Here is a 137,215-nt window from a genome sequence, read left to right as displayed (position 1 = left end):
CAGTTGAATGTAAAAGGAACCTCCTTCATCTGCGAAGGGTTCGCGAGCCTGGCGCGGCCAGACGAAGTGACGCCGACAAGCAAGAAACAGAAAGACAACCGGTTTATTCCAGGACAACAAAACCAAAAATGACATGCACAGAAACAGCTTAAAACACATAACGGTCATGGTAACAGCGCTACAGCGGAGGGCTTCTTGCGTCCCTCGTACACTAAGGTGCTGGCAGTGAGGCGCCAACTATCGGCGCTCATTAGCGTCATGATGCGCTACTCCGCTTCGCCTCTCCTAGATGGCAGCACCATCTGAATGAGTCCTAGTGGAGGGACATAAGGGGCGTTCGTAGAGCTGCTTACGTCTGTACATAGCGCAGTTGGCAGAGCGCCTCGCATCTCCCATTGCGGCGAGAGGCGAGAAAGTCACTTCCGTGACGGATATGACGTCACTTCCGTGACGGATATGACGTCAGTAAGATCTTGATGTACCCTGGCATAAAACACTCTCGCGTTAAAATAGCATAAATCGACCAATTCTACAGAACGCTTTGCATGTTCGAAAAAAACTTAATTAGCGAAGTAAACACGCTTCATCGGTATAATTGACTAATTTTACATCATTGGCGAAAGGAAACAGAACTGTTATAAAGTATAAAATAATCCGACGTCTTTCGCTGCTGATATCCATATTTGGCTGTAAAGAACTCACACTTTAAACCAGCGGCATACCAATGCTTCGGATATTAGCAGACAATTCTTCGAATTTCTGCAGTTTTCCCGTAGCCTTCCACGCTTTGTTAACACTCTAAAGGACGCCTGCAATGCGTTGGAAGGTTTTATGGAGCATTTTTAGGTGCGTAAAGTTTATATTACCCCTAGCATTCACATGAGGAAAGACGCGTCTGATACGCAAGAAGCGTATAAGGCTCTTATTGGCAATTAGGTGCACAGAAGAGATGTAGGAACTAGTATTGTATGTTTGTAAAAATGTCTTCATCCAAGTAAAAAGGAATCGACAAAATAAAGTTGCTTCACCGCTTCACTAAGGTTGCTTCACCACCAGGATACCTACTGTGCTGTGGAGCACTATTTACAGGTAGGTTTCAGGTAGGAGGCTAGAAAGCCGGCCAGCCAGACTACTGAAGCCAGGATTAGTAGGCAATCAATGCTTCGTACTGAAATGTCCCTCTGATAATTGCTCGAGGGAGGCGAACGTATACCGGCTTAACCGTTTATAGAGCGTCCTTTGTGAGCCATCGTTTGTACCTCCCGTTTTCAACAATGTGAGCCCGGACGGCATTAACAGTAACTAGATTCACAGCAACCCCTATACAGCATACGTTCTGTGTGACAAGCTTCGAGAGGATCGGCTTTCCCTTCCATGCAATAAGTCCCGCTCCTTAGAACCGCAGTTTTCAAACTTACAGTGAACGAATACGCACCCAACATAAGTTTTCTTGTCTATAGGCCAGTCGCTGCGACTAAACGGGCTGTAAAAGGTTGCAACGTGGAACCGTTAGAGCGAAGGTTGGCATCTTCTCAAAAATCATACGCTCTCAGATGTGAGCGGCGAGGAGGGAGAAATCAACGACGTCGTTCTCTAAGGTTCATTAAAAGTGCTTCTCACATTAGCAGCATGACTAAAGTTTCCACGGCTTTGATACTCCTCTCTGCGGAAACGCTCTTGGAATGCAGCAACAAGCTCACGTGGCCGCCACTGTCCGCAACCATGCATGCACTGGGCATTTGTTCTAATGCCAAGCCCAGCAATGCCCAAACCGACTTTAAATTGGCCGTATACAGGGTTCCAAAGGTTGCGATTTTACGTGCGCAATCGTTGGAGTACTATTCAAAGACGTCCTGCCGTACCAATGGTTCAAAAGCGTTCAGTATTAGGCGACTTATCGTTCATTAAAAGTGCCCGCAACAAGGCCTGGCGCATTTTCTCTTTCACCGCACCTCCAAAGCACTGTGGAAGCGGTGACGTCACCGACCAGGCGCAAGACCACCTAGAGAAATAGGGTTGGTTCGAGATGCGCGCAGCCATTGGCTCCGCTCGGCGGTACGTCACGCTTCTTTTTTTTTTTATCAGACGACGGCCAAGCTCCGCCTACTACATCCGCTACCGCTCAGCGGTGTCGGTCGGTGGCCGGCCCGCATCGAAAGGCTCCTCGCGCCGGCCGTGCCGCGTCGGCACGTCAGTTTTATAATAGCGGAAACGAGTGTTTGAGGGCCCTATAGGGGGCTTCCAAACACAACATGCTCGCTAACGACAGTAATTGAAGATTGCCACCGACGATTATAACGGCTCGCTAGCGTTTCGGCATGCGGCGCTGTCCCGGTGCACTGGTCCCACCGAGGTCTGGGAAAAGGAATTCGCATCGCCGCAGTTATCCAGACACTGCTTTGCAAAGCCGCGACGACGACGATCCTCGTGCAATCTTACACTGCACTATCACCCCCTTTCACGTGCTTGCAAACTGATTTTCAGCAATAGTCCCGCTCTGGAGGGCGGTGACAAGTTTTAGCTGCTGCGGCATACACCGCACAGTGGGCTGCTTGTCGACCGTGCAGGCAGATGCTTGCCGCGGTCGCGCCTGTAGCGGGCGTTTGTGGCCGCAGAGGCACTATATCTACAAACTTAGCAAAGCTCGTGTAACGGATGGCAACGATCTACATTCGTCCGTGCCACCGGTGCAAGACGAATACGCCGTGCCGCCGCTGCATACGCCGTACCGCAGGTGCGGGAGCGCCGCGTGCAACCGCGTTTCCCCCAGAGCCGGGAACGCTGATTGGCTACAGAATTTAACGAAACCCACCAATAGCGCAGCAGTACTGTTCAGAGCTTCGTGCGTCACAGGGTGCGTCACAAGCAGTCTGTCGCACGTCAGAGCGCGGCAGCGTGGCGGCAAGGAAGCGGTAGGTGAGCAAGGAAAGAAAGAAAGGATCTTGGTTACGTGTTTGTGCGGCCCCTGCTTTACGCAGCGGTGTAATATTTGGTATACATTGTCGTGAAGGGGTACTCTTGCGATTGCGTGATTGAAATAGCGACCTTCATAAGCCTATTTAGGGCCCCTTTAATGACATTACTGCACAATGCTTTTTACAAAGCAGCAAGTAATTACACAATACATTTCGTTTGCGAGAGAAACAGCATTAGCGCATCGGGCTGCTACGTGTACAACCGGGTTCAAACCCTAAAGAATCACTCGTTTTAAGTGCAGAGCACTTTAGGGGCTCGCCTTGTCGTCGTAGCGCGCTAACGGTCGATGCCAAGCGTCTGCCGGAATGAGGCTGTTCAGCGAGATAACAGACCCAAGTAGAGCCTGGTGTACCGTCGTCAGAGAGTCACGCTAGGGATTCGAAAACCAGGTCGTTTAAATAGTCAACCATTTGGAACCTCGTGAACCGCTGGCGCTTGTCACACATCTCCGCGTTGTTTAGCACAAAGAATACTGCAGGTACATTTCAGGCAAAATCTGTGCATATAACCGGCAGACCCCGCGTTCTTTACTCAGGGAAAAAAATGGCGCGTTCGAAATACCGCAGAACGGCTCCAGCAGCGCAAATAAAAATGGTGCATTCGAAATGAAGCAGAAAGGCTTCAGCCGGGCATGAAAAAAATTACGCGTTCAAAATGATGCAGGAAAGGTCCAGCTGCATAAGAAAAAAAAATACGTGTTCTAAATGACGCAAAACAGCTCCAGCATACACAATTAAAGCAAGCACAAAAAGAACGAACCTTCTGCTGGAGCAGTTTTAGGCAAGGGACGCGCGAGCACTGCGAAGGCGGGAAGTTTGAATTACATATTCATCAAGAAAGGAGTGAGGCAGGGCGGCGAAGAGCCTGATGGGTGGTAGCCGTCAGTGGATAACGGCGCCACCACCCATTATGGCGAACCACGGCTCTGCACTTCCGACAGCTTTTACAATGAGCGGAACGGCTCTAATTTTGTATTTACTCTTTACAGCGGCGATTACCTTTTTTACCGGGCAACAACCACGACGGCAACCACGACAACGACGGCTTTTCGCAGAACGGGTCACTTAAAGGGGCCATGCAGAAAAAAATACAAGTTTGTCTTATTGGAAAGATTTGGTGTTTTATAGTGCCTCCAGGGATTTTGCGGCGGTAAGTCATGCTTTAGTTACTGAAAAATTAATTAATTTAGGCTCAAATTTGGTCCTCCCGCCAAATTGTGTGTTTCGTGACGTCTTCCATGATGTCTGCCATGATTGGACGATGCTCACGATTAGCATTCAAACAAGTTTCGGTTTCGGTTCTGTACAACAACATGCTTGACATCCGACGTTATCTGGTGGGCATTCTCGATACCTCAGCAATCGTCATACCCTGCTTCTGCCATGTTTTCGGCTGTAAAATGCCTACGATAGGCGTCAGGAACGGCTTGGAATTGTAGCAATCACTAGCCGAGGCCTACGCAGTGGATGAACGCCCTCCGCGTCACCGCAGACGCTCAAGTGCCATGTGCTTTTCCCCCATATTTGGAGCTTGCCTCACTCATGCCTGCATCGTAAAAAGCGTGTTCGCACCAGGCCAAGGGTCTGCTGATTCTGGCCTGTGCCCACTGCCCGCAAGTAGTCAGTGCTTGTCGCAACAGCACGCCAACGAGAACTCGCTAGCGCGTCAGTGTCAGCCTGCGCGCGTTCTGCGAGTTCGTTGGTGGATCAGTGGACGTTACGGCCCAAAAATGGTGAACCCAGTATAGAAAACATCGGCCGAAAACGAAAAAGTCAACTTACAAAAAGAGTATAGTCGGAAATTCGAACCTGCAACTTGCAAGTTGCAAAATAGTATGCCTAGAGCTCCAGAATACTCGGCCATGGGCCAGCGTTGGTGGTATTGGAAATATGAGGTATATGATGTATAACCAGTTTACACTTTTATTTAGTTTTAGCATTTCAAGCAGCTTAGGTGACTATTTGTTGTATAGCGCTCGTGCAGTAAGCGTACCCCAAACTTCCACAATATCTCACGTCTAGCAATTGCATTTCTTAGATGGAAAAGCGTTCGCAGATGTGTGGTCGTGCTGCTGACCGCTGTGCTTGTTCACACAGCGCAAAAAAGTGCTTCCTGCTCCCTAGTTTTCTCTGTACGGTAAAGTTGTCAGCTTATTTTATTTCCTTAGTACCTATATTGGCTTCGCTGACTTCTCCCGCCTTCAAGTGGCCTTAGATTTTCCTACAAGCGTAGTCAGCGAAGCGTCGCATGTGCGCTCATGCAGCGCTTGTGTGGATCAACCACGAATTGGAGCTTGATACACTGTACAAACTAACAAGCTAAAGGAACGCACATTATTCTATTCACAAACGTGTCGTGACTTAGTTTCAACTGAGCGAACGAATTGCGATGACCCGTCGGCGACCGGCGGACTAAACGTTGTACCATAAACGCTGGGCCAAATGACTCTGTCGGAAGGTCGGCTATTCGTGCAGTAGCGCAGTCACATCAAGTCATCTCCTCCTGACGTCACACGAAAACGCCCCAGAAAATGGGTAAGGATGCAGAGAGAAGGACATTTTCGAATTTATTTTTCTACTAAATAAATTCGCGTAAACGTGCTCAGAGTAGTCGAAACATGGCCTGTGAACTCTGGACTGCAATTTGCGCTAGTAATCCCGCAGTGTTTACAAATCGCTTCAGTGTCCCTTTAAAGGCGGCGTGCGGGGGCCGTGCACAAACGCTTGGTTCGAAGCCGACATTCATGCGGCCTGAAAAGGACAATACGCTTTTCGTCAACAAAGCGTCAATACTGATCACGGGTCCCATGAACAAACTTTTTTTTTTTGCTTTGTGGTCCGTAGCATCGAAGGGCGTAGGAGTTTGGGAAAGGGCGACCGATTCGAACGAAACTTGCGGAACCGTTTGGTACGTGGTAGCGTCGTATTCCGTTTCATCTATACGCAATACGCCACCGGTGCCTCGATTGCTTCCAATTCATCGATACGCAAACTGCGGCTGGCTCAGCAGCCGCTGTTTGCTTCATGGAATCGCTGCGATGGAAATGAGAAAGGAAAATGTGTTGTTTGATAGGTGATTTCTCAGCAATTAAAGAATCTTTCGGCACCGAATCTATGCTAAAATGGCTAAGGGCAGGTCAGACTTTCGTTTGAAACCAACTTGCTGGTTGCCTTCAGTGTCCCCTTTTAAGGCTCTCGAACCCCCGTTCCCGATCACCCATTACCCCTACTTGGACCACGGATGCTCCTGTTGCAAAAATAAAAGTGCTACTGCTACTGCTTAATTAATAGCCCAAAAATGACAACATAGCGAGCAGTCGCATGAAGCTAGCCGGCTATACCAGTTTGCTCCAGATGTTGCCGCGCAACGCTGAATGACCTTTCTCCGAAGAATCCAAGTATTCTCAGCTCAATCTGGTATCCGCGCAATCAAAACCTGGAGCGGGGGTGCTTTTCCCGCGTGTCAAAATGCGTTCGCCGTGAACTTTTCATTATCCCCGTTCGCCTCAGGCTAAGGTGCAACTACGGACTAGCATCTCAACGGGCCGTCGCAAGCCAGCTGTTTTTATTTAGGGGCGTTCACACATGAGTGCACCTACCGCATGGTTTGCTCGGTTTGAATCATTGTAACTCATGCGCCCAGAGCAGCAAACCTAGGTGTAAAACAATGTTAAATTGAATTCATCCTTATTTTGTTCATCTGTTTACTGCTCTCGTCTTGTTGAACATTGCGTTCCCCGAGGTTACGGCATCTTGCGTTGACGCGTCTCCGTTAGAATCTGGAATACTTGTACAATGCATAGGCCCAGAGGCGCCACTATTGATCGCCGTTGAAACTTTTTCATGCAAAACCAACCTTGCAATATTCGTTTGGCCGATTTTCTTTCGTATCACACACAGTTAGTCGCTTGCTTTTCCTGGTGACCTGGGGCAAAATAGATGCCCAAACAAATATAATCTGTCAAATATTTCTTAGGGGCCGAGAAACAGGTGACAGGCTCTGCACGAACGCACGGGAGACAACGCCTTCACGCTATATCAGGAAGCACACCAGAAGCAAAAACCACAGAAACAGAAAGAGAGGACAATATATACAAAACAAATCAGGCGGAGACAGGTGGCAGAACACCCGTGTAAGTAGCGCGACAGAATCGGATTTTAATGAATTCCGAAAAGATAAAACTAAAAGCTCTACGACAGTGCCCGAAAGTAAATGTCAGAACATGAATTTAACTTATGTTTCAACCGCGTGTGTCCAACACAGAAACCGAGAAGCGAGGGAGAATGTCCGCGTTAAAGATTATAAAAAAATTAAAGCCGTTCCACTCAATGTGAAAGCTCTCGGAAGTGCAGAGCTGTGATTCGCCATAATGGGCTGTAGCGCCGTTATCCGCTTACTGCTACCATCCCATGCAATTCAAATTTCCCGCCTTCGCAGTGCTCCCGCGCCCCCTGCCTGGCAATGCGCCAGTGGGAGTTCCGTTTACCATCGTAAAAACCAACCCAACGGGCGTCCTCAACTAAAGGGACGCGGGCGCTGCCGGTTAATTACGTGTATTTTTCCTCAAATGTACCTATAGTTTTCTTTGCGCTAAACAACGGGAAGATGTATGACAAGCGCCAGTGTTTCACGAGTTTCGAACGCTTATGACTGTATAAACCGCTTGGCTTTCGAAGCCTCTGAGGTACGTCGCGAACAACAGCGTTACTTGTATTCGATTTGATTGGATTCGGTAGACCAGTTTCGCGTAGCTCCTGGAGAGCCGTGCTGCGCAAGCGCGGGGATTGGATTGGATTGGCTTAGGTTGGATAGGATTGGATTTGGATTGGATGATAAGCAGCAGTAAGCATGATGATCAGCTAATCCTAGACAACAAGGAAAGTTAAAAATAACCAGCTGAACCTTGGCTCATGCTACGTATGTCCTGGCATAGCCGCTTCGCTTTCGAAGCCTCTGGGTTACGCCGCGACGAAGGGACTGTGCCAGGCTACACCGTAACGCCGTGGCGATACGCTTGATTCCAGCGAGCGAGCTAGGACGACAAGGCGAGCGCCTAAAGTGCTTTACACTTAAATATAGTCGGGTTTCATCGTAAACCGCAATGCGAAATGTGCCTGGCAATGATTTGTGCCATCCTAGAAGTTTCAAGCTTGAACAGCAGCAGTAATGTTCACTCAGACCATACATTTACCTTCGCACTGTCGCCATTTTCTTTGGAACCGTATCTTCCGGGACCATATTTACCCGGGCCATTTTTTCAGTGGTCATTTTAAAGACGATAGGGCTACTTAAACCCAGACCGAAGACGCTGCTAGGACCCAAGGGCTTCTGGCCGACGCCTAGAGTGGAGGTCTAGCTCTCCTCCACAAACTGGACAAATAAAAGTTTTTTCTCTCTCTTAAAACCAGAAATTTTGGTCTGTCTGTATGTCTGTCTGTCTGTATGTCTGTCTGTCTGTTAGTCTGTCTGTGACTCGATTAAGCCACCCGGTCAAAGTGAAACATAATCTGTGCAATAGTCTTATATACCCACAGCCAAATCTAAAAGTCTAAGTTCGGTGTCAATGTTCATACTTTTCAAGATTGTTGAACAAGAACAACACATTACGCAAACATAAAGCAGAACATCAATACATAAGTGATATTTACAGTGTGCCTTTATTTAAACAATTAATGGATGCTTGGTTTTTTTAATAGCAAATGATATACTACATCTACTGCAGACAGCCGTCGGCTGCTGTTGCCCATGCTCCTGGTGGCATTTTAGAAATCACACGGCAACACCAACGACGGGTTCCACTATATAGGTTCCACGTTCTGCTCGGAGTACGGCAACGTGGTTCTATAAACGTTGAAGTAGGGCGCCTCGATTCACGCGCGTCTCCGCCGTACTGCGGCGATAGCATCGAGTAACCCGGCATGTAGCAGTGGAACGCGGTTAATTTAAATTGACTTGGGCAAACCTTTAGTGTGTTAACCTTGGGAGGAGCGCGACGCAAGAGCAACAACATGAGAGGTGAGCGGGAAAGAAAAGGGAGGCATTTACTTGGCAAATATTGACAAAAGACTATCGTATTTTGTCGACGTTTGCAACGAAAGGAGCAGATACGCGGCCGAGTTTTTTCCTGTTCCCTTCTTGTTTGAGGTGTAAAAAAAGCTGCTTTTGAAATTTAGAAGCACGCCTTCGAGTACTTTTACGGCGTTCAAAGCGTCTGGCTCGCTGGCGTGTTGCGAAGCCCTTACCTTACATGGTAAGAAACATATAGGTTACGCATTTAACGACAACAAGAAAGCTGTCAACACGCCACGCTTTTATTCCTCTTTCTTTTACAAAAACGTCAAATGTTGCGTCGCCACAAAAGTCTAGACATCGAGATTGCATATCCCAAACGACATTCACTCTCGGCTAGTGATTTGATTGGTTGTAGGGTCTAACGCGCCGACGCAACGCAGGCGATGAGGCGCGCCGTAGTGGAGGGCTCCGGAATAATTTTGACCACCTGGGGATCTTTAATGTGGCCGAAATCTCGTACGCACGGGCGTTTTTGCTTTTCGCTTCCATCAGAAAAGCGACCACTGCGGCCGATAACCGAACCCGCGACCTCGTGCTCAGCAGCGCAACGCCTTAGCCACTGAGCCACCACGGCGGATCTCTCTCGGCTAGTGGATCAATACCTAGCTCCAAGTTGCAATTGTGGGTGCGATGACAACTACATCTCTGCCCATATGCGAAATTTAGAAGGACTTAAACGATGACTTAAACGCTGAACAGTAATCTTCTCACTGCAAACCTTATTTGTTCTTTTCTCCTCTCCCCGATTCCAACCAGGGCCTACAAGTGGTGACGATGATTCCCGTGACCTATTTGGCACTTACCAAAAAGGAGGGATTGGCCAGGACTCAATCGTTGTCTGTGCTCCTGTTGGAGCGTAGCGGCTTAATCTACAAATCTATTCCACACCGTGGGACCCAGCGCATACTGGTGAAGATGGCCTGGGCTACCAGCCAAGTCCAAGACATCCCGGACTAGGAACGCCCCCCTTCGGGAGGGTGCCGTAACAGCATTGCCACCACTCGTCAAATAAACATTTATTCCCTCTCCTCCTTCAAGAAAGGAGAAAGAGGGCGCGAAATAAACGAAAGTACACTGTAAGAAAACACCGAATTGACCAATAATTATGGCCTCCCTAGCAGTTCAAGTGACCTGATGTAGGTAAAGTTTGAATGCAATTAAAAATCGCCCTTTCTGCGCAACCCAAATTTGCTGGCCCGAAAGTGCCATAGAAAGGGTAAGCCCCTTACCGCAAATAACGTTACCCTCAAGTGATTCCCAAGGGCCCTTCTACAAAACACTCGCCCACGTAGATCTTCATCATCTCGTCGGGCAGTGCCCAAAATTCACAAACTGCTGAACCTTCTTTTCCCCTGGCATTGACAGCACCACTCCTGTTGACCTTAGCACATTGGAAGAACACAATATCGTTCAATCTGCACTATTTCGTATTAAGAACAGTTTTATACACGAGTGGTAGAGTGACGTTCTATACTAGGGAGCGGATACCCCCTTGAAAAGACCTCAAGATTCGCTTCACGGTGCTTATACTGAAAATCTCCAATCTACATTTCCTCTCCTCCCTACCTACCCACTAACTTCGGTAGGCGTAGCACCTTCCTATTGTGTATAAACGGTTTACAACAAAAACCTCCAAAAGCAACCGCTTACTGCCGAAAAAGTGAAGACTTCAATTCATTCACCCTCCTTCAAACACCAGGCGGATGCTTCGGGGACCGAAGGTATACGCAAAATAATAACTTTCATTTCTGAAACCGCGCCCCGCAGACTTCCGCGGCTGATGCTACGTGTTGTGGGTCGTGCGGACGTACTTAACTGGTGTTCCTGAAGGAGATGGTCTCGTCGTCGTCTCCTTCAAATGTACAACCGTGGAAATGAGGCATCAAGGAACCGCTTTATTTAGACTTGAACGCGGCGCAGCATTTCAACAGCGTCGCTGAGCCTACGGTGCCGCCGCACTTCGACGTAGGCACCCTTTGGATGTGTCCGTAGGCGCTGTAACGTATACAGCGGATGCAGCAAGCAAGGTGTGGTAGACTCTATAAACATCAGTCGTAGACGTTTGGAGGGGGTGAGACCGGCGCTTAGACGTAGCCGGTAAACATCCTCCCCAACAGCGCTGTAGGCTAATCAAAATTACCGCATCCGTAGGTGTATCCGTTCCCCTCAAAGTACGGGTACCGACAAAATAAAACGAGCAAACTATCGGTGATTTCTGCTAGTAACTTGGCCCCAGAACGGCTGGACCAAAGGCCGAGGTAGGCAAGATAATTATTTATATGCAAAGAAACCACTGCTCCCATTAAGTCCCTGCAGCCTCGCCATGAGTCGCACCGAATTTAGGGGAGAAGGATATAAGCGGATTTTTGCTTCTGCCTTTGCCTATGTGATCACCAGCAAGAGGCTATTTCGTGTTCATACTCTGTTCTTACTTATTCTACGGCTGTTTATAGAAGCCTGCATGAAATATTTTAGAAACCTTGACTCCGAAAACTCTTTTTTTTCCAATAAACAAACGTCCGTGTCTTTATGCGACTGCGAAAGTTTTGCAATAAATTCCTTCGAAGTCTTTAAATTTAACTCGAGTGAGATTATTTCCATAAAAGCCCTAAACGGTCCCCCACCTTGAAATTACTGATGTAGTTTGACATACAGCGTATGGAGCAACATATACTCCTCGGAAAGGCACAGGGTGTCAGAACAGCAGATTATATGCACCATTCACAAAAGCAGAACACTACGTGTTGTAAAAGGCACAGTAGTGGCAACTTAAAGGACAAGTAACAGTAGCATTGACATCAAACAAGGCAAAAAAATAGAACAGAAACCGTTATGCACGGCAAAAGGGCAATCAATGACCAGGAATTCGTCATGCTAAAGCACAAGTCACCCCTCTTACTTCATGCCAAGAAATAAAAGCGGAAGAACTCATGCATCTGTGTGTCTTCTTTCGCATCTATTTCTCGCGTCTTTTAGTCCGTTCAGAATCATGTGCGGACTTTTCTAATCGCTACGGATGAAGTTTTGGTGTACAAACATTCACCTCCCATTGACTTTCGCAATAGCACCTTGTAGAGCTCAGGCAACCTGCGGCAGTAAAAGCCTAATAATCATGGTGTAATAAAAATGCGCATGTAAGGACGGGACAAGCGAAGGGAGACTTGTACAGCGCTTACTAACAAACTGGGTTTATTTACGCGCGCATATGTACTCCATCCATCGGCACGTGGGAACAAACAGAAAAAGAAAAAGAAAGACAACAAACTAGCTAAAACAGACAAGACACATATTCACTTTACACGCAAGCAGCCACAGATCGGTCAATTGTCATCCACAAATGCGATTTCTTTAGAAGATAAAGATATCGATGCAATGCTAATGCACTCGTCACCCTCACGTGCAATTTCCCTTGCCTATATTATTTCCCGGGTGAGGAGGTCACGGCTCCTAGCAAGCACCTCCGTTTTCTTTAAAAAAGAAAAACATCCGCAATCACGGCAATGTATGCCAAGATGCCTAGAGGAATTAATGACATTGTTCCTGTGCTACCTAAGCCTATCGTTAATACATCGGCCGGTCTGGCCGATGTACACTTTTTTGCACTTCAAAGGAATCTTATAAACCACTCCTTCTGTGCAGGCAACGAACCTGTTCTGGTGTTTTGTTTTGCACCCACTTCCTTCTTTTTTGCGCCGTTGCCCTTCCAACAGAGCTTGGACAGTTTATTAAGCGCGGAGAATGCAACACCGGCCCCTGCTCGCTTGGCGATGCGTTTCAAGTTATGGCTGAGCCGGTGAATATACGGAATCACTGCAACTTTTTGGTTGCGAGTGGAATTCACCGCACCCGACGGGCTCGCCAAACCTCGCGCTGGCAGCTTAGCCTCTTTGAGCACTTTTTCGGCAACCGATACAACAAGGTGTGAAGGATATCCAGACTTGGACGATCGCTCCGCCTGCTGCGTGAGGCTTGCTGTCATCGAGTGCGGGTAGGATTTCGCCAAGGCATTTTTAACGCATAGGGAAACACTGGCCCTCTTGACCAGCTTTGAGTGGGCGGACCCAAACGGAAGGAGCGGTTTGTTCGCCGTGAGGGCGTAAGCCCAACAAACGTGATTGTTGGCGAAGTGAAGATTTAGGTCTAAAAATATGATGTAGGCCTCGTGGGGTAGCTCGCTAGTAACAACTAATGGTTGGAGGTGCTCACTAAAAAGCGCTATGGCATGCTCAGCGGGGGCTCCGAAGTCGTGGGGAGGACAGTCTAATATTAACAGGTAATCATCCACGTAACGGAAAACTTTCAGCACCTTGGTATTATCAAGAGAATCGTGGATTTTTCTGTCCAGGTGTGCGAGGTATAAATCGCTTAGCACAGGCGCAATGCAAGAGCCGATACATGCGCCGTTCTTCTAAATGAATGTTTGTTCGTCAAAACACACATAGGTGGACTTTAGGTACGTGGACAGCAGTTCTAGAAACCCACCAGCAGTCGTTCCTGTGTTATTTAAAAAGGTTACGCCAAGTTTGTCAATACATTCTCGAACGCAGGTGAGCCCAGCGTCATTTGGTAGGAATAATAAAGGTCCTTTTTGTCTATAGAGCAAGCAAAAAAGCTCCTGTACGAATTTGTCTTCAGATAGTCAGTAATGGGGTTAGAATTGCTAACCCGGAACGGGTCGTCGACATTTAAGATGGCCATCTTATCCTGTAGGTACTTGGCAATGAGTTTTTGGCAAGTTCCGATTTCAGAAACGATCGCCCTGAAAGGCTAAGCTGTCAGCGCGAGGTTTGGCGAACCCGTCTGGTGCGGTGAATTCCGCTCTCAACCAAAAAGTTGCATTGACTTAGTACATTCACCGGTTCAGCCATAACTTGAAACGCATCACCAAGTGACCACGGGCCGATGTTGCGTTCTCCGCGCCTAATAAACTGTCCAGGTTCTGTCGGCAGGTCAACGGCGCAAAAAAAAAAAAAAAAAAAGAACGCAGTGGGTGCAAAACAAAACACTAGAACAGGTTCGTTGCCTGTACAGAAGGAGTGGTTTATAAGATTCCTTTAAAGTGCAAAAAAGTGTACATCGGCCAGACCGGACGATGTATTAACGATAGGCTTAGGGAGAACAAGCACAATGTCAGTAATTCCTCTAGGCATCTTGGCATACATTGCCGTGATTGCGGATGTTTCCCTTTTTTAAAGAAAATGGAGGTGCTTGTGCCAGGAGCCGTGACCTCCTCACCCGGATCGAAATCTTTATCTTCTAAAGAAATGGCATTTCTGGATGACAATTGGCCGGTCTGCGGCTTCCGTGTAAAGTGAATATGTGTTTTGTCTGTTTTAGCTACTTTGTTGTCTTTATTTTTATTTTTCTGTTTGTTCCCACGTGCCGATGGATGGACTATATATGCGCGCGGAAATAAACGGGTCATTGCATGCCAAATGTCCTAGCCGTAAAATCGACCATCACGGATTTTCTCAGTAAAAAGCAAAGCAGACAGCTGCCTTGATTTTGCCGTCGCCGGGCCGGGCTCCGCGGTGAGCAGCACCCTGGGCTTCGTTTGTTCCTGCCCGGATCCTCGAGCCGAGGGCACTGCCGGTGCCTTGCTTATCCGGGCCGCGTATGTATCCGCGCAAGTAAACCTAAAGCGTGGCAAAATGTTCGCATGGCGACGCAGTGAAACATCCCCCTCGCGAGGGGCACGATCAAATGCAGAGCATTTCCGGGGGCGCACGACGTTAAGTAGTTTGCGTTACGTTAACGTTGTTGCACTTGTGGCAACTGCTGACGAGAGAGCGCTCGCCAGCACTAAAATTGGCAGCCTCGGCGCACGTTGAGTCCGAGAGAGGGGATAGAGTGTCCTTGAAACGTGCCTGGGCGCGCTATCGAATGTTGATCGCACCGATAGCGAAACGTCTGAGCCGGGCATGTCGAGGCGAGAGATGCGGACTACTACAGACACGGGGCGGCCTCTCTCGCATCCACCGTGGTCCCACGTAATTCGCGCCAGCAGCGCCAAATCCTCCCCTAGTAGTACGTGGCCTCTGAGAAACGTTGCATTAATCGCCATGGCAACGAGTGGCTAGGGGGGAAAGAGCGTTTGGTGACGTCGCGGACGCTGCTGACGTCATTTACCCCGCGGCAGCCAGGCCGTGCCGCCGCGCGCCGGCCCCTGAAACCGACGCTCGTCCAACTTTCGCGTCTGCCACCGGTCGCTGCCTCATGGGCCGCTCGGCAATGGCACCAGGCGCGATGACTCGAAATGGCCGCCGCCCGTCGTTTGTTATGTGTGCAGTAACGTGTTTAATAATTGAACGAAGAAAACATGTAGGTAATAGTACGTTTTCTGGTGTCGAATTGTTGTCTTTGTGGCGATAATAATTGGAGTGTTACACAAACATTATTTTTGCTATGCATTTATTCAAAATTCATATGAGGGCGTCTTTGATTCGAAGTCATGAAAACACATGTACTACACCAATATATTGCACATACATTTTATGCACACAGTATTGGACTAAGCAAAAATATGACATATGCAAATTTAGGCATACAATATTGTACAAAAGGGAAAAAACGTGCTACATACACATTTACAATAACACGATTAGGCGGGCTAGTTGGTATTCTGAATTCATGGCTGTAACTTTTGCGCAACTTTACACGGTGACAGGTACAGGTCTTCGAGTCCCTTTTTGTATCGGTCTCCGTCTAAAGTTGCGCAAAAGTTACAGCCATGAATACACATTTAGGTACACAATACTTGATTACGAAAGAAGAACTTCGAAAGTTCTAGTCCCTACACAGATTTTTTTTCGCGCACACCTCGGCGGGAGAAGAAAAGAACTTGAAAGTTCCACTCAATGTGTACTTATTTCTTGGGCTCACCTCGAGACAGGAATGTTCTTTAGACATTAAAAAAATTCGTTTCAGTTCAGAGACACAATAATTGGGAATCGATATGTTAAAAGAAAGCACGCACACGGCACACGTATGCTTCAAGCCCTGCCTTTCGGGCGAGTTAACGCAATGGATTGGATTGATTAAACTTTATTTAGGCCGGCAGAACGACGTTTTTACGCGCCGCGACGCGGGCCTCGGCGTCGTCCTGGTGGCTACTCATCCGAGACGTGAGCTCGCCGTTGCCGACTCGCGAGTCTCATGCCTGGCGAGCGCCCGCAGGACCTGCTGGACGGCCCAGTGTTGATTTTCGTAGGTGTAGCTCCTTGCGGCTTCTGCAAGCCGTGGCGGGATGGTTCTTGACCTCGCTTCCATTGGGCTCGTGACACAGTTCCATAAGATGTGTTTCTGGTCTGCAGTCTCCCTGCAGCAGAGCTGGCACATGGCAGTAGGGTATGCTTCCGGATACATTCGGTGCATCAGAGCCGGGGTGGGTAGGGACCCGGTTTGAAGCTGTCTTAGTAGCACTGCCTCCGCCCGGCTCAACCCCGGGTCCGGAGGTGGGAAGGTCCTCCGAGCCAGGCGGTAGGCTTTGGTTATTTCGCTATAGTCTGTCATTCGGTCCTTAGCACCGAACCACGTTGGACGGTCAGTTGCGGGGGCGCGGTTGGTGAGTGCTCGCGCCTCCGCGTGTGCCGTCTCGTTGTGGTTTGCGTTCTTACTCGACACGTCCTTGCCCGCATGCGCCGGGATCCACTTCACTCGAACAGTTCTTGCGCCTTCTAGACATGCATTGCGTAGCACCTGCAAAGCTTCTTTGCAGATGCGTCCCTTGGCGTAGTTCCGAACTGCAGTTCGTGAGTCACTGATCACCGACTGGCAGCCTGCGTCGGTAATGGCCAGGGCGATGGCCACCTCCTCTGCGCGTTCTGCATCGGTGCACTTGACGCTTGCCGCCGTCACAGTGTCTCCCGTGGTGGCCTTTATGACAACGGCAGCGAAGGCTTCGTGTGGATATTCCGCCGCATCTACATAGCGAGCATGCCTATCCTGGGCGTGTAAGTCGACGAGGGCTTTAGCCCTTGCCGCCCTTCTGCCCTTGTTGTAGTCAGGGTGCATGTTTTTTGGTAGAAGATCTACCCTGATCCGGTGACGTATCTCATCCGGGATGGTGAGTTTGTTGTCACCACCGCTGTGGCGTATGTATCCTAGGTCCTCTAGGATCTTTCTTCCAGTCCTCGTTGTAGATAAACGCTCGAGCTGGGCCGTACGTTGTGCTTCCGCTATCTCCTCGAGCGTATTATGCACTCCTAACTTGAGGAAGAGCGGCGTGCTTGTGGATTGAAACAGGCCTAGCGCGGACTTATAGGCCCTCCTAATGATGGCGTTGATCTTATTACGCTCGTGTTGTAACCAGTTGTGGTATGCCGCGACATACGTGATGTGGCTGATCACAAAGGAGTGAACTAGCCTGATCAAACTGTCCTCCTTCATGCCAGCCTTCCGTGATGTAACTCGTCGGATGAGCCTCATTGCGTCCGCGGTCTTGGCTGTGATGCGTGCGATAGTCTCGCCGTTTCTTCTGTGCCGTTCGATGATCATTCCGAGTACTCTGATCTTGCTGACTTCGGGAACAATTTGACCAGACCGCGTAGTTATCCTGATCGTGCCTTGTTGCCTGTCCGTAGTGCGACCCCTCCGTGGTGGTATAACTAGGAGTTCTGATTTGCTTGGTGAGCAAACAAGTCCTGTACCATCCAGATGTTCTTCAATGGCGTCGACTGCTTCTTGTAGTTTGGTCTCAATGTGACCGTCGCTACCCCTGTCTACCCACAGTGTAATATCATCGGCATAGATAGTGTGCCGGATCCCCACTGTGGCGAGTCTGTTGGCTACTCCTATCATTACTAGATTGAATAGTAACGGCGATATCACGGACCCTTGCGGAGTGCCAGTGCTGCCGAGCTTCTTATCGTCGAGTTGTAAATGGCCTGCCCTTAGCTGAGCGGTTCTACCCGTTAGGAAGTCCTGGATGTAGTTATAACTGCGTTCACCCATGTTGAGCTTAGAAACTTGCGACAGTATCGCAGAGTGCTTGACGTTATCGAAAGCACTCTGGAGATCAAGCCCTAGGATTGCCTTATTATCTCTTGAGGCACCGGAGTCGTCAAGGATTTCGTGCTTCAACTGAATCATCGCATCCTGGGTACTTAATCTCTTTCGGAAGCCGATAACCGTGGTTGGGTATAGATCCTCGCTCTCCAGGTAATCCTGCCATCGATTCAAGAGGACATGCTCCAGCACCTTGCCTACACACGACGTAAGAGATATGGGCCTCAGATTGTCGGTGTCCGGCGGTTTACCTGGTTTAGGGATGAGAATGGTCTTGGCTGTTTTCCATTGCCGCGGCAGTGATCCTGTTTTCCAACACTTGTTGTAGAATTTTGTTAGGTTTTCAATTGAGTGGTCGTCTAGGTTCCTGAGACTCTTATTTGTTACTAGGTCCGGGCCTGCTGCAGATTTGCTGTTTAAGTCGTGTAGTGCTACTCGAACCTCTTCTACATCGATTTCCCGATCGAGTCTTTTGTTTGAACGCAAACTCTGAAAGAAAGCGTTGACCCGCCCATTAACCTGCATACACTTCCGAGAAATCATGTTCCCACCAACAAAATGCAGCCATAAAAAACTGTTGCAACACAATAACCGCACTGTAGATACTCTTTGCTGGATTATATCTACGTACAAAAACAATGCCCAACCATGTGCACGTCGTAGAACTCAGAACACAAATTGAACGCACCTGTCTTTTCTTTTAATGGCGCGTGAATTAACAGTCTGCTTACCGGGGGTGGGAGGGAAGGCGGGGGGGAGAAGACCCCCAGAAAAAAAAAGAAGCTTTCCTGTATTTTAAGCCGCAGATATCGGCCAGGCTGTTACAAGCTACCCTCTAACTCGTGTCTGGGCAGCGCCTCTTATGTCATCCTGTCCGATACGGCATGACCATTCTAACTTCAGAACTATGGAACACCAAACCCATTCGCGATAAGATGACAAGGCGCGGGCGCGCAGTTTAGATTGAACAGCAAAGCCGGCAATGCTACTTGGTTGTATTTATTTTTTAATGAGCGAAACGCTTGCAATGGCGGCTGCAGACAACGCATGTATTTCGGTTTGGCCTTACCCTGCTTCATGTGAAAATCGACTTGCATTGAACACCGCGGAGTTACGTCAGATTTTTCGGAGCTCTGAAGCAACGCTTGGCAGTAGTTTCGCCACAAACATACGTTTTGGAGCAAGACGGGGGAGGAAAAAATGCTTAGGGTGCAGCACCTCCACGCCATCAATCGATGTGGTAGTATGTACGCCATGAAAGGCAAGAAGCGCGTACAGTTGAGCTTGCCTTCTTTGTGAGCAGGTGCGTCGTGATGACATTGGATGGATTGAGGAGAGTCACCGGAGGAAACTTCCAATGAAGTCGCAAACCATCCTCGACTTGGGGCCCTAACCTAGACTCATACCTGCTGCACGAAACAACAAAAAATACCTTGATAAGTATACTGAATCGACGTTCCAGCAGTCACTAAGGCAATCATCAAAAAACGGCAATGCCACCACAAATTGATCTTGCGAGCAAGTGTCTGCGTGCCAAAGACGCGTTTACTTCTACTAAAACTTTGCGTACCTGCACAGCTGGGATATATTTGCACATTAGTTTCCACTCCAAGACGAGTGACATGTCTCATTAACTTCACGTTACATGCGCGAATTATTTTGTAAACAGAAGAGTGCAATCAGTCGGCTTTTAAGGAATTCACTGTAACTTGTACAAAGCTAATTTGCTTACCTGTCGTCTTTGGAGAAGGCGAGAAACTTGGTCGAACTGTACCGCCCTGTGTTGCTGCACCGCAGAGCTGCACAGGAGTGGTAACACTCCTTCCTCCGCTGCCCCATATTTAGAATACATTCGAATGTATTTTATAATGCAGCGAAACTTTCCGCCCGTGGAAGCGTTTAGGCAACCCGCGCAACCCTTCACACGCCGGCTCGCTCACGCACGTACCGAACTGGCCCGCCGTGCGCGCCGAGAGAAAGAAAAAAAAAATATTGGCGCCGGTGAGCTGTTGCGCATGCGTGAGGAGGCGCGGAAGCGTTGACGGTGTGGAAAGAAAGAAACACTGAGGGAAAGGGAAGGGCCACGCCGCAGCACCATGCCGCTAGGATCGCCACAATTTCGGAAACCGAAACTAGCCAAAGTCGCCGACCAGTGCTACAGACGCCTAGAACGGGTGACGTCGTGAGTTAAAGAAATGCTCTGCATTTAAAATTGTGGGTCATTCACTAGCACATTCTTTCAGCCAATGAAGCATTTGTGCCTGTATCTCAGCATTGTGGAAAATTTGTAAAACTATATTTACACTGAAAAAAAGTAAAATGTGCGAGAAAACGTTTGTCAAACTTGGAAAAATCTCCTTTGTGGCCCATATTCATCTTGAAATTGCGCATTGTTGTGCTCGTAGTAAAAATATCAAATACAAGCCATTCACTAGTACAAATGATCGCAGTTTATTTCAGAAAGTTTAGTCACAACAGTTTTTGCGTTAGCAGAAAAAAAAATTTTCAATTTGTACAGTGACACTACTTCACCCCGTTGTTCCACAGAGCGTCTTCTCTGCACGGCATGCACCTGCCTGCATGAAAGAGGCGTGAGCCAGCGGGTTCGGGCTACAAGAATACCTTTCGCCGCAACGGTATTTGTAGCGTGAGTACAGGAAAGAGGAATAATTCGCGTGTTAGTGGGAAAAGTACTAAGTGGAGCTAGCGGTGGTGCGCCCATTCCATGAGTACGGGTAACTCAACGGCAGGCTGGACATGGACGTGCATTTAAAGAAGCAGGGTATGTTATACGTGGTATCTTTTAAGTATGCCGAAATTACGAAATAAGCAGCGGCGGAGTGATCGAATTAAACGGATTTATTTGTATGCGTTAGCGGGAATTGCATAACCCGATGCTTTAAATGCACATCTGATGGCCAGCCGTTGAGTCCGGAAACAAATTGCGTGACAAGTAGCAGCTAACCCAACTCTAACATTACGCGCCACAGCTACGCTGGTCATCCGTCTTCACAGAGGGGAAGGGTTTTTTTTTTTCTGTTTCCCTTCCCAATTTGTCATTTTACTTTTACTCTATAATAAACGTCATGCCATCCACTTATGGCGCATACCTGCTTTCGCGTCGTACTTTGCTCCTCGCTTCATTACTCTTTTTGCATATGTATACGCACACCGATATAAGCCTACTTGGAAAATCTCATCATCACAGACAACAGCTACTAAAGCATACGCTTCCCAACTCACTTAATTAATTTCACAAACAGAAAATTGACATTCTGGTTTTAAATAATGACCGCATCCTGGATACGTTTATTTATATGTCGCATTTTTCATTTTAGATACGACTGCATCTCATTCACTCGCCTTGTCCCTCCATACGGCGTTGTTGTTGTCCGTCCACATCCCTCCCCCATTCTCCTCGCCGCGCGAGCCGCGCTCTCCGCCGCTCACCCCCTCTCCTCTCCGATAGCGAACACTCTCTCGCGAGGGGCATTGGATTGGATTCGATTGGGTTGGCTTGGCTTAGCTTCGCTTGGCTTGGCTTGGATTGGATTTGGATTGGATTGGATTAAAGTGGATTGTGTTGGATTGTGTTGCGTCATAGCCGCGCCACGTTGCGTCATAGCCGCAGTCGTTCCAGCACCGGCGTTCCGATTTCCATCGATGCGTTGAATGGAGCCTAACAATTCTGCTATCGCCCGCGCAACCGTAGCAAGCACCGATCACTGTGATAACAGGAATGCTAGCACCACTGAAGACAAGGCTGCGAAGCGGCGTGAACGTGATGCTGAACGCAAACGATTGAAGCGAGCCGCCGATTCCGAACTTCGTAAACGTGATACCGAACGCAAACGGTTATGCGGAACTTCCTAACTTCGTCAACGTTACGCCGCGTGTTAAATAATACATCATACGCGTTCCTCACACGTTTCACGCAATTAGAGAATCAACCCAACGGAAACACCAAGTGAACCCCCAAGATGCGTCGCATCTCCACAGGGTTCCCCTCGCGGGAAGGTGGGGTAATTTTTTTGTTGTTGCACTTAAATTTTGCATAATCTCTGAATGTACGTCTTCAGTTTCCAGCCTGTAATTGCTGCGTCGACAGATGGTTGTCTGTCACACTGTATGGTCGCAGCATTTGTCTCCGTCCGCTTTTTTCACCTCCGTAGTGCAATTGGTGGAAATAAAACCTCATTGTACCATTGCACATTGTACACATTGTGATTAGTATGCTGAAATTACCCGTGCCGGCGAGAGCTCATCCATTAAAGGAACTCTACGAGACTTCTGGTGAACGCTTTCTCTCTTTCGTTCGGGACTGGAAGCATTGTGAGGGTTGTACTTATCGCCAGCACGGAGCAGCACTGCGTGATTTTCTTGTCGTCGCAGATCCGCCTTCGTTTCTCCTTTACCTTTGTGGCGATTTTTTAAAGTGCCTACTGAATGCGCTTATGCCTACAACTGAAAGGAAGCCTATCAACAGCCGCTACACCACTGTAATGACGTAATTTCAGCGGTCGAAGAACGCAAATATCTGCAAAGAAAAAAAAATCTTCTGAGCAGGTTTCGAGGTGATCTGATGGGCCTAAACCAGCAATTTTTGGCCGACGTACTTCGTGGCCCCCTATTCTAAGTGCCTAGTGTCTTTGTTGAGTACAGTCTGAAAGCCTGTAAGGTTTAGAGAAAAGTTGAGAAAAGTGTTGCAGGGTCCCTTTAAGTGCAGCTTTAGTCAGCTGCAACAATTGAGCTGCACTGCTTAATGGTTCCGGCTGACTAAAGGCCCCAAGGCCACTACTTGGGTGTCCTGGTGATGCGGGCTCGCATCACACTCTGGAGACCCTGGGTTCGATTCCCAATTTGACCTTTTCCCAACGTTGTTTTGAATTCAATTTATTTATTTACTTTATTCCATTGCGTGCTGTAGCTTTGTGCCCGCAAGCTCCGTCGGGAACATACAACTATGGGGAACATAGTTGTAGCCCGAGCAAGGTCAATCATTGCAACATCTTTCGTCTAAAAATTTCGGGAAGACGTCTGGTTCACCAGGATGCGCTTCCCCTGCCGTAGCGTCGTGAAAACACGGGGGTAAATCTCAAAATATCCAGTCTCGCATGTGTTCTCCTTCGCCCATAAATTTTTCCTCCCTCTTGAGGCCCTATAAACGGTGAAATAAAGTGCGCAAAGGAGTACTGGACGAATAGAAGGGCCAAACAGCGAATAGAAGGACCGAACAGCGCAGGTGTCCTCCTCCAATGCGTCCCGTCCTTTTTTAAGCATTTTATTTCACCAGGTCAAATGACCAACTAGCCTCTCAGATAGCTTTGATGAACCTTAAGATGAGTCACGAAACTTGAATACAAAACCCGCAATAAGTGCTCGGTACCACCGAAGGCTCGCGTTCTAGTGGTGTCTAGTCCGGCCGTGAAGAAAAGAGCCCTGCACTCGATACCACAGTGCGTGTAAACTGGCGCTTTCGTTTGCCTGTCGTGTGGCTATACTGCGTGTCTTGCGATATACAACATTTTAGTTTCGAGGCATGGACGTCGCCATTTTGCTTTTTATGTCCGGACGGTAGCGCTGTCTATGAAGCCAAAGCCGCAACCACCCCGCTGGGCTGTTAAGTGCTCCGTTCTTCCCGTGCATGTGTTCGGTATCTTTGCGTCACCCAACGAACCGTAGTGGTTTGGCGTTAAGTTCGCGGTTTGAGTGTTTGTGTATGGGTTCCGTTTTGCTTTTATTACCTTCGGAAGAACCAGTGGATTCGAGGTCCTAATCCGCTGCTAGCTTGGCCGATGTAGCGAGCTGCGGTAGCAGTGGTGGTGGTGTCGGTGGCACTCCGTAATTCATCAGTGAAACACTACTGCTAACGTACCGACTGGCATAAACTCGATATCTGGAAGCAAACACGTAATTTTAATGCCGCCTTGCTTGTGATTTATGCCAGTTGGGCTTGTCTACCAAAACAGAGACGGCAAATGCGGAGCGAGCTCTGCGTGTATGTCTCGCTGGCCCGCGGTCGCGATTGGCTCTCGACGAAGCGATTACCACACGGTTGATATCGCAATACAGTATGATTTTACTTCACTAGAGTGATGCCGATTGCTGATGAGCATGAATTCACTGCGAAGAAAATCGACACAACCGCAAAACCAATCAAACTACTATTGCAAAGTTATGATCATACTTGCGCACTGTCGCTCGGAGTCTATCTTTGCCGACCCTTTGCTTGTACCATGAATGCCTTGCGCGGTTAACAATGGCTGTTTTGTAATTGTAGTACTGGAGATTCCGTGACAACGCATAAGCATGAGAAATTTCTCCTTCTTTTCCAAGTTGCGTCCAGGTTGAGCTATTTTTCTGAAAAAACGTTCGCATATCTCGAGCTGCGCATCCACATTGTGCTGCCTGCTTATCCTGCTATCGACCAGCAGGGGGTGATAGAGAAAGTGATTCTTTCATATCGTTTCGAACTGTAATGCGTTGGCCAAAAAAAGTAAGTAAACCACCGTAATTTTTAAATCATGTAGGTTGGATGGCATGGCCGTTGCATTGGTTGTTTTGACCCAACAATGAACGTCATTTTAAAGTGATTATAAGGAAACAGACATGATTATTATGTTGTAATATTAAGTATTAAGTTATTTACTTTTAACTTTTAAGAGGAACCCGTTTTGTCGCCCTTAATTGTCGCCGTCTTGTGTGTGAAAGTGGATTTTGCTCCGTTCGCTGTCGTCTAAGTGCATCAGCCTGACACGACAGTTTGTCGCCGGTGCGAAGTTTTCCCCGTTTATCCACATCGTACATCGATGTCTCAACTCAGTGTCTATGAGCAGGCGATGCAGCATGAACGTGCAACCTCGCAGCATTTTCGTCACTCCACGTCTTGCGCGTATGCTGCCGACGTTCCTTTCTCTTTTTTTTTCTTTCTGGTTCTTCCCACGACCGCACAGTGCTGTCAAAACGAAGTCAGACCATTGAAAAGCATCGCAGAATGGGCTTTAACAACTGAAAATTCCGCAAGAACTAAGCGCATGGTAACAAACGCTCTTACACTGTATACGCAGCGGAGCACACCGCGCCGAGCGGTTAACAGCCCAGCGCGCGCAGGCAACTCTGGTTCGCCGGAAGCGGAAGCGCGCGGGCCACCGAAAGAACTGCTTTGCGAGTATTTTCCTTCTTTCCCGGATGCTTCTGAAGAGTGGTTTACAGGCGACGGAAGCGCAGACATGAAAACGTGACGACAGACGCACACGAACAGAAAGAACCTCGATGATAAGCCAAACACAGAGGTGGCTCTAAAGGATAAGCTAGGGAGCAGAGTGCGGCTCTCCCTGACAGCTAACTTGATGATGATGATGATGATGATGATGATGATGTGTACGAGGAAGACCGGAGACGTCATCTGCGTCAACGTGGCCACCAGTGGTGGCCATCTGTTTATTTAAATTAGCAGGAGGTCATATGTTCCCCGACTTCGTGTTGTGGCGTTCCACACTGTGACTGAAATGGCTGAGCGAATAGCGAAAAGATTTAGACGCCTATAAAATATCATGCAAACTGTGAGGAGTGGGAGAAAACTGTTTTCATAAAAGCAACAGTCACACGAACGTTAGTCGCGAGGCAGTGCTGTCTTTGTTACGTTTCTCGTATATCGTGTTGTGGCTGTGCTGTCTATATCATGTCGCATATACTACAACTTTCACTGTGTCGCTTGTACCATACAGCGCAACGTTACGTACGTGCATACATGCGTGTATTTGTGCGTGGGAGGGTATCTTGTCAAAACTTACACGCCAGGGGCTTGTGATTGGACGTGTGAAAGAAAGCCAAAAATTAGGAACACCAAAGAAGGCGTAGGGAAGCCATTCGCATCACTGTTGCGTAAGAATGTTTTGTAATGGTATTGAAGAAAGGAAATGGAGGAAAATTACGGCTCTTGGGAAGGTCTGAACCAACAATAGTCATGAAACGCCTCCGTTGCTCTACTCATTGAATTTCAATGTGCTTTCGTGCGGGCTTAATTGCGTGTGTGTGTGTGTGTGTGTGTGTGTGTGTGTGTGTGTGCGTGTGTCGTGTGTCGTGTGTGTGCTCTACACTGCAGGCTTTCCGTCCTTTTATAACAAAGCTAATTGCGTTCCACCCCAAATAACCTATATTCGCATTACTCAGAGAAAGTACCTTGGATGTCATCAGAGCATCGTTAATTCGTGATAATGCGATACGGCAATGTTTTCATGCATCGTTCCGATTTTTTTTTTTACACATTACTTGCCTTACTCATCACCCGAAAGGTGTATTTTTTGGGGGGGAGAATATTTTTGTGCTACAATCTTTGCATCCCACGTTCAGAAAATGCTCCGCCTGCCATGGTAAAGGGCTACAGATGAATGCAGCCTCCCTGAGGATCTCTAACGCGCGCCTACATCTGGTACATAGGGCATTTTTTCTCTCTTTTTCTTGTATTGTAAAAGCGGAAGTTGAAGTCTGAAATCGAGCTCACGACCTCGTGTTCGGTATCACAATGCCTTGGCTAATGGGAGTACCACTGCTGGTTCCATCACCCGTTCAAACGACCGTACAAGGACATTGCTGTCATCTCGCAAGAACAAAGAAAGTGCGGTCGTATGCGGCCCCGGAGGTGGTATAACTTAATCCGGAGCCCTCCAAAACAGAGTGCCTCATAACCCAGGTCTAGCCTTGAGGCGTCGAGCCCCATAATCAATCAATCAAGCCACCACCTTAATTTAGGTCAGTCTGCTCCAGATCAAGGCCGCTCAAATATTAACGGCAGCTCTTCCTTCCGATCAGGGCGCCGCACCTCAGCCTGCCGGCGGCTGTGCAGCGGACGACCTCGCTTTTGCATATACAGGCGCGAAAACCGCCGGAAGCGACGTCACTTGACGAGGGAACAATGGCGGCCCCGTTCTGTTTCTTTTCTGGAATGCGCTGTCGTCTGCTCGTCCTTGTCGTCTGCATAGCCCGTGCGGTCTGCGTCGCCGACAGCGAACGCAGCATCCGGGCAACGGGACCCAAATGTGCCGACGTCGGATATTCTGCCCCTTCGCTTTCGTTTCCGCCAGGCGTGCGTAGCTCAACGCCCTGCGCCGTGCGCAACGTGATCGTGTGTTTACCGTACGCCGCCACCGCTATCGAAGGGCGCGGGAGCAACCCGGCCGTCGAGCTGCCGAGCAGACGACAGCGTCAACCGAGCAGACGACATCCTCACCAGAAAGGCTAACTTGACCATAAACAGCTTCAACGACGCAGGAAGCCCGCACAGGTGTAACTTCAGTGTTATAAAAGGGACGAGTTCTCTTTTTCAAGCTAGGATACTAAAAGCCGTCGGGCAGCTTAGAAGTTCATTCCTAGCAGAGCCCGCCACTGCAAGCAAACGACGTTGTTGCGAGCTGCGCACGGCGGTTGTGTTGTGTGACCAAACGACTCACCGTGCCAAGCTCAGCGAGACGTCGCGAAGACGTCACGCTTGCTTGGTGACAACTTCGACACTGAGTGATCGGCGAAGAAGGCACAACGGTCCGAAGGGAGCCGCAAGACGACGAAAAGTGAGACTTGGGCGAGCCCTCCCGAATGCTTATGAAGGAACCGAAACGAAGCTCTCCTGATCGCGTCTACGGCACTTGAGATAGCGACGACGTTGCTAGGGGCAGCGAGTAGATAACGCAAAAAGTCATATTTGGCGTTACTGCGCTCACTATCGGAACGTCCGTTACGGAGCTTCAAAGCTGCTCTGAAACGCTTGCGTAGAGGAAAAAAGAAGGCGTGGAAATGGAGCCGTAGCACTGGCGAACCTTCTCCTGACCATGCATTGCGGCAGCAGAAAGCGGTGAGTAGATATTATTTTGCTACGCATGGGTTTGTGGCCACTTTGCGGTTCGTACTCCCCTATACCGCAATCACATGCAGCAGCGAAACGTCCTCACTAGCATCTTGCATGAAATGTATATCAACGCATACGCTTGACGTGTCCGTCCAGAGATTCCGCGCCGTTGATGTGTGTTGTACATTTATGCCGTCGAATTGTTGTGATTTCGCTGATGGCACCATAGTGAGAGCCGCTGTCACGAAAAAGACATGAAATTCAGCTTGAAATTTCGCGGGCCATACTACCACCATGCATGATGAGTGGGCACTACAAATATATGGTTTATGCGCTCCTTTACGCACACCCTACATGGGGCTTGCATTATAAGGCTTGTTTCTTTGCTCATCACGGCTTGTACACAATCGCGGACGGAACGCCTACTTTGCTCGTCAGAAACGCGTCTCAGCTTATTTGGCCGCCGTGGAGCCCCGGTGTATGTTGCCGTAGTACACCTGTACAGTATTTCACGGCGTCAGATGTCTGTACAGGTGCTGCAGCGTTGCACGCGCGTGCTCGCATATTTTAATGCGCAGCATTCTTTGCCGAGAATCCCCCCCCCCCATCCCGCCACGACCGTATAACGCCCTGTATTTCTACAAAAAGGCACATTTCGCAAAAGTTTTACCTGTAATCGTTATGATAGCGTAAATAGATGATTGGTCGAACGAAATTTTTAACATTTAGGAAAATAAAAAATATAAAGGAAATTGCGGGAAATGGCAAAAAGTATAACGCATGGCATTTCCACAATAATGCAGATTTCGCGAACGTTTCACCGGTAATCGTTATAATAGCGTAAAAGAAGATGATTGGTAAAACGAAATTTTGAAAAACTAAAACACACACAAAAAAAGAATTACGGCTATTGGCGAACCGCGGAGCGCCCTGCATTTCCACGATAATGCAAATTTCGCGAAAGTTCCACCTGTCATCGTTATAATAGCGTAAACGGAGGCAGTTGTTCGGGAAGGATTTAGAAAAACCAAAACATCTGCCTGTAAAAAACTCACACTCAAGACAAGCGACATCAGAATGCTACGCATTAGTTGGTAATCATCTGAATTTCTGCAGAATTTTTTTTGACTGGAGGGAATTTCACTTGATAAACACCGACGCGAAAGTACAATCTCTGACATTAATTCCTGGAAGGAACTTAAGCCAGAATTTCAGTGCGCGAAGACAGGCCCTATTGCTTCGTATCACTCCAATTCCTATCGGTACTTTTTCCCCGTGTTTTTTTAAGACTCCTGGATTTATCGATCGGGCGTTTTCTACGGTTCGAAAGAGAATTCATTGAAAAGCGCATACCAGGGCGCAGCAAATGATGATTATGACAGCGCAGCCCTAAACAACAACTTGGTTCCTTTTTTTGTTAGTTTCTTTCGTACTGATGCATGTTATTGTCTAATAGTTTCCTCGAACCGCAGTTGTACTCCTCTTGTACTCATTGACGTACTGAACATTGCCTTCCCCACATTTATTTGCTCCCTTGTGAGGCCTTCGGGACCCTAAGGAACAAATAAATGAAATGAAATGAAACGAAATCATTACGAACCACACAAGCGACAAACTACAAAACCCACGCCGGAAGCAAAAAACAAGGACAATTTCACAAAAAGTTCAGTTTCGGGAAAATTTTAAGGTAAGGTTTTGTGGAGACCATAACAGAAGCACATAAAAAGTACTAAATACATTTATTCCAAACACCAGGTGTCTTGGCCAGGCTAACGTTACCTGCTTCATTGAGGACCCTTCTCTCTGTCTTGTGGAAAGCGAGTGAACCAGCGTACTCCAAAACGCTGCTGCAACACAGCATCGAAACAATGCATGGAGTATTGCTTTTTGTATGATTGGGGCTGCGACATCGTGAGGTACGCGCAACGCCAAGTTTCACCAGTCGGTCACACGTCGTGAGAATTTCTCAGCCCCTCAACCATCCACAATCCTGTATATCCCCCCGGAAGTGCCGCCGAAGTAAGCTGATTTCAAAGAACGCCGCGAGATCTCCCTGTTTGTTTATGCGCACCTCAAAACCGAAGTTATTTCTGCGCCGTCCTATATATCACCCCGTATCGACCACCGCCATAACGTATACATTCCTCACTGCACCGATAACTCAATTTTTGTCTCATTCATTCCAACAAGGGGTAACGAATGTAATCGCCTACAATTGCAATACCTAGTATGACCGATGTTCTTTCATATAAGGCCGCCATTGTAATTCACTTATAGCATTTATGTTCCCAACGCTGTGTTGTATTTGACCCGCATTTTTGTTTTCCAGCACTGATTTTTTTCTGCTAATTGTGTATTTGGTATTCGCATATATGTTTGTGCCAAAACCATCCTTTCTCTAGCGTGCTGTGGGTGTTCATAACTAAATAACTGAAATTGATTTGTTGCCAATTTCGAACGTGTTTGAATTACTTTATTTTCTCGCAAGGGAAGACAAGGTAACCTCACATTCATAAACGTCTTGATCTCGTTTTGTGAGGTACCCCAAGCAGTACTAATTCTAGGTGTTGCATGTGAGTATATATGTCGAGCTTCCGCTGAGTATCTGCTGACTTCGCTGCAATGTCGTCGAAAGACGATAGCCTTCTTTCTTGCATCCCCTGCCATGTAAACGTCTGTCTTCTCCGCCGCCCCCCCTCTCGTGCTTTTCCCGTCCCGTCTTGCTTGTACCCCGATAAACACGGTAGCGGCTTCCTCAAGTCAACTTAATTTTCCCGCGTTCTTTTTGTTACTGTTGGATTTGGAATGTCTCCACATGGCCCAGGCTGGTCAGCGAGCCCTTTTTGTATTTCTAGTCAAAACGTTGTTTTCGTGTCTTCTTTTTTTTTTTCGCTGTCACAAATATCAAGCGCGCATCAATTTTCAATAAAAAGAACCCTGCCAGTAGAAGTTTTGCATTGATGCTCTGCCTCAAATATGCCTGTCTTCTTCTCACTAAACATTGTTGGCAAGTATGAAGTGTGTTTCTAGATTTAGTGGTTTGGAATGTTTTGCCTATATAAACTTCGTTCAAGAACTACGTCGAGTTTCGGCCGGGTGGCTGAATCAAGGGACAGACAGACAGACAGACAGACAGACAGACAGACAGACAGACAGACAGACAGACAGACAGACAGACAGACAGACAGACAGAACAATAAAGGGCTATAGAATAAAATACAAGCCCAACCCGTGCCACATACGTATCATGGGCATACAGGCAGACAGACTAAAATTTCCGGGTTTAAGTAGCCCAAGAAAGGCTATCATCTCCAAAAATCAGAGCACTTCCACCTGGGGAAGAGTTGAGTCCAGCGAAGCTAGCGGTCTGGTTGGATTTGCTATGCTGGGGTTTAATTATATTGGGGTTTTCTATATTGAATTATAAGGGTAGTGGCCCGATCTCTACGCCACAGACTAAGGACACACGATTGTTGGCTAGAGGCAATGACGTTCTATTATAGCGCGGCTGTGCAAATCACAGCGCAGGCCCTTGTGCGCCGCACAGGTGAACGCCGAGGATCACGCGGCATTATACTACAGCAGTATACTGCACAACTAGGGAAAGAGAGCCGGGGGCCATAGACGCTTCCCTCGCTGGTATCCTGGAGTCCAAATCACAAGGGCAACCTGTTACTGCCTTCTGACCCGGCCGATCAGCGCAACGCCAACCTTTTCCGGCCTATCCAAGTACCTGTGATAAGGGGGAAATAAAACCCCGCGAACAAATGCGGGAGTTTTAGTGTTTCTTGGCGCGGGATGCAAACAATGAGCGTGCTTCGAATGTTGCTTCTAAAAAGAGTTGCGTAGCCAGCGGATATTAGGTCATTTCCAGCCATCGAGGAAGAACATTTTAGGAGGTAGCATGACGTCAGGCGGCCCAGCTTTGGCAAGCCAACCTCCTTTGACGCCGCATTCTCCTCTCCTCGGGCTCCTCCCGCGCAATGCATCATGGAAGGTGCACCACTCTCAGTCCCGCGGTAGCATTTAGTGGCTCCGGCTGGCTGCCGGTGGACAGTTTCTTCCTCTATGGGTGGAGTGGAGGCGAGTGGCGTTGCCGAAGGCGCCTTACGAGATTTTTCGCCAGCGTTCGTGCTCCCACCCTCGTATCGTGGAAGTACTGTCGCTGTTCAAAGCGACACGAGACGTAATCCCATGCTCAGGAACCACCTTCACGAGCTGCGAGCCGAATTTGACGCTTACCGCTGGAACCACGACCGGCTTTGCTCGAACGCGCCGCCGTAAACATTCACAAGTACGGAGTGGCCTACGGGTGCGTGCAGTGTTGTACACGTTCCTCCAAAATAGGAACGAAAGGTCGTTCCTCGTTCCTTGCCAATTTTGAATCGAGTTCCCGTTACAAGTTCCTTTATTAAGAAAGGAACGCGTTCCAGTTACACTTCGAAAATTGGAACGTGTCGTTACATTAACGTTACAATTAGGTTTTTAAATTAAAATATAGTGTCGGATAATCCTGGGTCGAAATTAAGTGAGACATTTAAAACTCACATCGAACTACGTATATTATACGAATATTAACACCACCGGCAGCAGACTATCTGGAGATAAAGATAATCAAAAGAAACGAAAAGGCGAATTTTCGCAGGGAGCACCAGACGAACTCCAGGCGGCTCGAGGACATTTCGGTGCAGGATATTTCGGTGCGGTAATTTCGGTGTACGTACATATCGGTGTACGGACATATCGGTGTACGGGCGTTTCGGTGCACGCACATTTCGGTGTACGGACATTTCGGTGTACGGACATTTCGTCGACCAAATTATCCGGTGCTTGCCTGTTTGCGACAGCCGTTATATTTTTATTTCCGCTTAACGTGGGTTATGGACAACAATCTGGAGCAGTGAATTTATTTTCTTGATTGATGCCATGTTCGATCTTTGCCAGGTATTTTTAGAAATTCTACATTTATATATTTTTGTTTAATACCTCTTCCTGGGGACACCTGTTATGCAGCCGATCGAATTCTTTAGCACTTTTTTTTCATTTATGACAGGTTGTTTATTCAAATTCGCTCTTTTTTAGCTAACACAATTACCCGTGTTTACGATGGTCTACCGCCTCTTTTGTATTTTTTAAAATTACACACCCTCAAATTACATAAATTACATGCACACTCTGAATATTCAAAAAGTAACAAACATTAGCTAGCCTCCCAGAATAGAGAAAACCTTATGAAGAGTATTACGTAGGCTGGGCTGCCTTGCTAAAATGAATTCGCGAACACTGGTCTAGGATATTGTCGGGGAGGAAAAACGGGCCTTTTGGAAAACAGCCGCAGGTTCTAATGTCCTAAATGCTGATTAAGCGCGTACCGGTTGTGCATACAAATATACAAATTCCACCAATTGTGTTCGGGACAACCAACCTTCGTTTAATGTTTACAAGCCTACATTTACCACATTTTAATTCTTTGTTCTAACGCCCCCCCCCCCCCCCCCTCCTCCCACCTCCCGCCTGTACGCTCGAAACTCGACCAGATTTCTTTTTCAGCCATATTATTTTCGGTTTCCCCTGAAAATCCTACTCGCGTGGTGAGTTCACGGTCTCCGAAGCGTCACCGCAGTGATTTTTTTATTTTTTATTTCGAACATACTGCTAGCCTCTTAGTGGAGGCTTTTGCAGGAATTGGGTGATACATTCAGAACAATGACATAGCACACTTCGCGTTTAAAACAGAGAAAAAGCTTTACATTCACCATGGGTGCACGAAACCTCTATAATGTGACACAAAAAGCCACCCAAAAAGCCGCTGAGAACACAATGGCCACTATCGTTTGCTGGCTACGCCCTTCCACGCGTCGCGGTCATATCGACGGCGCCCCCACCCCAGGAATCGCTCTTTCTGCGCCTTCAGTCGACCCCTGGGGAATTAACTCATCAAGTCGCGCATATCATGGACACCCCAGATATACATCGCTTCCTCCCATTATCAGGAGCAAAAAAAAAAAATGAATAGGCTAGTGTGACGAGAGCGGCAACAGACGTCTTCAAGTTTTCGAAGTCCAGTGGACGCAATGGTGAAGCACAAGTGACACCCCTCTCTCTTTACTTAGGGGGATGATTGCCGGTGGGGCTCAGCTTCCCCTCCCCTTAAGTAACGCCACCGTAGGTGCGATCGTTGGTTTGTTAGTTTTTTAGTAGAACTGAGACCGAATGCAACGAAGGCGATAATGATTGAGAGAATAATTAAAACGAAATGCACACGCGCCTAATCGACCTCGTTTTTTTGTTGTTTTTTCGCGGAAGTTTTGCGGGGGGGGGGGGGGGGGCAGGAATAGACTAAAAGAAGCAGCGTCTTGCACCGTTGGATGAAGTGAAAGGAAAGCGCTTTGGTAACACTTAAAGTATTAGGGTTGTTCACATGAATGTTAAAATAAGAAAAAATGGTTGAACGGATCCAAATTAACAGCGTTATTTTTTACCATCTGCTACAGAAATTGGGTTTCACGTGGCAATGCTCCGCCAGGGTTTAGCGTTCGTTTCCACGAACGGCGGCGCAAGCACAAGTCTCGAACGTAAAATCATATCAAGTAACGAAATTACAATATTAAAGATAAAATGTTCAAAGAATGCCTGGGACATCCCCTCACTCAAAATGTCTGGGCCAAGACATCGTGCACCAAAATGTCCGTGCACAGACATGTCCACACCGAAACGTCCTGGACCGAAATGTCCGACACTGAAATGTCCAGATCCCGTTTAGCAGTCCGTCCGTTTCGTTGGCTACGTTGTTACCGGGCTGACCGGGCCGGTCTGCTCCTGAACGCGCGGAAGGGCGAGTAGGAAGGGTGCGGAGGCACGGACATGGCGAAGGCAGGTCCGCGGAACTAATCCCCCTACTGCGACGAATGCCCAAGTGCCCAGCCGGGTCCCGGTCAACCCAGTAACAACGCATACGACAGAACGGACGGACTGCTAAAACTCTATTCTTTCCCCGCCAGGGAACAATTCTATCAGCCGGACGCGCATTCTGGCCTCCCCAGACAAACGATGAAGGGTGAAAGGCATTCTCGCGGCTACGCTATTCACCCGTCGAACGCCGCGTAAGCAACCAGCATGAAAGCAAGCACAAGCTGCGGCCTGCTGCGTGGTTATTCTTCTGCCTTTGACCTTCGAGGAAGCACGTACGGCTGAAGGGCGGGAAAACTGATCATCTTATAGGAAGATAAACGCAGTAGCGCTTTGTGGATTTTTGTACTGGAGCCTTGGCATCAAAAACAGCCAAATCCTAGCGATGTAACGGCAGGAACGCCGTTCCTGCCGTTCCTTCAAAAACGTAACGAGTTACCGTTACAGCTCCACCGACCCTTAATGGAACGGTGGCGTTCCTCCGTTCCTCCAAAAAGGAACTAGTTACAGGAACGCCGTTCCTTGTAACGCCGTTCCGTACAACACTGGGTGCGTGGTGTTTGCCAGGTGTGCTTAGACGATTGCGTTTGGCATTCTGCTGGGAGTTATCGCGCCACCATCATAGTAACGCTCTAACGAGTGTCCTATCAGCTGAGAGGTGGTGCGAAAAGCTTTGGTTTCGCTCGCGTGCGCATTTGCATACATTTGCCTTATCGGTACTCCGGCATGGTGGCACGTTGTACGTGCCACAATTGTAGGGATGACGTCTTTGGTGCGTTGCTTTCTCCGTCAGCGCATTAGAAAACAAAAGGTGCAGAACCACTGATGCTGGGTGCGGGCGCGGGAAGAAAGGATCATTTTCCGCCTCGCGTCGCACGCAGTGCGCGGGCTGGTTGTCCGAGGACTGCTCAATCCGTGTGATAGGTGTATGGGTAACGAACGCTAAATTACGCCTGGGAGGTGAAAAGATAAAATGACCAGAACCAAGAAAATGCGGTGTGTTTTGTGAAGTAAAATATGAGGCACGGATGTCGTACTCTGTCATCTCCACTTCTACACTGCGGCGGCACACAACACTTCGACTGCGGCGTGGACTTCGACGGATCCCAAAGCTCACAAAATAAAGATGTTTTCTGTCCCTCCCGTCCGACCACTTTGCCTGCACGATCAGCCCGCTGCGCGTTTCGGGTTGCAGGCAGCGCTGCGCGCAACGCCCGGACGGGGTCTCGTCGCCGAAACCCGCCCGGCTACCGAACGGACCGACGCACGCAGCGTGGGCGAGCGACCGCATGAGGCGCTAAGAACTTCCGGTTGCCTGTCACGTGAGGGGGGCAGCTCCCATGAGTTTTCCTTTTCATTTTTTATGACTAGGCTTCACGATTGTCACGTGACGCCCCCTCCGAAACTTTTTTTCCCTCCGTGTTTCCAGCATTTGGAGACAACCCGTCACAACTCTTAGTATGCAAAATAAGTTTGATGGCTATTCAAAGTTACCATACGGTGTTTGTTATAAGTTAAAGCGTGCAGTTGTTTACTAGTGAGCACAATTAGCTGACGCCTGGCGTCATCTACGGGCACATTTGAACATGTATCCATGTCCTCCTGATACTCTCTTTGACCGAGCTGCACGTTCAGGTTCCTCATCTGGGGTATGTGTGCAATTTTAAGGCCAGTTTACTCTTGCAACGGAAGCGACAAAAGCGAGCGATGCGACCAGAGAGACCGCCACACTCGGTGTTCACATTTGCGCGCAGCACGAGCCACGGCGACGACCTATTTTTGCTTCTCTTGTTATTGTCTCTCGCTTGGAACGTGACTTCACGGGAGTTTCGGTTTCGACATCGTGGAGTATCCAGGAGCTGTGGCAGGATGTGACGTCAGGAGCACTCGCCTCCTCTTTCCGCGTCGAGAGCGACGGCGGCGACAAAAGTTGGTCGGGACCAATCGCTCTTGTGCGACGAGAGCGATGCCGGGCGACAAGAGCGACAGAAATCACGTCGCTTCTGCCGCTTTTGGTCGCTCCAGTTGCAAGTGTGAACAGGCCTTAAAACTATAGTGTATGGATATTGTGAAAACCAGGCTATTAAGAAAAAATGTTTCGTAGCGTAGTGGCTCTACTTCTGGATAGCGAACTTGTCATCGACGGTTCTAATGCCTTGACGTTGCCTTTTAATTCTTTTATTGCTAGTTGCATTTGAAAGATAATATTTTAACGCTGCGTCTAATCTCACGGCAGCCGCTAGTATTACCTCCGGGAAATTCTCTCGGCAGTTTCCATAAAAGCTGGATGGTCTAAAATTTCCTGAATAATATTGCGTCCCAACGTAACCTAACGTAACATAACCTCACCGAACCTAGCGTAACCTAACCGAACGCGTCATAACCTACACAAATCCAGCCCAACTGCAACAAACCTAATCTAACCCACCCAAACGATACAGAACCCAACCCATATTAAACGTAATTGGACCCATTCTAGAAGTCCTGTCCGTCGACCTCTTGATATAGTCGTTCACTGCTTGACTTCATCTGCGAAGCGAACATTTTCATGTTCATCTAATGACCGTTTGTCATCAACTCATACCCCCAAAAATATGCCATGTGGCAAAATACACGCCCATAAAACGAAAGGCTTTGACAAAATCACGATGACCGAAAAATTCTGAAAGCTAAAAAAATTGGGCCCATCTCCCCGCGAGGGGGACTCGAGTAAATGCGTCGCATAGGGGGTGGGTGTATTGCGTTAACGTTTAGTGTTTGGGGAGTTGGTGGTAGTGAATGCGTTGTATCAGCAGCTTCTTGACGTAGTTTGAATGAGTCAAGGATATAAGGCGCGTTCGTAGCCTCCCATTCTGGGTCGGCTTTGTGGCGCAGTGGGAAGAGCACCATGTACCTCGCGTTCCGCCCACAGGTAGTGAATGCGTTGTATCAGCAGCTTCTTGACGTAGTTTGAATGAGTCAAGGATATAAGGCGCGTTCGTAGCCTTCCATTCTGTGTCGGCTTTGTGGCGCAGTGGGTAGAGCACCATGTACCTTGCGTTCCGCCCGCAGGGTCGTGGGATCGAAACCAGGCGCCGGTAAGTATTATTTTTTTATATAGTGTAGGGGGAGGGGTGCGGACTACTACGGACAACTAGAACGGGTGACATCGTGAGTTAAAGAAATGCTCTGCATTTAAAAACCCGCAATGTCGGACTCGCACCTGAGCATTCTTGTTTAAAACCAAGTTCTATACCACAGCGCTACAGGGGCAGCTGCGAACACGACTTTTTAGGGAATATTTATCCCATAGAATCTCCGCGTAGCGTGCTTAGCCAATAAGAGGCGACTGCCGTGAGAAATCTCTGACGGTAATTCTCACGGTTGTGGGATAATAGACACTACCATATTTTAAAGCAAAGCTTTCTATGCCTCACTAATGGCGTCGTGTGTCTGAGCAAAACACACTGCACCAAAGCCAACTCTAGACACACTACAGGAAAGTGATGATGATGATGATGATGATGATGATGATTCTTTTATTTTTCATCCCCAATGGTGGAGGAAGAAAGGGGAAAAAGCTAATTTTGTTAACTTGATGGTGCTCCCTCCTCCTCAAAATATTATGAAATAATTAAAGAGGCAAACAGCACAGCACAACGTGCAAAAAAGGAATCAACAAAAAATTAATTGCGCTGTATTTACAGTGTAGCTTTCAAAAAAAAAGAAACAGAAAAGGAAAGGAAAGTGAAAGCCGACCGCGACATTCAAAAACGCTTTCTTCGTCAATGGAACAGCTAGTGGGCTAGTAAAACAGAAAAGCAAAAAAAAAAAGAAAGAACGAAAAATACACATTCAGAAAACACTTATTCATTTTACACCGGAACGTAGGATTGACACGAACAGTTCAAAACTGGCACTAAACGAAACCAAGAAAACACCTTTTGCACGGCAACGCAGTGTTGATACTGGACCAGCGCACGGCTCAGAAATATACAAGCAACATTTGCAACATTAAAAATGCTTTTTTACGCAGAAGAGCAGTTTTGACAATGTGCGATAACAAAACGGAGCAAACCATTCATTGCACTCCATACAACAAAACAGAAATAGAGAACAGCCGCGATTAGCTTTCGTTGTGGCTGCAAATAAACAATCGTAAACCCCCTTTCTCTACAGTATTCAAATATATATTTGAATTTATGCAAAAGTTCAACATCTCCGGAATTTTGTGTCCTAACATTTGTTGTCTGCAATTTGTTCTAAACGAGGGAATGCTCTAAACACCATGGGTGAGTGTTGCGTGTATCGCGGGTCGTTTCTGTAAAGCGGCTAAACGCTGAAAGAAATTACTGGGGATTTTTATTGCCATTTTATAGCTCATGCACGTACGCTAGGCATAAATATTATAGACAGTCATTAGGTAGTATTTTAAAAATAACAAGTGCGAAGTACAATCATACGAGATGTTTGCTGCGTTTCTTAACATTTTTTTTCTGTAAGACTTGTAATTTGAGTAGATTGACAGTCCCTGTATGTCGCCATATATAGAAACCGAAAGAGGATGTATACGCCGCAACGCGCCCAAGCTATACCTTGACCATGAGGCGTGCCGTGAAGAGGGACCCAGATTAATAATAACCCAAAATGGATCTTCAGCGTATGTCAAAGTCAAACATGCGGAAGTTTTTTTTTTTTCACATCTATCAGAGGAACGGCTGCTGTGGCCGGGATCGAATACAAACGATGGTGATAGTGAAGACGCACGCACACCACTTAAACGTTCCGCTGTATGCACCATGTTTCTAACCTGCATGGAATGAACTAGCTACTTTCCTGCCCTGAAAATTTAATCGGTCTGCTGTATTTAGCGATGGGCTGAACCATCTTCTGTGCAGCATATTTGAAACAAGGCAGCGCGCGCGCAATACTGACATATCCGTGTTAAAATTCAGAAGTACTAATTTTGCATTAATTTCATTCCTCTTTGCGGCTGTTCCCACCTGTGCGTGGGATGCTTCAATGCTTTTACCTTCGCCGTAAATACAGAAAGTGTGGGTGTACTCTAGCTTAAACCCCTGCAACTAGCGGAAGGCTACATGAGTTGCTTAAAGTGCAACACCGAGTGCTGAAAATAAATTAGCTGTAGTTGCTTTTGAAATGGGGTTTACAATTTCCTCACTGTGCGACAGTGCCTTACACAATATTAGTGGGGGTGAAGGGGAAGGATGGAGAATATATGAAGTCCTTTCTCTTCAACTGTTCAATGACACCAACGTTGCCTACTTGATTAGTGCTATTAACTCCCTGTTAAGCTGCCAACATCACACTCACATACAGCGCCCACACACAACGTAGGTCAGTAGACGAGGCGACAATACAAGTGAAATGATTTACATGCTTCAGGATGATTTCCGTAAACGGTTTTATAAATGACAAAGCAACCTGTAAAAGGGTGTTTTCGTGCTTTTTCTAGGGTGTAAGGTGTTGGTTAGAGTAAAACTCCTCCTAAGAATGTACACCATTTTACTGTGCACACTGTTTTTGTCAGTTACTAACCAACACACTTTAACACAAACACAAGAAAACACCCTTTAAAACAGTTATAAACGACAAAACCGCCTGTAAAAGGGTGTTTTCTTGTGTTTTTGCTAGAGTGTAAAGGAGTTATGTTTTTTTTGCTAAGGCGCAAGCTTGTGAATTCTAGGCAATGAAAAGTTTCTCTAGAAGGTGTGAATTATTTGAAATTGTAGCGGCGTGCTTTGTCGAACACATAACGGCTGTCACGGTACGTTTGTGGGCTTGTAGCGAGAATGTTCGACGACTACATTTTGTGTATGAGCAAAGAAAAAGTTACTCGAAAACAAGCACCTGGACGAGTACCGAAGGAGGAAGACAGATACCGTAATTACCCGAATCTAACGCGCCCCCGATTCTAACGCGCACCCGATTTTCCTGGCAAAAAAACCGAAAAAACTTGCACCTCCGATTGTAACGCGCACGGAACTTTGTGAGCAAAAAAAAAACGAATGCGAGAGAAACCAGCGATTTATTTCTCGAAGTAATCTCACTCATCTCACTCCTCGTAGCTCTCCGCTGACCACAACATCTCGTCCTTGGTGCCGTCAAGCGCGTTCGCGATGCCACACTTCTGAACGAACGTTCAACCATGGTCAATGGGATCGTGGCCCACGCCTCGCACGCCCATCCTGCGAGCTTCTCCAGAGGCACACGCTTCAGCCGACCGCTCATTTTGAACACGTGAGAGGCGCTGCTGCCATTGCTCTTATCAAGCGCGCAAGTGGAACGATTTGACGATTTGTGTGAACGCCGACAGAAAAGCCTGGCTGCCTATGCTTTCTGCGTCCGAAAAATCGTTGCTAAAAGCGTTGGCGCCATCTTGAGATGGCGATGGCAATGGGTGGCACGAGATTTCCGCTGTTTCGGCAGTTTCGGTTTCGTATCCGATTCTAACGCGCACGCGATTTTTCGACCTATTTTCCGGAAAAAAAGTGCGCGTTCGAATCGGCTAAGTACAGTGGTCCTTCTAGGGTCAGGGTAAAACAAAATCAGTGATATCCACCAAAAACTAACAAATTCAACGCTGCTCTCTCACCCTGCACTCCATGACCATGGATCATGGAAGGCACACCTTGATACCAATGGCGGCAAATAAATACAACAAAAACAAAATACAGTGAAGTAGAAGCTCAAAGCTGCACATTCCAAGGCGCTTGGTACATGACAGAAATGAACTACATGACTTACTTAACATTGAGTATTATCGATGTTCGCATAACGCATTTTTTTTAATAACGCGTAACGCTTTAACAGTTTTCCTGGGAGTCTGGTTCACACGCCTATAGAGGGAATTTTAGTGTTATCAACCAACTGAGCTACACAGTAAAGTACAGTGGAACCTCGCTGATACGTCCTCCGGACTTACGACGACCCGCTTCTTACGACGGATCACCGTGGTCCCGGCAAACTCCCCGTATAAACAATGCATTAAAAACCCCGATGATATGACGCTTGGGGGCCCGTGGTCCGCTTCATACGACGGACCCTGGCGCGGATAAACCGACGTTTTTTGCATATTTTACACCGCTTCGCCGCTTTGTCCCGACCTTTATTCCCAACCCCCATTTGAGGCTGCTTGATGAGCGAAGGTCCGCATGCAGGCGAGACCACTTGCTGAACAGACGCCAGCAAGCAGGCGGGTACTCGTGAGCGGGAGTTAACCTTCGACGGCCCGGCTGGGCAGCAGTACGCCAACGCACCAACCGCGAGAAGTCATAGTTCAGGTGACTGGCCAACCCTGGATTTGAAGCTTCCATCGAGCCGCCGACGAATGCGAAACACTACGACGCAACCCCACGGAGATGACTGAACACCCGCTTTCCTCGCCCGCTCGATCCAAGTTTCTTCATTTCACGACCCTCTCTTCCCTCTCTCCTCTATCTTCTTATCGGTGTCTTTTAAAGCGGCGTTGTCACTCCGCTTCTTTCTTTGCTCGGGTGCCTACAATCACGCGTGTCCGCCGCAAGGGTGGAGACACGGATAGCACGGCACGGGACCGTTCAAAGGGTGTCTCCACCCTGTACGCGAATTCCGTTTTTTTTTTCATCTCTGCCTTGTCCTATCGTTCGTTTCGCTTAGCCTTGGGAGTTTCCCACTCGCTTTTTCCCCTCTCAATTTGCTCGACCACGTCAGCCTGATGTCGCGGGCGCAAGGCCGGGCTAAAAATGTGGCGGGCTAAAAATAGCGCCGCATTGCACGGTTGTCGCGTAGCCTGCGGCGCTTGGCTGGCGGGCTAGCTCAAACGCCGTGGGGGAGAGGGGTGAGGGGACATCGGTGTTTCTTTTTTTAAACTAGGGATTTCAAATAAAGGTTCGCAAAACAAGTGAAAACGTGTTAAATATAGTAGTTTAAAAAGATTTTTAGCCCACCTGTCGCGTGAGACCGTCTACTAGGCCGGTATTTACCCGCACCCCGGTCGTACGACACCCCGGTCATACAACGCTTTCTCGCGGTCCCTTGAAAGTTTTATTATCGGGGTTCCACTGTAATTTACACCCGTAAGGTAATTTTATTACCACTCCTCACCATAGTGAGTACAAAAAAGCAACCGCTGATAGAAAACAAAGGGGTTTTACTTGTGTTTATTCTAGGGTGTAAGGACGTTTGTTATAGGCAAATATGGGTGTAAACGAATTTACAGTGCACTGTTTTCCCCTGCTTTACTATCAATATACTGACACCAAACATTTCCTGATAACGCATAAAGCACACAAACAGCGTTGTCTAATAATGAGTTTTCAGCATTAAACAAGGTCTAAACACTCACCGTCTGAAGGCAGGTGTTGATAATTTGACAAAGCACAGAACATTTGCTCTCATTTTTCTCGAACGTATGAGCCAAGCGTAGTACGAAATAAACATACTTGAATGAATATATTTCCTATGACGTCGTCAAATTTTTATTTTTCCCGTAATACTTCCGGTATTTAGCGGGTTTTGAATAAATTGTCCTTGGCACTAAAACACCGATCATTGAAGTTAGCAGGATCAGACTACCTAAACGCCTAAAATCGAATAGCAAGCTTGGAAACACCTGAATTGGCAATCATGAAACGCTCGTGTGGAGTAGCATTCTAATTTAACACTAAAAAAGGGCTAAAAAACTAAACGTTCAGCCGTAGACTGGCAGCCAGGTTCCCTTCTTGGAAGCGATGTGGATGCACATGACGTTGTCCCACTTGAGCGGGAGCAGCGAGAGCACGTTGTCGATGGCCACTTCCAGGTTATCCGACAGCTTCTGCAGCTTCATGCCCATGTTGCCGACGGGGAACAAAAGGCACGGGCTGTCCTTCGCGCGGAACTGGACCACGACCCTCATCTCGCGGATCTTGTCCTGTAGAGACTCTCCGGGCATCACCACGAAGGGCCGCTTTCCGGCCCTGTTCAAGGCGGCATCCAAAGACCGGGGAATCTTCTTCAGAATGGTCGGCGAAGCCAGGAACTGGTCGTACTTGCCGACGATCTTGGTAATAAGCTTCGCCTTCCTCTTCTTGCAAGCGAGGCCCCGGGGGCTGATGAAAGGCAAGCCGTGGTCCTTGGCCTCTTTGCACAGCTGGTTTTCGCCCAGGATACAAACGTTGACTTTGATCGTAGGGTCGTGCTTCAGCCTCAGGCTTCCGTATATCCACGGGTGCGTATTTGTGTCGTAGTTCTTCAGCACAAACGAAATTTTCAGTAAGTCGGACGACCTGTGGCCCTGCAAGCTAGCCCACTGGTCGAGGCAAGCCCGCAGGCAGCAGTCCATCCGGGCCTTGGTAACCTTCTCTGGCTCACCAATATTGTCCATCTTTTCGGAGAAGTGGGAGGGCTGATACGACGATGACCGTGCTAAGAAAAGCCGACCAGTGCTATCTTGAGCACCGGGACTCGATCACCGCGCGCTTCGGGTAGTTGTTCTAGATACCCCAATTTCGCTCTCACGTGTTTCTGCATCTTCTTCACCCTTTCAGCTCAACGTAATTTATGATGATGATGAGCCGCTTCTCTTGTATTTTTGCGAAGGATGTAGCAATTCAATTAAGCAATCACGCTCCTGAACCTCGAAATTTCATTTCCCTGTGGTTTTGAGACCGTATACAGTCAAGGCATGAAAACACGCCCAATCGCAGACAACCGAAAGTCACTGAGACCGCTTTCAGAACTAACATGCTCGCGCAAAAAAAAAAAAAAAAAGTGCGGCACTTTCTTGTTTGGTGCAAGGAAACCTAACAGGTAACAAACCGCTGTTCATGCCGGGTAGAAAGTGAACAAAATCGCATAATAACATGCTTGCCCCTGTTAATAGACATACCAAGCGGATAACTTTTAGGGCTGGAGCCCCTTAAGAGCTCGGGCTGTCGGCGTCTCCTACTGTCGTCGTCGTCTCATGTAGTCACCGGGACACCGGGACACTGGACACTCGTTTTCCAACGCCTCGCGCTACAATGTAACACGTACTAAAACAGAAGTGTACGATGGATAAAACCTATTCGAAATAAACTAACATAATTTAAAGATTTGTGCAACACTTCCTGTACGCTTCAACAATCGCCAAGAGCAAGCAGAAGCTGTGTGTAGATGGGTTATAATTTGCGTTACACTCAACTACCCAACCGCTCTCGACGCCAGGCCTGATCGGGTCGGGTGGTCGGTCGAAGCAAGAAAAGGCATACTAACCTGGGGCCGGGGTCTCGTTGATCGCCGTGGACTAGCTAGGTTGCCAATAACACCATGCAATGGTGTATCGTGCTTTATTAATAAGGTGAAACTTGCGTGCTGAAGGGAGTTGTATGTTTGAGGCCAAGGCGCAGTTTAGGCAGCCTGGCTGAGCATGCATCTCTGTACGGACATGTGTGTGAACTGTTGTGGTTTTTATGTTCACTCCCACGCGTGAACTATGGTGTCTGAGCCTCGTGCCACGGACATTATTGTAAAGCAGCTTCGGTGCGGTGTACTAGTTGTTTTGTGAACTTGTGTGATGTTCACTTCCTTTCCTCTGTGGCACATTGCGTAAATCATGTGCCCTGTCGACCCGTGTAGCAGCTAACTATAGCGGGTCCTAGCTGTAACTTGTTTTTAATAAATTATCTTTATAGCCCCAAGGCGAGGCGCGGGCATTGCACTGCGCTCGCGTTGACCCCTGCCACTACCCCAAACTGCAGCCGATGGGGCATGCAAATTGCGTAGATCCGGCTTAACAGGAGAGAGGTCGCCACCGCCTCAGCAAGTGCGCGAATGCTCCTCCTAAAGGCGCTTCTCCAGCGCCAAACCAAAGCGCGCCATGCGGCAAGCGGGTGACTTACAATCTTTGAATACACTTATACACTGGATGCTTCGCCTCTCCCGAGGTTTCACGTCTGGAAAGATGGCCCGGGATTTTGTTATAAAGTCGCAAGGCTGCATTGCAGCAATTATCTGGATTGCAATGATTATAATCATCGTAGTACCATGAGCGACAATCCTGCACGCGCGGCAGACCTCGGAACCTCTGCGTGATAGCTAGCGTAACTTTTCCTACGCGACCACTCCGCGGAGAATCTGGTCCCAAATCGCGCACCTCAAATCTTTCAAGAATATGCAATAATATTACCGGGATATCATTATCATCGCATCTTCTTGCGACATTTAATTCATGATATGCTTTTGCGATGTAAACCGCTGTCAACGCTGCAACCAGGTTAAGGCAAACAGCGGAGTACCGTTGTGGTCTACTTTTCATACGTGCAGGTTTCTTAACTTTACAGTGTTCCGCTTGGTGATTTCAGTTCGGTTAACAAATGAAATATGACCTGGTCGATCAGGAAGTACCATCCAAGAATATTAGTAAAGCTATAACCAAGCACCCTTCTTATTCCTACGTATACAATATTAGCGGGAATGTGTTCTGCTATTTATCTAATTGCTACTCGTGAAAATAATTACCATTGCCATTTTTTTCCCATAGTCTAAGTACACATTTCTGACACAAGTATCTAAGTCGAAGGTGACGACCCATTTACGTAGTTGACCTTTAGTCAGCTGAAATCACTGATGTGTATTGAAAGGAAGTTGTTGACTATTTTACCTTCCTTATTGCAATATATTTTAGGCGTTAAAGGAAGACTTCGACGTGCGCTTTACCGGAAAGCCTGTTCCGGTGCCTATTTATCGCCAGCTCTACGAAGGCCATCGTGACGTTCGGACATTGATACCGGTAGCCGACGGCGTACACAGACACCCAACAGAACCGACGCGCGTCCCACCCCGCGTTCAAGCGATAACCGCCCTTGGGGGCCTAACACCACCATGAGACAATTATTTCACAGCGTTTCATGCCGGCGTTGTTCTCTAAGGTTCATTTATGCACACTCACAGTGAAAACATTGCTGCACGAACAGAAAAGATGTCTACTTCTAGGTCGAACAATTGCCGCTATTCCATCAACCTGAAATCTGATCATTATTTTGTTTTGCGCCGTGATTGCGGTGTTTTTCCGGGATGTTTTCCGGGAACTAACTGTAAAAAGTACTACGTAGACATTACTTGTTACACATTTTGGTTTTTGCCTTTTTGAGATCCTAATGGAGTGTCCAGGGATGTTAACAGCGAAGCTGCTGTTGCTGGCCGTAGTTCCGGCGTTGCAAAAAACTTCCCCGAGTGCATAACCACCTAAGGCGATTGGCCAAGATTGGCTAAAAATAAACTCCAGGGATCACCGTAATCGTGGCTACACTTGCTTCGAACGAAACTCACACGTCATAGAGTACGCCCCTCGTGCGTTCGTCCTCGTGTCGTCGTGCGCATGCGCTCTGTACCGTGGAAGAGTCCACGCACGTCAGCGTCTAAAACTTACACCCTGCTTTGGAGAGGTCACCACGGCGGCCACACTCTCTAGAAGCCATTATGGATAATTGAAGATATGGCTACGAGTTTGCCACTCCTTCACGAAACGACTTGCAGATCCCGCCACCGCTGCCTCGAGTCGATGACAAAGAGATGATGGAAGGTTGCAATGCTGAGGATGACTTTGCATCCACGACTCGCTGCGAAGAAGGCGACGACCTCTTCGATGCATGTGACTACGATTACTAGCACCGCATCTATACAAAAAAATTACACCATCTTCTCGTAGGGGAACCCTGATTAGTATGCGAAGGATCGAGCCATGGGGTCGGCTGAAGTTCCCATTACTTTTCAGTTCGTCGTTTCCGTTGACGTTCAGCTTCGCGTGCATTCGTTGTATCAGTAGCTTCTTCACGTAGTTTGAATGAGTGCAGGACATAAGGCTCGTTCGTAGCACATGCTCCCGTCTCGGTTTGTAGCGCAGTGGGAAGAACGCCACGTACCTCCCGTTGCGGCCCGAGAGTCGTGGGATCGAAACCGGGCGCCGCCTAACTATTTCTTTTTATAGTGGACTGCGCTGACGTCAGCCCAAACGCTGACGGGGCTGAAGAGACGCGCATGCGCAGTAGAGTGCGGACGGCGGACAACGACAACTAGGGAGGGAGGGACACAGCCCCAAACATGAGATGATTCGCATCTAATAAACAATGATACCAAGCTTAGCTATGTGTCCGGCAAGGCTGACCCACAACAACTCCGCCATTCAAGTCACGCGTGCAAGCTTCCCTGAACTTTTTTGTTGGGATGTTAGTACAGCTTGTTAAAGTGCCGCATTACTGACCGGGTCGCATAACACCTCCCGCCCGCGATTTTCGTTTTTCGGGAGAAGGCTGCGTTGCTGCGGAACATTTATGCGGCGCATATTAACCCACAAGAGTGACTGCACCTTTTGTACGCGTGCGTCTGCTTGCTGGAGTTTCGACGGGCACGCAATTTTAGCAGCATTCGCGTGCCACTTCTTTGATGATGATTGGCTTTGTATTGTATAATAATAGCGGGTCTAAAACACACTTAAAAAAACCCATGCTGGTCCGGGAGTTCCGTGTACGTCTCACATTCCGGAGGACCGTAGTTCTGAAACCAACCCAGCGAAGCTTTACCCGACGTTGTAACTAGCTCAGTTACTTCGTTTATAAAGCCTTCCCTGAGAAAAAAATGTCATTTTGAGCATTTGTTGACGCCGTTTTTATTCTTTGTGCAAACAGCCATATTTTGTGTGCGTGTCCGACCATTATGTCCAATATTCGACGAGCATATTTTGTGTGCCGATGTCGTATTTTCGACCGACACAACTAACTAATGCTCGCATTAAAACCAGCTAAGAATTGCGGCGAGGTGTGCGTTCATCCCGTTGACACCAGTCGCTACGCTTGCATTACGTCTCGGCTGCACGCTGGTCATCAAAATACCGTTGGGCCGGAAACCTGAGCAAACGGAGACGCTCTTCAAAGGGAATGATTGTGTGTACATACATGCTCGTGCCAATGCCCCTCGCTTCACGTCACCTCGTAAAAGGCGACGTGAAGCGATACAAATTCGTGTCGAAACATGTGTGGAACATCAGAACTTCAGCTACAGCCCGGGAAACGACAGAGTAGCGGCGCGGGGACTAAAACATTTTGACAGCCTTCTGGCTCGTAAATATCATCTGACTACCCCTCGTCATGTGTCACAATCTGAATGCATCGAAGCTGTAGAGAGAAATTATTCGCCCCAATGCCCACTCTACTCCACAGGTGCTCTTCAGGAAAATTGTCGAGAGCCGATAGTGTTAATTTACATGATGATGATAACTTTATTTTAGCCAAAACTGGATGAAAGAAGGCAGGGGAAGTGGGAGCCTTCAAGGATTACTCCCCCTCAGGCAGGGGCCTGCAGCCCTTGGGCTCGAGGCGCATCTTCGGCCAGTTGGACGACCTTAATCTATCGTCGAATAGAGCTAGGAATAAGCTTTCCAACGGGTGGCCGCACGATGCTCTGGGAAAGTTTTCCGGGTCGGAGCTAAGCAAAACGGCCTCCCTCAACTCCGCACTGGTACTGGGTAAATGAGTAAGCCTCGGACAATGACCACAGGTCAACCCGTGATGCAAGGCTAATACTGCTGATTAGTCAGTGTATAAAGCACGCCTTCAAGATTTTGGTAATTCGCCAGTGACATATTGATAGTTCCATTCCGCGTATTGATGCAGCGGGCACGTAAGGCGAAACAGCTCCGGCATTGCCAATCCAAGCCCGGTATTCAATCTGGCTGTGATGTATGCACCCAATTTGTCGGTATCAGATGCTTCTTGCTCGTCATACGAAAGCATTGGCTAATTGTCATCTAAAAGCCTTATCGGCTTCCCTAAAACAAACAAAATAATCATATCTGACGATACATTCGGCAAGCTTTTCAGCAGTGTGTGCTTGCTTAAACAAATATCCGTTCACAGTGATTTTTAAGACACTGACACGAGACAGATTTGTGTACGGGGCCCACAAAAACAAGCTTTATTTGGACCTTGAGCCAAAAAAAAAAAAGAGTACTTGATGGGACCCTGGCGGCAATCACCGTTTGCCGCGCATTCGCCCCTGGCGGGTAGAGGTGGTGTTCTTGGCTTTGGACTTCGCGGGTGAGGTTTTTGAGCGGGTGAGCTCCAAAAGGATCTTCTGTGCCTCCGGCGGGAACTTTGGATCCTTGCTGGCACGCTGCATCACAGCCACCAGGTTCTTCACGTGTTGCGCAGCGGCGGACTCAGCAGCCGCCCCGGCCACCGTCAGCGCAGACTGGAGGCACTTGATCTGCGAAGTTTCGCAATGCTTAATCTATTACTCACTCAGCTCCGGTGGACAAAGCACGGTTTAATGTTAAGCTGGCTACTATATAAGTTCTTTCTTTAGGGGCGAAGCACCTTAGGACCTCGCTCTGTCCGGGGCTTGGCGTCCGTGTACAGAGTGTTGCGCATGCGCCCGGAGCATTTGATTGAATTGGATTCGATTGTATTTCGATTGAAATAGATTTGGATTGGATTTGGATAGAAATGGATTGGATTGGATTTGATTAAATTGAATTGTATCGGATTGGATTGCATTGGAATTGCATATACTGTACACACGCGTTGTCACTCATTTACATGCGCGAGTGGGCAATGCCACGGGTGATTTACGGTAAGAACGATCCTCACTGCTTCGCCCACTCGCCATCTCATGATTCACTTCGTGGAGACTCGTGATTGTTTTTTAAAGTTCCACTCAACGTGAAAGCTGTCGGAAGTTCAGAGCAGCGATTCGCCATAGTGGCTGTGGCACCGTTCCCCGCTCTTTGCTTGATCGATTTTTGATTTATTGCTAGTGGCATCCCCTTTGAAACGGGCTGATGACGTGTCATCTTACCAAGAAAAAACAACTATATATATCTGTTTTACACTCTTAGTTTAATACTACCGCTGCTCGAGGGCAAGTACAAAATACTTATTTTTTTATGTGGCAGGTGGGAGCTGTCGTAGGGAATATTCCCCTCTCTTCTTTACGTCCACCACCATTCTCATCTCATTCGTCTCGACAGCCTTGAAGTGAACTCCCTCTGTTGTACCCTAAATCCTAGGGCTTATGAAAGCCGAATATCTTCCTCCTGAAGGTTTGGGTGGACACAGACACATTCTAAAACTGTGTTCCGCGTACTTTATTTCTTTTCCGCCCACCACGCGTACCCTATCATCTTCTGTATACTTCCCCACAAAGCTCTTAGTTCTCAAGCAACCTACGTTGTAATTATCGGAGAAATTTTTTGATGTCCGATTTCTCTGCCCTGTACACCTCTAACGACCTTTGAGCCCCAATTTTTTCTGCTACCAGCCCTACTACCCCTCACGCTCCTCCCATCTGTCTCACTCTTCTTGGTGAATTTAAACGCAGGTTTGTTCAATGCAATTCAATTTTCCCGCCTTTGAATTCTCCAGTGCTCGCGCACCTTCTCCTGGGTCAGCTCGCATCCTTTTGTTTGTCTTTTACATCTCATTCTGCCTGGAACAGCACGAGTGGGAGTTCTGTTCTTTTTGTATTTGATTGATTATAGGGTTTAACGCGCCGACGAAACGCAAGCGATGAGGCGCGCCGTAGTGGAGGGCTCCGGATTAACTTTGACCACCTGGGGATCTTTGACGTGCGCCGAAATCTCGTACACACGGGCGTTTTCGCTTTCCGCCTCCATCAGAAAAGTGGCAGCCGCGGCCGGGAATCGAACCCGCGACCTCGTGCTCAGCAGCGCAACGCCTTAGCCAGTGAGCCACCGCGGCGGGTTCTGCTCTTTTTGTGATTGCTTTCATCTCGCACGTGCCGCCTTTCGGGGGCATTTTGAGCGCGCCGATGTTTTGTTCGTCCGCGGCTGCTTCACTTACTGTGGTAAACGCTAATCCAACGAGCATTCCTAACTAAATGAACACTGGTACTGCCTCTTGCCTAAAACGTACGTGCAGTTTTCTTTGCGCTAAATATTGGGACATGTATGACAAGTGACAGCGGTTCCAGTTGTTTCGAACGGTTCTGCCTACATAAACCTCTCGTTCAAGTACGCTCTTAACCTTTGGCCGGAAGGCTGGATTGAGGGACAAGCGGATACCCTTTCGAAGCCTCTGTTCTGGTGCGTGACGGCACGTGACTGCGATGGCTAGATAGCGTGACCGCAACGACAAGCCGGGCCCCTAAAGTGCTCTGCCCTTAAAATGGTTTAGATCGTACGATTGCAGTGCATGAAGTACTTCACAATGTCGCATGCTTAAAAATACGGCATTTAGACGACCGGCGTTCCTCAACTCACTGCGAACCCGGTCCCCAACACGTACGAACGTTTCCAAAGTTTTAGAAGTAACTATGGCGTACCGATCAAGAGTTGTACTACTGCGTACCAATTTCATTCGTTTATTGTTTTACGGCGTACCTATAAATGAGTCAAATGTAATTGAGCAAGACTGAATTGATATGGAATAGCCAGCAAAAACCGAACTCTGCTGCCCAAGCTAGTTAAACAAAGTTCGGTGTAATTAATTATTGTTTCCGCACTGCTGCAATAAAGCGAACTAGGCACACCCATTTCGCCATTGCAAGTTGTTTAGCTTTTGCAAGAGCTGGAAACACTTAATTCTAGAAATTACGAAAGAACGCTTGCTTGTTGTCGCACAATCGAACTCGTGAAGGGAAGGGGGGGGGGGAGGGGCAATGAGGCTACCAATCCTGAGTACTATTCAAAGAAAGGCTATCGTCAATTTGTCGGATGTCGGTGGCAAACTAGGAGAAAACCTGACGCCGCAACAATCAATCCTGACTTACAGGACTTGAAGGGCCGCCGCACTATAAGCAATACTATGAGTCAGCTTCACCTAACTGCACTCAACTGACCAGTACAAGCAGCCAGCAATAAAATTTGTGCGAATGGTAGGAGGAGCATGCGATTTAACCGAAAAATTCCCGGCTGCCGTTATAACTCCGCGGGGGCACACAATGCGGAGGAGGTTGTCGAAATGTTGAGACGTGCCGGTAACATCATTATCGGGAAAGCCTTCCCAGAGGCTGTTACATGCGTACACCCAGACCGTAGTAGCTACCTTGACACATGCAACGAGTAGGGAGCTGGCCGAGCAAAGGCCAGTCTCTCTGAAACAGGGTTACGTGATGCGCCGTCGGATTCCCAAGTAGTTCCGTTACTAACCGACGCGCTGGTCTCCGCGAGCGGTTATCATAATCATTATCATCAGCCTATCTAAGCCCACTGAAGGGCAAAAGCCTCTCCCGTGGATCTCCAACTACACGGTCCTATGCTAACTGCGACGAATTTATCCCCGCAAACTTCTTGATCTCATCTGCCCATCTTTCTGCCGCCCCCTGCCACGCTTTCCTTCTCTAGAAATCCACTCGGTTGCCCTTAACGACCAACGGTTATCTTGCCTTCGCATCAGATGCCCTGCCCACACCCACTTCTTAGTTTCTACTAATATGCCCTCAATACGCGTTTGTTCCCTGATCCACTCCGCTCCCTTCTTGACCCTTAATGTCACAGCAATCATGTTCCGTTCCACTGCTCGCTAAGTCATCCTCAATTCAAGTTTAACCCTCTTAGTGAGCCCCCAAGTTTCTGCCTCGTAGCTGAGTACCGGTAAGACACCGCTGTCATACACTTTCTTCACGGACAATGGTAGGCTGCCATTCATTATCCAAGAATGCCTGCGGAATGCACTGCACCCCATTCTTATCCTTCTAATTATGTCTGCCTCATGGTTGGGTTCCGGGGTCCCTACTTGGCCTAAGTAGACATACTCGCTTACCACTTCCACTGCCTCGCCCCCTATCTCAAACAGTTGTGGTCTGCCGAGGTTATTCAGAGCAGTATGGGCATCTATAGTGTACTAAGCTCAACTGGACGGCGTGCAGTGCCTTGACGGCGGAGGCAGCTAACTGAATACTCGTATGGGTGCCACAAGTTGGTCTACTGGTGTAACATTTCCGTACGTGTACTTGTGCCCAAGCGTTCATGCTGTGACAGAATAGGGGACATCGCTCAGCTCAATGACGACATGAGTAGTGCACTCACCTCTTCGAGGGCATTGCGGGCAGGACAGCGGAGCGTTATTTCGCAGCACTCACAAAGTAGCACCGCAAGAAACACGGCATTGGCGAGAGATCCTGCTCCCGCAATGCCCGCCAGCAGCTCGGACAAGAAGGCGATGAACAGTGTCCACTTGTAACAGGGCCCCTTTGTGTCAGGCTCCTTCGGCGCTACTCCTGTGCCTTGAACACGACGGGGAAGCAGCTCGTCCCTCCTGATAAACCACTGATTACATGCTTCCACAAGAAGTTGTGCGAAGGCGCCGCTCCGCTGCCTCTGCGAGGAATAGCCACGTCGGCAGAGTTGTACTGATGGGCGATAGGGGTCTGAAAGTTGATGTGACCTTCTCTGCCGAAAGCAAAATCAAGCACATATTACCGAGAAACACCCTACAAATACTCCAATGCTACGCCGCTGTTTCACTGTAGTTACGTACTGAATTCCCTTTCGTGCGTTACGTGTGCCTCGGTCACTCGATGAAAGGGAGAGTCCTGAATAACTAAAGTTGCGGAATATTCAACACCACTTAATAGGTCGCGTACGCGCGACACAATATATCCAAGACAGACTATCCAACCTGCCTGAATCAATGGGTGCCTGAACACCCCACGAGACGGCCAACTAGTCTACTATATCCCAGCTTAAAATCTCCAATGCCAAGGTATAAGGACCTTTTACCGTGATTCGCGAGCAAGTTTGATTTTAAGGGCGAGGAACCTTAGGGGCTCGGGCTGTCGGCGTCTCCTGTCGTCGTCGTCTCATGTAGTCACGGTACTAAAACACCGGGACACTCGTATGCCAACGCCCCACGCTAGAACGTTTCAACTCCATGGGCAAAAATGCGTACTAAAAGAACACACCGGAACATTCGTTTTCCAGTGCCTCGCGCTAGGACGATTCGTGCTTCAAAGACACGAGACTTTTACAGCAAAGCTGTGTACCTTACCCCACTACGGTTTCGCCTCCGCAGGCAAAAACGCCAAAGTGCCAAGAATACACTTATGCACTGCATGCTTCTCCCCTCCCCAGGTTTCACGTTAATGGAGATGGCCCGAGATGTTCTGTTACGCATCCCCCCTCCACCGCTAATATAGGAAAACGCATATCGTAACGTTGGTGTAAGGTGACCACGTGCAGTTGAAATTAATGCGATAGCGTTAGTAGGTTCATTGAGCAATTTTCCGTGGGCACTAGCCATCCGTGGCGGCCATGCTCCTCAGGCGTCCAGTTCAGACAGCCACAAAAAATGGCGTCGTACCCGCCATTTGAAAACGACGGCAGCAGCAAGTACTGCGAGACTGCCCGCAGCTGGGATGCGGCGCAGCAACAACACGAGGGTGGAAAAGATGCATGCCTGTAGGCGCAACTACTAAAGGACACGGTGAATAGAGAGTTCTGTTCAATTTACGTGCGGCCCATGGCACCAGTACACAAAAATATGTGGTGCCGGTGCAGTGAAAAGGCGCGGATGCGTGGCGGCGCTGTGCAACCCGCTTGCAGCACTTTCGCATATGCTTACAATTGAGCGGGGTGCATGCACTGACGTCTACCAACCATACCTACCTATCGCCTTGTACGACTCAAAGCTGATGGCCGTCGTGTTTGCACCGAGGTCATTGACGACCTGGTGACGTTCGGTTAACACACCTTCACACATTTACACTCGGTGGCTGAGACATTTTCTGTTAGTTGGGCAACGCTGTAGGGCAACAAACGACTCTCTACTCTTCAACTTTACGAACTTCCTATATATTACACAAACATTTTTTGGCTGCCTCGACCATTCTGCACATCCTTGTCAGGAAACTTTTACCCTTCCAAAGTCTACATTCGGTAACGACCGCTCCACATTTGGTGCGAAGGAGGTGAAGCCTATTCTAACACCATTGGTGCTTACAGTGGTCTCAACTTATCCAGCGTCAACTGACAACCTCGTAACAGTTATCATTAACAATTCACAATTGCAATCTGCTTTCTATATGTCCCGTTCACCACGTCGCTTACCTCGCTTACTTGCCACACATACTTCCTGGTATGCTTGGCAGGTAAGCCAGAAACAATCTATTTCAGAAGAATGCTTTGGCTATGGCGCCAACCTTAGGGATAGCGCGGAAAACATTGTCCGCATTATAAATGTCACCCTCTGGGCGCAATGTTTTCACCAAAGACCGAGAGCGATTATTGATCGGGTGGATGTCGTGGCCTATAGAAATGTAGCAGCATCGCTTCTATATAGATGCTGCTCTTATGGCAAAGTCGCCGCATGATTTACTCACAGCACGTCTTCTTCCCAAACTGCGCATCAACGCAGTCTGAGGCTAACTGCAATTGCACCTGCCGGCAAAAAACCTGATCTGTGGCGAGTTTCAGGTGGCAGGGTGGCAAGTATGACCACCGGTTTATTGCACAGTACTTTCCGCGCACAAATGCAGTGCCGTCTCCAACAGCTCTGCATTTGCGCACCCTACTACTTCTGCCCGTACTGAATCACGGTGCACCATACTCACGTGCCTGGATTGCGTGCAACTGCGGTACGGACTGAGCTCCGCAAACATACTCCCGCTCATATGTGGCGTGTGTATTTCCGCATAAGTTGGTGTTTGTGTGCATTTTTGTGTGATTGCAAGTTCCAACCATTATTACCCTTAGTAACTTCCAGACGTGTGTTACCACAAACGCGTGTTAAGGACATATTATTGGAAATTAAGAAGAAGAAATGGCTGTGGGTAGGGCAAATGCGAAGACAAAATAACCGTTGGTCATTAAAGGGGCCCCGAAAAGCTTTGTGAAGGTGGCAATCAAATGCATTCAGGTGGTAGAACACATAACGGGGGATTTTTGAGCCAAGTGTGAGCCCCACACGTTGTACAGGTAATTTGTAAACAATTTTTGAAGATCGCCTTTCTCAGCCGATGAGCGCGACGCCGCAGCGAGCCGACCGCGGGTGACGCAACGGCGACCGCGGGTGACGCAACGGCGATCGCTGCTGACGCAACGGTGAAGGCGCCCCCTGATTCGCCCAATGGCCGGCAAGGTCGGCCGCCGGCGGCGGCACTGCCATTGGCTTCCGGCTGCTCTTCCTCCTTCCTGCGCGATCCCGAGGCAAAGGCGGCAAAGGCGGGTCCGCAGTGATTGACGCGAGCCTAGGCGCAGGAATGTAGCTATAGCTGCTTTGAAGGAGGCAGAGAGGGAGGAGGAGTCCATCGGCAAGTGGGGAGAGGTGCATTTAATTGCTTCTGGCGCAGCTAATACTGAATGTAGATCAATAATTCCAACGGCATTGCATCGCTATATTGGTGCTACGTGACAATACTGGCCTTTTGTAACTTTCACAGAAGGCTTTTCTGGGTCCCTTTAAGGGTAAGAGAGTGGATCCCTAGAGCAGGCAAGCGTGGAAGGGGGCGGCAGAAAGTTGGACGGGCAGAGGAGATCAAGAAGTTTGCGGGGATAAATTGGTCGCAGTTAGCACAGGACCGCGATAATTGGAGGTCTATGGGAGAGGTGTTGGCCCTGCAGTGAGCGTACATACATTAATTATGATCATGGTGATGATGATGAGAAGGAACAGCTAGCCAAGCTGTCTGAGCTTACTTCTCTGCTGTCAGTTTTCTCTTTCTCCTTCTCTCACCGCGCTGTTTGTTGTATTTCTGGACCAAGTTAACCCTGATAGGAGGTCGCATGGAAACGAAATCCTTGCCAACGAAGAGAAGGACCGGAAGCATATCATCCCCGTCACGACGCTGAAGCAGTCCACATAGGGGCACTCAGCAGAGTGGCGCAGCCCTCAGAAGACCAAAAAAATTACACCATCTCCCCGAAGGGAACTATGTGGTGATGCAAAGCATCTCGGAGTTTCCCCCCCCTTCCCCCCCCCTCCCCCCGCCGTCGCGCGCGCGGCCGCTTTCGCGTTGACGAGCGGCATCCGGATCCGCTTGGCGACGCTGGCGTTTCGAAGCGGCTTCTCGTTGGCGAACCGCATACGGATCCGCTTGGTGACGTTGGCGTGCCGAAGCGGCTTCGCTTTCTCGCAGTGTGGGATCCGCTGCTCGAGGCTGGCGTTTCGAAGCGGCTTCACTTCCGCCGGTTCCCTTGGCGTCCATTCAGTTCATCGGACAAACAGCAACTGAGGGAGCGGCGCGCGGAGAGGAGGAGAGGAGGAGCAGCACGCGCGCTATCGCACAGCTGGTGGGGAGAGGGGGAGAGGAGGAGCAGCGCGCGCGCTATTGCACAGCTGGCGTGGAGAGAGAGAGAGGAGGAGAGCGGCGTTATCGCACAGCTGGTGGGGAGATGGGGAGATGTGCGGACGCACGCCGATGGAGGGACATAACCCCGAGCAAGAGATGCTTTGCTTCTAAAAGTAGCCTGCAACGAAACGAAAAATAGCGCAGCTGTGGTGCACCGTACCGTCACGATTGTCAAGCAGAGGTTCGCGAGGACCTTGGTAGCCCCGTCCACGTGTAAGGCCTTCGCGCAGATCATTCGCACGAGACACATCGTCTCCTGCGGCGTCAGCGAGTCAGGGTCTGCAATAATGAAAATGGTGTTTCAAAACAACAATCTCCGCTAAGCATTGAAAATGTGAGCACTGCGTGAAGACGCTCCAAATCTTGTAAACCGTCACACATACAAGAATGACTGAGGCTAACGAACATTGCTCGATTGCTCTGCCCCGTTTGGCGGCCTACTGTAAGACAACAATAGCAAAGTTTGCAAGCAAAGTTAAACAACATTAGCAAAGTTTTAGGTGACCGTTTTTCACCGTCCGCTCCTCTCCGACAGCAAGCGGGGGCGCCATTGCGCATGCGTGACGCCTTTGGCCGCGAACAGCCTTGGCTCCGGTTGCGCTGAGCGGCCCGCCCATACCGGAGCGGGCCGTCGAAAACGGTCAGCTAAAGCTCTTCATTGTTGCTCTTCAGATAACCGTAATTTCTTTGTATGGCGGGGGGACACTTTAGTCGCTTATTTCAACCTTTCATGCACGCGTGCACTGCGTCGCTCTAACTTTGAGCCTCTTGAAGCAACGCTTCCAGAGTTTCTCTGCATTCATAACAAAGAGTTGTCGTAGAGCAGAGAATTGCTCCCGGTAAGGTACCCGGTAGGCAACAGGCATGACTGCACCTTTTCAGGGCAGGCAAACTGCAGACGGACTTGACACAATAAAGACCCTTTCCCAGCACCAAGGCATAACGGGTAAAAACCCCGTTGATACGTTCCCGGTTCATACGACTCCCAGGTGACTGCGCTCTTAACTGTAAACACTACAAATACACCATAGTACTTTTCTTCCCAGAAAGTACGTTTACCCATATAGTACGTTTATCCCTCGTGTTTTTTTAAAGACGTATCAACGAGGTTCTGCTGTATTGTATGTTTCTATTTAAAACCTGAAAGCTATGTGGAAGAACTACTCACGTGAGATAACTAGACCGGGAAATAACCTAATACAAATAAACGACGATTACGCTAAGTCTCGTAATTATTCTCCTATTATTTGCCACTGATTTGTGTGCCTGTCAATTGGACGAGTTGGAATTGGTTCATAACGAAAGCAGCGCAAAGACGACGAACTAAGGAAAAGGTGGAAGACAGGCCACGCGCGCTGCAGCAACACAGCACGTGCTTCCAGTCTCCCACGTTTTTCGTAGTCCGTGGTTTTTGCGGCGGAACCGGCTGTGCGCACGCGCAAGTGCTGCAACCGTATACCGCGTGCCTTACGGAACCACTTTTCCACTCTGCCATAACTCTAATAACGTGTTATCTAATAATGTAATAACACTAATAACGTTCATGTCCATCTGGACCTTGCAATCTTCCTTTCAATGCAGTCTTCCCTTCACTGTTACCTTCCTGTGCTCGGTCAACGATGCCCCGCTCTTTGGAAGGACCAGCATTCCCCTGTTGTTGCTCGCGTGGGCGTGGGGGGTCCCTGCGGCTGTAGAAGGTTTGCGGACGGAGGTGGAGGCCGCCCCGCTGAGCTCCGCTTGTCCCCTTCCCCCTGGGCGGAGGACGACCGCGCTTGCTGAGTCCGTTCCCTGGTCGAGGACCTCCCTGGTGGAGGACAAGACAGGAGACATTGCCGCTCCCTTCCTCTGTGATGCATTCTTAAAGCAGCTGTGAACTGTTTTCTCTGCCACGACCGCGTGCCCTATCGCAAAGACAAGCTATCCCTGCTAGAAATTCTTTTTATGCGTGCGCCACATTTTTTTTTAGTTTTTTTACTGCACCGTGCTCCCATCACGTACCTGTATGTTGTACAAGCAACAGGCATTACCGTACCCTTTCGTCGTGATGCATTCTTGGAGATGCTCAAGCTGCGAACTGGTTAAAAAACAATCTCGCCTTACTAGAGACGTTGCTGCGCCTTGTTTTTCTGCGCAAGCCTTAAGGCAAGGCGTAGCATCCACGTTTTAGCATTGACTTACTCTCATTGAACTATCTTCAAAAATACTTCATTGGCAATGGTAGGCCACTTGCAAGATGAACTCGCCAGTCAATGTATCCTCGCCTGGTTTTAATGACCTCACCAAATTTTGTTTGCGTGCTTGGCAGCCGCCGAACAAGGCCACTGCCAAGAAACACGACAGCGCGATTGTTGTACCTCTAGTCTCGTTGCATCAAGGCTTACGAACACTTAACATACCGACAACTACGTTTCGGGGTTTTTGCTATTAATGCTGGCGTTTGTCGCGACAAATTTGAAAGTTTTTCAGTAATTCAAGCGACAGAACAGATACGTTTTCTATTCCTGTTCTGTAATATAGTTAAGTAACATGCACCGACAGTGCAAGCAGCCCCCACCTTGAGCTGCTGAGGCCTGGCACCCCAGCCGCGTTGTGGAAATGGATGGATCGGTTGTACGTCTTTGGAGTCCGTGTCCGCATCAGTCACCACACCTTCGTTTCGTGACCGGCCAGTTTGCTCGGTGGCACCCAAGGGTGGCCGCTCGGAATTTCTGCGGAGGACTAAGCGAAAGCTTTTGTGATGTCAACAGAACCTACGACAGTAGTGCGCGGCAAGTAAGCTGCACGGACATGCTTATAAAATGACGCGGCAAACATTAAAGACAAAGAGGAGATCCCGACACAAAACGGAAGTTGAAGGACCGACAACTGCCGAGGTTTCGTTCTTCTTCTTTTGAGGGTGAAGGGCGTCAACTGGGGCAATGAGGTTCTCGGGTGCCAATTGGACATTTCGGGGAAACTAGGCTTTATTTTTGATTATGCGTATTTTTCTGCCTGTAGTAACGTAAACTGCTGTATCTGCGAGGCACCCTTGCTTAGGACATACTTTTAGAACGACGTGGCAATGTTCTTGTCCGATCAGCTTTCCCTATTTCCCAAAAGCAATCACCATTGTCAATCCTGTTGTCGTCAGCCTAGGCGAAATGACTGGTTCAGGTATGCACGATAGGCGCGAATTTATGTGCTTGCCTATTTCTGTAGTTGGGGAAATTATGTAAGCTCTCCGCTGAGAGGACCGTTAGAAAGTGTTAATTGGAATCAATGTCTCACACGGGGGGCGGTAGTACATCCTTGTTGGCCTGGAAAACCTTCCGTTCACCCTCGACCGCTGAACCGGCTTCGTTTCAGGCGGCTTCTCCGCTGCCTTTGACCGCTGATCAAGATCGTCCGTTCCAGCACGTTGTTCCGTTGCCCTCAACGTGTCAACAGGCTTCGTTTCTGAACGCTCGTCGGCTACCTTGGCCCGATGAACAGGTTTCTTTTTGGGCTGTTCATCCACTGTCTTCGACCGCTGCATAGCGTTTTTTTCTGCAGGTTTCTCTTTCGCTGCCCTCGACTGCTCAACACGCTTCGTTCTCGGACGTTCCTCCACTCCGACCGACCGCTCAACATCACTCGTTTTGGTATGAGCTTCTGCGGCTCTCGATGGCTCAACAGGCGTTGACTCAGAACGATCATCCGCTGCCGTCGGCTGCTGAACATCCTTCGTTTCAGAATGTTCCCCCTCTGTTCCAGATGACTTAGCAGGTTCCGTTTTGTTGGATTCTCCAGCTGCCGTTGACCGCTCAGCAGGCACCGTTTCGGGCGGTTCTTCTGGTGAAGCCTGGGACAGAGCAACGACCGAAAATGTATACCTTTGACTGGAGGACATTCATTTTTCTGTCCCCGACTGCAGTTTCCTAAAATTTTTTTGAAACATTCGACGAAGTATGTCATGAACGGCTACTTCCATACCCAATAACTTTAATCTTGATTCGAAAACCATTATTTTGACTTTAATGCTTCGATTTAACTGCTCCCAGTTCGTTTAAGCTAGCAATAACATCGGACCACGTTCGGACGGCCGGCTCGTTTGGCGTTCCAGAAGGGCTTGTTCTGGGTTTCCTGCTTTTCCTTACCAACATTAACGACGTACCTTCACGCGTAACTTCTACCATTCCCCTTTTCGCCGATTGTTGTATCCTTTTCTGCGAATGACGACGAAGCACTTCCCCCTAACCCGATTTTAAGGCTATTTCTGTCTGGAGTAAAGTATGGGTAATGTGATTTAACAGCAAACATTTTCTTCGCGTATCCAAGTCTAACCGTTCCTTGACTACCCATCACCTGAAATATGCCGCCCTGGAAATCGTGAGCACTTACAAATATCTCTAAAAATATTATCACGGATCTGACTCGGTCCGTGCACTCTGTATACGCCATCAGCAATGGTATTCCATGTTCGGGTACGTACATGACAACGTTTCACAGGCCCTTTCAACGTTAAAACTAGTTATTTGCGAATTACTTCTTTGCTCTAGACTGGACGTGCTGCTTCGATTCGGGATATCATTGATTGATTGTTGGGTTTAATGCGCCGACACAACGCAGGCGATGAGGCGCGCCGTAGTGGAGGGCTCCGGATTAATTTTGACCTCTTGGGGATCTTTAAAGTGCGTCGAAATCTGGTATACACGGGCGTTTTTGCTTTTCGCCTCCATCAGAAAAGCGGCCGCCGCGGCCGGGAATCGAACCCGCGACCTCGTGCTCAGCAGCGCATTTAGGATTTCAACCAAGGAGGGAAACCTAATACACTTACTAGACATGGCCTAAAGAATTTGTGTTATACTATCCAACTACAACAGTGGACTTCTTTGGGATAACCACTATAAATTCCATCCTGGATTTACCTTCGTTAGTTTTGGCATCTAGGCGAGGAAACAATTTCCTTAGTCTTTTTCACGAGCTATTTTAACCCAGCAAGCTACGCGAACGTATTCTAGCGGCTCACATTTCAGCCTGCAAGAATCATCTTCATAAAGTCGGTTTACCATTCTGAGGACTGACAGTCTGACACTATCTTTCAATCCTCCAAACAGCGTACACTCGCAGAATAGAACCGCCTTCCGGCACCTACAGAGCAATTCCGGACCATCAGGTTTTTTTGTAACCTGTCGCTCCTTCACTCCATTTGCACCCTCCACTCGGCTGAGGGGAGGATTCCACAATGCTTCTGCATTGGGAAATCGCTTCCAAGGACCTCCTGCACTGGAGGCTCGAGTGAAGGAAGGACTCAGAATATCAGGGTAACTCGTTTAGTCAGCCTTCTTTGTAGCTTCTGTTTGGCGCATGCGCGCCACTTTCTCCGCCTTTGCTCGCTCCACTATCGTCCGCTACGTCCTGCGCCTGCCGACCTACGGCTATCGGCTCGGCCGCGCAGTGACATCAGCCCTCGGTGGGCGTCCTTGCTACGAAGTGGCTCTTAGTGACCCGAGAACGTGATTTTGATGAGAAGTAACAGGGCAATGAATGACGAGGGACACAGAAGAAATTCACAGCGGTCCGTCTTGTGAATTTCTTCTGTGTCCCTCGTCGCTCATTGCGCTGTTACTTTCCAACTCGCCCAGCTTTCCATTTAGTTGAGAGCATAAAAAAGTCACGTGACTGCCTCCACACTCCTCCCAATGTGACGGTGGCCTCCAGGACCTCTCCTAAGCCAATGCCGTGTGTATAACAGGTGGCGTTGCCTAAGCTTTATTTTCGCCCTCTGCTGATCGGCAGTGTTGCAGGGTCCCTCGACCGAAGGCCTCCCTATCCTGACAGCCGGTTCTTCGCAACGAGAACTCACCTTCACATCGGCATTATCGGTGAGTGGCGGAACCGTAGTCACCGCTTCCCCCACGACAGCACTTCCCTCCGGTTGCGGGGTCGGTGGCTGCTCAGCCGAGGCGCTCGACGTCGCCCTTCTGCCACGCTTAGGGTTGCGTCGTCGCTTGCCCGACCGCTTCTGCTTGACCGCCGGGGCAGTCTTCGGAGAAAAATCGCCTTCACCGCGATGTTCCGGCTCCGGCTTCATGGCCGTCGTGGCCATCGCTTCGTTCCGAGGCTCGCGCCCTCGAGGTTCGTGTCATCAACTACGCTGATGATAGATGTTACGCGCTCACAACGCGATCCGACAACGACGAAGATCAGATCCTTCAGTCTTCTTCGCAGCCTGGGGATTGCATTATCTGTGCCGAGTCTCGTTTCGGTTGGGGCATCCGAGACGGGGGTACCGCCGCCTGGAAGTGTGCTCAGTCCAGAAAACGCAAATCGATTCCCGCTCTGATTGGATTCCTTTACGGTGGCAACTTACGTAATAAGTTTTCGGTCTTCCCAATTCTATTTTTTTACTTTGGATTTTACTTTCAAAAAAGTATTCTCAGCCTCTCTAAATTTCCTATTTAGAAGAGCCTGTAAATAAATAACATCTTTTTTCATACCCCTGATGTTTGGCCGATCCCATGTTTGGGTATATGCCATTCACCAAGGAACCTCACTATCATCATCATCAACTTCTTATTCTGGCGTCTTTTGGGGCCGCAAATCTGTGGCTTGCGTTTCCGGGGCGGCGAGAGAAGCGCAACGAGCCCAGTTTCTGTCGCGTCGACGTCATTTATGCGCGCTCGCAAGTCGCATGAAAGTGACAGCCTCAGCAATCTTGGGCGCGGTATATCTCGCCGCTGCGCTAGTTTGCTGCAATGTTCTTCTGCCTCAGCCGTTCAAACACGGCCAATTCTGCTTAAAAGTTATGCTGGATCCCTGGGTCCTTCAACTGCGGCGCCATGCTTAGAGAGCGTAGAGACATGTCTTCGGGCTTTTAATAGAACGTGCTAGAAAAAGCAGGGAGAGCCGGCGCAGCCACGAGAGCCTGCGACAGCTCGTGAGGAGCAGAATGGAATGCAGATGACTAGCGTTGTCTGCTACAAGAGGTGAGGGGGAAAAGTTACGACAAGGGAGCTTTGTCATTTTATCCGCCTTCCGCAGTTTGCGCCGTTTAACGTTAATCCTCCCTCCCGCTTCATGTTAATCTTTGCGCGACAGATCGTTTGGCTTGCTAGCGAGACCATATCTATTGGGCGATTCAGGTTTTAGGGCTTAGTGACCACCCCACAACCGATGCCGCGATGCGTCAATTACAGAAGGCCCTAGACATGTTCAGCGCCCTCTTAGCTCCCACTGGAATGAAAATATCGCTGGCGAAAACACACTTCCTGGCCATACGGGGCACACCTGCAGAACGCTCCCGGATTCATTTAACCATTGACGGCGTTTCGCTTCAGCCTGCTCCACAGGATTGGGTGCGTGTCCTCGGGGTGCCCGTTCACCAGAACGGTGGCGCTACAGAATGGATCAAGCAACTTCGGCCGCAGTGGCGTAGCCTCCTGCACCTCATTCGCCGCATCTCCAACACCTTTGGCGGGGCATCGCAGGACGTAGCTCGGCGTTTAGTGCAAAGTGTACTTGTGTCCAAAGCCACATATGGCGCCATGTGCTATTCCCTCACAAAACACCAGACCCACCAGCTAGAAGTCCTTTACCGGGAAGCGCTTCGATCTATAACTGGGCTTCCACGACACACAAGGATTGAGGAGCTCTATCGGTACGCTGGTATTTCCACTCTTGAAAGCATAATCCAATCCAGGGCAGAGGGGGCGAAAGACCGTCGCAATCTCACTCACCAGGGTCGCCGCTTACTATGCCATGCCGGCGAGGATTTCGACACGTCTGTGCCAACCATACATAACCACATTCCACCTTGGGAGGATGAGCTCATTACTGAGCAACGGCCAGCACCCACTCCACGTCACCATCGCATAGACATGTTCCTTCGGTCACCGCCCCTCCCTTGAACACAGAAGACTCATCAACACTTTCTGTCTTCGTGGCTGCTTTGTGGCGGCGCCATTTACAAACGGCGTCCCTCGCCGCCGTTGCACGTGTACCGGCCGTAGACACAACCCGCACCTTCAAGATGACTATACCACCTACCGCCACAGCGCTGGAGCTTCGCGCCATCGACGAGGGGGTCCAGCTGGCTGTACGCGTACTGGCAGCTGATCCCCAAACGTACCGAAACGTCAGCATATTTACGGACAGCGCAGAGGCTTTACGTTATCTCATTGGACCACCCAGACGGCACTCAGTCGCTCATAACATTAAACGTTCCTTTGCAACGTTGCGACAGCGCACTGGCATTTCTGTGACCGTTCGCCTGACACCCGGGCACGCAAGAGCCCTCGGTAGTGAGTGGGCCCATCAGCTGGCGAGCGAGGCTTGTCGAAATTTCCGCCCGCAGCTTGACGGCTCCCGCACTGAGGAGTTCTGCTTTGATCCCGATGGCGAACGCCGCTGCCGCAAACAGCGCCGCCGACAGGAGATCCTTTCAACAGTGCCCATCAACCCGGACCCAGTGCCTCCTGGGCTTAGCCGCGCTGCACATGTCTTCCTGAACCGTGCGCGCTCCGGATACGCTTTAACAGATGACGTCGTGGCCAGGTGGAGGCACGCCTCGAATAGAACAATGAGGAGCGGCAATTCCACGGCAGCAGCTTCCGAAGACCTTTCATCTGCGGTGGCATCACCATCCGACCGTTCGTATGTCTGCTACGCATGTGGGCAGTCACTGAAGCCAACCATCCATCACCTTGTATGGGACTGCATAGGTCTCGTAGGGCCACGTGAGACACATCGGCCTGCCTGGGTACTCGCTTACGAGGACTGGATCCGTCCGAAGGGCCGCATCAAACATACTTTATCCGCACTTTGGCGGTTCGTTCTGGACTCCTCCATGTTGGGACACTATTGAGGTCTTCATCTCCCCTCCCTCCTCTTCCCCATGTGGCCTTGAGCCATCCCTTTTAATAAATGTTCGTTGTTGTTGTTTTAGGTCGCAGCACTTTGGCGGCCGTTTCTGCGGTTTGACATTGGCGTCGACGTCGCAACAGAGCGAGCAAAGACAGAAAGAAAATGACAGAGGAAAGCATGGAGAAAGCATGCGGGGGAGGTCTGTGTGCTGAATCTGCACGAGACGCTCCACGGCGGTGACGCATGGCGAATGCGTAGGGGGGGGGGGGGGGGGGGGAGGCAGTGAGACTGCTGGGTGGTGGCGACGCGCTGCGAGATGTCGCCATAGCAGCGCGTGCGCTCTACGATGATGCGAGTTCACTTCCGCAGATGCAGTTCGCGCCGCCGACGCACAGGCTTACCATCACTGCCGTCGAGAGAACCCATGAGTGAGTGCTGCCTCAACGCACTGGAGCAGTCAAGAGTGGGTGCTGAACAACGTGTGAGGAAACCGGTGGATGCGCTTCGCGTCCTCCTCGTTGCGTGGCTCATCCGGACCACCTGACGTTTGGGCGGGAGGTTTAAACACGATTTACAACAACAGGACCGGCGGCGGCAACAAGCTGCAAAATAACGGCAGAGCAGCGCGCGCCGCCGTGCGTTCGCTGATCCCGCGATCACTTCCTGAGAGGCAGCAGCAATGCGCCGTGACCGAGAAGACTGCAATTCGCGCTGCACATACGAACTTGGAGTATAGTAAGAGTCAGCCATTTTGTTTGTCCTAGTGCACTTTCTTTTTTTCTTTTTCTTTGTTCAAAATAAATTAAATTACACTTAAATTAAACCACAACCACACCCGAAGCATTACAAGTATTGTGAATTAGAATGTCGTCTAATGGCCGTACTTGGGCCGCGGGCGGTGAACGCAGCGGCAAACCGGACGAGGATCTCTTAGTGCTCGGTTATTCGTGCAAGCTATTCAGGGGCGACGAAAAGGCGATGCTTATTGGCCGGGGGAAGTATTTGATCCCCTGGGTGGGCGACAGCCTAATGATTGACAGGTCCACCTCCAAGCAAACAATGCCCTCCCTCAGTTTGTGCGGAGGGCATCTCAGGAGTGCAGGTTTCTGCTGGTGTTTTGAGCTATGTGCATGCTTTCTTGCTAACTGCTTTGCCAAATTTGCCAACGCACAATGTGGAAAAGCCTGCTTATAACAAAAGATGATCTTTGTTAAGTCGTCTTCATCTTTAAACAAAAATGCTCTGCTGTGAAGACATCATATACCACAGTACGGCGGCACTAAGACCGTTTTTTATTTTTATGGATTATTTCATACGCTGAACACACGCCCCTGAGTGAACTGAGGCGCTGCTTATGCTGCTAAAAATACCATGGAGGAAGAAAAGTTTTAGGAGCGAGCATGACGTCAGGTGGCCCAGATTTGGCAAGCCAACCTCCCCTGATGCCGCATTCTCCTCTCCTCGGGCTCCTCCCGCGCACTGCATCCCGGGGTCTTCACCTTTTTTCCAACTCGCGGTAGCAATTAGTGGCTCCGGTTGGCTGCCAGTGCAGATGGAGCTTAGCGGCGTCGCCGGAGGCACTGAACGACATTTTTCGCCAGGGTTGCGCTCCCAGCCTCGTATCGTAGAAGACTGCTCTTGTCGCCAATCAAAGTGAGGCGAAAGGTAGATTGCATGCTCAGGAAGCACTCTCACAAGCTGCGAACCAAATTTGACCTCTGACGTTGGATCGCTCGAACCACGACAGTCTTTGCTAGAACGCGCGGCCGTGAACGCGCGGCCGTGAAGCACGAAACGGCTTACGGCTGCGTGCTGTTAGCCAGGTTTGCTGTGATGATTGCGTTTACCATTCTGCCGGGCGTTATCGTGCCACCTTCCTTTGATATCACAGTGGTGTAACGATGGTCCTATCAGCTGAGATGTGGTGCGAAAAACTAAGTTCAGTTTCGCTGTCGTGCGTATACGTTCGCCTTATCGGTGTTCGGCGTGATTGCACGTTGTATGTGCTACATTGTCGTGATGACGTTTGAGGCAGATTTTTGTCTCCTTCAGTACATTGGAAAACAAAAGGTGCACCACTACCGATTTTGGGGTCGGGCGCGGGAAGAACGGAACTAAGTACGCGGGCTGGTTGTCCGCGGGCTGCACAATCCGTGCGATATGTATATGTGGGAAAAACGGATGCGGGGTTGCGCCTGGGAAGAACCGTGGTGAGTCCTGGACTGGCCTTGACTATTAACGGTTGAGCGGCAAAGTTGAAAATATAAAATGACCAGAACAAGGAAAGTGCGGTGTGCTTTGTGAAATTAAAAAAAAATGGCAGTATCTCCACTCCGTGGATTATGGTGAGGGTGCGGAGTACGGGGACTCGAAACGACATCCAAGTTGCGCCCCGAGTGACATCCGGAGTGACATTGGGAGGTCCTAATGTACCCCGCACCGTTACAGGCGAGGGAGAAAGCCGTTTGACGCTCGGGTACTAACTCACCGTCGTAGCCCCGTGGGTAAGACGACTGACACTGACTCTGTCTGGTCTACCAGACAGAGGCTCGAACCCTGCGGTGCCAGTGCGATTTTTTGCGATTGTAAATGCTATGCGCATGGACGCGCATGGACATTGTCAGGTCCTAAGGTGCTCCGCACCTGATACAAGGCGCGGATGTCGTACTGTTATCTCCACTGCGTCCACGCAGCACGTCAACGGCGGCGTGCCCTTCGACGGACCCGAAAGCTCAATAATTAAAAATGCTTTCTGCCTCTCCCGTCCGACCACTTCGGCCGCAAGATGAGCCCGCTGCACGGAGCTGTCACCTGCCGACGAACAGTATAGGTCGCCAGCAGGAGGGAATCCCAGTGGGGGTGTGTACGCCGCACAATGGCGGAGGGAACAGGCGCGACCATAAGCTGCTTCGCATCTGTCGCGTGTCTGCTTTCTTCACTGCTATGTAGCCGAAAGACGATAGTCTTGGGCCGTTCCTGCCACGTTATCGCCCTCCGCTCCCGACCTTGCGCTCTTCCCTAGCGCTCTTCCTCCTCTCTGGGGAAACTGAATGGCTGTTCAATACAACTGAATTTTCCTGCCTTAGAACTGGTTAGGTTGCTCGCTGATTGGTTATTTTACTCTTGCAAGTTAACGACCAGGAGAGGGGGAGGGGGGGCATATGGACAGCACCTTGAAGTTTGTCGAGGCAGGTATGCAGAGCTTCGCAATAGATGGCAATATGAGTGGAGGAAACGCACCTACAAGAAGCAACATATAAAAACCATGCTGGGGCGACAATAACTTCACACAGAACAGATTCATAGAAGTTGCCTCAGCGAGGTCACCAATAGGTCAGACACGTGCGACAGACTCCCACATACTCATAGGATGTCCAAGACCCCTGTGTAGAGGTGCAGAGAAGGCCTATCAATAATTCATATACTAAATAAACCTAACGCACTCCACACAGAACTTCCCTTTCCAGACTTTTACAGATACAATGTTCCACTATAGGCATCATTCCTTCCAGCTAACGATCCTCTTCGACTTGTTGCTAAAGTTTAAAAGGAGATTAATTTCCTCATCTCACTTCAAATCTTGCCTAGTTATAGCACAGAACCATACGCAAGTTATCTCATTTCTATTTTAAACATTTCAATTCCCCTCAACTTCCCCAAATTTAATTGTCGTTGTTTACTCCACTCTTAATAAATTTTTTGGCACCCTTCTCACTTCGCTGATTCGGTGACAATAAACGACCATCATCAGCAAAACCCGGAGTCGCCTGTTAAGCGGACGGAAGAAAGCAAGAGGGGCGTGAGGAGTTCTGCGCTTAGCTCGTTTGGCTTAGCAAATTAGCTCCTTAGGCTGTCCTTACAGAGCTTCGGTCGATGCGATCGTAAGTTAAGAAGCTTCTAAAAATATTTTTTTAAGTTTTTCTTACTTTGACCGGCCGCGGTGGCTCAGTGGCTAAGGCGTTGCGCTGCTGAGCACTAGGTAGTGGGTTCGATTCCCGGCCGTGGCGGCCGCTTTTCGGATGGAGGCGAAAAAAAGCTCCCGTCTATACGAGATTTGGGCGCACGTTAAAGATCCCCAGGTGGTCAAAATTAATCCGGAGCCCTCCACTACGGCGCGCCTCATCGCCTGCGTTGCGTCGGCGTGTTAAACCCTACAATCAATCAATCAATCAATCAATCAATCAGTTTTCCTTAATTTGGTTTTGCAGTGCAGAAACTTGCTATATATCAAGGAACTGTGCGGCCGCGAAGTCTTACACGCAAACATGAATTGGATTTCTTTTAAAGCGAAAGTTTTACTACGCTACATATTTCAAGGTCATTCATCGCGTCGCAAGTAGCCATCAGCCGCCGGTGCGCAAGCTGTGCTTTCCTTATCACTCACTCGCTGGGAGCTTTGCTGCTGCAGCACCACGTGACCAAGCGCGTGTGAAACGGCTGCTTCGCGTGCGCTTGATCGCTCAGTACCGGCTAGGCCGTTTATTGCGTGCCCTTGAGCGCAAACGAAAATGTGAATCAAACCATCCAGTAGATACAGCTAGACCGCAGGCTGCGGAATGCCAAGTAAAAGCAAACTTTCACGAAGCACTTCCTGCATAATTGCGTTCAACCATAATAACTATGTTCAGACGTTTTACACGTGAGCCAATTTATTATTATTATTATTTGCTCTTTTTGCATCCAGTCTCCACAGCCGCAAAGATGGCAGCCCCGCGGCGATCATGTACTTCGGGGCGTTGGCTGTGGCTCTCAGCGGACTCGGGCTCGCCTCGGCTACGTTCCTTCCATTGGACTGCAAGAAGTTCAGCGCGGGCCCCTGCAACTGCAGCGTCTACGACCGCACGCCGAACAACCAGTCGCGAAACCAGGTCTGGATCACGTGCTCCAACGTGTCCAGCCTCGAGGAACTGGGCAGCATCCTGGCACCGGCCCGGAAGCACCGCGTGGACAAGTTCCTGCTCGGCGTCTCCACGGTGCGTGCGGTTGTTTGCATTGGGGCAGGAAGGTTCACGCGCTTCTATAAACAGTGTTCTACCCGCGATGCCTGTTGGCTGTCATAAGGGTCCGTACGTTGCAACTAATCAACAAACGTTACCTATCCGTGTACAGTCGTCCGTAAAGGCGCCATGAGGACAACAAACAGAAATCTTTCATTGCAAGGACTGCTTTGTCCGGGTTACAATTAAACAGATTTTATTCCAAAATTTAAACAAATAATGAAGATATTAAAACAGATACAGCAATGTCGGAGCCACAGCTACTCTGGCGAGGTCTCCATGACGTCACAGACTGGCGACTGGCGACTCGTGTGACTGGCAGCCACACATCAAAGCTACCGGCAACAAACATGGCTGGGGATTATACTGGGGCCTTTGATTCCATCTGATCGTGTCACTCGAATGCAAAGGTGCAATTAAAGGGGCACTGACACAAAATTTTGGAGGCGAGATAACTTCGGAGATAGATTGGAGGGAACACATATACATCATTTGCAAAATATCAGCGGCGAATACAGCCTAAAACATATTTAAAATCAATTTTGAAGTGGGCGAAACGCAACCGAGCAGCCAGCAGAGGACCACGCGCAATTGTAAATAAACAACATCCAACACGTCACGAGTTTGTGTTTGCCGCTTCCGCACTACCGGCGTTTTTGGCCTGCTCGCCCGGCTCGCCGCTCCAATCGGAGAGCCGGAGGGCGGAGCTTGTGCTCTCGAGAACAAACGACCCGATCGTTGGCGGCGGAGGCGCCGTGGCCTCCGTGATTTCGTCAGCTAATCGGGCAGCTGGCCGCAACCAAAGTTCTACAGCGATTCCAGGCACTCTGTTTCTATTACTGTTTATTACCATTGGATGCGAAAACGCGCCGGAGGCACGAAAAGCTCACTGATCTAGCCGCACGGTCGCTGTGCAGGCGGCGGCCACGGCGCGAAGTGGCCCAGGCCGGCGCAGGTAGCTCGAGTGATAGCTCGTTACCGCTGCACGAAATTGTCCCCAAGTCCCGACCATGGTGGCTTACATGAGAAAGGAGTTAATGATGCGATGGCGGGTTGCATTAAAAATTGTCATCTGCACCGCTTACGAGAGCGGCACTCGAATATCCGCCGCAGTGCTAAGCCGAACACATCTGTAGGCGGACCTGTAGGCAGACCGGCCGGCTGCTCCCAGCGCGCGTCTTGCCACCCACGGTCTCGTGCGTCGCGCGTCGTTCTTTAGCCGCGGTAGCATTTGCACTCGTAGCGCCTGCGTCACATCCACGGTCGCTTTTTAATTAAGCGCCCCACGAGATCAGTACGTGGGGGCATTCGCAGAAACTGCCGTCGATGCGGATTCGACAGTGCTACGGCGGCTCTGTTCTGTGATATCCCTCTGACGGTCATGTAGGTCAGCTTTGTTCACACAAAATCCACAAAATCCATCGTTTCGCGGCACTCGCTGAAACCGAAACTGCGACTGGCCGCATTGAAAATGCCTCTAATTAAACAACCGTCGCACGCTGAAGCAAATGAGGTTTATACAGGTTATAAGTAGGTCACTAGCTACTTATCGCAACAAAAAAAACAAGATGCAAAATTTTTGTGTCAGTGCCCCTTTAAGAGACTGATACGTATGTTTTTGGTACTGGCCTCTATTGCGTCGCTCTTCAGTATTCACTAAAGCGCTCTCTCTCTCTCTCTCTCTCTCTCTCTCTCTCTCTCTCTCTCTCTCTCTCTCTCTCTCTTTTATATTGCGTCACTGCTTCCCGTATAGGGCCACTATAGGGGAAATTTGGAAGTTATTGACGCTTCTTGCGTTTTTTTTTTTTTTCGGTTAGAAAATGCCTTCGTGGCTGTAATAGAGGTGAGAGTTACCAAAGACAAGTTCACTCCAATTAAACCAGGTTTTATTTTGCCTTGATGACCCCTTTAATGCAAACAGACACTCGTATTCCGCGCGCTGCAGTTCTACAGCGGAGCTGCACATTAGGCGAGGTTTCCAAACATTTTCGATGTCCTCACACGAAAACTGCCGAGGCTGCGCGTTCTTTTTTTTTTTTTTTTTCGAAGCTCAAGTCATTTTGGAGTGCGAGGCGTTCCATAGCGCGCGCTTTAACTCGTCAGAAAGCGAATGAGCAGCGGCGCAACCCGTAGCAGACAGATCGAAGGCATTCGAACGCGTAGGCCGGAAGCGGATCGTGTCAAGCGGCAAGAGGACGAAGGGTGGAAGCGAAGCGTCTCAGGCTTTCGAATGGACATAGACGCTTTCGCATTAGAAGGGCTTCGGCGCCATTGAACTGCCCTCGGATTACTTGCGATGATACGGCCTCTGTAGTCGTAGTCAGTGAGTTCAATGTGGATGTGTCCAACCGACGATTCGTCGGTGCCTACACATCAATATATGACATCATGCAAAAATGAGTCTACAGTTGTAAGTAGTCCGATCAGTGTATATCGTAGCGACAACAAAGCTATGGTGACGGCCGTAACTAAGGGACAATAACTTTATAGCTCCGCTGGTCACCCCCAATCACTGGGCGAATGGCCTTGATTTTTTTTGTCTGCCCCAAGCAAGGCGATCTCTGCTATCACTGATCGCATAGTACTAGTACTCGTATATTTTTCTTTGCTCACGTTGACAACCAGTCGGTCATGTACAGGTACAGTCGTCAAAACTTACGATAGTCGGTCATGTACAGGTACAGTCGTCAAGGCTTACGATAGCGCTCAAGCTGCTAAGTCAGGCTGTGCGCATGCGCTGAAGCACCCGAGTGCAGTAGGGCACGTGAGGGCCGATAACCAGGCGTCAAAGACGCGGCTGTGGCTATCGTGAGCTGCCACTCTGTGCGTACGCAGGCACCTCATGTTTTGTTGTTAGATGCGACGCATCTCTTGCTCTCGGGCTTGTCCCTCCTGCGTCGTCGTTGCGGCGTCCGTCCGCATCCCTCCTCCGTTCTTCTCTCCCACAGGTGTGTGCAACACTCTCACTCCGGCTCATTTGCATACCACAGCTGGCGCGCTTGTTTCGCGCGCGCTTCGCTGCGTTAAAGGTGCCCTAAATAGGCTTCCGAATGTCGCCATTTCAATCGCGCAATCGCCAGAGTACCCCTTCACGACAACGTGTACCAAATATTACACCTCTGCGTAAAGCAGGGGCCGCACAAACACGAAAAAATGATTTCACTTCCTCCCCTGGCTCACCAACCATACCTTGCCGCCACACTTGCGCGCTCTGACGCAGTTCTTTCCGGCTCTGACGCGCCTCTATGACGCACGAGACACTGCCCAGTGCGGCGCCGCGAACGCGAACCACAGCGACAGCGCTCACCGTGCAACCGGAATCTGGTGGGCGGAGCATGCGCGTCGAGTGCTAAAAAAAAAAGCGCGCGCAGGGCTTGGCGCAGCCAATGACTGCACGTACATCAAGGAGGGTGATGGATTGCCCTGTTTCTCTCGGTGGTTTTGCGCCGGGTCGATGACGTCGCGGCTTCCACAGTGCTTCGGAGGAGCTACTAGAGGAGGAGAGCCCCAGGCCTTATGGGTGGCCCCTTTTAATGAGCGATAACTCGGCTAATACTTAACGCATTTAAACAATTTTTGCGGGATGACGTTCCTTGGATAGTACTCCAGTGACTGCGCACGCAAAATCGTAACATTTGGCAGCCTATTTAGGGCCCCTTTAACAACTGCTCCGGTGCGCGCAAGTGCGCGCATGCGCGACTCTCCTCCGTTGTCTCCTCTCCTTCAATCGCTGTGAATATAAAGCGGGTATCGCGCCGCGGCGGTTCAGTCAAGCGCTCGCTCTCGCACTGACGTGACCTTGGTTTGACTACTTCGTGCTTGACTACTTCGTGCTTGACTTGATTCTTCCGACGAAGACGTGATGGAAGCGACGGTCCCTTCAGTGAGTGGTGTGACACAACAATTACGCCCATCGTCCCGCGTATAGGAACACCCGCATGTGATGGAAATGCATCATACGCGTTCACAACACGTTTCACGCGATTTAGAGAATCAACCCAACGGAAACACCAACTGAACCCCCCGATGCGTCGCATCACACCAGGGTTCCCTCGCGGGAAGATTAACTTTTTGTTGACAGTTTTAACGACTGTACACAGTTCAAACATCTATTCGTTTGAACGAAAAATATTGCCATGCCGGGGGGAACTAAGCTTGGCAAATGCGTTTTTATTCGTAGTATAGATCTCAAGATTGCTCAAGCTCACCTCGATATACTCCGACCTCCCGCCTAATTTTCTCCCCATAATTTGGTGCCGGTCGCCCAGCCATCTTTACCTCTAGCGCGACAGGACAGTTGAAAATGTGGCCCGCTTTGTTTGTGGTTTCTTATTAGTGTCACGACTCTTTGGGAGGTTGGTGCCATTTCTACACATGGAAGTTGAATCCGGTGGAAGTTGAGAGCGGCAGTAGTTCATGTGCGGTATCACTCCTCCGAAGTGACGAACTTGTGACGTCAACACGAGGACATTTTGAGAGGAGATTGCGCTTAATGCGTGACATTGTCTGCTATTTCTCGCCTATATTTTTTATAGCGAAGTTTTCTATTCCCCTCTGATGGCGACGTTGCCCCAAAACGCTCTGCAGGAAAGCCAACTTTCTCTGACGACGATGATGATCGTGAGTGAAAAATGACGTCTTCAAAGTCCGATGTCAACGTCCAAAATCCAAATCGTTTCGCCCAAAGCGCACTGCGGCAAAGCCAACTTACACAATGGGTTTCCCAACAAGCGCCTCAAGGAAAACGGTTGCGGCTTAGCTCAGCCAACCTTAGCTAACCTTAGCTCGGCTAACCTCGGCTTAGCCCAGCTAAGCAAAGCAAAAGCTTGGCTTAGTTTGGTTGAGTCTTTGTTTCGCTTGGTTAACCTTTGATGTAGCTGTACTGCCAAACACGGCTCAAGGTCGTTCGGTCCCGTGCAACGCTGACAGAAGGAGGCCCGGCCTCGCTTTCATTCTCGGCGAACACGGCTTTCCTCTTTCACGGAGAACGCGGCGCAAGATGCGTGAGACGACCCAGCGGCACCAGCGGCGCATGCGTGGAAGGCGGCGGTTTTGGTCGGCTTCCGCTGCGCCGCCGCTAAGTCGCAAAACGACTTAAAGGAGCCATGAAGACAAAATACAAGTTGGGTTTATTAGAAAGACTGCTTAGTCCCGATAACAATGATACCAATATCATCGCAATCTTCGAACAAATAACGGAGATATTAAAGAAAACTTGTAAAGCAGTCGCTACCCCCTAGCCAATTTCCCGCAGCTTTTCTATGACGTCACGGAACCTTGTTTGTGCGATTGGCGGCCGCCTAACTGACCAGTCGCGACGACACATGACTGGACGTCTGTAAAGGGGCCTCTGGTTCCATTTGACTGCGTCACTTGAATGCTAACGTGCAGTTAACGCACTGAAAATTATATTTTATTGTTGGCCCGCATGACGTCATTCTTGCTCATAACACGTCGCTCTGGTGCAAAATCGGAAAATTTCTAAATACTTCTTGCTTTTTTTCGTTAAAAAACATCTTTTTGTGGCTGTAATTGAGCTGAGTGAGATACTGAATCCTAGTTCTTTCAAATTAAACGAAGTTGTATTTTCTCTTCATGGCTCCTTTAAAACGGGGCCCTCTGCGCAGCGCCGACAGCGGGCCCGGCGAATCACGCGATGCGCGGCGAGAGGTGTGTCGCCGAGGGTGTGACTCCGATCAAAAGGTCAACTTCCGCATCCTCCGCGAAACCGCTGGACGAAAGTTGTAAAGCTATGATTGAAAAAGCACTTCACGTGGTTGGAATCGAACCTGGATTCCTCGCGTTTTAGAGCTGACGTTTATCCGATGCGTCAATCGGACACGGGCGAAGCGATTTGGATTTCGGACTTTGACTCAGTTTGCATGGGAGAACGTTTCACGTTTTAACCAGCTTTCTATGAAGAAAAGGGCTTTGATTTTTTTGTCGTCACTGCGGTAATTTATAAGCAGATTTCTTGGGAAAAATCGCGGAAGCGGCTGGTATCACGTTCGAAATACTCACAGTGGCGCCCTCTTGGCGCCGCACGGAGGAATAGCCGCCGGAGGGACAACCTCCGTTGCCCTTTTTAAATGGGCTCTGTAACGCTTCTGATGAACGCTTGCGCTGTTTCATTTGCTTCTGGAAGCACTACAAAAGCGATAGTTATCGCCAGCAAGGAGCGATACTGCGGGATTTGCTCGTCGCAGCAGATACGCCTTCATTTCTGCTTTGCTTTTGGGGCTTTTTTTAAGTGGCTGAAGAATTCATTAATTGCTGCAACTGAAGGAAAGCCGCCAATTTACCCTACACTGCCGTAATAACGCAATTCCGGCGCTCCAAGAATGCCAGGACCGGGAAAGGGAAAAATCCTTTGAGCAAGTTTCTAAGTTATCTGATGGCCACAGTAATTTTTGGCTGAGATACTTTGCGACCACTACTGTATGTGTTGGTTGACTACGTTCTGCAAGCATTTAAGCTTTCAAAAAAGTTGGAGAAAGCGAAGCAGGGTCCCTTTAAGTTGTGCCCGAGCACAGCGTTTCTCCAGGATTGTGACCGCGTGTTGTGTGTTCGTCGTGCAGCTGGGCTACCTGCCAAGCAACCTGTTCCTGGACGTGCAAGTGAGCGAGGTGTACTTCTGGGACACGCCCTTGTCCAGCTTCGTGCAGGGCGACAGCGACGACGCCTTCCTCGGCCTCCAGACGTCGCTGCGATCGCTGTCGCTGCGCCGGTGTGGCCTCGACAGTTCGCAGCCATTCCAAAGGCACGCTCCTCCTCGCCTCTTTTAAATGCAGAGCATTTATTTAACTCACGATGTCACCCGGCGTTGTCGGCGTGCCTCGGCGTCCGCAACAGCCGTTCCAGGTGCACCCTCTCCCCCACTCCTCCTCTCCCGTATCACGCTACCCTCCTCGCTCTCAACAACAGGTCCGCACCCCTCCCCCTACACTATATAAAAAAATAATACTTACCGGCACCTGGTTTCGATCCCACGACCCTGCGGGCGGAACGCAAGGTACATGGTGCTCTACCCACTGCGCCACAAAGCCGACACAGAATGGAAGGCTACAAACGCGCCTTATATCCTTGACTCATTCAAACTACGTCAAGAACCTGCTGATACAACGAATTCACTACCTGTGGGCGGAACGCGAGGTACATGGTGCTCTTCCCACTGCGCCACAAAACCGACACAGAATGGGAGGCTACGAACGCGCCTTATATCCTTGACTCATTCAAACTACGTCAAGAAGCTGCTGATACAACGCATTCACTACCACCAACTCCCCAAACACTAAACGTTAACGCAATACACCCACCCCCTATGCGACGCATTTACTCGAGTCCCCCTCGCGGGGAGATGGGCCCTTTTTTTACTCCCGCGGACATAAAACGTTAACAAGCAAATAAAATGTTTGTAAAGGCAGGAGGGTGGGTATTGGCAAACGTAGCAGGCCCCAAGGTGAGTTGTCATTCGTAATCGGTTCACGCCAACGTGTTTGGTAAGGTATTTATGTACATATTACGCCGGGTACACATGCATGAAAATGAAAAGCGGTCAGAACAGCCATCTTTGGCGCTGTTAACGCTTGTACCGAACGCTTGCTGAAAACGAAAATACCAATACACCTGGTGCGATAGATAGCTGCGTCAACTTCGACGCTAGAGAGTGAGCGCATGCGCTTGTTGCTTCAAACGAACTTACTCACTCTGACGTCGCACTTACTGCACTGACGTCACATTGCAACTCTGTGGTCCTCCTCTGAAAAAATCACGAGACACGCCTGACCTTTCATGCGCAGCGCCGCACGCCAACAACCGCCGTTTCTTTTTCTTCCCGCTTTAACCGCCTTTCAGTCGGGAAAATTTATCCCGATTTAACCAGCGCAGTTTACGGCTTCGTACAATGTAGTTGGTGATCCCTAAATAATGCATGACATATAGGTTCAAACATTTTGTACAGGTCTTTCTCAGAGCGAGGGTTTTTAGGGGCGAAGCCCCTTAGGGTCTGGGGCTGTTGGCGTCTCCTGTCGTCGTCGTCGTAATCGTCGTTCGTCTCATGTATTCACGGTACTAATCCACCGGGATACTCGTTTACGCCACGCGGTAGAATGCAACGCGTACCAAAGAACACCGGGACACTCATTTTCCAACACCTCGCGCTAGAGAGCTTCGTGCTTCAAAGACAAGAGACCTTTACAGCAAAGCTGTATACCTCTACCACCAATTGTTAACGGTTTCATCTCTGTTGGCAAAAACGCCAAGGTGCTAAGAATACACTTACGCACTACATGCTTCGCCCCTCACCAGGTTTCACGTTAGTGGAGACGTCTCGGGATTCTTTTCTTGCCTACACACCTGCCGTCACTGGTGACACCTGCGCCACCGCATCTGCAGGATGTCCCAATTCCCCGTTTATCTTTAGACCAAGGGGCATACTCGGGGGGCAAATCCTACTGGGTGCCGGAAAACTTCCGGTGCGCTCGATTTCTCGTGCAGTCTCGCTTGATTGGCTGCCTGAGTCGCTTTAGGTGACGTTTTCGGGCGTGCAGCCAATCACGCGAGACCGCACGAGAAATCGAGCGCACCGGAAGTTTTCCGGCACCCAGCAGGATTCGCCTTCGGCTGGATATTTGCAAAGGAAAGGAAAACCTGTCGGAACTTGACGTCGGGATTCCTACAGTTCTGGATTCTCCGCAAGAGAGGGCGCACAACGTCACTTTTGATGTTAAGTTGCCTTCGATTTGCTGCGTCTTATTGTCGTTAATTGTAGTGAATTAGTTATACACGTGTGTGTTTTGTTATTTCATATGCCACTGCCAATACCAGCGCATTTGTTGTGGCGTCGCTTCGTGGACAGGGTCTGTGCTGACTTGAATAACGTCATACAGATGCGGTGACAGTGGGGCTCTTCGATTTACAGGCTCGGACTCACCGCGGATAGTCCGCGGGTAGTCCGAGGATTCCCCGAAGCCATAGGGATACATGGGAAAATTCAACTTCGGACTGCTTCTCGGGGTGTCCGCGGTGAGTCCGGGACTGTAAATCGAAGAGCCCCACTGTATATTCGGTGGTTTCGGAAAGCGCAAGCGTCCCGCGGAAGTGAATTCCCCCGCAGTTCAAATGAAGTAGGCTTATACCGTGTGGAGGTGCCAGTATAGTAGAGCGGGATTGGCAGCCTATAAGCATCGTTCGCATTATTCCCGTTTGTCAGTACACATGTCGCATAGTCGTGGCTGTAGACGCGCATGTGTTTTGCCATCTGAAGCCGCTAAATTCGAGTGTTGCGTGCGCGATCATGGACAAGGTGCGGATCTTGTGGTTAAGCAGCGTCTGAAAGTCGAATGACCTTATTTTTGCGATTCTAAACACCCTCCCCTACTTTCTGGGTGGGGGAGGGGAAGGGGATAGGGTTTGGAAAAAAGTTTGCATGCGAATCTAAGCACCCACTTTTCTAAGCATCCATCGCAAGGTAGATTTGAGACGCGTGGACGCGGACTCGAGATGAAGTTGTGGCCAAGTAATTTATAAAGTTTTCAATTACGAGCCACTTCAGCGGAACAGAAGATGACCCCCTGGGGGATACCTAGAACGGCGGCCAGGCGGCAAAATGAACTCAAATGGTATAGTGAGGGTGACTGAGTATCAGACGTAAGAGGTGGTTCCCTGTGTGTACCTATTTTAGATGTGACGTCATCTCATTCACTCGCCTTGTCCCTCCATACGGCGTCGTTGTTGTCTGTCCACACCCCTCCCCCATTCTCCTCGCCGCGCGAGCTGCGCTCTCCGCCACTCACCCCCTCTCCTCTCCGATAGCGAACACTCCCTCGCGAGCGAGGGGCATTGGATTGGATTCGAACGGATTGGCTTGGATTGGCTTGGCTTGGCTTGGCTTGGATTGGATTTGGATTGGATTAAAGTGGATTGTGTTGGATTGTGTTGCGTCATAGCCGCGGCAGGGTGTTCACGGCACGTTTCACGCGATGGGAGAATCAACCTAACGGAAACAACAACGGAACCCCCTATGCGTCGCATCTACACAGGGGTTCCCGCGAGGGGAGGTGGGAGAAGTTTTTAAAGACGATAGTCTTTCTTGGGCTACTTAAACCCAGAAATTTTGGTCTGTCTGTATGTCTGTATGTCTGTCCGTCTGTCTGTGACTCGATTCAGCCATCCGGCCAAAGCAAAACAATGCCTGCGCAACAGTCTTATATAGTCACAGCTAAATGTGCCCGTCTAATTCCGGTGTAATGTTCATACTTGTCAATATTGTTGAAGAACAACAAGACATTACGCATATATAAGCTAACAAATTAATACAGAATTGATATTTGCAGCGTTCCTTTATAAAAATCGTACATGTTTGATTTTGGCGAGATTAAATACTTCATCAACTGAAGAAAAAAATATCACTCCGCCGTCGCCTGCTGTCGCCCGCGCCATATAGCTTCAGGCGGCATTTGAAATCAAGTGAAAACAGTTACGAAAGGTTCCACTAGATAGATTCCACGTTCTGCTTGGAACGCACGTGGACTAGGGAAACGCGGTTCTATAAACGTGGAAGTAGGGCGCCTCGATTCACGCGCGTCTTCGCCGTACGGCAGCGTTGGCATCGAGACACCCGGTTTGGAGCAGTGGAACGCGGGAAATTTAAAATGCTTTAAGCAAACCTTTGGCCTCTTTACCTTGGGAGGAGCACGACGCAAGAGGAACAACATGAAAGGTGAGCGGGAAAGCGAAGGGAGGCATTTACTTGGCAAAAGTCGATAAAGACTATCGTCTTTTGACGACATTTGCAACAAAAGGAGCAGATACGCGGCCAATTTTTAGATGCAGAGCATCTGATTCACTCGCCTTGTCCACCCTTCCCCCATTCTCCTCGCCGCGCCAGCTGCGCTCTCCGCCGCTCACCCCCTCTCCTCTCCGATAGCGAACACTCTCTCGCGAGGGGCATTGGATTGGACTGGATTGGATTTGGATTGGATTGGATTAAAGTGGATTGTTTTGGATTGTGTTGCGTCATAGCCACGGCACGTTGCGTCATAGCCGCGGCAGACGCGCTGGGGCCGGCGCATGTGCAGTACTCTCTCTTCCGCGGTTTCCTCTCCTTCAGGCGCGCTGGGCATATAACCGGTGTGCCGTTCTCCGGCGAAGCAACATCCACGCTTGGCTCAAACACCTTGAGTCCACGCCGCTTTACAAGTACACCAACGTCGTCATCGACTGGGACCGGCTTACGCAGTCCCCTCAACGTTATGCGCGCTATAAAACGCGGTCCCTTCGCCGCTCCGCCTATGCGTCGCATCTACACAGGGGTTCCCGCGAGTGGAGGTGGGAGTTTTTCTTTTGAATGTTTGCCAAATGAATCATTATTCCTTGCGTCCGTATCGTTGGGATACGGCCGCAAAAAAGTAGCAGGGGGGGACTTAGGTTTTTTCGAATCTAAGCGCCCACCTCACCTTGGGCGTCGTGATCGTGGAAAAAAGGGGGGGCTTAGAATCGAGTAAATATGGTAATCCTGTCAGGGTACTGCCTGTCTTCGGTAGCAAACTAGCAAACCAAAGCCGCCGTGCTAACCCGCCGCAGGCCTGGCCTGCCTAAAACTCAGTTGATGCGGAAACTACAAAGCCCGTGGCCGTCAGCGTTTTTGGCCATAGTTCACACATGTGCTAGGGTTAAGCAGTTTCGCGAAGTTTCCTGGGCTCTTCCTGTAGAGTTGAACACATGGTTAAAATATAGCCAGTGAATAGGACACCCGCTTAGCCTTTTTTAGCCACCTGGCAAGCATTGGCCCCGCCACGAACACTCGCGCCGTAATCGCCATGGGATAATGATAAACCCGGCCGAAGCAGGCCTGGGCATCGATCGGCGTGCACGCATATGCGCCTTGCAAGTTTCGCCGGCCGCGAGATCGTTGCAGGAAACTCCACGTCGCTTGTGTCGAAACTTCACAAAACATTTTTTGCAGCAGTGTAAAGGCTAGGCTGCCCCCAGAATAAAATATTTGGTCACTTCCTACTCCTTCCTTCCTTCCTTCCTTCGCCCAGACTCGTAGTACTTTCGTCATTTAAAACCAGGAAATGCTCTGCCATTCACTTACACATTGAAAAATCGCTTATGCTACTTTCGGAAAATCAAAGGTTGTGTTAAATAGACATGCAGGAAGCCCTCCTTTAGCTATAGGTAATTGCAGTATAGAAGACGTGGGTGAACATAACTATCTTGCACAGGCTGCCACTGCTGGTCCTAACTCTGAGACAACAATCAGGCGTATACAATTAGCGTACGGCGCGTTCCGGATGCGCCGTGACTAATAAGCGCCAATGAACACCAATGGGTACTTCCGGTGCCAATTTTGCGATGCAGACTCTGACTATTACTATATTCACCTCGCAATAAAATTTTTGTCGGCCAAAGGAGCCAAAGAAGGATGGTATACATGTAACATAGGATGCGCGCGTGATGGATTCGGCTACACATCCGGATGTAAGATATCTTGTTTCAATTTAACAAAGAACAAGTAGCGTTCGGTTGTTGTTGTCGTCGTTGAGGAAGTTTATTGCAGTCCCTTCCAGGATGTATATGTAGGTGGCATAGGAAGTGTTGGGGTAGATGGGGATGGAGTGGCGGATAGGAAGGAAGGATGCTGGCTCTTTTATGCGCTTCCCCAGTCGAGTTCATCCGGCACCGCAGAGGTTCTCAGGTGGAGAGGCCTAGCTGCCCCAGGAGTGAGGGAAAGGTGGAGGGAAGGAGTTGTCATTGACGGAGGAAGAAAAGGAAGGGAAGGGGACAGTGCTAATGACGAACAGGTGGGCCCTAATCTTTGTAACATGAGTGCCTGGAAAAGTTGGAATCAGCTCAAAGGGGGATAAAAGGCAAAGGGGCAGGGCTTGCTTCTGACGGACATACGTGACATTTTGAAGTGGCAGGGATAGACGGCGGAGGACGGCAGGACGCAGTGATCTCTCTGGAGGGTTTTGAGACATTCGGACGGGAATGCGGACGAGTGACAACAGATGGACATGAGCAATATGAGGCAACGCGTACAGGACTAGAAGTAGAGGAAGACCAAAAAACGTTTGCAAAAATTCAGACAAGTCTTTACTAGTGCGCAAGCATTCTTATGCCGCTTACCTTCTCCTTGAATTTTTTTATAGCCACGTTCGGCTATGAGTAGCCTAAATTCGTTAGGGTATTTAATTGATTTATGTGTATAATTTGCTTCCTTTCGCAAATGATCTGCAGTTACACTATTGCAGAGCCATAATAATCACCCCTATAGCAGTGATCGTAATAGGCGTAATCATTCTTCTGGATGAAATTTTTTTTAATGTACTTCCTGCCGCTCATATTCTACGTCATCCCGGCCCATCCATTCTTTGCTTCAAATTTTCCGCTCTAATCTTTCCACCAAGTTTTTTAATGCGAGAACCTTTGTTGCCGAGCATCCCACACCCGAAAGCGTGTAACAGCCTGCATCGCCACCATCACAATCATCGCCGTCGTCGTCATCATCACTATCATCATCATCATTGCAATTCTCGTTATCAGCACATTTGTGTACACTTCAGGATGAATTTGCACAAAAATGCATAATTGGCTATCACGTTTATTCGACACAATAGTGTAAATGCAAATTGGTAGAAGAAACTTAGAAAACGAAAAGTACAAAAGGAAAACTAAAAATAAACTAACAAAATGGAAACACGAATCTGATACGCCATCCTGAGAAAACGAAGTTGAAAATAAAAGCTCCCCAAAAAACAAACTAAAACACGAATAAAAAATTTGTGAAAACGGACCAACTGTGTAACACTGCACATATTGCATAATTGGTCAAGTTATCACATGTAATCATTATAATAGCGTAAAAAGAGGTAATTGGACTAAAGAAATTTAAATAACACAGAAATGCAGGAAACTATTACAAAAGAATAACAGAAACGAACTAACGAAATAAAAGCTATCTACATCGCCCACACACAAAAACAGCTCCGGAAAAGACGACCGGAAAACGAACGAAATATTCGTTGATAAAACAACGCTGTAGATTAATTATCTTCATAACCTCATTAAATGTTGCCTTTCTGGGCTCATTCTGGCTTTTCAACAGCAGAGCTGTTTAAGCTCTTGGTTGCGCTGTCAATGAACAGAACAAGAAATACAAAGAAAATGAGCGCACTTGAGCGTGCGTCTCGTTACGGTCCTTGTAGCATGGTACGCTCCCTCGTTGGGGGATTGGCCGGAATCGGGTGCAAGGAGGGCTAATGCGCCCGCTACACAAAACTGCAAATTAGAAACTTAGCATGTGAATGAAGTATGAGCATATAATCACAAGCAAGAATTGGTTGCGCCGTCAATGATGATGATGATGATGATGATGATGATGATTAGTGGCTCTCCCTTTGAATCGGGGCGTCGGTTGTCAGCAACCGACTTGACCTCACTTGCCCATTAAAGATGTTTCTCTCTCTCTCTCTCTCTCTCTCTCTCTCTCTCTCTCTCTCTCTCTCTCTCTCTCTCTCTCTCTCTTGCCTGTTTTATTACGCTTACTTGCCCTACTCCAAGCTAACCGATAGATTTGCTTCCTCCCTCCCGTCTCCCCCTCTTCCCTGTTTTAAACTCATCGCTCCCACCCACCCCCCCCCCTTTTTTTTTTCTCCCCTCGCGGTTCTAAATTCTCGTCCGCATGATTACTCCGCCTGCGTGCCCATCCCTTCCCTACTTTTCCTCCACCACTACTCCAGTCACCTCTTCGTCACCTCTACGGCCCTGATGTTGAGGTTCCCGCTTGCCCAAAATCCAAAAGCTTCCGCCAGCGTCATTTCCTCCTCACCCCGCAGTGGTCGCATCTCTGTGCAGCCCCTGACAATATGGTCTATAGTTTCCTGATCACTGCCGCAGCATCCACATGTTTCATCCTGCTGCCTGTAGCTACCCGTGTTTGCCCGCGTTGTCAGGCACCCAGCCCGTGCCTCGAAGATCATAACGTCCCAGGGACCTTAGAAGAGCAGAACCGCGCACTCCACCTGTCGTCAGCTCCTGAAGTTACATGCCCCACTAACAACGACGAAACTTCGCTAGTTAGTACCGCCGCAACGCGGATCTCTTTGTTTAAAATGCAAGTGGCTCGGCCTGCTTAGCTCTCTGGGCTTCCTCGTCTTCCATCTGGCTCTTCTACTTTCAGATTCGCTTTTAAAGAAGTTCCATCAACAAGGAAACGCCTCTTTATGACTATGTGCTGCGCGCATGGGAGATGGGGCGACCAAAGAAGATCCGGACGCCTGATAAAGAGGCGGCTTATCAGGAAGCGTGCCGCGCTGAGAAGATGTAGTGCAGGTCTTCAACGCCGAGGGAGCGCTCGACGAAGACTTTGCAGCGGCGGACGATGAAGTATACGAAAACTGAACAGGGAGCTGTAGAAATAATACACTTATATACTTTACTTTGCGCTTGTCCTGGTCTTCTGCTGACGAGCGCCATATATATACGCGGGGTAAAATGTTCTGAAAGACTCATATGGCGCTCGTCGAGTTTTGCTTAGTGAGACGAGCAGAGCTCTGCTGTTACACCAGGCTTACACCATTGTGCAAGATGGTTCTGATTGATTTTTAAAGACGATATTCTTTCTTGGGCTACTTAAACCCAGAAATTTTGGTCTGTCTGTCTGTCTGTCTGTCTGTGACTTGATTCATCCATCCGGCCAAAGTGAAATGAAGTCTGCGCAACAGTCTTATATACTCACGCTGAAATTTAAACGTATACGTTTAAATTTGACGAGTATGAACATATATGTTCATACTTGTTAACATTGTTGAACGAGAACAATAGATTACGCAAATATAAGACAGAAAATTAATACACAACGAATATTTAGTGTTCCTGTATTTAGTGTTCCTGTTCCTTGATTTTTTGCGAAAAGAAATACTACATCTACTGCAGAAAAAAAAATGAAACTGTCGCCTGCTCTCGCCTGCCACACTATAGCTTCTGGCAGCATTTTAAGAAATCAAGCGGCAACAGTTACGAAAGGTTCGACTAGATAGGTTCCACTTTCTGCTTGGAACGCACGTGGACTAGGGCAACACGGTTCTATAAACGTTAAAGTAGGGCACCTCGATTCACGCGCGACTCCGCCGTACGGCATCGAGGCACCCTGCAGTTCTGGAGCAGGGGAACGCGGTAAATTTAAATTGACTTGAGCAAACCTTTACCGTGTTTACCTTAGGAAGAGCGCGACGCAAGAACGACATGAGAGGTGAGCGGAAAAGCGAAGGGAGGCATTTACAAACTATAGTCTTTTGTCGACCTTTGTTAAGAAAGGAGCAGATACGCGGCCATTTTTTCTTTCTTGCGATATATTTCCGTGTCCTGTTCGACTTCTTTACCCTCGCAGGATGGGCCACCTGCGGCGCCTGGAGACCCTGGACCTGTCCTTCAACCAGCTGACCACAGTGCGCGCCGCCTGGTTCGACGTCGACCTCAGCGGCAGCCTGCGGTCTCTGCTCCTCAGGGGAAACCGCATCTCGCAGCTCGAGGACGGCGCCTTCTCCAGGTTGTACCAACTGTTCCAGCTGGACCTGTCGCAGAACAACATCGCCTCGCTCGAACGGTCCATGCTGCCGGACACCCTGTTCTTCCTCGACCTCAGGTGCGCATTTCTTCTCTTTTTATTATGGTCCCCGAATGGATAAAAAAACCTAAATAGAATTTGTGCAAAATCCCGCACCATGAAGCTGTAATAATCATTATTATCGTCATTACCATCATCATCAACAGCTCATTTAAGTCCAGCTCTGGACGAAGGCCTCACCTGCGTTGGAATAGAAAATAAGTGAACAGGGACTCCGACGCCAATCCAAATTTGTTAAAATAGAGATAACAAACTTTGTAGAACAAACAGAAAATTTAAAAATAAAAGACAAGCACATTTGCCCTCGAAAAACCCGCGCATACATATCCCCCTGCGTTTCTCGGCGTTATCTCGAACATTTCTCCTTGCAGCCATAAAAGGAAAAACAACCGCAAATGTCTGGCCGGTTGCACGGTTAGTGTTCGCGTTTCATAATTCATTTTTACTCGGTAATTAAGCATCATTATAACATGCATGCTATCCTGCAATTCCTCCCAGGCTGTGACTCGTTAGGGCGGAGCACGCGTTGATGGCTTACGCTCCACTTTTTTGCACATACACAGCCGCGCACAACCATTCACGATGAGCACGCACACACATGCACGCAACGGGAACGCGCTCACACAAACATAGTTCAGCTTTCTTTACACGGCCGATGTTGGTTTGGGACTTTAATGGTCCCTTTTCTAGCGCGCAGACCACATAAGCAGGCAAAAAGTATTTAACAAAAGCGGCTGCGTTTGCCAAACCAAACGGTCCCGCGTTGTAGTACAGAAGAATCTCGATAAACGAAAATCGCTTAAACGGAATTGCCGCTTAAACGGAACAGTAGCCTGTAAGTTGGTTGGTTTTGCATTCAGATAATGTAAAAAAACTCTCGGTAATCGGAACTAAAATTTCCGCATCACCGTGTAAACGGAACCAGAAATGGAACTTGTGAAAGGCATTGGCATGAGAATCAGCATTTTACGGTACGGCTGTTTCGTTTTTTTTTTTTAGATGCGACGCATCTCTTGCTGTGGGGTATGTCCCTCCTGCGTCGTCGGCGTCCGCACACCACCTGCGCACGTGCAACTCTCCCCCGTTCTTCTCTCCAACAGCTGTGTGCAACACTCTCACTCCGTCGCATTAGCATAACAACAGCTGCGCGTGCGCTTCGCTCCGCGCGCGTCTGCTCCGGTGCACAAGTGCGCGCATGCGCGGCTCTCCTCCGCTGTCTCCTCTCCTCGATCGGCTATAACGCCGCAGCTGGGTCATGCACCAAACATGTGGCGAATGAAGATAGATGGGATGCCACTGTGTATAACGGTGCCCAAACGGACAGAGATAAAGGCGAAGTTCCTGGTCTGGCGGACGATCACGAGCTTCCGTCTAACCCGGCTGCTTATTTTGTTTCCGCATAACATGTTGGTGGAAGTGGGCGACATCCACATTGCAACTCTTCCGACATCCCGTTGCCGGGCATTCGAAGCAAAATGGCTCGAATGAACTCCCAAGGCACCCATTAGTCGCTTTCACCGTCGCCTCGGCTGCGGGGACGTTAACCACGGTACAGCCGTGCCGCGCTGCCGTGCGCGTAAAAATAGCTTAACGCGCGGTCGCGGTCGAGAGAGCCCGTGTCCCGCGGCCTTGCTGGTAAACGGCGAACAGCGGCTCCATCACACACACACAGGAGGGAGAGAGTGCTGAATAATTGCTGTCAGTTCCCGCCGGGGCCATTCGTCAGAGTGCCCGATGAAGGTGAGCGTCCCGCGCTTCAGCTGGCACGCGCGGCCGGGAAGGAAAGTGCCGCCTCACGCCACGCCCCAGCAGGGAAGCGATGCCCCGACCCTGCCGTGCACGACCGGATGGAAGATGATGCTGCCACTACCGCATCGTTGTTGTGACGGCTGGTGTTGGGGATTGGGGATCGAGAATGCGTCCACCAGTGTCTAACGGTACAATGCCTACTCGAGCATGAAACAAATGCCTCAGGGGCGGAATATCTCAAGACGCGCTGCGTATGCTCTGTCAAATAAAAGACCCGCTCGAAGTACACGACTTTAGTCCACGAGTCCACGTAGAAAAGTGGCGGTTCATACCGCTGCCGGCGGTCATTTCCATTATAAGTCGTCTCTCAAGGGCGCCTAAAAAGGTTGTTGCACCTCTGCAGGTACTCACTATCACGAGAAAGATCTTTTGAGCTCAACCTCGTGGGGCGAGGACCCGGACATTCTCTCTCTCTCTCTCTCTCTCTCTCTCTCTCTCTCTCTCTCTCTCTCTCTCTCTCTCTCTCTCTCGTTACCTAATTTGTAGCTATAAAGAGAAGAAGAGAAGTGCCATAGTGAGGGAGGGAGGGAGGGAGGGAAGGAGTGCATGCGAGAGCATTATCGGCTACTAGAACACCGGTGACGCTTTGCTTCCGCCTCCTGTGGGCCGAACAGCTTTGCAATCTTGCTGCTTGAGAGGCTTTGCTTCGCGATCGACCTTTACGCTTTCGAATGGGGGCGATCTGTTCTCTGCACGTTTCGCCGCAGCTCATTCCTGCCGCCGTGCCATTTGAGAGTTGACGTCGGTGGTTAATTTTGCTTCCAGCCTGGTCACTCGTTCGGGCGCGTGAATTGATCGTTGATGGCGGTCGTTCCGTTTTTTTGCTGAACATTCGCGATAAAGTTGGCTTTGCGGCAAGACTTTTTGCACACGCAGACAAAAAAAAAAATGCACGGAACTCTAACACATGCCTGTCCCGAACTCCGACCACTTCGTCCTCAACTTAAGTAACACTACTTAGAGAAATGTTTGCTCGCCGCGTTCGGGGCGTGTGCCGCTCTCGAGTCCAAGTGCGGAGCTCATTTCGAAAGGCACACGAACACCCCGTTGTATTCAACTTCACGGGCAGGCTGTTTCAAACATGAGAGCACGAGGTTGCGGGTTCGATTCCCGGCTGCGGCGGCCGCTTTCCTGATGGAGGCGAAAAGCAAAAACGCCCGTGTGTACGAGATTTCGGCGCACGATAAAGATCCCCAGGTGGTCAAAATTAATCCGGAGCCCTCCACTACGGCGCGCCTCATCGCCTGCGTTGCGTCGGCGCGTTAAACCCCACAATCAGTCAATCAGTGTTTCAAACATGAGGGGAGCGACAGTGGAACGCTCATTTTTCCACGCCTCGCACTATAAAACGCCTCTCGCCTTAAAACGGCTTGCACTTCGAAGACACGTGCCGCCTCGGGAGTTTCTGTTCTCAGACGCAAAACAATACGCAGAAGCCTAGCCACATAAGCTTCGCTCGAAAGTGTACACTGTTTGCTTCCGGGCACTTCCGCTCCTTCGTTTCACCACCACGCCGGTTCTTCGCCAAACGCTGTCGGGTTTTCCGCACAAGACACCGGAACTAAGGAGTGCGCGACAGGGTGCAGTCATACCGCACATCCTTAGCGGGAAGGGTGCAGACAGGAAGAAGCGACAGCCGCCACCGAATTTCGATCAGAAGGTCACCCGTCTGCGCATTCGAGCGTGCCCGCTTTGAGCGTATACCACGGAGACGGTTACGCAGCGACCTTGCGCGATGCCTACGTAAATGTTATGCACATAAACGCCCGCACATTCATTGCACAGCGTGTGTCAATGAAGGAACTAGACGGAAGCATACATCTCCCAACCGCACACGTTAAGCGGACACATGATATAGGTTTGATACGGCAAGAACGCTGTGTCTAGCTGGCAACGCCACGATCCTGCATGCTGCGACACAAACATGCCATCTTAGTTTTGTTCGGCAGTAGGAGGAGCTCTGGTATATACAGGCACGATAGGAAATACTATTTGAATGATTATTTTGTCAGCATTAAGTGAGCAATGAGAGAAAAAAAATTAAAGCCTTTCCATTCAATGTGAAATCTGTCGGAAGTGCAGAGCAGTGATTCGACATAATGGGCTGTAGCGCTGTTATCCGCTCACTGCTACCACCCAATGCAATTCAAATCTCCCGCCTTCGCAGTGCTCGCGTGCCCCCTGCCTGAAACTGTGCCATCTGGAGTTCTGTTCTTTTTCTGCTTGCTTTTCCTCCCGCACGTGCCGGCGTTGCACTGCCACTTTTTTTTTCGCTTACTATCCTAAACCCAACCCAATGAGCGTTCCTAACTAAATGAACGCAGGCGCTGCAGGTTAATTACGTGTATTTTGCCTCAATTGTACCTACAGTTTTGTAGCGCGAGCTACACTGGCCGAGTTTGAGCAGTTTCTTGTGGCTCCTTAAGAGCCGTGCTGCGCATGCGCGAGGAGCAGTGGCGTCACACGGCGCACATAACGTTGCTCGCTGCCCGGCGTCTCTCAACACTCCACGCGCCCAGCGTCTTCGCCGACCTCCGTTCCGCACGTGGCGGCCCGGTCCACTCGATGATCATGCGAGGGGTGGCCGTGTGTCGAACCGATGGCTCGTGCGTCGTGCGCCTGTGGAACCAGCTTAGCTCTGGGGCGATTGGTGACTCTGCGCCGGAGCCGCTTGATAAATGTACATGTGTCACATAATGTGTATACCATGTGTGTGTCATTGAAGCTGCATTAAGCATGATAATCAAGCTAATCCTGGACAACCAGAAGAGTTAACAATAACCAGCTGAACCTTAGCTCACGCCACGTATATCCTGGCATAGTCAAGCTGAGCCACTGCTAATTCTAGGGACAATATACGCCATCTTATACCAAAATGTCAAGTGCTAAAGGAAACAGGTGGCCGGAGGGGGAGGGTGTGCCGAAGTGAGGAGGAGGGGGAGGCTTTTTCTTTTTTCTTTGCGCTAAACAACGGTTCCAGCGGTTCGCGAGTTTCGAACGCTTATGACTACATAAACCGCTTGGCTTTCGGAGCCTCCAGGTTACGCCGCGACGACAGCTGCGACAACAGACGGAACACCGTGTGGCTCTACTTGGGTCCAGCGAGTGAGCTATGACGAGACGGCAAGGCGAGCCCCTAAAGTTCTCTGTGCTTAAAAAGCCACTGCTGGCGTTGTCTTCAACAGCAAAACGGCAGCGGAATTCCCATTAGCTTCTTCGCGTCGTGTAACAAGCACTCCTCGCTCAAAGTCAAAGCGAATGCGTCTGAGTAATAAAACACGCTTTCAAAGAATAAAACGCAAATAAAGCACATAGTAGCGCTAACGCTTCAAGCTGCGAAGCTGCGCAGTACGGACGGGAGAGGGGGTACGCAAGTAAGAGCTGGCCTCACCTGCCGGCGCAGCACCCGCCAACGGGTCAGAGGGCTCTGCGCGTTGGCACTCACTGCCGGCTGTTCCCCTACCGGCTTCTGCTCTATGACGGCGTCCACAATACCGGCATATTTGACCGGCGCCATGTCATCCCCAGCCTGTTCAATTGGGCATTAGGCTTACGTTTTTTTCGCACCTGTAGTTTGCATTCGTTTTACCTCTAACTTGTTTGTGAAAATTAACTGAATTTGACCAAGTCCCACCAGCGCAAAAAAAACGTTGAAGAAGGGGGGGGCGGGGGGGATATGAGCCACTGCTATGACACCGCGTTCTGAGAGCTGTCTTCGGCGCGAAATTATTTTAAGGGCGCTAACAATTGGAGTTAAGGGAAAGCCCAGCGATGTGGTGAAAAGAAGCAACTGCAGGAAGGGCGGAAAGGGGAAACAGGGGTGTGGAGGGGAATGACGAGCGAAGCTTGAATACAGGCTATCCGTGGCGTCCACGCTACGACGACTGAAGAGAAATTTGAAATGGAGGACTGACACCATAGACACGCAATGTGCTTGGAGGTGTAGGCGTGGCCGACGCGGGTTGCACAGCGGCAGACCTTTTAGAAACGTTCATCATGCACCTGAGGCTGTACTCAACTTGAAAAAGGGGCTTAATTCATGACTAATCTATCTCAAGATGAATATCCAAGTTATCAGACGTATAAGCTTGCGGGCTAAATCATTTTTTCATCTAGAAAATAGAGCCTGTTGATAACTAATCTACTGAAAACGCACACCGAAGTGATGAGACGACAGACCCAAGTTCCTGTTTTCAGTGGTGTGCGACATTGGTGGTGACCGCGTGCTGGTATCACACACTCCGGGTTGTTCGTTTCCCAACGCCTCCCGCTTCAAAGACACGCGACGTTTTGTCCGCAGACATAAAAAATGCATGGAACTCCAGCCATTTAAGCTTAGCTCAACTGTCAATTCGAATACGGATTGGCCTTGGCGCGCTGGAGGTATACGTACACCCGCATGGGCTATGAGACACTATTGCTGAGGTAAACGAATGAAAGTCTTTATTTGAACAGCCAGAGGGGAGAGTCATTATTCCAGGACCCTTTTAGACACGCGTCCGGCTTCTTAGGCCCTCTACCTTATAGCCAAAGCTGTTCGCTAGTGCCATAGCTGGACAGTATACTTTCTGACAGGGCTCGTGGTGTTGGGGTAGTGGAGCGGGTAAAGGGGAGGTTGTGGTTACAGCCCCACATGACGTGATTAGAGGCTGCTTGGAGCATCGCAGAAGTGGCGTGGGTGTAGATAGGGTGGGGGCCAGAATATGGGCTCTGGTTGACAACCCTGCCGAATAACTGAGATCCCGTCGGGTTCTTTAACGAGCAATTATGTCTCGCACGAACGGGATATATTTCTCTTGAGTTGACGATAAAAGCAGCCGTTGTGGCTGTGGGAGTCAGAACGGGGTGGACACGCGTGCTCAGCGCGAGATCGACTTAGCCGCCGAGAGCTACCACAGTGGGCCACGACTCAAAGAACTCACTCAGCATTATCAGGCTTTGTCTCTGCTTCTTGATTTGTATCTCTTCCTCTCCTTTCTTTCTGTGCCAAGATTCTCGAGCAGTCACCCGAGAAGTGTGCGTGTTGCCGCTCATTACGCTCTTCCGTTGTAGTTCCAAGCCGCATACTGTGAAGCCGGTTCGACTCCACAGGAGGAGTGATCGTACGCCAGATGAGTGAACAATAACTCCGTCCAGACGCGCGAAATGACTTGGCATTGCTTGGCGAAGCAGAGGGCAGCTAACAGACCGAAGGTATAGGTACACCTTTTGTCAAAGTTTTCTAGGCCAAACCTAAGCCTACTAGACAACAAATAATTCAAAGAATAAGCTTTACCATTAACTATGACAAAATTATTTTGTGACAGTAAGAAAGAAAGGTGTTTTCTCTAGCTTTCCAGCATAAAACATTTCAGCGTCGCTCAGGACTTAAGCTTGAACATTGAATTTTTTGCGGCCTGCACACCTTCGGCTTGGCCTAGAAAATTTTGGCAAAGACTGTACGTGGTGGGGTATAGGAAAACCGGCGATGCGCGGATAACGCCAGAATCGTCAAAAATGCCTCGAACCAATTACGAGCCGCCACAGTCTTCATAATCAGGGCGTCGTTGCTTCTTCGGTTGTTGATTATGTGGCATTCGCGGCTGACGCCTCCGGCGTCACACGCGATGTGGTATCCGTATTTTTAGCGCTTTCGCATCGATCGCTGCCGCACAGCGCCCCCGCGTCTTTTTGATGCGTGAACGAGCGTGGTTTACAATTTGCTGCTGCTGCTGCTGGCCATCCGGTATAGAGTCATTCGGGTCGCGCAGCCGGTTTTGGCAAGACGCGGGCGTACGTGCATCAAATGGCGTGCTTTCGCAGCGCGCGGGTTGCGATTGCTCGCGCAGGCGACGAACCTTCATATTGAGGCTGGATTTCGAATCACATTTGAAGCGTTAGTTCGCGGGGGCCAGCACCCAGCGATACGTTCCCAGCTTCCTCGATCAAAAATCCAACTTCTCAGTAGGCTGGTAAAACCAAAGCAAAAACGCGATAGTACTCCACACAGAGTAAGGAGTCGACATGGATATGAACACTGTAAAAAATTGTTTCGGGGCTATAAGAATATTTTGTGAAATTTGTTGTCCGAACTTACTGCCCATACATTTGAATGGCATAATTCCAATGGTTCCGGATTTTGGTAAATCACGCGTCTTTTCTTGAAACTATGCTCACAAGTCCTCGGTAGAAAATTCGTTACACCAGGCCGAATAACTCCAGCGTGATACCCACCCCCCAGTTCCCATCTGACTCGTGAGGCTGCGTGCCTCATTTGGCAGGCTCAAACCTCTTCACCCCTTCCCATCACGTTCTTCACCGCTTCTATCGACGCCCTGGCCATCCTTCCTGTCTCACCTGTTCTTCCTGCCCACCCATCCTTATGTCTTATTTGGACTGCGCCCCGCCATCTCTTGCCCCATCACTCGCCTCCATCACCTCCTGGGAGCTCTGGGTGTCTCCCCCGTCGGCAGGGAACATCCAGGCTGCCCAGGAAGCCCTCTATGAATATGTTCACCGGATCAGCACGGGCATCCTGAATGGAACACTGAAACTAGGACCTGGACTTAGGTCCTGCGTTAAATAAAAGTTTGCTCTCTCTCTCTCTCTCTCTCTCTCTCTCTCTCTCTCTCTCTCTCTCTCTCTCTCTCTCTCTCTCTCTCTCTCTCTCTCTCTCTCTCTCTCTCTCTCTCTCTCTCTCCAGCGTGATCACTTCTGACAGAGCTGCGATGAACCGGAAAGCTGCACCTGAGTCGTTCTCTCGGCGTGTATGTTTGTAGCACACGACGACAGCGGTTGTCAGAGCAGGCGGAGAGTAGCTTGCAAGTTTGCGCGTTCGCTTAGCGGTCTTGAAAAGCATGCTTCTAAGGATTTCGCCTCACACCCGAGAATCGTGGCGGTACCCTTTACTGCGAAATCACTGCTTAGCCTATACCAACCATAGTTTTCCCCCCTGTCTGTATAAAGCGTCTTCTCGACTGGTGTAAAAAAGAATACGCTGTCCGGAACGGCGTCGAATCATGGTCCTCTCGATTGTGGCCAAGTCGATGCCTCACTTACGCCACGCTAGCAGGATGCCATTACGAGCAAAGCGTCGGACGTTGTGCCTTCGCAGCGCGCGTTGCTGTATAGATTAGCGGCCGCCTGCAGTTCATGCTTAGGCATATGCGGGAAATTTGAAATAGCTCAAAAACAAAATTTTCACTTAAACATTTGTCGCAAAAAAAAAAAAAAAAACATGCTTGAGCACGATTTTTCGTGGTTGGCGCAGCCAAGGTGTCTGTCATTTCGTTACGAAGCTGTATACGGCTGGGTTGTGACCAAACTCACGCCCGTAGACACAGCCGCGTAGAACGAAAAAATCCCGGGCCATCTCCCCTGACGTGAAACCTGGGGAGGGGCGAAGCATGCACTGCATATGCGTTTCCTTGGCGCCTTCGCATTTTGCCCACGGAGATGAAACCGTTTGCGTGCAGAGGTACATAGCGTTGCTTGAAGCACGAAGCGTCCTAGCGACCCGCCGCGGTGGTTCAGTGGCTAAGGCGTTGCGCTGCTGAGCGCGCACGAGGTCGCGGGTTCGATTCCCGGCCGCGGCGGCCGCTTTTCTGATGGAGGCGAAAAGCAAAAACGCCCGTGTGTACGAGATTTCGGCGCACGTTAAAGATCCCCAGGTGGTCAAAATTAATCCGGAGCCCTCCACTACGGCGCGCCTCATCGCCTGCGTTGCGTCGGCGCGTTAAACCCTACAATCAATCAATCGAAGCGTCCTAGCGCGAGGCGGTTGTAAAATGAGTGTCCCGGGGCCTTCTTTTAGTACGCGTTATGTTATAGCGCGAGAGCGTCAACGAGTGCCCTGGTGTTTTAGTACCGTGACTACATGAGACAACGACATTAGACGCCGACAGCCCGAGCCCCTGAGGGGCTTCGCCCTTTAAAGTTTCTTCTCCAGAGCTAGGGTATATTGCTCTGTAACTTGCAGTCTAATGTGGCTATCTTGGAAAAAATCACACTGGAATTGGCCTTTGAGACGACTCAATCGTTGGGCCAACTTTCAGTTGTGATAATTAATCAGTTCACAGAGATGTTGTAAACGTTACCAAATTGCCGTCTGTTGTCAAAACACCCGTCTACGGTACGAGTACAGTTACAGAATATGGATGTAACTCTTGTTTTGTTGAAACTATTCCGAAACCAATTGTATGAGAATTAATTTAGAATTAATTCTTAGGAGGTTATGTCTCCTATGTGTTTTATTCGATCAATATAGTAAGTCGCTATACGTAACTGAATTTAGTTTTCCACCAATACAACAGCGATGGTCTTCCACACTCACAGCAGCGGAATTGGGCCCCAAATTTTTTCACTCCTAGAGTCATTACTCGGGTGCTTGTCGAAACGTTGGCGTTGTGCATCTGTTAACAGAAGCCCTACGAGGGCTCGTTGGTTGAACATACTGAATAATTTGAGGCGCTAAACAGGGACCAGAAGAAACGAGTAGAGACAGACAAGGCGCCGTTTCTGTCTCTACGTGTTTCTTCGGGTCCCCGTTGTTTAGCGCCTCAAATTATTCAGTGGGCATCCGGGTCTGCATTTCCGTCCCGTGTGGGCAGCGGAGCGGGATTAGGCTGTCTAGTCAGGGAGAATGGCGGTGAAGCGCGACTTGTAGGAATCTATTTCGGAATGCTCGACAGGATTCAATGTATTTATTTATTTATTTATTTATTTATTTATTTATTTATTTATTTATTTATTTATTTATTTATTTCAAGTTCTCCCTCACAGTGCCGGGTCTTCTCGGCTGATGCACTGTGTACATGAGGAATAAGAGGCATACAAATTGACGACATACAAGGAAGGCTAGTCAATCAGAAATTGATAAGAATAAATGTGTAGAAATACACAAAAGTGGAGCGTGAACAAGGCAGGCAAGAGTGGTTTTATGAAAAACAATTGCTCGGAGGTCGTATGAACAGTACGTATGAGTAAACGCAGACAAGCACAAGAATGTGGTTCTCTTGGAGAATGGCACACACGAACAGAGGGGAAAGTGCCGGGGCGACCTCTCCACAACATGCGCGTTCACAATATCACTTTTCAAGGAGCGCGTAAATAAAAACATCCCCCTCGCGAGGGGCACGATCAAATGCAGAGCATTTCTGCAGGGGGGCGCGCCTGCAAGTCGTATGGATTACGTATTGGTTGTTGTTGTAATTGTTGTCTTCCAGCGTAGACATTGTCGATGAAGTCGATGGTGAAACGTGCCGTGAACCCCCTGCCGCGGCTATGACGCAACGTGGAGCGGCTATGACGCAACGTGGCGCGGCTATGACGCAACACAATCCAACACAATCCACTTTAATCCAATCCAATCCAATCCAAATCCAAGCCAATCCAAGCCAATCCAATCGAATCTAATCCAATGCCCCTCGCGAGAGAGTGTTATAGCGCCGAAATCACCACCACGCGAACGCGTGATGCTGACGTCACGATCACGCCACAGATGTTAGCGACCGCAGCGCGCGCGAACGACATATGTGGTTTAAGCGCGAACCGACCGCGGCGAGAGAGCGCGATGCGAGCGCCCCACCTGTTCTTGCGCGCGAACCTAACGCGGCGAGAGAGGGTGTTGCGCACGTCCCCACCTGTTGTGCGCCCGAACCGAACGCGGCGAGAGAGGGCGTTGCAAGCGGAGAGAAGGCGAGGAGGACGCGGGGGAGAGGGCGCACCTCTGGCCGACGGTTGAATGAGTCAAGGATATAAGGCACGTTCGTAACCTTCCGTTCTGTGTCGGCTTTGTGGCTCAGTTGGTAGAGCACCGTGCACCTTGCGCTCCGCCCGCAGAGTCGTAGGATCGAAACCTGGCGCCGGCAAGTATTGTTTGTTTATATAGTGTAGGGGGAGCGACGCGGACTACGGACGCCAACGCGGGTGACATCGTGAGTTACTGAAATGCTCTGCATTTAAAATCATCTCATTGCAAAAACAAACCGTCAATAGAAGGTAAAAACAGGCTGATAACGCATCTCCCAGCATTGTGAATCCCATATAAGCGCGAATGTCTGCCAAGTTTTCTAGGCAAATATCAGCGTTGCTGGTCACAGTTCAACGCGCGATGCGGATCTCTTCAATGAAGGATGGGGTGGTTAGCGATGTAATAAGGTAACTTTGAGATTTTCTTCCGGGGGAGAAGGGGGGGGGGAGGAAGGGGGAAGGGTGTGCGAAAATTGGCATATATGAGGAGCGCAGTGTCGTAGGAGAGAGGCTCTTGAAGAGAGCCAAGTATTTGCTTCGGATGATAAGGTGTTTTTGCAGGCGTGTAGAGTCTGCTGCATGCTAGACTGACAATGAATCGAAATATGTAGAAGGAATTACCGTATTTTCACGCGTATAACCGGCACTGCATATAATCCGCACCCCGACTTTCAGCCCGCCGGAAAAGAAAAAAATATTCTCTCATATTGCCCGCACATTTGATACAGAAAAGGCTGCACCAAAGCTACTGCTGAAGCAACACATCACTTACTATGTAGACCGAAAAAGCGTATATGTACGCAAGTAAAATACACTGACTACAATGCGAAAGTTACAATTCACTAATAAAATTCAGTTATTAAAGTGCGCTCGTCCTTGTTTTCTCCTCCCTGTCTTTGTATGTTTTGCGCAATCACCGCCATGGAAGGCTTAGTCAGTTCTACTGCGTAGGAGCTTCACGGCATAGCGCACATTGCCGTGAAGCTGCACTAAAGGAAGAACCCCGCGTTTTATCCGCGCCCCTACTATGCCACTGAAATTTTCGCATTTCCGGTGCGGGTTGTTGGCGCGAAAATACGGTAAGACCCCGAAGGTGAGGGAAGAGCGTTGTGAGCGTTCCAAGCAGTCAGCGTAGGTTGGAACACTGTGTGAAAAGCAGTAACTCTATCTCACGATAATTGTAGAACTTCTCGGCCTTCCTTCTCGCTCTTTCATTCTATTCATAAATTGCAAGTACGACTGCTGTGGCCGAGATGCAGTTGCGGCGGCATATTTTCCGCAAGCAGAGAGTAGAGGAAACTCGCTGACAGTAAAGCGTCCATCCCATTTATTGGCTTCAGACGATGGCTTTCAGTGCTTTACCATGCAATGCCATACTGTCATTGGCACAAGCTAGCGATGCCCAGTAGAGCCAGGCAGGCGTGTCAGAGAATGTTGTTTCGTCAGCCAAACTAACATTTAAGTTAATATTCATTTCTAGCGCAATTATCTCTTCGGGCTGCTTCATTTTTAGTAAGTTTTGTCTAATTGTAGCATTCTGGGTACTGTTCAAAGCGTCTTACACTTGGCGAAAAATACAACTTTCTGAACTTTATGAAATGCGGTGACAATATCGGCACTTTTGACACGCGTATAGAAGTAGTTTAATGACACTATTAAGTTGCTCGATTTAGTCTTGGACTGTACGAAATAAAGATTGACTCCTTGACGCACTCTGACATTCAACCCAACCCAATTTAACTTAACGTAACGCAACCTAACCTAACCTAACCTGACCTGACCTAACCCAACCTACCCTAACCTAACTAACCCTAGCTAACCTACCCTAACCTAACCCGGGACATGCAAGGTCAAGATCGTAGAAAGAGCCCCACAGCTTAAGTGATGCTTGATTTAACGTTCGGAGAAAAACGAAAACTTGGTGACCCTCCTTTCCATTTGTTTTCGAGTTCTCACTTTTTTGGAACACTTTCCCTAAACCACGCCTTGGCAGAGTAACCGGGAATGGATTGCAGGTGAACCTTCCCACCTTTCAAAAAAATAAAAAGAACATTCACTTTGAACCCTCCGTTCGACCACCAACTTTCAACAGCGGAGCTGTTGTACAAGTTCGGTATTGCAGAAAAAAAAATAGCAAGAAAATTCGGAGCGCGTGCCTCGCGCCGACCGCCGAGTCCAGGCTCGCGCAGTGGCTTTAGCAAAAAAAAAGAAAAACAGAAAAATTCAGCGCTGTCGGCAAGCGCTACCACGCATGTAATGCTTGACATGAGAAACACGACGATATCGATGCATATGACGATTACTACCACCAGCACAGTGCAAGGCTTCAACGGAACCTGTAAATAAACAATTTCAAACTAGTACAAATGCGTCGTGATGTGTCATTCAGTGCTCACTTAGTGCAAGCTTCGACAGTTGAGATTGTGGAATTCTGCAATGCTGAGGGTGACCTTGCATCCAGCACTCGCCGCGTAGAACACGACGACCTCTTCGATGCATATGACGACGACTGCTAGCACCGCAACTATGCAAATAAACAATGACACTGAAACGCAACTATGTGTCCTGCAGTGCTCACCTACAACAGCTTCGTCATTCAAGTCTTGGACGTGAGTGCGAGCTTCCCTGGTCTTTTTTTTACTTTAAAGTAAAAACAACTCAAACAAAAGTAACATTTATTTGAAAGTCCCGTTTCGAATAAATGCTAATACAATTTATCCTGTCCAATTCTAAAGTGAGATTAGGACAACCGGAGCCGTCCAAAAAGATTGATTGATTGATTGTGGGGTTTAACGCGCCGACGGAACGCAGGCGATGAGGCGCGCCGTAGTGGAGGGCTGCGGATTAATTTTGACCACCTGGGGATCTTTATCGTGCGCCGAAATCTCGTCCACACGGGCGTTTTTGCTTTTCGCCTCCATCAGAAAAGCGGCCGCCGCGGCCGGGAATCGAACCCGCGACCTCGTGCTCAGCAGCGCAACGCCTTAGCCACTGAGCGACCGCGGCGGGTCGTCCAAAAAGTATGCGGGCTCTTCTGTTGCGGGTTAAAATACGACCAAATATTTGTGTTCACGCGTTGTTGTTGCGCACGCATCCCGGAACTTTCCGACCACGGGGGAGACGATAAGGGGTGCCGTGTCCGATGTCGATCATAGCGAGTGCCTCCGGCAGCCAGCGTTACGCAGAGCTTCGGCAGCTCAGTGGCTGCGAGCAGCGGCGACTCCCGCGCTTCCTTCTTCGGAACCGCCTTTGCCGCCGCGTCCTGCAATCCACGCTCCCATCCCATGACGCCGCGGATAAGATTGCGAAAGAGCACGGGATCTTCAGAATCCGCGGCTCAAAAAAGGGCGGCGGAGAATGTCCAACTCGTTGCACCAATATACTTAAACATTTCGACCCTGGGGTGGTATTCTCGTGTTTGTTCATTTTGTGTCTGTTTAAAAAGTGTCCGTTTTGAGCAAGCCCTGATTGGCTAAAAGCGAACGCCCGGATGTGAAGCACGGCGGAGCTATGAGCCGCGCCTTCTCGGAGCAGACGATTTGGAGCAGACGATTTCTCGTCGCCTTGTTGTTGGTTCGCTGGCGGAGCAATAAACACGTGAAGGATAGTTTCAAATAGGTTTAGTCGTGTAAAATCTGTTTACAAGAACAGTTGCGCAAAAGTAAGCCCAAAGCTTGCTGTTAAACTTTATTTAACAGCAAGCGCGATCTGCGGGCGCTCTGCAGGTGTGGGGTGGGCCCAGTTCAGGATACCTTGGTGTTTGCTGGCGAGATGGGCCAGCAAGCACCTATTGACTCCAACAGCATACGCTCTCCGGCTAGGGCAGAGCTGGTCAGCTCGGTCCTAGCGGCAGTCAACATTACACCATTGCTGTGGTGTAATTTTAGGAAGGAGGGGGAAGAGTTGGTGTGTGTGGGTATGCAACCGTTACATGAAAGGGTGTGCCTAATTGTGGGCAGTGTTGACACGTGTAGCGGTGTATTGTGTGGGAAACATGGCGGGGAGAGTGTTGTTGTGAGGGTACATGGAGTTGACTAAATTTTTCCGATTTTTCTTTTATTAGGTTGATGACTAAATTTAGCCGGTCTCTTCGGTTGTTAGACATCTAGGGCATCATTTACGGGGTTAAATATTATAACTTTGACAACCCTGTGTGCGTAGCGTCTATACTCTTGGCCCCCTATGCTTCTATTACCGCAGCGGCGCCTACTCAAACGCTTCTCCTGCAATATATAAATGCTATGTAAGGGTACGTGTCAATTAAATTTCTCAGGTACGAGGGTGATGGCATGAATGCAATGCATGGTTGGGTATCCTGTCTCAAATACAGCCTGTTCTTTCGTCTCTGCTTAACGATTCGGTTGTCGGAAATCTAGGGCCCCACTTATGACGTTAACGTGTGGCTAATACGAGGCCTTAAAGGAGCACTGACACGAAAATTTTATGTTACACTTTTATTGCTTTTATCGATGCTTAATGGTATGGCCAACCTGAAACAGCACTTCAAATACTTCAGCGCGCTATAGTTAATTACATTGAACGGCCTGAAAATCGTTTATTTCAAATTCCCGCGCTTTCATCCCGAACGGCGGATATGACAGACTCCCTGCCTGACCTCACCGCTTTGTGCGGACCTCACCGGCGCCCGCTTGAGAGGGTGTTGCGCCGCGCTCGTGGGGCCGCGCGCGTGAAGTGACGTCACGAGTTTTTGACGAGCGCTGTCGCGTCACTTCTTTTTCCTCTCCTGGAGTGATGTCACGCTGATGTCCATTTGCTGAGTGCCGCTCCGCGCGCTGCTTCATCGGCGCAATAAATGAGATCTATGTTCGTCGCGTCGCAAGCCGTTCATATTTCAGCCAGGGTATTCTGTTGAGTGAAGGAAGCGAACTGTGCAATAATATTAACGCCGAAAATTGGTGTCAGTGCTCCTTTAAGAACTTTTATTTTAACCTTCAAACGACTCATTTTTGAACAATTCATATTTTAGGCTAAAATCGTTCTGTTTATTTCTCTGTGCAGAGTAAAATTTGGTGTTTGTAGATGACAATTTGTTCAGCTTGATCTATTGGCTTCCATACTGATTGTAAAGAATACAACAATTGTTACATTTTTTTCGACCAGGAAAGCTGTTTGATTTAGTGGTTGTCGAATCGCACTTTTTATGACGACAGCGTTGTAATATGCGCACAACGCTTATTAAAACTACTTTCCTAGTAGACTTTATTACTGTTTGCAACGTTTTATTGTAATATATTTCTGTAGGAATGACTTTGAAAAAATTAAGAGTTCCTTCGTTGTAGAATTTTGTGCTCTGCCGCTACGATCTCTCGTAATAAATAAATACACTTGTATGCTCCTGAGGGTAGGCGATGGTTCAGTAATTCTTAAGCTCTTTCACGTCATCCTTCTTGGGAATCAAAATAACGGTGGCGGTTTTTCAGGCTTGGCGTATCTTTAATGTCCTAGAACATTCTCAAAATATTTCCGAGCTTTTCTAATACAATCTTTTCTCCGTCTTTTAGGTGATCCACGGTTATTCCGTCTTCTCCTGCAGCTTTCTCTCGCTTTATCGCCCTAAACACGCTTTCCAACGAGCCTTTAGTTACTATTGCGACCTCGCGACCCAAGTTATTGATTTGATTGATTGTAGGGTTTAACGCGCTGACGCAACGCAGGCGATGAGGCGCGCCGTAGTGGAGGGCTCCGGATTAATTTTGACCACCTGGGGATCTTTAACGTGCGCCGAAATCTCGAACACACGGGCGTTTTTGCTTTTCGCCTCCATCAGAAAAGAGGCCGCCGCGGCCGGGAATCGAACCTGCGACCTCGTGCTCAGCAGCGCAACGCCTTAGCCACTGAGCCACCGCGGCGGGTCGACCCAAGTTATTCCTTTCAGTACTGTCTCCAGGCCTAAGGTCGCTAGCTTACAACGCTGCATAAGTAGAACCTTTCTTTTACTTTCGTTATCCCAACCGTGGTGTCCGTTGTCCGTGATGCTACTTTTTTGGTTCTTGGGTGCATACATTCTACCTTTGCCAATTCAAGTTTCTTCTGAGTTGCCCCTATGCTTATGCTCTTTTTTACTTCGAAGCATTACTTGACTCGTGAGAAAACCGCGCCGTAATTCGAAACCCGCGTTTGAAAAACGGCGCGCACATTGCCATTGGCTGCGACGCGTCATGTGCTCCGTTGGGCTCGGCCTCGCGAGCGATTCACTAGACGGCGGAAGCTGGCCTGAGGCGCGTAGTGAACGTGGTATGACCGTAACATTTCGCCACAACACTGAACACGGCTATGTAACTTGGTGGCTCACCAAGCGACGTAATTATCTCGCCTTTCCACTCCAGGAGAATTACTTATGCGCTCCGAAAGTCTTTTTGACGTTTCTTCCAAGTTCCCATATTTTCGTTAATGGATTTGGAGAGCTGTGCCATTTTGATCTGCTACTAGTTCTTCACAATTTCGTTCGCTGCGTTTCGCAACACGTTTCTTCGTTTTCTAAGATGTTTTACCCACTTACTATTTGTTATCTCCTTTTCACAGCTCCTGCCAACTACGTAAGCACCGTCGTTAGGTTTTTACTTATGTCTACACTTTCTTGATTGCCCCGGGTTAAGCCCGAATTTGTTTTGAAGCGTTATTTAATCTCCTGCTCGGTGACTTTTAGAGACCGCAAGTTGTATTTTTTTTTTTGTTTGCAAGCTTCATCATTTTATTTCCAGATATATCCGCAGTCCTCTCCGCACCATCTTGAGACCACTTCTCTAAATTTTGACTAGCACCTCAAATCCAGCACAATACCTGTATTGACATATAAAATAAAGTTTTAATTTTTGTTTTTCGGGCGAATGTATTTGTTTGGCTTTGTGTATTTGCTTTGCTTTTTGCTTTGTGGCCGAGCGTCTGTGTCCGAGTGTATTCTTTATCCTCAGGTTCTCTTTGAAAATCTAAGCGACCATAACCTATTCCAAAGCGTCCCACTGCACGATCGGTCAACTTGTCTTTGTCCTACTTTTGTGTCAAAATAGCCTATCGCTGTGGTGTGTAGTGTTCCACCCTATTTATTGTCGATTCCATATCTTCGCAGAAAGTGTCAACGGCATCATCATGTTGGTGTATAAGCTCGTACTGTGTTTTACCCGGCGCCTCCTGATTAGTTTTATCACAACGGTTGCGGCCCTTTTCCTAAGGCAGAAAAATTCCTGCACACTCCATGCTAAATTTGTGTGTAATTCGTCGTCCTTGTCCCGCCTAGCGCCAGCAATGTTCCGAGTAAAAAAACAACTAGTCCCATTTCAAGCTCTTGTTTTTATAACTTGCTTGCAAGCCTGTTTTTCTATAGTGTGGTATGACCGTACAGCTGTTTTTTTTTTTTACTAGCCTTGGTGTAGAGGAGGAAAAAAGTTGTTGGCGCGAGGGGTTTTTCTTTTTTCTAGCTTGATGACGCCCGTATGTTGTGGCGTACTCCGCTGACAGACTGGCTCTTGATTGATTGATTGATTGATTGTAGGGTTTAACGCGCCGACGCAACGCAGGCGATGAGGCGCGCCGTAGTGGAGGGCTCCAGATTGATTTTGACCACCGGGGGATCTTTAACGTGCGCCGAAATCTCGAACACACGGGCATTTTTGCTTTTCGCCTCCATCAGAAAAGCGACCGCCGCGGCCGGGAATCGAACCCGCGACCTCGTGCTCAGCAGACAGACTGGCTCGCACCACCCATCGTCCCGGGGCAGCGTTTCTCACGCTTTGTTATTCCCACGAAGACTCCCGTCGAGTCAAAACAACCAGTTTTCTGTAAGGCACAATCCGATATCTCGCCGCTGCTGCTCTACCTCTAGGTCGCAACGTTTTCGAATTATTACCGGGTATTGTAGACGAAGCAGATCCCCTGAGGAACACTGGGGGCCGATACCACATACCGAGGTTTGTGTGTTCTACCTGGTCCCGCAGCAAACATCATCACGGATGCCAGTGAACCTAGCCAAGATAGGAACAATTAACTGCACTAGCCCTAGGAAGGCTCTCTAGGACTATACTAGCCTTACAATTGCCCAGGCGTAGCTTCCAAGTCGAAAAACACAACAGAAATGTATGTGGCACAACAGAAATTTCTGTTGTACAACAGGAATATCTGTCATAGAAAAGGAATCTCTGTTGCGACTACAGGATGGTCTGTTGGGTGTCAGGAATATCTTTCGCACAACTACAAACTATCTGCCGCACGACAGATATTTCTGTTGTAGAAACGACAGAATGACCCATTCCCTTACAGGATAATCCTGTCGTATTTTTGCTGTGTTTTTACCGGGTTAGGCTCGCTAAACCCAAAATCAATCACTCAATCAATCAATCGATCGGTATCTCTAGGAAGCATACAGCGCTACCATTACCAGTACAATATCTGGTCACCCTGGTGTAGTATGACGCCAAAACCTTCTAATGAACCTGCAATAAAACGTACGCCCCTGTGTCCCCATCAGCCGTAGCGCCCCTGACGACTGCGGCAGTCCCGTTAACAACACAGCAGGGGGTTCAAAAATCTTCGGGTACGGACAGGCCACCTCTTGAACGTGGAACTCGGTCCATGGGCATCGTACATCTCTGCTATTAGAGAAGCTCTGAGGCATTAAGTTGTATGGCGTAGGGTGAAGCGAGGATAAATGTACAGCCATGGATAAACGAAAGTTGAACACGAAGATGAGGTTTGCGGCAATTGAGTATTTGCGGGATTAGTGTAAGGTTAGATGGGGACTATTCCCGGAACACATTGTTGCAGCTTAAAGATAGGATACGTTTACTTGAAAAGATATAACGCGCAACTTGTGCGTTCTCCTTCATATTTTCGCGATAGCGTTTCTTGTGCCCATTACTGTACGTACGTATAGCTTCACATTTTTTCCGACGTGGAATTGCAGAAGTGCATCAGTCGAACATGATTCTTTTGGATATCCTCGCCGCTTTTATACGAATAGGAAACAGTGACAGGATCGATTCACCTCCTTTGCCATTTGGGGTTTGATTTTTTAACAGGGGGTAGTATTCATTTCCATTTGTTACCACTATATCAACAAAAGAGCTGTTTAAGCTTGAGCTCTGTCCGTGCGGATCGTTAACACAAAACTATCATCATTGGCGAAGTGGAGAGGGAGAAATTCCAGGACAAGAAGTGTAAGGAGGCAAGGAGCCCACAAACAGGTGTTGGGAGTGCCCGCCTGGAGAAAAAAATGTGTTGTGCAGGTTACGGGATTCGAACCTGGGACCTTGACGCCGTGAAACCGGCAACCTAACCACTGGGCCACCACAAAGGCCCGAGGGGTGCGGTGTTAGCAGCGGCGGTGAACAGAAATAAATGCAGCCACTTAGAAAGAAAAACACACAAAAACAGAAAGTTGTGTTGGCTAGCAGTGCCCAACACATAGAAGGAAACAAGGCCAAACAGGAATTTACACAGGTATTGCAGCCAGATGGGTTAATTTTGAAGCAGAAAAAATTTATAAAACTAACAACGAATTTAGGCACCCATAGCATGCAAAAGCCATTCCATCTCGCCTTCCCAGGCCACCTCATTACGAGACGGAAAGGAAAAAACACACGTGGGTTTGGGAGGTTAGAAAGAAATAATGAAAGCGCGAAAACAGCGATAACCTAACGCCCCACAACAGAAAATAATTAAAGGACCGGCGCCACAAGAGACAAACGAGAAAAACCAGGGAAAGAAACGTTTCCGGCGCTCCGAATCGAACTTGGATCCCTCCAGTCATGAAACCGGCCTCTATCCTATTGCGCTATCATCGCTTTTCCTTTTTTTTTCGATTGAGATGTCATTAACATGTTTCATTTTCAAATGTTGTTTTGTTGCGTTGGTGGCGTGCTGACATGTTTGATATGTAAATCTTGATTGGTTGCGCGATGTTGAGTACAATGTCAGAAACAGGTAATAAAAAAAATCTGGTTGATTCCTCTGTGATAGGAATCGGTAAAACACGAAAGTGAAATGTGCAGCGAAATTTGCCGCTGAGCATGATTTGCGGGTCGGCGGCTGTCTTGTGGGTGTGCTTGGCGAGCGACGTCCTGCTGGCGGGTCACTTCGGCAAAGGTGTACTGGCGTCATTTCCGTGTCGGATCTGACAGCACTGAAATCTTGGTGTGTTCTGGCATAAAACACTTCCATGTTAAAATATAAAACCCTAAAACAAACAACCCTACGTATAACGTTGGTACTAAAGGTTGCTTCCCAGCAAGAAGACCCTGTGTGCAGGGGTGCACCCTTCACAGGCCGCTTGCTTCGTGGTACTGGCGTCATTTCCGTAACGGATATGACGTCAGTGACATCTTTGTGTATCCCGGAATAAAATGCTTCCATGTTAAATAATTTAGCTTTAACCTCATTCGGGGCGCACAGCATTTCCTTTGTGTTCGTAGCGCGGGCGTTAGCTTTGGACTTTGGATAAGTTGGAGTGGACTTTGGCTTATGATTTTGGCAGTTTTAATTCTGGAGTTTGGGAGGGTGGAATGAGGGCTTTGATTTAACTCAGCTTGCATGGAGAAAGCATCGCTTCTTCGCCTTCTTTTTCTTAAGAAAGGGGGAGATTTAAGAAAAGCCGTTAGAGCTATGGGAAGAGCACGATATCTGCTGTTTTCTGAGTCTTCGCATTCGAAGGTGGCCGAATTCTTGTTCCCTACCGTCATACTTCGACATTCATACTTGGACATTAGTTTACGTGGAAGCAAAAAGTTGGCAGTGGCTTAGCTCGGATATGCCAGGATATACGTAGCGTGAGCTAAGGTTCAGCTGGTTATTCTTAGCTTTCCTGGTTGTCTAGGATTAGCTTGATTATCGTGCTTACTGCTGCTTCAATGACACACACACGGTATGCGCATTATGTGAAACATGTACATTTTTCAAGCGGCTCCAGCGCAGCGTCACCAATCGCCCCAGAACTAAGCTGGTTCCACAGGCGCACCCGGCCACCCCTGGCATGATCATTAAGGGGACCGGGCCGCCACGTGCGGAACGGAGATCGCCGAAGACGCTGGGCGCATGGGGTGTGTGAGAGACGCCGGGCAGCGAGAAACGTTCTGTGCGCCCTGTGACGTCACTGCTCCTCGCGCATGCGCAGAACGGCTCTCCAGGAGCCACGCCAAACTGTTCAACCTCAGCCAGTGTAGCTCGTGTTAGAAAACAGAAAGGAAATTTCGGCTCTCCAGATCCCCAGGTGGTCAAAATTATTCCTTAGCACTCCACTACGGCAAACCTGTGCGCAGGTACAGCTTCGGTGGGTCAAGTTTCTTTTGAAATCTCTATTTCCCACACACACAAAAAGCAAAAACGCTGAGTTGTAATGATTTCCTGTTACCACTACAGTTTCTAGCACTACTAGCTTTCTACCGATATTCTTATCATGCAGCCTATCCAAGCTGTAAACATTTCACCTTTGCAAAGCATGAAAAGCTCCTCAATGTGCATACACGGCATCACGTGTGTGATGCTCGTTCATTGGACAAAGCAAACGAGCTGCTACTAAAACAGCTCATTTCTTCTGCTCAGAGGGATGTATGGTTCAACAATGTGGTAATCTCACAACTTGGCCCCGAAAGTGGGCGACGCAGAGCTGCTGAGAGGCTAAGATGGAGGAAAGTGTTGCGGGCCTTCAAGGTTGAACTCAACTCCCATGGCACGCGTTTTTTTTTTTTTTTGAAGGCATAAGATTGGGACGACACCGACTGAACAGGTTGACAAAATGCTAAGGGCGCAATACCGTGAGAAGCTTGAAATGCGCCACGATGATTAGGCCCGTTGGGAACGCTTTGATGTCGTGATGGGAACGTTTTGATGACGTTTTGAATTATTGAAAGAAGAATTAAATTCTCATTAATGTCAGAAGTGGCACAAAATGTAGCACATTCAAAGCACGCACCTGCAGAGCTTTTATGAGAAGTATACGATCAACTCGTTGGCTGCAGCATGTAAGCTTATTCAGCTCAGTGGCTTGCTTGGGAAACGGAACTGTCGGTGTTTCTAATAGCCATGCACCACCCTTCTTTTTCTCCAACCACCCCTGTAGGTTGTGTTGTTATGTGGCACTACGGGCGTAAATATAACGAAATCCGACGTACTCGCGCTACTTAAGCCCTGTCCGCGCGCATCTCGTCCTCTCATTGGGAGTTTGAATCAGACCCACTTGCTCAGACGCGAGTCATGCTAGCCCGTACGTGCACCGCCCACATACGTACTGCATACTTACATCTTGCGTGTGTCAGCTTTGCGTCGGGGTGTGAGCCCCCCTGTAATGTAAAAAAAAAATGTTTCCTTACAAGAGCACCCGGTCTGGTCATTAAAGATTTCATTCATTCATTCATTCATTCATTCATTCATTCATTCATTCGTTCGTTCGTTCGTTCGTTCGTTCGTTCATTCATTCATTCATTCATTCATTCATTCATTCATTCATTCATTCATTCGTTCGTTCGTTCGTTCGTTCGTTCGTTCATTCATTCATTCATTCATTCATTCATTCATTCGTTCGTTCGTTCGTTCGTTCATTCATTCATTCATTCATTCATTCATTCATTCATTCATTCATTCGTTCGTTCGTTCGTTCGTTCGTTCGTTCGTTCGTTCGTTCATTCATTCATTCATTCATTCATTCATTCATTCATTCATTCCCTCCCAGTGACAACCGCCTGAGCGCTCTGTCCCCGCTGGTGTTCGACAAGATGGGCAGCCTGCGAAGGGTCCACCTGAACGGAAACCGGCTCACGACCATCGACCGGCAGGTGTGGTCGGCCGTCTGGAGCAACCCGAGGCTCGGCGTCGAGCTGCACGGTAAGAAGAACAGCAGCGTGTCACTTCTGCTCTCCTAAAGAAGTGCTTTCCTTCCCCAAAGCTACGTTAATTCTCTAACCCCATGAGATATTAAAATGAAAGAACCGGTATGTCTGCATATGGTTACGTGGTGTCAGGAGAATGATGAGGCGAACCATAGATGATGGTGAAGTGATGCATCTACAAGATGTCGCCGATAGCGGCGCCCCCGCAGGCTACTATCCACGCACGCCTTCTTTCTCCTCGGACGTTGGGACCGTAGCACTATATCCGCTGTAGCCCCCGTGGAGCACTCCCAACACACGCCCCAACTACGGTCGACAAAGGCTGAAACATACCCTACCGATTGCACTAAATTCCTTTCGATCTTGAAAACCTCAGATTTATTATATATAGTCCTGTTCATGATGATGATGATGAGGATTGTTAGAGACATTGAGAAATTTTGTCTTTGCGTTATCCTGTCACTGGTTGTTTTATTGGAATGTACTTATGCCTGTATAATTCCATGAATTAATAGTGCTAAGCGTGCCAGGAAATTGCATTTAAATTGGCTTTAATTGATTTTATCTCGACCACAATGATGCCATTTAGTTCATGCATAAATTACCACTAAGTGTGCCAGAAAATTGTTTTTTCTTCTAGCGTACTCATGCCTGTTTCGTTCAGTGAAAAATTGTTTTTTCTTCTAGCGTACTCATGCCTGTTTCGTTCAGTGTATAATTATGGCTAAGTGTGCCATAAAATTGCTCTCGTATAAAAAAGTTTCTTTTTATCTTCTTTGAATTAATCTGCCGAATAGTTTCTTTAATGTATATGAATGTACATTACAACTGGTGGTTCAACTGCATAAGGGGCATAGGCCTCGTCAAGCCCGAGATTGCTTTTTACCTGTGTCCTCTGCAAATCATTTATGTTGGAATAAAAGTCACTATGTCATTACCGTCATCGTCGTTTTCTTGCGTCAATATTATAGTGTATACCAGCGGACAGTCAGTACTTTTTTCGCCATAGGCACCGCAGATCAGACCTTAAAATGCTATGGCGACAGAATATGTCCTTATATGGGCAACATGTGTGCCGCGAAGCTGTCTTTGCATGTGAACTCTCCGTGACCCGCAGTGTACATGCGTAGAGGAACGCGTGCTCGTGTGCGTGCGCAGGCAACCCGGTGGTGTGTGACGCCCGGCTCTGCTGGCTGGCGAGGCTGGTGCCCCGGGACTGCATCACGCTGGACTGCCAGCGGTCCCCGGCCGACTACCGGCACCTGGACGGCCGCTGCAACTCGCCGCCCGCACTGGCCGGCCGGCACCTAGCCCACGTCGACTGCGACGTCCTGCGCTGCGACAAGACGTGTGCCGACCCCTTCCGCTCCTACCTGGACTCCGCTGACCCGAGCAACCACCTGCAACCCATCCTGTAACGCTCGTGTCCCCGTGGTAATGCGCACTTGGGAAGTGACCTACTGCACCTCGTGGTCTCGGTCCTGGCTTGCGTGACACCTTATGCGCCTTCAGCCTGCCCATCAACAGACACCATTGAAAGAAACTGTCCTTCACAGTTCGTGCAAATTTGCGGTGTGGAATGCGCCAACAGAACTGTCGTTTGGGCGAGTCGGTACATAAGGATTTAAAAGCGCCGCAAAGACCGAAACACGAAAAGACACACACAGTGCGCTCCCGTGTGTGTCTTTTCATGTTTCAGCCTATCGTCTTCGCGAAGAGCTTTTATATCCTTGCAGTGCAGGCTGTAAGACCTCCCGTTATATTGAACGTCGACGCCGCTAAACACCGTTCCGCGTGTCGAGGAACCCCGCCTTGGGTAGAACGTCGGCATTCAGACGCGGAAGGAGAAGCGGAAAAACGCAGAGCGGACGGAAATGCGTGAATCCGTCAATATGCTACGAACAGTGAACGGTGCGCGCTTCAACGTCATCGACACAGCATGTAGATGTAGCGGGTATGACGAGCGGAAGCTCCGCCGCGTCGGCTTCCGAACATTCGCCTGGCTGCTGGTACGGAAGCGGCGTCGACTACTTCCGCTGCCGTTTCACAGTGTGCGCCCTCGAGGGCCTCGTCGCTGGCGCCCTATTGCCACACTAACATCTAAGCCTAAGCAAATGCGCTCCGTTGCCGCACTCAAAAAAGTTGTGGTCGTAGCGACATTCTGGCGAAACCGAAGCACGCATGTCCTGTACGCATGTACGCCTCGACGCGGCGGACATGCGTAAGAATTCGTACCTGGCGCATGTCTGTACTATCGTAAGCAAAGAAATAAAATCTTTAATTTGAGTGTTCAACGTGCCGTTCAGCCTTGATGGCTGCTTCAGTGCGGCTTCGGGCACGGTGTTTCAATTTAGGAGCCATGATTGATGCGGCCAGCAATCTCCAAAAAAGTTACCCATTGCGTCTTCCGTTGGCACGCTCGCGTTATAAATGCTGGACGGAAAGCTTGCGTCTGATGGATGCGGATGGACTCACGAGCCCCTTAGAGCCATTTTAGCGCCTACCACACACAACGCATCAAGTAAGGCAGTGTTAGAGGGCAATAAATGACCATAGGCAATGAAGGTGAAACAACCCAAGGCCGCGGTCTGAAAACTAAGGAGGAAGAAGCCCGTACACAGGGGGCTGTGCAAGCAGCGAGGAAATGACGGCTGTCAAAATAGAACACCGCCAGATTGTCTTTCAACAACCCCACTGATGCAAACAGCGTTATAGAGGGCACTTACTGCGAGGAAACAAATAACATATGGAAGAGTTTAAATGTGGTCACCAGTGAATTTTAAGCATTCGTGGTTCAAGCGTCTTTCAGGGTTCATCTTGAACTGCGCTGTGTTTACTACGACGAATTGGACGACGAGAAGACGGGGACGAAGCGCAAACTTGCGTCTGTTTATTAACACAAATCGCACCCTTGTATACAGGGTGATCAAAGTTAAGTTAACAGGTTTTTTAAAAAAATAGGCGCTTAGATTTCCGCAAAGAAGACCTCTACAGTGAGGTTATGCGCCCAGGGGGACATATAAATAGAAGGCAAATATTGATGTAGGTGACTTAATTAAATAAAATTTATTAACTTTTAAGTGGCTGCAGTAACCAGGCATGTTTGTATTGGAAAGTTAGACGCAATCATGTTTCCACGCAGTTTCAATTGGCAGAATTCTTCTAGCGCGTCCGTAGTCCGAGATATCAAACTGAAAGTTTAATTGCCGTTCGCATGATTACCCATGCAAGATAGTCGGCACCGGCGCAAAGCTCCTCCCTTCGGTGACGTGCCTGCTGTGTACGGTGTTCAGTTCGACGAAGGGGTGGAGGCACAGGAAAAAGTGATAACTGGCACCCATTCATTCTTGGCTGGCGTTATCGCAATCTGCACTACTCGGAACCGCTATCGAAACACCGAACAAAAGGGAGGAGCTATGCGCTGGTCTTTACTTCTAGCATGCGTAATCATGCGAACGGCAGTTAAACTTCGCCATTTGATATCTCGGACTACGGATGCGCTAGAAGAATTCTCCCAATTGAAACTGCGTAGAAGCATGATAGCGTCTAACTTTCCAATACAAAAATGCCTGGTTACTGCAGCCACTAAAAAGTTAATTAATCAATTTTAGTTAATTAAGTCACCCACATCAATAATTACCTACTAATTAGGTGTCCCCCTGGGCGCCAAACCTCACTGTAGAGGTGGCCTCCGCTTAAATCTAAGCGCCTATTTTTAAAAATTTACACCATCTTCCCGCGAGGGGAACCATGGGTAGATGGGACACATCGTGGGGTTTCCGTTGCGTTTCCGTTATGTTGTTTCCATTTAGCGTGTCAATTTGTTGTTGTTTCCATTATATTACGTACGGTTGCGCCGACCATCGCGATAGCAGGCCTGTTAGTCTCCATTCAAATCATCGGTGGTCATCAGATGTCATCGGAGCGGCGGAACGACTGAGCGGAGCGGTGCAGTTACCGCGTTTATATGTACCGCGCGTTAACTGTGAGGGGAATGAGAAAGAGCAGCGCATGCGCATGTGTTAGATGTTTAACCAAGCGCTAACGCGCGCTGACGCACAGCTGGCACGGCGACGGGAGCGAGCGCTAACAAGCAGATGGCGCTGCGGTGAGAGCGGCGTTATAACGCGCAGCTGGCGCGGCGAGGAGAATGGGGGAGGGATGCGGACTACGGACGACGGAAGACGCCGGAGGGACAAGGCGAGTTAAAGAGATGCGTCGCATCTAAAAAAACCTGTCGACTTAACTTTGATCACCCTGTATATACTTTACGTGTCCCTCCTCTTTTGGTATTAATAAACAGTTGCAAGATTGCGGTTTGTCCCCGTCCCCTTGTCGTCCATTTCGTCTTACCAAAAAACAGCGCAAACGAACGGAACGAAAGAAAGAAAGGAGCACAACGCAAGCGCTGACTCTCAACTGAAAGTTTGTTAGGAAGACGAAAGAATTTACGCATGAAATGTGCACATGCGTGTGCGCACTGACAACCAAGGATGGCCCGCAAGTGAAGCGCTGCGCGAAAAAAGCTAGCGAAAAAGCACAAGTGCGCATACAGGCCGGCAAATCACTCGTACGTGGAGCTTATTATACAAGATGCCTTTTCGTGGAGTGTGATCGACGTTGAAATGACGCATTGGTCTTTATCGTGGTTAATGTAGAACGCTTCTACAAGCTATCTTGTCGTCTGATTTTTGTGTATAAAAAGCACCTCGGAGCTATCGAAGAGTGGCTTGCACGTTTTACAATGGGTAGGCAAGTTTGCAGATGTTTCTTTTTTTGTGTGGCCCCCGAGTGCTCTATCAGCCGGATATCTAGGCAGCAGCGCGTCTTACGCACGTACACTTTCCCACAGGACAAGGGTATTCGGTACACAACATGGGTTCTACACGCCACAAGGGCGTGTGTGTGCATAACAGTGCATTTGTATGGGTTGTTCCCTCATTTGCGGCCTTTTTTGTTGGTCAACGAACACAATCCGCTTATTTTATTTCTTGCTGAGAATATCACCTCTACGCCATATCGGGATCCAACTTTCTTCAGCCAGCGTGCCATCTTGTACAGGGGGGATTAAAAGAAATACGAACAACGGAGCACACAGCCTCCGACACATGCCGCACCGTCTGGCTGCGCTGTCAGTAAACTGCGCGCATGCGCAGTTCTTTTAGAGCTAATCGACAAGATTTAGGGGAAATCCCCAAGGTGGTGTAGGTTTCTGCGAAGTAAAGTTTGGCACCCACCTAAACGCAGCCATACAGCTACAAGGAAAGCTATACAGCTTCCTCAGAAACTTCGCAGTTGAAGAAAAATTTGTTCTGGTCAAGGATTCGAACCCGGGACCACCGCTTAACCGGAGCAGTCACTCTACCAACTGAGCTAACCAGGAATTGATCAGCGAATTGATCAACAACTCGAAGTGATGGACAGGTGTTAATCGACCAGATTTAGAGCGTTGGAGAGTGTGGCCTACTGTTAGGGAAAATGCCTGATAAAGAAGCGACGCTGGTAATTTGTTTTGAGGCTCTTTTTTATGCCCTGTCGCCACTGAGTAGCCCGTTATCTACTACATTCGGGAGCCAAGCACGCAGCAGGCTGATATCATGCCCTTCAACGATCATCCTGCTCAGTGGCGACGCAGTGTGAAAGGGCGCCTCAAAATAAACGACCGACGCGGCTTCTTGATCAACCATTTCCCATAAATGTAGGTCACACTCTCAAACGCTCTAAAAGAACTACGCATGCGCGCAGTTTACTGACTTTGCAGCCAGATGGTGCAGCATGTGTCGGAGGCTGTGGGATCGCATTTCTTTTAATCCCCCCGGTACTTGTATGGCATGATCGCCAGTTTCTGTTAACTAACCCACCTTTCAGTTTTGCTTCAGTCCATTTCGTCGTAGCAAACCCAGTGGAATCCAGGGTGAATCAGTACCCACTAGCCCCATTCGACGTCCTTTTGATCTTTCAGGGACTGGGAAAACGCTGTCGCATCTCGATGAAAAGGTCTGTACCCATAAATTTCTCTTAGCAGCCACACTCAAAAACACGCACAGACTCATAACGGTCGGCAACAGAGACGGTTGCTATGGCAATTGATAATTGCAGGGCCCGTCATGGTTGTTTCCGGGGCGACGAAGGTGTCCCGCGTCAACGTTGACGCGTAATTTGAAAAGACCTGTCCTCTGACCTTCCGCAATGAAAAAATTCCCCGCATTTCCCCGAGGGGAAGAATGTGAAAGTGCGAATGCACGAGTTGAATTTGCGCGGTTCGGTAATGTTCGCGAAAGAGAGATCACACACACACACACAACTACAAAGAAAGAAAGATGCATTTATTCACAGACACCTATTTGTGTTGTCGTTGTACTTGATTGCTAGAGCGGATCTCAGCTTTGAAATTTCGTGTCAGTACTCCTTTAAGCGGGTGCATTAGCCCTTCTCACGCCCGATTCCTGGCCAATCCCCCACGTGGGTATGTGCCATGTCAGCAGGAACAACAACAAGAATGAGCCATGGGGACGCGGCCAGGCAGCGCGCGCCCATCTCCCCCCGTTGCTAGGGAAGACGAGGAGCGCGCGCACCCGCAGCTGTTGCTATGCGGACTACGGCGGCGGACGATTCAGGCTCGCTTAAGAAGTGCATTCGCACTTAAAAAGTCCATGCTTGCCCTGCGCACGTCGCAGGGCGGCAAAGTCAAGTCGCGTGTTCAGTCTCTAAATTGGCTCACTTTGCCCTAGTTACTGCATGAGTGATTATTCAGAAGCGATGTACTGAACCATAGCCGTGGACACTTCGAACGGGTCAGGAGGACTGGCATGGTAGTACAAACGAACATTTATTGGCGTATGTTTAAGGTAGGTACCTGGGTTTAAGCGTTTTTCGTGCAGGAGGCCGCGAGTCCGCTCTGCATCCACGGCTCTAGAAGCAGAACCTAAACAGATCTTCAGCAGGGGCTAGATGCCACTTTATAGTACAGACGCTAACAATGTAGTGTAGACACTGTACGCGTTGGCGTGGGAATTCCTTTTAAAAGAACAGTCCTTCTTGGTTTAAGTAAACGCGGAAATTTTGGTTTGTTGTTTTGTTACCTGAATCAGCGCTGCTGTACCACGGACTCGCTACTGATGGGTGAGTTAGTGTTCACAAACCAGTGAACAACACACCGGACACCCGCCGGTCACCGGTAGGTGCCGTAACCGGGGGCAGGGAACTGGAAAGGGGGAGGAGGAAGATTAGGGGATAGAGGGGGGAAACGAAGGGAAGTTTCGGAAATAGGGAGAAAGTGGAGGGGAGAGTAGATTATATGGAAAGGAAAGGATATGAGATAACAGGCCAACTAGGGGGAAAATGTAAGACGAGAGACGTGTGCACACAGGACGCCGGAAATCACACAGTCCAAGAGTTGTCTGGTAGACCTAGGCGTATCTCAGGACATGCAGATTAATTGATTGTAGGGATTAACGAGCCGAAGCTAAACGTGGGCTATAAGGCGCGCCGTAGTGGAGAGCTCCGGATTAATCTTGACCGCCTGGGTATCTATAACGTGCGCCGAAATTCGACACACGGTGTTCTACCTTTTCGCCTTATTTGAAAAGCGGCCGCCGCGTCCTTGGGCTCAGCAGTACAACGCCTTAGCCAAGAGGACATACAGCTAAAAGCCGGTTTTAGCTTTAGCAACATAACTCGTGAATAAGCAAGAAAGCTTGGGCCAGGTATTTAGAAAGCAAAAGGAAAAATAATGTAAAAATATACAGGGAAAAATTTACAGGGTGCCAGGAGGAGGAGGAATAGACTTTATTGAAGCCATAAAGGACTTCGATCGGGTGATCAACCTGGGCTGGTCCCTACGTCCAGGGTCCCATTGGTCCTGCAGGCCTCATCCGCTAAGGATATCAGCTGGGGCTGACCCTCCGCGTCCGAGGCCCTGATGGCCGTCTCCCAGGGGTTGGGGTGGTCTCGCAGTCGTGCAGCGTCTTGTGGTGCCGGATGGTTGGGGCAGGCATCTACCATGTTGGTTGGGGCATCTACCATGTGGTAGATGGTGCCGCGGGCCTGTTGGCAGTTGGGACATGCGGGTGAGGGGTAGAGCTGGGGTAGAGCAGGTTCATTCTGGATGGTGTCGGGTAGGTGTTGCTCTGGAGCAGACGCCACTTGACTTGCTCCCCCTTGTCAAGCAAATGATGAGGTGGTGGTAGAGTGCACCGCTGCTCCCGATAGTGTTTTGTGATGTTCCTAAAGGTGGTGAGTGGGATAAGTGGGTCCAGCCGCTCTTCCGGATCTTTGTGACGAGTCTGGAAGATGCAGGGCTGTTTTTGTAACTTTCCGGAGTATAGCTTTCAGTAGGGCTTGCTCAGCTTTTAAAAGATTCATGTAGGGAGTCACGTAGACTGCTCGGGAAATGGCGAAGGCTTGTATCAGGCGGAGGGTGTCTGCTTCCCTCATTCCGCGATGTCTAGTCGTAACTCTCCGGATCATGTCGCCTAGTTGGTCTAATTGTTTCTTCAGGAGGTTAATCTGATGGGTCCATCTGTTGTTGGCTTGAATGTGGAGACCCAGAATCCGGACTGGCTTGCATGCAGGGTATACCTTTTGGTCTTCAATGGTGAGGTAGAGTTGTTGGATTGGGTGGCAGAAAGCTTGAAAAGTGGCCAAGAGACAAAATCAACCCCAGCAGGAATAAGTAAAGGTGCACGTTGTAGACACGACTCCCCTGAGGCCTAAAAAGTTATCCGCCACCACTCGCAGGTACAGTCTTTGTCAAAATTTTCTAGGTCAAGCCGAAAGTGCGCAGACCGCAAGAAATTCAATGCACAAGCCTACGTCCCGAACGAGGCTGAAACGTTTTATGCCCGAAAGCTGGAGAAAACACCTTTCTTTCTTAATGTCATAGAATAATGTTTTCACATTTAAAGGTTTAGCTCATTCTTTAAATTTTTTGCGGTCAAGAAGGCTTAGGATTGGCCTAGAAAATTTTGACAAGTGGCGTACAATCCGCCGGAGCTGCTGCGATACAAGCCATTGCGATTAAATAGTCATGTAACTGCACTCCACCGACTACACGGCCATCCGTGCGGTCAATCAAGGAGCCCTCCGAGACTTTGCTACGGAATCCCCTGCCAACACACATTCATCACGAGCTTTCATCCTCTATACGGCCGACATCCATCTGCACGTCTTCTAGCGTGGATCTTCGGACACCAGGTAATCGTAGGGAATGAAAGTGCGAAATTCTTCGAGTGACCCTCAACTCTGGCCGTCGTACCACAGCACTATACTCGGTGACAACTTAAGAACGGCACCGGAAGTTGCCGCTGTGCCTTATCACCGTAGCCGGGTGTTTTTCTGCGCGGCGCAAGCAGGGCGTTACTGGGAATATTTTGAACATGGCGTGAGCCGTTCCCGTGATTTTTTGGACTTAATATGCTTACAAACGACTCCAGTGACGACAAACAAACTGCGTGAGACAAGGAAGACGATATCACGCATTCATAGCAAACCCCTTTCAAAACGCGCGCGCACTGACGTCACGGGTCCGGCGCTTTGGCGGAGTGATACACTACATGAGGTGGTGCCTTTCTTGAGTTGTAACCGAGTATAGAAAAGTACGCGCCACCCATCGCAAGGCTCCGAGGCAACAACTTGGTCCTCCACATTTCCCGCCACAAGCGTCCTCCTCACACCGTGACTTTACATGCCCGGCGGTACAGGCACCCCAAAAAGTAAACAAAGCACGGGTTTGAGATTTTGAGGGAATTTCTCCGTATTGTGTTTAGCCAGCAACCTCTGAGTGACTTTTCAAGAAAGTCACTCTAAAGTACAATCGGGCCGCACATATTCTATTTATTCGGGCGGCTTTATAAAATAGAAATTAGTCTAATTTCACGAATCCGTGCTCCGTTTACTTTTTAGGGCACCTGTACATGCATTTGCCTGGCACAGACGCTGCTCCTTCCACGCCATCGGATTGTCCGCCACAATGGCGCTGGAACCGACGCACCCCACTGTCAGGTGTGCGGTGCCTATCATAGCGAGAAATTGATCCACTGGTGTGGTTTAGCGGTCACACCAACTCCTACTTATTGTCCTTGCGGCCCTGGGCGAGCTGGAACGCTCCCCCACGGTGTTTTCACTCAATGCTGTGGGCCCGCCTCGGCCTGCAAGTTGCCCACGTGCGCGGCCCTCAATCCTGCTGAACATCCGTGGCATATTAGGCTCAATCAAACGAAAATGCCATCCCGGTGGCATGAGAATGGTTTACATTGTTGGCGAAAACTTCTAGTACTTGGACATGCACTTACATCTGCTATAAATTTGCCTATTTATAAGCGTCACACCGTATTTTAGCAGTGACACTTAATTGGTGGGACGCAAGGCGAAACCTCTTACAATACTATATGATAAATTTCGTGCATTTTAAAGTAAACAGAAGCTGAGATAAGGGTAAGAAAAGGAAAGGTACGTATACTTCTACCCTCGCCCCTTACTCAAGGAGCTTAAAATGCCGTGTAACTCTGTCTCTTTTCTTGAGGACGAATGATGCTGTATTTGCCTAAAAATGTACATTTGCTTACTACTAATAATAAAAGGTACAAAAGATTGTTTCGGCGTTATTAAACCTGGCGTTTCTCCCTCCTGTTCCTTTTTAATTCTTTATCGACGTGAATCAGATCCTTAGAAACATAAAACTACAGGCGCCCTGTCACACACCGATCCTTCTTCAATACCTTCTAGGGCGCTGCTCTAAGTGCATGCTTTTTTGTTGCAAGCTCTCATCGACAAAATCACACAGATGGTAAAATTAGGTTTGAAAAGTGATTAAGTTAGCAATTACTTTACTACACACTAACTAAGCGTAATTTAATTGCTTTTACAAATCATTAGTATTAAAATAATTACTGAACAGTTTATTTCGAAATGTAAGGACATTGTAATGTTAATACAGTCAAACCCGGCTATAACGAACCCGGATAAAGCGAATTATGCTATATATCGAACAAAAATATTTCAGTTACAGAAATACACGGGGAAAATATTCCTTATAACGAAGTTCACATCCGATATATCGAACTCTGCGCGCCTAGAATAGCTGCCGAAATGCATGGTCTCGAAGCGGCGATTGAGATGTGGATTGGCCACGACCACGGAGCAAGAGCCGCGACTGAGACATTGCGCCTCGCACGGAGTGACGTTATGCCCGACACTTTCCGTAACTGTTTCCGACGCGCGGGACTCACGATGGAACCCGCAAATTCCGCGAGTCCGGACCAAGACAGCAGCATCAGTGAACTGTGGGAAGAGCTCGCCAGCGTTCCCGATGATGTCGCGAGTGAAAGCCGTCCGACGCTTACAATGAAGCGCTTTCGGCAGTCGATGTGCTCCGCCAATGCTTTTTTAGATTTTGGAGGACGCGGACTCGAACTGGTACAAACAATGTTTCGTGTAGAGAATGATATGCTAGTTGAAGCCGCCAAAATGAAAGTGAAAACAAAAATCACCGCTTTTTTGCAAAGTAGGCAGCTAAGGCGGAAAGTAGCTTTATTATTTGCAATAAATGAATTATTTTGTGTATGGTAATGGCTAATTTACTGTGTTCGTTTCTGCGTGCGGGGGTGGCGGAGTTGGGAGGGGGGGGGGGGGGGCGTGGCTCCCGCGGATTGCGAAATTGTGAAATAGGTTCGTTATAAGCGGGTTCGGCTATATCGAACTATTGAATATATCGAACTAATCGCAGTGCATATTGCAGTTCGCTATAAACGGGTTTGACTGTAATGATCTAAGGAAATGTAATGCAATGATGCAATCTACTGTAACGAAATGTACTGACATTGCTTTTTATCTGCTATCGACTTTTCACAGGAAAAGCCGTTTTTCTCCCCGAACCAGAAAAAGGACTCCCATACAACATCAAACTCCACATTGAAGGTAGAGAGAACCCAGAGATCCCAGCCCTCAAAATCCTAGGGCTGCACATGCAATCAACTAGACCTGAGGAAGAGGCAAATACACCATCCAAGGGCGTTTATTGAAAACGGTCCCAACGTTCCGGAGCGTACTCGGCTCATTCATCAGGCGTGAACTGTAACGAAATGTACTGACATTGCTTTTTATCTGCTATCGACTTTTCACAGGAAAAGCCGTTTTTCTCCCCGAACCAGGAAAAGGACTCCCATACAACATCAAACTCCACATTGAAGGTAGAGAGAACCCAGAGATCCCGGCCCTCAAAATCATAGGGCTGCACATGCAATCAACTAGACCTGAGGAAGAGGCAAATACACCATCCAAGGGCGTTTATTGAAAACGGTCCCAACGCTCCGGAGCGTACTCGGCTCCTTCATCAGGCGTGACTTTGTAAGACACAAAGCAGCAGTTATATAAGGTGTCTTCTTCGTCCTTTCTTTCTTTTTTTACTCGCATCTGGCCCTTGCGCGTCGGAGGCCGTGGACGTAGATGGTGGGATGGGCTCCCAGGGATGACGAAGGTGTCCACAGTAGATGTTCACTAGAATAAATCACATATTTCTCCAAGCACTATAACGGCACGCAAACCAAACCATTGATCTGTTCAAAAGGGTCACCAATAAGAGCTCGCGTCTGACCGAGCAGAAATGGTTCGCCTATTTCAAGCCTTCGTCTTGAGCAGAACGGTTTGCTCGATCCCATACCTTAAACTAACAGCTGCTGAAACCAACAAAATCGATGTCATCATTACATGCGGCTTCAAGGCAGCACTACGTCTTCCCCCGGCACGTCTAGTGAACTAGTTGAAGCCTAATTAATGGGACAATACGAATGCCTCGCTCGCACACCCACAGGGAGACACATACTAAAAAAACTAGAAATGGGATACCGTACACTATATAACTATATTGGGACACGAAAGTAGATTGCCTAGTATTCGCTTTCATATTGATAGCCCAACCCCTTCCCCGCCACATGCACCCCACGCACCACTCCTAACGCAGGCAACAACTAGCCCGCGTCCTGCACAAGAAGTATAAAAACGACCCACCAGTCATGTACAGTCATGGACAATTCAAATGCGAACCGCGGAGGGCACGGAGATACCGGTGCCGTCACCTGGCAGCGGCCATGGAAAACACACGGACATGTGCAGTTGAGATGGTGGGAGCGACGCTGCGTGTCCCACTGCGATATGTTGCCCTCTGCTCGCTCGCATGCTTGCCTTGTTGCGATGCCAAAAGAGCGCTGAAAACAATTGTTAGCGAAGCGGCACGAGATAGTATCTGCGGCCACTGTGTGCTCGGCTCACACGAGCGCCTGCTCCCCGTGTGTGCCGGCGTCACATTGCCGACATAGCTTTGCATATGGGGTGTAGTAACTTGAGCAAAAAACGATGGACACCTGGGTCACGCCCAAACCATGCTCAGTGCTGCCCGCTCCGCAGATTTATATGGGCATTGGGGTGCCTGCAAAAAAATATCATGAAAAAGGTCGGGCCGCCGAAATTGTTGGGGAAGGTCAACTAGCCTTAGAATGGTTGGACCAGCCTATCTTCTTAATTTTTGTTAATGGTAAAATTCTGCCAGTAATTTTCCCAGCCCACACAATGCTTGCGGTTAATGTATATCATTGGACACGAATTCTGTTGATATATCTTTGTAAGCTACAAGCACCGAACCCGCGAAATAACTCAGCCATGACTCCCCTTAAACAAAGGCGCATTCTTGGCGGCCAGCTCATTGTTCAATTCCCGAGCCACTGCACCACGAACGCAAAACATTGCAGTGCCATCAAAAGTTAGGCGGCATGCATTTATTTTTGTCTGCATTTCTGTGCGCTGGTTTGCTTCACGAAAGCCTGGTGAGTGCAACAGTATGCCTTACGAGAGCGTCAAGGCGTTTCCCACGCAAGCACTGGCTGCAGCTGCAGGCAATTACGCACCGCATTGCTCTCAATTTGATCAACACCTTCAGCTGCAGCGGCGGTAGTACTCTCAGTGCTTGCAGCGCTCTTGCGGCATGGCGACAAGGCAATCATGCGAGTGAGGAGAGGGCGACATATAGCAGTGGGCCACGCACCCTCGCTCCCGACATCTCAACTGCGCATGTCCGTGCGTTTTCCACGGCCGCTGCCAGGTGACGGCACCGGTATCTTCGACCCTGCGCTCGGCCGTACAGTCATGGACAATTTGGCCGTACAGTCATGGCCGTACAGTCATGGACAATTTGAATTGCCCATGACTGTACGTCGATGCAGCAGAGTATACAGACACCACGAGGCTTTCACCGCAATCGCCGTTCAAAATTGCCCCAACACCAACTTCCTCTATTCTATCACAGTCCGGACGCCAATCCCAGATCCGGCGGTAGAGGCGGCAATAACGCTCGCCCTTTCGCAAACCCGCACAGCCGCAACAATCATTATAGATTCTAAAACAGCTCTCCAAATGTTTGACACTGGACGCATATCCCCAACGGTGCTTAAAACTGCGCAGGAACCCAACGCAATCCGAGTACAACTGATCTGGAACCCCGCGCAATCTGGGCTCAAGGGAAACGAGGCCCGCACGACCTAGCCCGAGGATTTACTATCTGGGGGCTTAGCCACGGAGCCAAGTCCTCGCGGGACCGGTTACCCCGACATTACTACCTATTACCTCCTCTCCCGCCGGATCTATCCTTGGGCGGACAAATCCCTGCCTGACGTTAGAGCAAAGCCACGTCTGGCGCCAACTCCAGACGGGAGTACACCCCAGCCTCGAAGCCTCGGCGTGCCCCTTATGTGGCGCCCATGACAACCTGGCCCACATCATGTGGGCATGCCCCCAGGACCCTTTCCCCGACACCCCCCCCCCCCTGAGGAGAGGTGGGAGGCCTCGCTACGCAGCTCCTACCTGGGCATGTATGTCCGCCTGGTCAAGAGGGCGGAAGAGGTCGCCGGAAAGCACCGGGCTACGGCCACTACAAGATCGCCAACTTAATTCTTCGAGGAGACGTCCAGGAGGGGGCGGCCTTCAGCCCGTTACCTGCAACCACCATTAGGACTTCGATTCTCCTCGAGGCTCTTCCGGACAATAAAGTTCCTCTTTCTCTCAATGGCTGTCAACAGCTAAATTGTGTGACCTTTCGTTTCGTTTGGTTTGATGTTCTTGGCCTTTGTTTTTTGTTTGTTTGTTTATTAATCATCAACACTTACACCACAGTAAGGATAGTTTCTTAACTTCGCCAATTCCGGATTTTTGTGCACATGCAAGGCACGCTGTTTGCGTTCGAGTATTTGACAAATAATTTGCCCGTGGAAATAAATAGACAGGACAAGCGATGTGTCGAGTCAAAAATAAAGGAGGGGGCACATATTGTGTCAGTGGTACGCTAGTTTGCTCACGGGAGAGCGAGTAATTACCGCCACTATGCCGTGAAAAATAGCATAACACATAGCTCGTTTTGTGCACGAGGATTTCTGTCCACATGGAGCGCATCCGTTGTACTGGCCTTTATATGCGAAGTCGTTTTATTTTTATTCTGCATAAACAAGTTTATAGTGAGTGCTTCTCCCGTCTGCTTGTTTGTTATTCGTCGCTCTCCGAGCTATCATCCGAAAGCCGGTGAATCCTTTGTTTCCTTCGCCAACTGTTTCTTCGGTAGCAGAGCTGAGATCGCCTCGCATAAGCTGAACGAACTTTTCAATGGTGTAGAGGTTGGCTCCTTTGCCATCTCGGAAGAGGGCCCAGTTTACAGCTCGGATATGTTTGTACGCTGTTTGCTCATTTTTAAAGCGAAGCTTCCTATGCCTCACTGATGGCGTCGATGTCCGAGCAAGACGCACTGCAGGAAATCCAACTTTACACAATGGGTCTCACAAAACTACGATGACGATAAGCGAAGGCCCATCAAGCGCCTCAAGAAAAAAATTATACCATCTTCCCGTAGGGGAACCCTGAGTAGTATGCGAAGTAGCCATGGGGTCGACTGAAGTTCCCATTAGTTTTCAGTTCGTCGTTTCCGTTAACGTTCAGCTTCGCGTGCCTTCGTTGTATCAGTAGCTTCTTCACGTAGTTTGAATGAGTGAAGGACATAAGGCGCGTTCGTAGCACATGTTCCCGTCTCGGTTTGTAGCGCAGTGGGAAGGGCGCCACGTACCTCCCGTTGCGGCCAGAGGGTCGTGGGATCGAAACCGGGCGCCGTCTAACTATTTCTTTTTATAGTGGACTGCGCTGACGTCAGCCCAAACGCTGACGGGGCTGAAGAGACGCGCATGCGCAGTAGAGTGCGGACGGCAGACAAGGGAGGGAGGGACACAGCCCCGAGCATGAGATGCTCCGCATCTAAAAACCGCTTTCCGTGGTCGGAACCGAACCTGGGTCCCTGGTGTTATGAAGCCGACATCTATCCGATTGCGCCATTCCGACACAGTGGAGCAGCTTGGATTTCGGACTGACTTTGACTCAGGTTGCATGAGAGAACCATCTTTCTCTGAAGAAAGGGGCTTCGGTTCTTTGAGTGATGGCAACAATAATAGGGTAATGACTGATCATTCCTCATGTTGTAGAATGCGTCTCCCACCACTTCACTGCTTTCAGGGTGGCAATGGCGGAGTCAGGCGTAGTGTCGGCTTGTTTCGCGTGGAGCACTGCTAGGGTGTGTACTCTACTAGTGTTACAGGTACGAAGCAATCACATTCATCAGACAAGAGGCGTCCTCTCGAATCAGTGGTGGCATATCCCGAGATGCTTGGTAGTCTCCGCTTATGATGATCGTGGTACCATTGACTTTGTACACTAAATTCGGTATCCAACTGCATTCGTTCAGCAATGGGCATGCTTACAATGGCCCAAGAACTGGAAAGCAACACTGGCGCCCGCTACAGAATTCACGCGGACGACATTACCATTTAAACCGAGGCACAAGACTATATGAAAAGTTTTGAAGATACTGTCACCGATAGGACGATGAATCTTGGTGGTTTAAGGTTGATGGAATTGGCTTTATTGCCACGAACTCGTTGGGTCCTAAAACAGCGGCCGCGCGCTTGTCGAGAGCGAACAACGCCGTCTTCATCTGGCCGTCAGTCGATGATGATTCCGATGGTGTACTGATGATGATGACGAGGAGGCTGAACTCAAGAACAGATGATAGTGCGGGTTAACCGTTCTCTGTGTCAATGAATACTAATGATTGCGGCATTACCCCCCTCTTCAAGAACGCATCGTCCCGATGCGGCTGGATACGTAAACTGCAATGCGCTATTCTGGAAGTGACGGCTGGAATCCTAGCGATCAAAGTAGGGTTTGAGGCGCTCAACATGTACAACGTCCGGACGTAAAGTTCGTCGGGATGAAGAACGCTCTGTGTCCGGTAGTACTTCGTAGTTAACGTCACTGATACGGCGCAGTATTGTATAGGGCCCGAAATAGCGCTTAAGGAGCTTTTCGCTAAGCCCACGGCGTCGAACAGGTGTCCAGATCCACACCTTATTTCCTGGACTAAAGTGTGCGTCACGTCTACGAAGATTGTAGCGAGCATCGTCAACTAACTGTTGAGTGGAAATTGGGATTCTGGCTAATTGCCGGGCCTCCTATGCACGCTCAGAGACTAGTCGAGCGTCCTCGTGGGCAGGAGGGCAGGAAGGGCAAGGCAGGAGGGGCAACATGGCATCTAACATTGCGGTCACTTGCCCGCCGTGAACCAGGTGAAACGGAGAAAACCCTGTAGTCTCCTGGACGGCAGTATTGTACGCGAACCTTACAAAAGGTAAAAGCTCGTCCTATGTTCGATGCTACACGTCGACGTACATCACCATCATGTCTGTAATAGTCTTGTTCAGGCGCAATGTCAGTCCATTTGTATGAGGGTGGTATGCGGTAGTTCTGCGATGACTGGTGTGACTTAGGTGCAGAATGTCTTGCGTTAGCTGAACTGTGAACGCGGAACCGCGGTCCGTGTAGAGGACCTCTGGTGCACCATGCCGTAGAACAATGGGCTGGATAAAGAAAGATGCTACTTCCAATGTGGTTGCGAATGGAAGGGCTTTGGTTTCGGCGTACCTGGTCAGATAATTCGTTGCCACAACTATACAGCGATTACGTGCGTTCGACAAAGGAAAAGACCTAGCAGATCCATTCCGACTTGCTGGAACGGGGCCATCGGCGGGCGGTTCAATCGGTTGAAGAAGTCCGGCAGGGCGTGTTGGGGGCCTCTTTCGCGGTTGGTATTCTCGGCATGTTCTGGTGTAGTGACGTACAGCTTTTGGAAGATGAGGCCAATAATACTTTTCTCTTAGTCGCGCTAACGGACGGGTGTAATCAAGGTGTCCCGAAGTCGGATCACCGTGGCAACTCTCAACAATCTCCGTGCGTAGATTGTCCAGCACGCACAGCAGCCACGAGCGGCCGCCAGATGCAAAGTTCTTCTTGTAGAGGGCATTGTCCCGAAGAGTAAGCGCGTGCACAACACGTTTGAAGGCTCTAAGGACAGCACTTGATTGGTCGTCCAAGTAGGCGATCGCCTGCCGGAGCTCAGGGTCGCTCCGTTGGCGTGTCACCATGTCCGCAATACTGACTGCTCCCAAGAAGGCGTCGTCATCGTCGTCGGTAACAGCCTGTCCACACTCCATGGGAGCCCGAGAGAGGCAGTCGGCGTCACTGTGCCTGCGCCCAGACTTGTACGCTATAGTGACGTCGAATTCTTGTAGCCTCAGGCTCCACCGTGCTAAACGGCCAGATGGGTCCTTGAGGTTGGCCTGCCAGCATAGGGAGTGGTGGTCAGTGACCACGCGGAACGGGCGCCCATAAAGATAAGGGCGGAACTTAGTGATAGCCCAAATGACGGCGAGGCACTCCTCAGTAGAGGAGTAATTGCTCTCCGCCCTAGAGAGCACGCGCCTCGCATATGCAATGACTCGGTCAGCGCCATCCTGGTTTTGAATGCGTACTGCACCAAGCCCCTTGTTGCTAGCGTCAGTGTGAATTTCTGTCGTCGCCTCCTGGTCGACGTGCCTCAAAACAGGTGTCGTCTGTCGCGCTTTTTTTAATCCTTCAAAAGCATTTTGTTGCTCATGCTTCCATTCAAACGGAACGTCTTCCTTCGTGAGGTGGGTTAGTGGGGCGGCGATGTGGAAAAAGTTCCGAATGAAAAGTCGGTAGCAGGCGGAAAGGCCCAGGAACCTTCTGATCGCCTTTTTGTCTGATGGTCTCGGGAAAGTGCTCACTGCAGCAGTCTTCTCTGGATCAGCGCGTACTCCTCCGTTGCCGACGACATGGCCAAGAAATTTGATCTGGTCGTAAGCAAATCGGCATTTTTTGGGGATTTAGTGTCAAGCCGGCGTTTTTCAGCGCTTCAAGCACGGCTCTCAGCCGGCGTAAGTGCTCCTTGAAAGTACAAAAATGACTACGTCATCAAGGTAAACAAGACAAGTCTGCCACTTCAGGCCTGCAAGAACCATGTCCATGACGCGTTGAAATTTTGCCGGTGCTGTACATAGCCCAAACGGCATCACTTTGAATTCGTACAGGCCATCTGGTGTAATAAATGCACTCTTCTGCGTGTCCCGCTCATCAACCCCGATTTGCCAATAGCCACTCTTTAAGTCAATAGACGAGAAGTAACGAGCATGATAGAGTCGATCAAGCGTGTCATCAATGCGTGGAAGGGGGTATACGTCCTTCTTAGTCACTTCGTTCAATCACCGATAATCCACACAGAACCGCGATGTTCCGTCTGTCTTTTTTACAACCACAACCGGCGTGGCCCAGGGGCTTGTCGACCGTTGAATAACGTCGCCCTCGAGCATGTTTCGAACCTGCTCCTGGATAACTTCCCTCTCTTTTAGAGAAACGCGATAGGGTGGTTGACGGAAGGGATGTGTTATATCGTCAGTAATAATTATGTGCTTGGCTACACTGATCCTGCCAACACCGGTTTCTGCAGCGAAACAGTCCCGAAACTCGTCGAGAAGTTGGGATAGCTCATGCCGCTCTGAGAGCGAAAGCTCCAGATTGACGTCTAATTCGATGGACGCAGTCATGCCTGGTTTCCGGGCTGCAGATCGTGTGGTAAGTTCGGATAGCAAAAGATGTCAACGGAGTCGGCAATTCCTTCTAGGTAAGCTACGGTCATTGATCTCGTCAAATGCTGCGGCTCGTTCCGGAAGTTAGTAACAAGGATATCCGCATGTCCTTCATGAAGGTGTGCTATGCCTCGAGCAATGCCGACGCCCTTTTCTAGAAGAAGTTGGACACTGCCCTCGATCTGAGCATCTCCGCTAGTTGCCATGTCTGCCTGCACAGACAAGAATACGCTGGAGCGCGGGGGCAGCTTCACGTGATCGGCTACGACACGTACCGGTGCTGCCGTCAACGACGGGATCTCTTGAATAGGTGCAGGTGTCCGAAGCGTAAGCCTGTTCGTTTCTAGGTCGATGACGGCGCCATATTCGGTCAAAAAGTCTATCCCAAGGATAACTTTCCTGGAGGAGTTCTCCAGTACGAGGAACTTCACTGGGCGCACTTCACCATTTATTACGACGCGGGCGGTGCAACGTCCTATTGTTGCCACATTGTGACCTCCGGCGGTGCGCATGTCGGGAACGTCCCGCTGCGTTGTTACTTTACTCAGGCTACGAGATAAGTTCCCACTCAAAACGGAATAGTCTGCTCCTGTGTCCACAAGCGCCGTCACGTCGCGGCCGTCGATAATGATGCAAAGGTTATTTGACACGGCATGCGCACTGTCGGCGTTATGGTCCGGGCGTCGAGACGTTCGTGCAGGCTTCACCATTTGCGACATCGGCAACACCACCTCCAGGGGTTGCCGGGGTTAGTTTTCCCGGTGAGGAAGGGGAGACTGACTCTCACGGTGAGATCGTCGAAGAGGTGAGGCGAGGCGATGAGGGGACGGCGAGCGAGGTCCTCGAACAGTAGGGGGTAGCGGCGAGGACAGACGTCGAAAGTAGTCCTCGCGCGGCGGGGACGAGCGTCGAAAGTACTCCTCGCGTGGCGGAGACGAGCGTCGAAGGTAGTCCTCGATTTCTCGAGCCTGCTGGCCATACTTCGGGAGTGGGTCGTTGGGACGGAACCCTCGAAGCCCAAGCTCACGGTAGGGGCACCGGCGGTACACGTGATCGGCTTCACCACAGTGGAAGCAGAGTGGGCGGTTGTCGGCCGTCCTCCACAAATCAGTCTTTCGGGGTCCACGCTGCTGCTGCCTAGGTTGCTGGTAACTTGTATGCGCAAATCTGTCGTCGCGGCGTGCTCATGTCCGGCCCAGCAGTAAGCAACTGCGGTTGGCTGGTAACGGCAGCATACGTTGCCGCAGGGCCCTGGGGGGTTACATCGACTTGGCCACCAGGAACAAGAGCTCGTTGCACCTCCTCCTGGACAGTCTGAACCAGAGAAATAGAAGCTGGCGACTTCGAAGATGGCAGCAGCTTTTGGAGCTCTTCTCGAACAACGTCCCGGATGAGCTCCCGGATGCATTCCCCGGATGCATGGTATGAGAAGTGGGCCGATTCAAAAGCTGAAATCGTCGAGGCAGTTGTCATTCGGTGGTAGTGATCGTTCCTGACTGTCAAAGCTGTCTCAATGTTCGTTGCCTCCATCACAAATCCATCGACTGTTGTTGGTGGATTTCGAACAAGACCACCAAAGATGTCACTTCTCACGCCCCTCATCAATGCGCGTAACTTCTTTTCATCAGTAGCTTGTGCACGATCCTGCCACCTCTTCTCCCTTCTCTCTTCCTATCCTTTGAAACCCCAATCCCCTTCCCTGGACTGGGTTTTATGAGGGTGAACTCCCCGTTGAGTTCAACAATATCCCCAGTTCTTTTCTCTCCCCTTCTTTGTTAATAAATCACCACCACCACCACCACCACCCACCTCACATTCTCAAGTTCTATCTGTTTAACTCCAGCTTATACACGGATCTCCCGATCTCTACGATTCGCCGGCGGCCACTTCGAAATGGCGCGAGTACGACGTGACCTCCAGTTCCTTCACCTCGAGAAATTAAAACGCATCACCCCTCCTCACATCTTTAAGGGCTTACCCCTCAGCCGCCGATCTCCAGAAATATTTATAAAAAAAGTACCTGCTACACTACACCTCATATCATCCACAAATGGCAGACACTTGCTGTCCGGAAGAAGGGCATTCACACCACTGCTCCAGCACGTGCCCATTTTCGTCACATCATGTGTGAAGCCAAAATGGAACATCTTATTCCGCAATGCTCTGCTTTTCATGCACAGCGGCACAACCACGGTGTTTTTGAATATTCCGATATTAAAGCCGGGCATAGGACATTCTTCAACAGCCTCAGCACCTAGTCACATTAGCCCAGACGGGGGTGCTAGAGGCCTGGCGCGCGTGATTTGCCGGGTGTCCACCTCCTTCCCCATTAATGTCTTCTCACACCGATGACCTTGGGTCCTCCTCTTCCAAATAAAAGCACTGGACATTATTGCTGTCGCATTCAGAAATCTTAATTACTGCTTGAGTGTCCTGGGTCTGCTTTTCTTTGTTACCTGTACCAATGATCTCCGTTTGCACTATTACAACGATTAAATGTCTTAGCTTTACCAATTTTGTGGTGTTTCTGTTTATTTTTTCTCGCCTTTTTATGTGTGTCTTAGCCGCGTGAGGGCGAGGAATTAGACGTCTGTATAGTTTGGTTCATTTTCAGTTTAAGTTTCTTTGGTATTTTGTTTTTGTTTATTTTTAATGATACAAATTGTCTACATTTCAATCATTATAAGGATTAAATGTGGCAACTTCGTCAATCATGCATTTTGCGCTACTCTAGCTGCACTTAATTTAAACCTAATTTAAACCGGCCCACGGCCGGGTTACCACAGCCATGGTTCTGGTAGGCCAGAAATGAGTCTAAGCAGGTGTTGCGGAGGTATGAGTGTCCCTCAAGTGAACATTATGCAGGGCAGGGCTGTATTACAGTGACAGGACCAGGCGAAAATCCGGAGGGGGAGTGGCCCGGCTGTCCCCGGTGTATGAAATATGTGGCATAAAAGGTGTGGGTGGGGGAAGTGGGCTGGTTAGTATGCCCACGTCATAATATGAGCCACACACCTAGCAGAGGGGTGCCCTGACCCGGGTCATAACGTGGTGTGTAACCAGACCTCACGGGACGAAGAGCGGATCTCTCGGGGCCCGGCGGCACGCCACTCTGTTGTGTGGGCGACTCGCTATCGCCCAAACGACTGTTCCACTGTAAACTATTGAGTTGTGCTTGTCGCATTGCTCGCAAAAGTGGCTCTGGGTGGTTATCCTTTAATGTTGTGCCACAGATTGAGCAGTATGGTTTTTGTTTTGCCATGGCCACCAAGTAATTGTTTAGTATGTGAGTCCATCACAAAACACGCGTTTCGGAGATTGCCCATGCACGTCTGAAATGCATTGTGAACATTTTTGGCCTGTGTTTTAAATTTTGGGGGCTAAAGTTTAAGGCCCGACCAGCTTCAATGATGATATACCTATTCTGTGGGGCGATCTCAGTTAACTCATGAATCGCGTGGGAAATGACTTACTCATCCGATAAAGAATGGGAATATTTACATTTTAAATTATATAGAAACGTAAAATTGGAAACAAATGTTAACAAGGTCGTTTTGTGGCGCCAGTTTATCGAAGTTTGGCGGAACTTTATCGGCAACTTCATCGGCACTACTTAAGCGTATAATTAGGGTGGTTCATTTTCGGGTAAAAAAAAATTTACCCGATATTTACACCCCAAACCTGTTCCAGGAGGACAGGGTTGACCCGATTTCTCCCCGAACCGACCTTTTGAAAGTATCGATCTGCACGGTCGTAGACTGACGGTCCACCGTCCTCAACCAGTACTTGCTGGAAGCAAGCCCCACAAACACAACTGTCGAACTCATTGTATTGGTTTGACTCTACCGCTTGCTACCCCACGCTGGCAAATGCTGCACTGACGTTGTTGTGCCTAGCTAGTGCAAACTGTGATATCGAGAGAACTTTCTTCCGGCTGAGATACGTTCAACGATCGGACAGTCCACGAATCGAGACCGACTTGTGGCGCATGCAGACGATAATGTATCTAAACAAGGATGTGTAAAAATTGATGGCACGCTCTTTGTAAATGAGCGGTTTGATTTCTTAGAAGTTATCAATGCCCTTTACTGCCGTCATTACTGATTCATTTGCACAGAAACGCCAAATTTCGGAGAGCATTTGCTAGAATACCCTGATGTTATCCCCGAATTATCAACTTGAAAGAAACATCAATTTTAACGCATTAGCGTTAAGAAGCTCGTGATACCTTTTAATAAAGTGAGTGTATTTATTGCTTAGCAAATCTGAATATTTAACCCCGAAAAAACCCCGTTTCGGAATTGTTTCTCCCCAAAACTCGATTTATC

At 49.2% G+C, this 137,215-nt stretch overlaps 2 protein-coding genes across 2 annotated transcripts; one reads left to right on the top strand and one right to left on the bottom strand.

The window, feature by feature from the left end:
• Positions 1-27,032: 27,032 nt before the first annotated feature.
• LOC144152999 (toll-like receptor 7) lies at positions 27,033-115,160 on the top strand. Its single transcript, XM_077684618.1, has 6 exons — positions 27,033-27,901; positions 71,553-71,841; positions 78,444-78,625; positions 88,259-88,513; positions 112,710-112,861; positions 114,025-115,160. Exons 1-6 carry the CDS (start codon positions 27,879-27,881, stop codon positions 114,282-114,284), a joined length of 1,161 nt encoding a protein of 386 aa, XP_077540744.1. The 5' UTR covers positions 27,033-27,878; the 3' UTR covers positions 114,285-115,160.
• Positions 49,743-59,895, bottom strand: LOC144152638 (uncharacterized). Its single transcript, XM_077683984.1, has 4 exons — positions 59,645-59,895; positions 58,206-58,324; positions 53,787-54,077; positions 49,743-50,005 (listed from the first exon to the last, which is right to left on the bottom strand). The coding sequence occupies exons 2-4, from the start codon at positions 58,293-58,295 to the stop codon at positions 49,772-49,774; spliced, it is 615 nt and encodes a 204-aa protein (XP_077540110.1). The 5' UTR covers positions 58,296-58,324; positions 59,645-59,895; the 3' UTR covers positions 49,743-49,771.
• Positions 115,161-137,215: the final 22,055 nt, after the last annotated feature.

The sequence above is a fragment of the Haemaphysalis longicornis genome, unplaced genomic scaffold (assembly GCF_048455015.1).
Source record: "Haemaphysalis longicornis isolate Haplotype H1 unplaced genomic scaffold, Haemaphysalis longicornis Haplotype H1 scaffold_9, whole genome shotgun sequence".
Classification (NCBI taxonomy): domain Eukaryota; kingdom Metazoa; phylum Arthropoda; class Arachnida; order Ixodida; family Ixodidae; genus Haemaphysalis; species Haemaphysalis longicornis.
Note: the sequence above shows the minus strand (reverse complement) of the source record. Positions and strands in the feature narration are given on the sequence as shown.

Coding starts and splice junctions, on each gene's coding strand:
- LOC144152999 (XM_077684618.1), top strand. CDS start 27,879: ATGCATTGCGGCAGCAGAAAGCG. Junction 27,902..71,552: donor CATTGCGGCAGCAGAAAGCG/GTGAGTAGATAT, acceptor TTTTGCATCCAG/TCTCCACAGCCGCAAAGATG. Junction 71,842..78,443: donor TCCTGCTCGGCGTCTCCACG/GTGCGTGCGGTT, acceptor TTCGTCGTGCAG/CTGGGCTACCTGCCAAGCAA.
- LOC144152638 (XM_077683984.1), bottom strand. CDS start 58,295: ATGTGTCTCGTGCGAATGATCTGCGCGAAGGCCTTACACGTGGACGGG. Junction 54,078..58,205: donor TCTGCTTGACAATCGTGACG/GTACGGTGCACC, acceptor TATTCCTCGCAG/AGGCAGCGGAGCGGCGCCTT. Junction 50,006..53,786: donor CCCGCAATGCCCTCGAAGAG/GTGAGTGCACTA, acceptor GAAACTTCGCAG/ATCAAGTGCCTCCAGTCTGC.